Below are 144179 nucleotides of genomic sequence, written 5' to 3'. Positions count from 1 at the left end.
TTGCTGTTTTCTGTATGTACGAGATTTGTCATTGTGAAGCACAGAAAAACCAACCAAGAGTTTCACAAAGGTCATTTTCTTCCCTATGGCTTTGAATGAAGAAGGCTTTGTTTTCATCAATTTAATTAACTTGCGTCTTGAACATTTTAGGGAAGTGGTTTTTTTATGTCTTTCATCACATGCAGAAGCCCTTTGACCTTCAGTGGAATTATGTGCACAACAGAGCAAATTTTGCTCTCTAAGAAACTAATGTATTGTATAGCTACTGTTGCTCTGAAGTGCTTGGGGTTATTAATTTCAGCCAGTCTAGGTGTCTAACCTAATTATACATCTGTATCAGTGTTATACATTTTAAAGCACAGCCATGCAGCAATCTGTCTGCATCAAACCTTGTCTTCTTGCAGGGATCCTTTCACTCAAAAAATGGTACTGCCCATATTGTTTTCTTTTTATAAAAAAATTCTTCTGTTATTACAGGGGGGCTACAGGAATGGACTTTCAATTGCCTTGAGTATTTCCCTTGAGAACAAAACACAAAAGTACAGCTGAAAGTCAATGAGAAATGCTCTTGCCTCACAAATATATGCTCAGAGCAAGGCTTTCACATATCAAGGTATGTTTGTTTTTTGGTTTTTTTTTTCAGAAATAGATAGAAAAAGGTCTTAATATTAGTTCTTAGTTTTAAGGAAGTTTTCTTCTTGCTTTCTTCATTGTATCTCCCATGACTAATTTGAATTGTGTTCTGTGAGCTGTGTTTTTTCATAATTTGAGTTTTGTGTAATAGAGATTGGTTTGCTGTTCCAATAATGAAAGGTAATATCCACTAATTTGTTATCCAGATATTATCACTGATAATACCCTGGAATTCATCCTTGGGAGGATGACTTCCAAGTCCAGAAGCCTTCATAATACATCTCTCCATGTCAAGGGGTAAGATGATAGTTTCCTGAGTAATCTTAGTACTGAAGGACAAGGGTAATGTAAAAAGAATTTACCAAATCCTTTTTTCTTTCTCCCCATACTGTCACAGAGCCACCAAGCTGAAATACACTGTTCCTAAGATGTGTTTAAGTTAAGTGTATATTCCCCTTTGTTTCTTTCCGTGAGATCCAGCCTAGAACCAGCCAGCATGGCAACAAAAGATTCCATTGCAAATCTCAAATGTACTTTGGATGGTTACAGTGGTAGAAATAGTGCATATTTCTTATTAGAATGTGTAGGGTAATTACCTTGGTCACAGTGAAATGGTTTATAGGAAATTTACCACAGTTTGAAGTGCCAGGCTGTTACCCTTGGAACAGGGATGTGAGAATCCTGTTATATGATTACACTTCAGCCATCACTGCCTTACCTGACAGTAAGAATTTAATAAACATTGCTGTGCCTTGGTGGTATGGTTGAGGCTCTGAAGTACCAAATTCAGACTCAAATAAAATGCATGAAGCTGCACTTCTGAAACAGCAGAACAAGTGAGAAATCTAAGAGTACTAAAGTTGTACCTACAGAATCCTGGTCAGGGCTGAATGTCCCAGAAAATTGATTTATCTTCCTGGCTCATATTTTTGAAAACATTTATAATTTCATTAATGTCAGTGTTCTGAATACTTATTCTTTAAAATATTTCATGTTATCACAGTATCAAATAGATGTCAACATAGCCAAGTTGAAGAAAGTGAGGGAGAAAAGATGGATAAGTCTGAAATACCAGGCAAAGCAAGGCAAACAAGCTTGTGCTGGCTGTAGATTCAGCTGGGTAAAGATTTTACAGTGAAAGGCTGCCAATCCAGTACATTTTGTGAATGCTGACTTGAATTTACAGGGTTTGGAAGTGATGTCATTTTAATCTAGAAAAATGCTTCCTGGAAGTTGCTTAGACAGGAGTGAAATAATGAAAGGAGTACTATCCTGAGGACAGAGCAGGAGCAGAAAAGCCCCAAAGACTTACAGCTTACAGGGAAATAGAACAGGTGTGGTATTTTATTACTAAAGGTGCTAGATTATTCATTATTTTCTTTTAGAACATGGGTTTAATGCCAAGACCATTTCATGTTTGATTTGGAATGGCAGTCAAAATACAGTTCCTCATTCTTTTCACCAGACTGACTTGATCAAGCCAGGGTGGAATTGGAGTGGGACAGAGCTTTGTTTATATGGATAGATTACTCTCTGGGAGAATTTTTGTGTCCTCCTCAAAATTATGAGATATATACAATTCAGATCTCAAAGTTTCCCTTGGCAGTGTTCTTCAGCTGGAAGGGAATGATCAAGAAATAGCTTTTCTAAACTGAAACCAAGTGTCTCCTAAGAACACAGAGCAATACCTTTCCTTGAAATATTGTCAGAAACGTGAGTTCTGTATTTCTCTCTCCCATTCTTTTTTTCAGCTTCTTTAAACTGAATGAATGAAGTAAACACCTGAAAACACCTAGCACAGGTAGAATTTATTGTAATAAAATAGCAGGAAATACATTCAGGTTCTTAGACTAAACTACCATAGCAATAAGACCTTGCAGGTGTATGAGGCACCTAAATGAGTAGATATGCACTTAACTAATATTGGAAAAGGTGATGAGGAAAAAGATCATTTAGGGAATTATGCCCTGGGTTATCCCTTACTAGAACTTCTCTGACAGGTACATTGATGCTGTTAATTTGAAAATAAATCTAACCTCTTTGTTGAAAGTTGAGTTGTAGACACTAAGATCTCCTTGTTGAAACCAAGTGATTTAGAGTTAAGAACCAGCAATATGCCAGAAACTTCTACCAACAATTTACCTCATGGAACAACTTGTATGTTACATGCCACATTTTTTTTTCTGCTTTATTAAAAAAAAAAAAAGGAAGAGTAACTTCCCTCAAGAGACAAAACTGGTTTTTATTTGCTTGAAGTGACAGTTGAAGAGAAGCAAAAAGACACTCATGGTAATGCTAGAAATAGAATCCAGGTCGTGCAAGTACATTGAGCCCTTCTCTAATGTGTGTGTACTACTTTTACAAAAATTGGGAAGTTGGTGGGAATAGCAACAGTGTAATGAAAGCAAAATTGGCCTTCTTTGCCTCATACTGGGAATTTGCCTACTTGCCAAGAACCCAGTGTTTTCAAGGACATTTAGCTCCTGCATCAAGGACTTCTATGAAAGTCTAAACAGGTTCAATCAGCGTGAAGGAAAAAGGAGTGATGTGATGTCACTGATCTGTAAGCAGATCTCAGCCGCAGAACTAATATTATTGCTTAAGGCTTTTTACATGAGATGAAAAGACACATTCCTGAGACTTGAGCCTGTAATTTCAGGCACCCTGTGCAGCCATTCAGGCCCATGTGAAGTGAGTGGGCATAAAATGCTGTCAAATCACCTACTGCAAACCAGGCCCTCAGAGCTGTGCATTGCAATGGTATTATGTGGTCTACTTTATGACAATAGAAGGCTACTGAAGTGCCAGTGGTACCATGAGATAGACACTGGCTACATTTTCAAAGAGAAAATGAACAAATACTCTTTTTTTTTCTTTGGCCTTAAGTGGCAACTATGTGTACATTTACATATTTGCACCTATTAGTTCCTTTTTTCCTAAGGTAAGCCAGGTATGTCTTTAGACAAATCCAAACCACTTTTGAACAAATCCACAGGATCCTGAGCTTGGCCCAGTTAAGTTTCATTCTTCTCTTTTCAGTCCTACTAGTAGAAATTAAAAGTTAGGAGACTTGCCACTTGGAAAGGGACTGCAGAATCAATTTCCCTTATCTCTGCATTGCCCTGGGGACTGATTGTAGCTTATAACCTCTATAAACTTTACTTTCTTAAGACTTCCTTATCGTTTATATATGAAGGCTGGATTTTTTTCCCTAGGTTGGTTTCCTTGTCCCTGTGTCAGCCAATACTCCTTGAAAATGTAAACATGAACCTTAGCCTACAGCTGAGTGCTGGGAACCACATGATAAGTAGATTTATTGTCACAAGCCAACATCTTTAACAAATCATTTTTCTTTTTGACAGTGATTCAAATATGGGTGGGTGAGTGCAATGTGCCCTCCTGTCCCCTTGCTGGTTGATAGCAGAAGTTACTGCATGGATATTTCCAGTGTTTCAATTAATGAGGCTGAGGGTTGCAATGGGTGTGTGGAGTGCAGAGTAGCTCTTATTTTAGCAAGTTATCAATGATTTCCATCCTGTGCAAGTAATTAAGTCTGAGTATTTTTGGACGCAGTTTGATCTTTCTCTGATTGGGGGATTTGAGTCACTGTGGGGATCAGAACAGGGGAAGCAGGACATAATAAAAATAATAGCAAGAGGCAAAAAGGTCAAGTGATGAATTCAAACAGTTCACAGTGATTTTTAAACCCAGAAACAATTGGCTTTTTCATGCTGTTTTTTGTTGTAATGTATTTTAATCTGTAGATATATTTTCACATGTGACTCCTTAGCAGAAAGAACTTTAGGCAGCAGCTCACCAGCATGAAAGACAAATCTGAGTGAGAAGTGTGGCTCCCTGAGGAGGAGAAAACCCTTCATCCAGGTTTGCACTGTTCTAAGCCCCCTTGTCCAGGGTGTCTGGCAGTTTTGACTGAAAGGTTGCCTGATTCTGTCCTAGTTCAGAGCTTCTTTCCTTAAATCTCATCATTGGATAAATACCATCTGGTCCTAACTACTTGCTGTGCCTCAGAGCATTAAACTACTCTGGCTGGAAGAGGAGTAAATACCACAGTGCACAGTGTTGATTGAAAATGTAATCTCTCCTTCCATGGGCTACTGTGGAACAGGTGATAACACTCCAGCAGAGGTGCTCTCTATTTGAGTGACAGCAACTCAGGGGGTCATCCCAAAACCCTGCTTTCCATCCTGTGTCAGAGGGATGGACAGCTATGAGGGGGAGAAGATCAAAGGAAGAGCCTGCTAAGCACTGTAGCTATGCTGTGAGTGGGAGCACATCCTCCTGTGCAGCTCCAGAGTCATTTGGGGCCAAGAGAAAAAAAGCCTCATTATCTGGTACAGCAAAAATCATGTTTCCAGCTCTACCAAATAATTCCTACCCTTGAAATTCTGTTCAGTGCCGAGTGAAGGGCTGAACACTCTGAGTGTCATCATTCCCAGGGGAGCAGGAGATGATATTGGCAACTGGTGAGTTAGTCTTAAGCCTCCAGGTAATCAACTTCTCATAAAGAGGCCACAGCTCACCTCTGAACTAAGAGGCAGAGACATTCATTAGGAATTAATCAGAGTTGATATCAGAGGCATGGTGAAGCCTGAAGTCTGATTGAAGCAGCCACAGGTGCCAACACCCTGATTTTCCACAGCAGAGAACTTGTTTAACTCATGGCAAGTTGAGGTGTTCTATAAGGTTGGGGATCCCATATACTGTGTTATGGAATGAAAACAAAAATCCTCTGTATACTTCTGTCGTAGTTGTCCTGCCTTGTATGTAATAAAGGCCACTGTTCATAAAAAGGAGTGAGGAAATGCCAACATTTTTAGCAACTGAGAGGTGCTCAATAACAAAAAGAAAACCCCAAGCAAACAGGATATTTGGAAAAAGACTATTCCTGTTACACTGCTGGTAGCAATCTTCGAAGCAACTGACAGAGAAGATGAGAAAGTGTGGGAAAAGGGGAGCTATGACATTATTATCAATTATTGCTGCAGGCAATTTAGAATATATTGAAGATACAAAATCTTTTGCCATGGAAATTAGAATAACTCTTCTGTTGTCAATAACAGGTAATGTCCCATTGAATTAATATATGCTTTGGGAAGGAAGAAGTTTATAGAGGTAAAAATAAGGAAAAAGAACATCAGCACTTTTGTCTTTCAGTGGTCCTGTGGTACCCCCAGCATGTGTGACCAGGTGCTGACACAGAGCTATGGACATCACATTTCCCACTTCACTTTCCAAATTAAGGAAAGCAAAAAAACCCTTAGGGATCTTGTCTGGTTTTTTTTGTCTTTTTTTTCCTTTGTTTTGTTTGTTTGGGTTTTTGTTTGTTTTGTTGGGGTTTTTGTGAGTTCAGGTCAATTCCATCAATCCCATTGCAACCACATTCAGTGAAGTTTGAGATTCATGTTTGGCTTTCAGTAGAAACAGTAACCCATGAAAAGCTGGGAGAAATTTTCCTAGGGTTTCAGAGCAGAGCCAAGGCAACTGGACTGGTACCTCAGACAAATGAAGGAGAAAAGGTAAAGCTCAGGAAACCCTCACATGTTGCATTAATTTTTCAAACATCCCTGTCCTGGTTTTTAGGAGTAAACTGCAACTACAGCTCCCATTAAAACTCAGAGGATGAGAGCTGAGCTGCTTATTCAGCAGAAGAGCTTCAGTAGAAGGCCAAGTATTTTGTGATAACATGACAGACAGACACAAGGAAGTGTCTTTCATGCAGAAAGCATTTATATGCCTATAATAGAGGTATTTCCATCTCCTTCAGTATTTTTCATTACATTAGCAGAGCTGCTGTGTGGAAACTGCCTGCAACAATGAGGGCTTTGTCTAGGAATCCCACCCCTTCAGCTTCCAGGTTCAGCTAACAGGGATTTCTTACCAATAGAGAGCTCAAAGGAAATTCATCTGAATAACCAGAGGTAGAGTAAGCCCTGAAAAATTGAAATTCTAAGCATCAAAATTAGTCCATAAGGGAAAAGTGATACAAATAGTTTCCTTATCAGATGGAAAAAATGTTGACAGAAATGTGCCCGGCAAGTCAGAGATTTTGGAAAACTGGGCATCTGCACATTGTGGACTTTGATGTGGGCATAGAATTCATTTGAAGAGATCCAAAGGTTATTCAAGGGTTTGTTAAAATCAGATTAGTAAATATACATTAAGTGTTCATCCTGTGTGTAAAGCCAGTATGCTGAAAGATTTACAGAAGCATTTTAAAAATTTGCATTGTGGCCAAAATTGGGTTCTCAAATTAATAAAATCCCTCTTACACATGTAATCAACAAAAAATAACTAACCTGCAGTATTACATTAAAAAAAGAAAACTTCAAGAGCCTCATACACTCTAAACTTTCTAACATTTATTTTTGCATTGCAAAAAGGGGAGTGTGAAAATTATTGTGAACATGAGCAAAGTTCTGGAGAAGGCCAAGAATGATACAGTGTCTTGTCCCCAGACCAGTGAGATACATAGGAAATTATTGAAATATTTTGAGGAGGAGGCAAGAGCTTGTTTCAGCCATCTTCAGAGGTGACATCACCACAGACAGGAGGTAGATATTGAGAGGGAAGGAAGCATGAGTATATCAGTATTTTTGCCCTTTTCTCCCTGTGACATTCCCACAATTAACACAACACAGCTCATTAGATCCTGAAAGGACTGCTAGACACTGTCCTGAGCTGTGTCTCCCTGCAGCCCTATTAGATTAGATATGCTGAGCCAATTAAATAATCAGCATCCAGTTTTGTGGAAACCACAAATAAAATCCAGATACAAGGCACAAGGATGCCCTTGACTTGCAGGAACTGAAAGATCCCTGTCACATACTGAGGTGTTATACCTGACTGTACATCGTGAAGAAAATAAGCAGGAAATTTTGTGTTCCAAGACATATAAAGCTTGCTTGTTCCCATGTAAGTTCCCTGCTTATATTCCTTTACTTTACCCATCTTTCCTCTTTTCCCTCTGCCGCCATCCCCACGCAATGCAGCAATAATTATCAGTAGTTCTTACTGAGGCATCTGGACCCAGTTCAGCAGCAACAGAATATGATTCAAATGATGGTAATTCTATGGAGCACTCCTGCAAGGCTCTGATCAGTGCATCCTGTTTGTAGCTGTTTAATAGAAATATCCTCTAATGTCTATTTAAAATCAGAAGTGATTTTTTTAATACTGGTCCAAAATTGTGGAGATTTGTGAATACTATTGATTTATTCAGCTGCTGAATTGAAATAGAAATGGGAGAGGTAATGAGAATGAATGTGAGCAGCATTGTGCACAAAAACAATTGACAGTTCAAGAGAAACAGACCCAACCAGAGCATAAACACAGCCTTAAATGTTATTAAAATATTAAACCGGTACATTGGGTCATTCATGCCATTTGATTACTTTAACATTTGCAACCACATGGGACAAGGACTCGACATGAAGGATGGAGTGGCTTTTGCACAATGGACTATTCAAATTGAAAAATTGGCCAAGTGCACAAGGGACAATTTGCCTTCCTTTGAAGCATCTTGTGTTTGCCAAGCAGAGGGGACAGTATTGGACTTGATGGATCATGGGCATAATGGAGCATGGCAGATCCTATGTTTCTATTAAAACTGATTGGCAGAGGGCATTGTTCCAGACACAAATTTGGGATTGAAAGTAAATGTAGATATTCTTCTGAGCCTTGATTATATAAAAAAATTGCAAGGTGCATGATTTTTGTTAAAACTCATTATTTTATGTAGCTTGATTTTTTGGTGCATTGCTCTGATTTACAGATTTATTTATGACACACGTGATTTAATATTATTATTAATTACTATATTATAATAATGTAAGGTGTTAAAATTTGTGTGGCTGAGAAGTATGGTGGTCTTGTGACAGAAATACTTCTAGGTAAAATGAAGGGAATAGTCTTGGGAAACTAGAGATACAATTCAGTGATGGCTGTCTTTATAACCTTTCAGCCAGTGTAATGCAACAAACCTACCTAGCCCACAGCCATAAAACCTCTTATCAGAATTAAGCCAGAATTAAGAAATAAAAAAAATCCCATTTAAGCCTTTTTACAGGCAAAGGCAGGGCTGGAATGGATAAGTATCTCAGAATGACATAATCTTTCACTCTGTCCTCTTTGTGGCAGGTCCACACCCTTAGAAAAAGGGCAAGGCAGAGCATCTGCTGCCTGGGCACCCATTAGTGCTACAAAATGCTCTCCCTAAATCTAAAGGGACTTGTCTTGAAAATAATTGTTTTACCTGCTTCTGTCTTGTCCTTTGTTAGAAAGCTACTCTAGAATCTTTCATCTTTGTCCAGGCAAATGATTTTCCATGGCTGAACATCATTGTTGTCTAGGGACTGCATGCAGCAGCACAGTGGATGGTGCCTGTCATTTTTTTCAAGCTAGATAACTATTGCAGTATTAAAGGCAAAGAGCCTTTGAAATCCATCTCCCTCCAATTTACATCCTAATTATTAAATTGCCTCAGAACTCAGGTGAACATCCTGCAGTGAGCCATAGCAGGAGCAGAGAAGACTATCACACTGTACAACTTCTAAATTAAGTAATGAATTAAGCGCCTTCCTACCTCCCTTGTGTATCAGTGGAGAAAAGGAGCAGCTCTTCCAACCAGTCACTCTAAATGCCTGCATTAGGGAATGTAACAAGGGAATCTAACTGGCTTTCCAGTTTAGTCATCTACATTTAGTCCCTGAGGTCAGGTGGTACATTATGGTCAGAAAGGGGAAGCTCTGAAAGGGATTGCTTTACCAGCTTTCTCTAAGTTTTTTTGTATTATCACAGGCACATTAGAGGCATGGTAAGAGCTTTGAGACAACAGCTCTACCAGAATGCACTGCTGGAAGTGGGGGTTTAAATGCCAAAAGGGTAACTGTAAGATTTCCTCTGATTCCTATCAGACTTGGACACTTCCTCAGGGAAAACACAGGTAGAGGACATCAGGGATAAGGTGAAAAGGTCCCAAGTACAAAAGCCACCTTGGATTTCTATTCAAGGCTTGCAGTGTTCAGCTTTCTCCTTCCTGATAATCCCAACTCATGCAGGGAGCTTCACTTGTCGGAGTGATGTGAACACCACAAGTGGGCACCGCTAAGCAGGGCCCGTGGGCAGAGTGCAGACAGGAGACCTGAATCCACCTGAATTTCGTGCTTCATAAAAGTGTTTTCATTTTAGACCTTTCAGCGTTGTGCAAGCACTCACCTGGGAATGCTCGTGTTGCCATATGAGCAGATGTTTAATGCTCACAGAGTGCTTCATTTTTTTTTCAAAGAGCTTAAAGAACATAAATAATTGCTGTGATGTACCCACTACTCAAAGTGTTAAGTTCATAACAAGTTTAGGGCCAGATGATCTGCCTGTACCTTAGAAAAGGTTTGAAAGTGCTTTCAAAAGCAGTCATAGCTGGCAGCTGTAAAGAGATGATGATAATTTCTTCCCTTTACAGAAGCCAGAGAAGACACTGAAAAGGCACAAGCTGTCACAAATAACCACTTCCCTGTCACAGGACGGGCAGGATTTTGTGAGAGCTGGAAAACGATGAGCCAAGTAGTAGTTTTTCATACTGATGACAGCTTAGGCACAAACTGAAGTTATCTCTGAGAACCTGGAAAGTGGAGGTAGTAAAGAAGATAGTGGATAATAAGCCAAGGCAGTTACATGGCGAGGTTTCTTCTCAAGTTTCCAGGGTTGATGATTCCTGCTACTGTTTTCTGTACATGTTTCTTTGGAGCATGGAGGTAAACAGGTATGTCCCTCGATGCTGCAGATGCCTGCAAATGCCTCCTGGCTTCCAAAACACAGTAAAACCTAAGTTTTACTACATCTTTCAGCTTGAAGGGATTTATGAGAAGCTTGCCCTCATCTGTGCAGCTCTGTGCAGCCAGGGAATATGAAGTCTCAAGGGCTTTCCTTTTTATTAGAACAAACCCATTAGTTTTATGAGCTTTTAAGTAAAGCATTGGCAAAAAGCAAAAAATAGTAGCTGATATAAAAGATGCATACCTCTTTATCTGTGCATGAGAAATTAAATAATTTTCATTAATTTTCAGGGATAAAAAAGGACTTTGACATACATCTAAAATCAGGCCAGGCTGGGGATAAGGCAAATAAAACATTCTGTGCGAGAGCTGCTCTTAACCAACCGAAATGTTCATTTCTCATTCACTAAGTCACAGCTCAGGCAAATATATTTGGGTCATTGCCCAGATCCTTTGCTCTGAATTTGGATTGGCCATCTTGCTGCTGTATTAGCAGTCACTGTGCTCTACTCCAGAGAATGCTTCTGGGAATACATTTTTGTGTTGTGATTGCAGTAACAGTAAATACAACTTGTATTTCAGATTATGAAATACTGAACATGTACAGGTCACTCCACTTAGTCTAGCTGCTTTTTGAGTGCATTTCCTCTCCTGCCTTCTGAGACAGCAAGGTCAATAGGTTGGCCAAATGTGATGAGAGTTTCTTACTCAGGTTGTGGAAAATGTGTATTCATATACATCCATTACTAGTGTACAGAACAACTTATAAATTATGCATCAAGCTGACTTACCTAGAAAACCATTAAGGTAAATAATATAATATGGCAGGGGTTGATTAGGGGATACCACATTTAAATAAAAATCTGCTTTGCTACAATAGAGATCTATGAAATCACAGAGAGGACCTTGTAAAATCCCAGCATTAAATTCTGTTCTCTGGGATCAAGTGTAGTAACTCACAGATATTTGTATACCCTGTTTTTACACATGCCCAGAAATGCAGATTCCACAATTTCTCTAAATTACCTCCGCATTGCTAAGATGTAGTTGGAAAGTTGGAATTTTTAAAATTATTTTTCCCTTGCCATGAAAAAGTAGATTCAATTTACAAAATGACAACTCTATAGTTTGTTCTCTTGGAGCACTCAAGGCCTTGAAAATGCTAAGTAAGCTCTTGCTAACTTATTTCCCTACTCTTCCTCTTATTATTTTAATTTCATTGTGCAATGTGTAGATCAAAAACTGGATTTTTTGACTGAAACCATTCTAACCTAATTTGACGTATTCTAAGTGCAGCCATGGCACCTTATTATCACAATCTTTTGAAATCATAAGCTTCAAGGGCAGTTTCCCTACAGAGACCTCTCAATGGGAGTGCTTTATCCACTTACTTCCATAGACTGGTATATAAATAATTATTTTCACACTGGATGGACTATTATGTATCTATTTTCCAGGTAGAGTGGTACAGCTTTGACATATAGAAAAAGGTATCTTGCAGAGAATCATGGAATAGTTTTGTTTGCAAGGGACCTTAAAATCACCTTGTTCCAACCCCCTGCCATGGGCAGGAACAGCTTCCAGTAGACCAGGTTGCTCCAGGCCCTGTCCAACCTGGCCTTGAACCCTTCCAGGGAGAGAACATCCATTTATAAGCTTCCTTTTTTTTCCTCAGTTACCCCTTGGCTGCTACTCATAAGTAAGGGAAGTATCAGGCTGCTTCGGTATCTTTAGACAGATAAAACAGAGAGGTTGTGTTCTTAAGACTAATAAAACAATTTTTGTAGCCATTAATAATAAGTAAATAATGTTGAATTGATAAAAATAGAAGAACTAGCCTACTCAAGCATTATTTTTAAGGGATCATAGTTGTAGCAGCATGGTACTGGACTGCTTTGCTTTTGTATATGGATTTATCAACATTTCTGGAGGTAATATCACTGTTTTAGCAAGAAAAATATGGTATGTTTTCACTGGCAGGCATGCAACATTTTTTCACTAAAGCAAGGACCACATCACCAGGCATGGGGTTGAATGTACAAACTAAATTAATAGGATAACTTCACCATCTGATAAAGCCTGCAAGTCTTTGTCTCCTGACCACCCAGCTGAGGGAGATGCAAAATACTTGGCCAGACAGAACGTGTGCACAGCCTTTATAGGAACACTTGAAAGAAATCTTTATGAAAACAGCATTTTTGCAGAAGCTAGTGTGGAAGAGGAGCCTGCCTGCTGCTCCTGCTTTACCTGTCCATGAAGGGGTGGACTGGGCCTGTTTCCACAACTATCTGTAAGCATTTTCAGAATTAGGCTATACTCTCCTCCCCTTTTGTGAGAAAGAATGAGGCAAAACTGCAATTCCTCAGCAATCACCTTTCTTCCTGTTCTGCTTCAAGTCTTGGTGACAGGCTGGAATAATGTCAGTTGTCCTGATAACAAGAAACGCTGATTTCCTCACCACTGTGAAGTAAAACAATAAGTTGCTTTACGATAATATTTGCCTCAAACCACACTTAGACAAAGCTCTGAATTCCCCCTGAGAGGCTAAACTGAGTTCCATGGGTTATTTATAGATCCTCTGCTGGCTGGTGATAATGATCCTCCTCAGGCTTAAGTCACAGGCAGAATAATCCCCTGAATTGGAGACCTTTTATTAATTGTTCCTGTAATTTTGCTTTGTGGGAGGAGAGCTACGTCCTACCTGCGTGCTTGGATGCTATTAACAAAACACCTCAAAGAGCATATTGTACTGTTCCAAAGGAACCTTACCTCAGAGAACAGGGACCTGCAGTACCTTGGCTCAGCTTCCCAAGAAACTGCACAAACTTTATCCTGAGGAGGGTAAAATTCTCAGGCTTTATCCTGAGAATTTGCTTATTCCAAACCACCATGGCTGAGGCATCCTTCACATGCCCACAGCAGCAAGAGCCAAGAGCAGTCATCCCAAACCACACAACCAAGCAGCTATCTTGTCCAAGGTATTCGACCCTGTACATGCTAAAATAATTTTTTTCCTCCTTTTTTTCCCCTTTAATTTTTAATTAATTTGGAATGTAGCAAGCCCTAATCAGATAACATAAATGATCGCTCATTATTCAGAAAGAAACAGACAGAGAACAAATGCTCCCTCTTCTTTAATGTGCCTTTGGGAATGAAGAAGCAGGAGAAGTGGAAAATTGAAATTGGAGCAGAGAGCCTTAGAGCTTCTCTAAGGCAGGAAAAATGAATCCTTTGCTGTACAGTTCTTCTGACCTCCTTCACTCAAGCCTCTTCCATGATGTCCTCACTAATGGTGCAGGTCCTGCAGAGGTACAAGAAGGTGTTAATAAAACAATTATCTGCTTTTATTCATTCCCCATGTATAAGTTGGGGGGGGGGAATAATATTCTTTATGCTGGTGTATGGAAAGAGAATGCATTCTTTGGGGTTTGTCCTCATGTTTAGCAAGGTGTTGTTTTCATGTGAATCTCACTCTGGCAAACAGGTATTTTCTGAAGGGATAAAATACTTTTCATCACAATTTTATTTCCTTCACGAGTTTTTATCCAGTCTTCTGCATATGTATGTGTTGAAAAAAGACCACACTCCATGGAAATCTTGAAAAAGATGGGAGCACTTGAAAAATCATTGGCACTTCAGATTTCCTACCAGCAATTCCACTGAAAAGTGCAATGAGAAAGCAAATGGCAGATTATTTCCCCTCACTTTTCATGCTTCCAAAAGAGTTACAGGTGAGAAGTAATATCATAATGAAGTCAGTAGAGACAAGCTTTACAGTGCTTCACAAATTAAGAAGGGTCAAAACTTTGTTAGAGGGTCAGGTCATACACTAAAGGAAAAATAATTGTATAATCAGACAGTTCATTGGTGACACAATGGAGCATTACTTGCACCACCAATAGCTGCTAGAATGCAGCTCCATTCTGGAAAATGTTTAAAATTAATTTCTAATAGGCCATGCCTGCTATACGAGAGCAGGCAGTAAGTTCTCATGAGATTTCTTCAGAGAAACATCTTACTGAGGGACCTGAGGAGAAATCTCTTTGGGAAAACACTTTAAAGTTGGTTTTAAAATTAGAATGTTGTACTACCAGATAAAAGACAAAGTTAAAAGTGCTGCAGATTTGCTGATAGGAAGAGTACCTACAGAAATTTCTTTGTAGTCTCCATGAAGTTGAAAATATACATATATCTAATGTTGAGGAACTGGTTTCTGTTAATCTGTTTCAGTATTTCAAGCTATGGGAACCCAGAAAGAATAAATTGCCCAAATGAGGGTTATGTGTAATATGTGGATTAACTCTCAGAAAAAGAAATGCAGACACTGCAATGTTAGGAACTGCCCAGTGAATGGGAGGAATATTCAGAGTAATTCAACCGGGAATATTGATAATGTTTGAATAGGTGATCCTTCATGGGTATTTTGTATAAACCACACAGTTTTACAGCACTGCACAGACATGTGCAGCCGTTTAACCAGATGCTTATGCTAAGAAATGAATATTATAAAAATAATTTTAAAATCATCTTTTTAACCACATTTGCCATATCTGTGTTAGCTTCCTGAGGCTTCACTGGTAATTATGGAAAGGACCCCCATAACCAGCCACCCCATTTGATTTCAAAGAACTAAGCTAGTAGCAATAGAGTGAACACAAAATATATTATTTAGTCACAGTTTTGCAAAGCATTTGCAAAATAAGTAAATAAACAAAACCCCAGAGATTTTTTCAAAAAATCTTCAAATGAGCCTACAAAACAGCACTTACCACAGAACTTCATTTAAGAGAATTAATGACATAATCTCTCTGTGTGTTTACTTCTTCAGAACAATTACTTGAGGCAGGAAATCTTTAGATAAAAACCTTTAATGATGCTAAGTCTCCTATCTAACCTCCTTCCCGAAAACATTACAGTTAATGATGACAAATTCTTTCCTTTTGTATCATAATAAAATTCAGTCTTTGTATGTGGTTCAATAAGAACAAAAGACATTTTGCCCTTCTTCTTTCTGATTATAGATTGACAGTGGTAATTAACTTATGAGAAGTTTAAAAAGGTGGAAAAACCTGTTTTTCTTCTTTTGTCAGTGTAGATTTTATTTCTTCTGAACTTGCAAACAGATCAATTTAATGAAAGACCAGCAAATTCAGGAGTTCTGGGGTACAGTGAATGAGGGACTCTGCATTTGCTTTTCTCTTTCATAGGCTGCAAAGAGAATGAGATGAACCTACAAGATGCAGTCAGACCAGGTGAGAAAGATAAAAGCATAGCTACAGATGGGAGAAAAACCTACCTAGTGGTGTGTATCACCCTGTGAGAGTCAGGAACTGTGAGAAGAATTTACAAACCAGGAAACTGGAAGGGAAAGCAAATACTGCCAGCCTGAAGTGTGGTATGTAGGTACTGTGGTGGGAAAGCTCATTTCCAGATAGTCCTATCTAAGGGCCACATGCTGCTTGGGAGCACAAAAGTGCCAGCAGACCTGCTTACCTACTGATACTGCCAAATATATTGGGAGTTTATCACAAGTTTTCAGTTACTATGCAGAAAATGAACTTGGGCCAGTTCTGTTTGCATCTAATGAGAAAAGAGTCCGTTTTGCAGAAGAAATTACTGAGCTAGGGATTACACACAGAGGACTGCAGGGCTGCTCTTCAGTTTAATTATGATTTTGCATCTGAGTCTAAAGTAAGTCCTGTCAGTGGTGCTAGTGGCAATGAGTCCTCTGCTACTCAGAGGATTTGCAGAAACCTTTTGCCCTTTAAAGGACCCACTGTTAGGGACATGCAGGTAGAAAAGGCTCTGGAGCACTTTGGTGACATCATGTACTCCTGAGAAGGTGATACCTGGGTTTAAATCCCAACAGCAATTTTAGCATTTCCTATGTAAGGCTGTGTTCTGACAATCACCGCTGGGATGGTGGTGGCAGCTTTAGACACACAGAGTGGCCTGTTAGTGCTGTGCCAGAACTCAGCCCAGCAGCTCAGCCAGGGGAATGAATCACTGGAGTGCTCCTCACCAACACCGCTGCTGCAGTCAGCCCATTCTAATCTGTGCTGCTGCTGTGGCTGCCTGAAGTAACTCGGCTGATTTAACACTGGAATGGCTGAGGAGAGTTCATGTAATCTGTTCCTTGGCTGAGCTGTGGAGATGGAACTGCCCTCAAGCAGCTGCTGTTGACAAATAGGAGAGACTTTCTGCATAGATCATCTGAAGGACGCCTAATGCTGCTGCCCGTGCTACCTTTGTCAGGCTGGAATCAATACCAGTTGCTTTAGAGGTTCCTTATCAGTCTGGGTAAAGCCAGAGACTTTACAGAAGCAGCATCTTAAAAGCTTGAAAAGCATAAAAGCATAAAGCTGATGTTTGAGGCAATGTAGGTCCACCAATACCAGAATTTTTTATGAAAGCTCTTACTGAAACAGTAAATGAAATTGTCTGAGCAAATGTCCCTTAACATTGCACATGCCAAAGATACACGTTTAATTTAATATGGCATGTCTTTGAGTTTTACAGGACCTGGGTAACAGTCAGGCATTGATAAAGTTCAGTCAGGAACTTTAGCAAGTTCTTAGCTGAACAGAAGGTTCTGGTAGGCACTTTGTTACTGGAGCTGGGCCTGGGCAGCTGAGGAAGGACTCCCACAGCTCAGAGAACTGCTGATACTTTCTTGTAGGTCCAGCACAGAATGTAAAACAATACATGATGATCTTTTGAAGTCCATGCTGGAGTTTCCACTTTTTGAATTTAAAATACACAGCACTGCAGTTCAGGCAAGAAAAACAAAACAGCGCACACAAGAGTGGACTCCCTTGCCTGAGTCTGAAATGTAAACAGAGCACACACCCTCAAACAAATACCCACCATAACCCCCAACCCCAAAGATCAGCCCTTCTGAGTACACTGAATTCTGCTGTTACCTACAGGTGTAATCAGCTTTTATCATCCCCTTCTCTCACTAAAGGTAAAATCATGCTCAATTTCAACTCTCAGGTCTTTTCCTGGCTGAAAGAAAACACCTTTCCCAGAGAGAAACAACCAAAGAGCTCAATATTGCTGAAAAAAACCCACAAGAGCTCTATTTTAAAGTGATTTTTCATCTTTGTTGCTGCTGTGGCTGGGCTGAGGCAGAGGTGACCCTCAGAGGTGACTGAGGAAGTAGGAAAGAAGCTCAATGCCCTTTTTCTCAAGGTCCCAACTATGAGATCAAGAGCTGTGCTGTGTGTGCTCACATCTCATCCCAGTTGTGCACCAGACACAGCCTTTCTAGGAGAGAAACTGGGGTATTTTTGGCCCAGCACTCCTGCTGATACCTTTAGCTGGGGCTGGTAGATCAGAGCTGCAAGTTTTCAGCACATCATCCTGCGAGGCAGAGCAGGCATCATCTCTAAGTCCCTGTCCGACCCACACTGAGGCCTGTGTGCCCTGGGAGCTGGAAAACTGCTAATACCACCAAGAGGCCGTGCCAAGGTCCCATTCTGGGGTTGTTTGTTCAGAAGACAGATCAATGACACAGCTGGAAAGCATCCAGGTACAGTTTCCAAGCCCTTTCTGAGCTCCCTGCCCTCATCATAACTCTTCTCCTCTACTCTTGCTTCTGCAGAAGTTGTATCCACCTTGGAGAGGGGAGCAGAGTTGCCAGCCAAGTCACCCTGTCAGAAGCTCACAGCTCTGCTGGTGTGCAATTTCTCCTTGTTCCTGCCCTCCCTGCCTCTTTCCAATCTGTCAGCACCAGCCTCCTCCATCCCTCTGAATAAGATACACCCAGGGCTCTGGAGTTGAGGAGGGGCAGGTGGGAGATGCAGCAGCAAGTGTCAAAGACAGGAAACATGTAGAAAATTGAGAGCAAATAGTAAAAAAACAAATGAGTGTTCAGGAGGATTTTGTGTTTGCAAACAGTTACACTACATTCATCACTTCTGTCATCATCATCAGAGTCCTGTGACACAGCCTGTCCTCACTGCTTTTAGTGGGCTTCAGATTAGATCTGTAATCAATACAAAGTATTAAAAGAGCTGATTAAGAAACAACTCCAGGAGCTTGGCCGGTCAAAAGCCATTTTGGTGCTTGAATGATGCCCCCAGCTCAGCAGTCAGCTACATCACTCCTGGGCCCTTTGCTTTCAGAGGATGTGTCTGTGGGTGACAGTGACAAAGAGAAATACACCTAGGGGACACAATTTGATCCAGGGCTGCTCCCTGCCAGGAAGGGCTGACTCTGGGCTGATGAAGATGGTTGTTCTTAGATTGAAATACTAAGCTGCCATCTACATTGCACTAGGCCAAAAGAGAGTAGGTTTGCTTTTTTGTGGGAGTGCTGGTGCTAAAGCCAGCAGTTTTCCTTTTTGCTAAGTCTGCAAAAGCAATGACTAATATGGTCAAAGTCAAAGGAATACTGCCAGTTTAGCAGGAGCCCTGTTTCTAAAAAGACTTTGAAGTCTCTCTTGTAAAATCTGGTAAGAGCAGAGTTTCTTATGTTGCACAGTTAATATTGAAAACACTTTCCATAATAAGTTTGATTTTTGGTTTCCTTCCCTGCCTCTTGCAAATGTAAAAAGAATAAAAATAAAAGTGTAAACTCCATAAACACATTTCAAAGTTTATCAACAAACCCTTTCCTGAGCACGTGTTGAGCCAGGGAAGTGGGATAACTGCAGGCTGAAAGGGCAACTGTGCAGCTCCTTCTGCCAGAAGACAGCGCTTCCCAATCTCTCCATTCTGGCCACTGCCATAGGAAGCACCCAGGATTTTACATAACAGCTTTTGAGGCAGGACAGAAATGGTGAGCAGCGCTCCCTTTTCAACAACAACAGTTTCAGTAATTTTGACCTGTGGTTCAAGGGTACCTGCTGGTGTTGACTGTTTTCAAGGATGGCTCAGGTAGATGGAGAGGACACAGTGTGCAAACAGAAAATGTTAGCTGTCATTTGCCAGCTACCCACGAGATGGAAAAAATGAGGAGCTGATTTTAGTTGAAGGCAAAAACCACCTCAGTCTTGCAGGGTGGCAAATGGCAGAATAGTCAGAATATAATCAGGGAAGCTGCTTAGTTTAATGAATGCAAATGTGATAAATTGCTTGTTTATAAATTACTTACTCCTTGTAAATATAATTAGTGAAGTATTTATTAGTTAAAATCGCCAAAATTGTATGTCTCCAAGCTTGTGAGCTGTGTATTAGCAATGCTGTTACCATCAGCCAGTTTTCATCATCATATTTCATTACCAGTAACATTATATTTATTTGCACTGCTTTGTGCACTAGCCAGGTGGGATCTGCACTGTGAAAGTGTCAGCAACACTTCCTCTGGGTCTCTGGGGAATATTAATGGCATGCACCCTGCTTCCATGTATGCCATGGTCAAAACTTCCAGTGATTTCACTGAGAACAGGAGCCAGTCTCACATGTGCTGCTCTGCTCTCTCCTGGCATGATCCCACTCTCCAAGCTGAGGGCTTGGGAGCTCCATGGTCAGCTGACACCTCATTAATTTATTCCCTGCATGCAGTATGTCTTGAAGTCTTTCCTCTTCCATTTCTACTGCTGCTTGTTATTTTAGTGACAGTTTTGAAGTCACCTTGCTCACACTGAAGTGTTGGGAGCTGGAAGGGAAGATGCAGGAACTTTGCAATTTGACATTGCAGCATTTGGAAGTGAAGGTATCCACAGTGAATTAAGACACAGTCCTTACAGGTTTTATTTTTCCCATTAACCCTGGAAAACACAGGAGACCTGGAAAATATGTGTAAAGTCACTTTACCCATTCACAGAAGCAGGCACTGCTCTCCTGAGTGTGGTCACCTCTGTGCCTCAAAGCAATCCTGCCAAGCAGCTATCCAAAAAGATTGGGAGAAGATGACATTAGAGGTGCATAATGTGCCAGAGGATCTCCTAGGCAACTTCCAAAGCCCTTGGTCACTTAGGGCACAAGGATTTCAAGCACTGAACACAGCTAAGTTGCATTGCACAGTAATTTACAATAATAAACCATCACTGTTTCCTGTGTTTAATGGCTCTCCACAAGCACAATTTTGACAGCCTTTGGTCTGGTTTTTGTGCCACAATTATTACCTTCACATCTGTTCTTTCACCCCTAAATCGTTTTCCTAAAATCTGCACTTAAGCATCATTACTCCCTCAGTGGCACAATTATATCACCCCTTAAAATCCATGTTATATTTGTGCATGAAGAATTCACTGTTGGATTCCTCCATCCTTTTCACTTTTAAACCAAAAAATGAACAAGTAATGAAAGGAATAAACTCCCACAAAGTCTCAGTATGGTCCTGCCACACAGCAGTCATTGAGACACCAAGTGAAAAGTAGCTTCTCCAACAAAAACGCTGGAGGAGGTTTAAAAGAAATGTAGGTGGATATTTGCTTTTAAAAAAGGCTTATTGTACAGAGCTGGTATTAAACATGGGGTGATACCCCTGTGTCTGTCTTTGTACACCCAAACTTCAAGTCTGTGGGAATTTCCAAAGTGCAAAGAACATGGAGTATAAGCCAGAATTATTTGTAAACATGGGATAGCTGAGATTTATATAACAGGCTACTGCAGATTTATGAATCCAGGAAAGGAAATAATTACAAAGGAAATTAAAGTTAAAAATAGTCACGAACCACCAAAAAGAATGTGCTTGCACCTCTTTCTCTGGCTACAGAGTGTAACACCCACTTGCTGTGTGGCAGCTCATTCTTCTAGATAATTAGTAGTGCCAGGAATGGGGTCTCCAGTTTAAAAAAGAAACTTTACTTGGTAAATACTTCTCATTATATGTTCAAAATGGGTTTTAGATTGCCTAGACAAAAGGCTTATACTATATGCCTATACATCTAGCACAAAAAGTCTAATAATAGTGTGTTTCAGTATAATGCACTTCTTTTGAGAGCCGGAATAACTAAAAATAAGAGAAATTTTAAAGCCTAAAGCTAACCTACCATCTGACGCCATTTATTACCAGCAGAACAGCACAAAACGCAGTGTGTGAAATGTAAGATATGAACACTGAAGGAATGGACACAGCTGCTTCTAGTTACCCTGCAGATAACTATTTATAGGGCTGGAGGCACACAATAAAATCCAGTATAAATCAGGAATGCAACTGGCCAGAAACAAGATGGGGAGAAAGACCTCTACACCGCTGGATATTGCTGTCACCTGTGGTGCATATGGTGGCACTGGGGCCATGTCAGGGAGCTGGGAGGATGTCCAGGGTCTTTAGGGGCATCCAAATGCCGCCCTGAAGCCAGGCACAGGTTTTTAGTGGGTTCAGTGAATGGATCATAGCAAAACACATTTCTTAAGAGCAAGGAAGATATAATCCATGCCAAAAAAATCCATACTGAAAAAGGGAAGCAGTAGCACAATTAAGCTTCATGCGTGCACATGCAGCAAGTGATGTGGGGTAGAAAGGTGGGATTTTAAAATAATAAATGAAGGATTTTGTGAAAAAACATGTGCAACATTGCAAGTGCAACACAAGGGCATTAAGTGTGTTTTCCAGACTTGTCAAGATACAGCAGTGGGATCTCGTGGAATCCCTACCTGTTTGCTTGTTTTCACCTGTCATTTTCTGAAATTACAAGTACCAGTTTTTCACAGAAATAGGATGTTTAGTCCTGTCTAAAAACACTTTTGATAGATGAATTTCAGCAAGTTTTAGGTTTCTACAGGCTATACCCTTGGCTTGCTGAAATCACTGTTAATTTTGTGTGTTTGATGCCAGTTTCCTCATAGGATAATCTATGTCCAATAGGTCTGAATGACAGGCACAAGCAGTCCTGAGAATCTGGCTAAATAACACTTGTATCTAAAATGCAGATTTTATTATCAGTGTTGCTTTACAGTCACACTCATTAATTACACCAGAAGGAAAGAGTTTATGAAAGTCATAGTTTGAAGAAACTAATAAAAATGAACATGTTTTATTAGTGTTCTCATAGTCTACTCTGACTGCTGATCAAAGTGAAAATTATATTGCTTAGTTTAGAGGAATATGACAGCATATCCTTTATGTAAGGCAAGCTATATTTTCCTTTGCATTTTGTTTAGGGATTGAATTAGAAATATCTTGATCTTTCTACATTTTTTCTTATATTCACATAAGATCTGGGTGCACAGATCCAGACAACAGTTAATTATTCATGGAGCAAGGATGATTGATGATTTCCTCAGTTAAGGAACCTGTTTGAGAATCAGTTTTTAGGTGCACCACAGAATGGGGAACTCCCATGGAAAATAGGCAACGTTCAGTGAAACTCCTTGAATAAATATGCTTTGGAAGTTAAAAAGACACTGAGTACTGAAAGGTCAAGTATGGAATAAATTAATTCTGTAATTGATAACAAGCGACTTCCAGCTCTGGCAAATTATGTACTTAAAACAAATTATTAATATTTGTTTGTTTTCTGAACTAAGTGTCTGTGATTTTATCCTCAGATGAAAAGAACCAAGGAATTTAAGATTTTGCCCTGAAGTTAAAGGATGTGGGTGTTTTGACCCAGCAGCTTCTGGTTTGTTGAAGTGAGTTTTCGCAGTGTTGTGAATATTTTGCATAAGGAATATTTATATTTCTTTATCTCTAAGCTCAGTGTTTGTTTGTTTTTAATGTAATCTAGAATGAACTCATAGTAAATGCTGATGTTATTTAGAGGAAGCATAAGGCAACCATTGATATTCTCACAGCTCCAGCAACTTCAAACCCCTCGCTAAAGCAGAGCTGAAGGCAGAATAGTTTCACAATACACAGAGTGGTAGTAATGTGCTTTTCTCTTTCCTATTTATTTGCAATTGTTGTCTCAGCTGGGAGCAAGAAGGAAGTATTTGGAATTCTGAATTGATTACCATGCTGCTCTTGGTCCACCAAAGGTGTGAGATGCCCATGTCTGCACACTGCAGCCTTCTTTAAAACCAAACACAGCATCAAGAAAACAATTCCCTGGTATTCTTACAGAACTCCCTGCAAGAGGATTGCCTGGCAAGGGCTTTTCAATCTGATAAGGCTATGGAAAGGCTCTTTAGAGCCTCCTGATTAAATGAATTGTTTCCTCAAGTAACTGATGCCACTGAGTCAGCTTCCAGCTCCACGATGGTGAATGTCTGATTCTGCTTACTGGGTTGTTGCAGGATTTTTAGAGGGGCCATACCTGTGAGTGTCATTTAATGTCAGTTGGACAGTGACTGCTCCATTCCCCTGGAAAATGCCAGGACTGCCCTAAAAAGGTAAATGGCTTAAGTCCCAGAAAACACTATGAATATTCATAGTCATATTTTTGCTTTTGTTAAATAGTATCAAGTACCCAGCAGCTTTCTGGTTCTGTCTAAATAAATTCTGGCAGCCTCAACATCTGCTTCTTTTTGACCCTTGGATGGCATCACCCAAAGATAAAGCAATGGGCTAAATGACTTGGGAGCTTTTAGACCAGTGTTCAGAGAAGCATCTTTCACTGCAAAGCAGAAGAGGCATAAATAATTTAAAGACAGTGCTTTTACTCAACTATTCCTCTTTGCTTACAAAGAAAGTCCTGGAATTTCAGGCATGAAAATAAACATACTGAGGTGAATCGTAATGCCACCCAATGTAAAATGAGTTAAGGCATAGAGGATGTAACTTTCCTTAACTTGAAAGTTATATAATGAGACAACATTTACAAAATCTCTTTTCAGTTGCCATGCTGATAATTAGAGATGCAGCATCATATGCTGGGAAGAATTAAGGATGAAATATGCTCTGTTTTCTAGACCATGAGAAAAAATTTGGGCAAGATTGAAAAGTTATACCCTAGAGACAACATTCAAGCCTGGGCCATTCTTGCTGTGTGCATGTACATAACATCATTAGAAGCTGCCAGCTTTGCCCCAAAAAGGAAATGAACCTCTGGTATGTTACAGAGCAGACAGGGGTGAAACAACCCTTTGTTTTAGCCCCAGCCTGCAAAATGTGAATCTAGATATTACAGTCATTTTGTTACTCTGCTTTAAAGATATTGAATTGTGTTACAGTGCATTATATTTCATCTGTTAATCTCAAACTGCCCCAAGAATGGCTCAATGTGTCAGGAGAGGCTTTCCTGGTGCTTCAGATCTGAGTCATCAACTGGGTTACAGAAGACAAAGGTAATTAATCAATTCATTTCTCCTATGACATGAGCTTTTAGGTTTGTGTGGCTAAGATATCCTGAAGTTTGATTATTAGTTTGCCCTTTTAAAAGTAATTTCTACAAATAAATTTCAAATGTCAAATACATTTTATTGTCTGGAATCAGCGTACAGAAGGAAGGGCTGAGAAAAGCGATTCGGCATCATTCCTTATTGGAAAGAAAATGAAGGAAAAAACTCCTTTAAGAACAGAGAGAATGAAAAGAAAGCAGGGGGAAAATATCAGGAGCTAATTTGTAGACACTCCCCCAAAAGGTCATGGGAGGCAATGGAAGGAATGAAACTGGTGATGGAAATCAGCATCAGAGGCAAGCATCCCAAAAATGCAATCTTCAAAAAAGCAGCAGGCAATCAGGCAGGGGTGCTGTGAGAATCCACAAAGCTCACGTCAGCACTAACCTACAGCAGCCACCAGCTCCAGTCCCTGTCACACCCAGGCAACAGCCCTGCTTCCAGGGAGCTGCACCCAGGGGTCAGAAACTTGCACATAACACCAAGAGGCCACCTAAAAAGAGAAAATCCTGGCACCCATTTTCCATGGTCCCAGGCTGGGATGCAGTGACTCACTGCACTGTCCATGTGCAAGGCATGGTGAGAGCCTGAGAAGAACCAACTTCCTTGAACCAAGTAAAATTGTGCTGAAAAAATAATGCTCAGGCATAAAAATAGAGGGATCAGAACACAGAACAAATTCTAAATTAAAATTTATATGAATTGTTGGCACTAATTGCTAAAATTACTCTTTGTAACCAGTTTTGGAAATAGTTCTTATTCTTGCTGCATTAACAGGAAGGAACAAAGAGAGAGAAAACTATAGTGCTGCTGGCTGTCCTAAGGCAAAGCGAACTTGTTACATCCCAGGTTACAAATACACACAGGGGCTCATATTTTAGATTAACACTTTGGACTTAGGCTGACCTTTGCTTAAAAATACTGTGTGGAATAACTTCTGCACGTGATTTTATCTCTTGCACAAGTAGACTTAAAGCCTCTCCATTTCCTGCCCACCAATGGAATTGGAACAAGACCCAGAGTTTTGGCTATCCTGGCTTTTCTATTTCAAACCTGGTAACCTTAAGTTGAGGTATTACTCTAAGAATAGAAATAATTTCTCTCTCTGCCTTATTTTGGTTGTTCTGGACACAGTCTGCCCTGTATTGATAAGAGTCTAAAAATAAGTCTAGTCAAACATAAAAATATTTTTGTGAGAAGAAAGTGCACGTTTCTTTTACAGAGAATGTGAACATTAGTGTCCTTTAGAAAACAAATAAGTTCAAAGGTGTAGAGGGCTAAATATTTTTCCTTGTGTTAATTCCATATTTCAGTTTTCCAGCCAGGCCTGTATCAGTATTAAAGCTTTAACCTCCATCTCTTACAGCAGGCACAGGCCCACCTTCCCCAAGTTCTAATGATAGCTCTGAGCTAAAATTTCTTTCTGTGACTTATCTGCATGGACCTCATTAAAGCCTTCAGGCACCATGTGGATAAAATCATTTGGAAGAGCCTCCCAAGACTCCATCCCTTCGGCACAGCAGACCAGGGAAGAGTGTTGGAGAGTGCCAGCAGGGAAGAAGGTGGAAGGGGGGGTTTCAATATGAAAACCAGGAATATTTAAACAATATTTTCCTTACTATGGTTAGTATGATGGGAATGTAATAGACAACAGCGAGGATAAACCTTGTTAGGTAACGCTGGCTTTGATTCTGGTTCATCTGCTGGGTGGAGGATGCCTGGAGCTGCTCTGAGCACAGCTCTGTCCAGCAGGGTGCTGGAGGCAGCTGGGGTCAGGGTTTGCCTGTGGTTTGTGGCACTGCTCAAGGGATAATCCTGCCAGTGCCTTTCCATGCCAGGTTAAGAGCTCCTGCCAGGTCTCCAGGGGCATCCATGCCCTTGTGCAGGGAGCGGGCTCATCCTCGCTGTTTGCTGATCCAGCTGAATGTTGGCTCTGCAGGGAAAACCATGGGGAATGCTTGAGCAGACTCGAGCCAGGAGGCAGGAGCACGTGGCACACAGAGAGGAGCCACGAGCCCTCTGCTCAACTGGGCTCAGTTTCACTTTGGCCCAAGCAAATCCAGGCAGCCCATTGAGAGGTCTCACTGTCAGGCCAGTGAGAGCAGCACCATGGCTTAGGCATTCTGTGTTCCTCACCCACAGCATTTATTTTGCAGGTACCGGGGGGATACAACAGCCAGGTTCCAGGCGCCCAAGGACGGGTATCCCTCAGGAGACACAGCCTGATGCAGCTTCTGGAAACAGCAGGGGCATTGAAGGAATGTGGAGCCCAGCACCAGTGTTGATAGTGTGCAAGGACCTCATGGAATAAGGTACACACACACACGCACACACAATGTCACTGTTTTGGTTTCCTCTAGTGTGCTACTGAAGGCTGGAGGATGCATGCCCGGCTGATTTTAAAGAAACCTATGTGTTTTATCATGTTCGGGCGATTCTAAAGAAACGTATGTACTTATCATATTTGGCTACACCTGGCAGTCAAGTCACGGCCACGTAAGTTCAAAAAAGACTGAAAATTCACTTTCTATCTGGTGTCGGGGGGCCAGCTTTCTTCACCTGCTTCGGAGGGCACAACCAACGGGCGGGAAAACGAACAGCCCGTTACCGGGCGGCTCGGCCCACAATCCCTTCCAGTGCCTCGCAGTTAAGCGCTGCGAGGACAAGGGCGAGCGGCAGGTGCCGCGGGCGCGCAGGCGCTCGCTCCGCCAGCCGCTGCCGGGCGGGCAGTACCCCTTCTCCCGACGTAACGGGCAGCCAACCGCGCCGGGGGCAGGATCCATCAGCGACACTCCAATTCCAGGGCCGTGTGGCCGCCAGCCCCGCAAGGTACCGGCTCCGGCCACGCCCGCGGCCCCCGGGGCGCCGCGCACATCTGGCGGTTCCAGCTGTGCCCGCGCCTGCGCGCGCCGCGGAGGGGCGGGCGCGGCTCCCCGCACACACACACACACACGGGGCGGGAACCGCCCCTCGCCATTGGCGGAGCGGCGCCTTGGTCCCGCCCCCTCAGGGGGCGGACGGCGCCGCCATTGGCCGAGCGGGCCGGCGGCGCCTCTCGATTGGCTGCGGCGGCGCCGTGGGCGGGGCCGCGCCTTCACCGTGAGGTGCGGGAGGGCCCCGGCTGCCGCCGCTGCCGCCGCCGGTTCCGGCTCCGCGGGGGAGAAGCCGCGGAGGGCGATGGCGTAAGTGCGGGGGGGAGCCGGGACCGGGCTGCGCTCCGCTCCCCACCGGGATGGGCCCGGCGCGCAGGGGTCGGCCCCGCCGCTCGCCCTGGGCCTGCCGGGAACACGCAGCCGCCCCCGCGCCGGGAGGAGCCGCGGTTCGCCGCGGGGCTCTGCCGGGCCGGGACGGGGAGGAGGCCTGCTGCCTATCCTTCCGCCCCGCAGGGCCGTGTGGTGACCCCCGGCCGCCGGTCCCGCCGTGCTTCCCGTGGTCCCGGCCGTTCCGCGGGGGAGCGGTGCCAGGAGAAGCCCCTCCGGTGTCGGGGATTCAGTGTTTTCCCTTTGGAGTGGGGTAACGCCGTACAGAAAGGCTGTGAGGCCAGGGGCGGGAGCTCAGGCGCCTCCGGTTGTGTTTGGCCTGCGAGGGAAGTTTCCCTGTGCTGGTCCTTGGGCGGTGAAAGGCGATGTCTGCCAGTGCCTCTGGTCCTGAGAGGGTTTAACGCACACACAGTGATTTAACACGACGTGCACCTGCTTTTTGGTGTGTCTGAAGCTGTAGTGGTAACGATACGTGATGATGTTATGATAACGTGCTTGCACTTTGCATTATCAATAAAAACCCCATGTAGTTATCCATGTAACGTGTACATGACAGATATAATACATAATGTAATAGTGATACGGTGGATGTGTGTTTTGGAGGTAGTCATGTAGCAAATACCCCAGTCACAATCTCTGTCTGGACTGGTTTCCCATCCTAAGTAACATCTCCACAGCAGCTTTCACTCAACTTTGTGAAAACTTCCCAAGTTGGCAGTTTGCTGGAAGGGGTAACTTTCTCAGGTTTAATATAGAAAAGGCCTCAGTTGTTGCCATGTGAGTTCTTCTGTTGTGTCACTTAATCCAGTAATTCTGCTTTTCTGGCTTGTTCTTTTTATTGCAGCTGTACAGGGTTTCCCTCCCCTGCTTTTTATGTGCAGTGAGCAGCTAAACAGTGGGGCCAGAAATTTCGGCAACTGAGAAGAAAAACTGGAGGGGAGAAGGGAGTATTCCTCTTGTTTGTTAAAGTATGTTAATAGGTCACTCACAGAGCCATTGATAAAAACAGTATTGAGCATCCACTTAGGCAGTTGGCTCTGAATGGACGTTCAGGGATGTTTGTTTAGGGTCATGGCCTGAATTTGCGCATTCTGACAGTGATCATGAGTAGCTTTTGCTGGTGGTGGATCGTCTGGCTCATTGTGTGAAGGTATGGACACATTTAAGGAGAGCTCTTATCCTTGTTTATGGTGTGCTGAAGTCACTCACCCTTTTGGGAATGCTGTTAGAGAACTTTGGCATGTGAAACGTGCATCAGCTGCTGTTTGGTGATTGCTCTTTTGCACCATTTTATCCTGTGGGAATTAGGCAAGAGGTTAGTTAATGCTTTTGGTTAGCAGCATGCAGAGTTCTCCTGTGTTTATTGTGACATGTAATAGCTTCTAGTCACTTCTCATCTCCTCTCATAACTTATTCTAGCACTTGTTGCTGCACCAAAATCCTTGTGGTGACTCCAGGCTGGGGTGAACCTATAGCTAGTTCCCTTAAGGATGATGGTGTATGTAGCTACAAGACTGACTCTTAGTTTGATTTATGGTAAAGACTTCCTCTTTCCCCAAACTGTGGTAATGTGTCAAAAGAGAAATGCAGAGGAAGTATACTTCTGGAAAAATTCATAGGTGTGGAGTGGATGGCTTAATTTCATAGAGTATTTTAAAGGTAAAGTGCTGTACTCAAATTAAAAAAGGGGAGGAAAAAAAAAGTTATTGCCTTATTGTTAAAACCAACAACAAAGGCCCCAAAGGCAATATTTTTATTTTTCTCTCTTGAGTTGAGGAGTGTGCATGAGGGAAATTCTTATTTATTTCTACTGTTGTAATCCTTTAGGTTCCACTGTTTGTGGGTTTTGGGGTTTCTTTTTTTTTTTTGTTTTGTACTTTTTTTCCTCTGCAGCATCAAAGCCTGGCAATGTAACCAGGAAAAGAACCAGCTTTTCTAAAGGAGTCTGACAGGCAGGGTTAAGAAGTATATTTTTACTTTTAAACAGTTAAATGAAAAATCATCCCAATTGAACCAGGGATTTCTAGGCTAGCAGTGGAAGTACTGTGTGTTGGTTGCCATAGCAGAAGTTTGTCTTTGATCTCTTTCCTGGGAAAACTCATGTCATGTACTATTAAAAACAGATAAATAAAAACTACCACTTGTGCTGTGAAACTCTACCTCATTGGGTAGGCTGTTTTGAGAATGATTTTTATCTTGTATCTTACTGTTCCTTTGAGTATGCTTTAATTTTGATTTAATTAATTTTGAAGTAGACCTGTTATTTGCTGAGCTACTGTAGTGCAAATTTTGTTTGACTAAGGCTGTCCACACACCGGCTCAACCAGGTGTGGCTCTGCTGGGCTCTGCTTTCAGCGCAGCTGCTTCTGCTGGGGGTTGTAGCAGGATTTCATTAGTATAATTAAAGCTCTAGTTTATTTTGTTTACAGTTTACCGCTAGTGGGACTTCAAGCCCGGGCAGAGAGGGAGGGAAATAGACCTGATTCTTTGCTGTTTTCTTAAAAAAGCTCAGAGCTAATTTTAATTGGGTATCAGGTATGAAGGCAATGCAGTTTGCCCGGTGGCAGAATTTCTCTGTGCCTGCCGTCACTTCCCTTGGTTTTTTGTCTGTTTTGTTTTTGTTTTCGTTTGAGAACAACTACTTTCCTTCTCTTCCTTCCTCTTTCCTTTGCTTGCTGACTGAAGAGTAGCTGAGTTTCCTAAGCTGTGCTGGGATGGGTTTGAAGTGTTTGACCTAGCTGGAGAGTTTTGGGATGGGTGCCAAGGTTGGCAGCTTTTTGTTTTGTGAGATGTGTTTAATGTGCCTCTGGGTGCTGACAGCGTAAGAATATCCTGAGAGGAAAATTGTGTCTGTGTTTGTGAGCCTTCTTTATTATATTATTTACTTATCTAAACCTCTGATTTCATAGCAGAAGTGCTGGAGACCCTTTGAAAGGCAGTGATGGAGTGGGTAATGCAAAAAATGCCTTTTCTTTCCTTTAAAGAGCTGCCTTAGGTATGGCTTCTTGGCTTCTTTTTTGAGATGAAGCATCCAGACATGTCATTTATATGCATTTATTGAGACCAGGGGGATTTGCCTCCTGTCATTTAAAGTGTCACTTTGGGTGTAATTGTAACTCCACTGATTAGTAATTGCTGTGGAAGTTGGGAGTATCCTCGGAATGGCAGTTAACCTCTAATAACACCAATTAACATATATTCGATAAGCACTTCATTTCTGTGAAGGTCTGAAGGATATGTCTGGCAAATTTAAACTTCTGGTTTATTCCCCCTGAGAATTCCAGTAGTAATGAGAGAATTTGCCACGTCCATTATTTCCCTACCCACTTCATGACCATATAGAAGCGTTTCTTGTCAATATAAAATGCCAGTTTTTCCCCCACTTTTGGACACCCCTTTTATTCAGCTGTCTCCACAAGGGCGTGCCAGGAAAATGACTTTACAAAGGATGTGGTAAATAGATATTTCTTTTTCTTTCTGCTCTTCTTGCCCAGCTCAAGATCCACATCACCCTAATGCTCCCAGGCACTGAGTAAAACATTTGTTGCCTCTGTGCTCAGCTGTAGGTGCAGGACAGACCTTTTCCAGGTGGGTGCAGCTGTCCCTGCCTAGTGGCTGCGCTCTGGTCTCCGAGTTTTCTGGTTTCTCTCCTGCCAGCTCCTGCATATATGCATGCCTCCTGTAAATTTTTAACGACTTAGCTCAGGCAGAGGTTTGTTCTTGGTGTTGAGTTAATTTGCCAGACTGAGGTTAAAACGAGTTTACCTATCTGATGTGATTGGAATGAGTTTATAAAGATTAGGAGCAGCTGCTTTTCAGTACTTGACATTTTAGGGATGGAATATTTGCGGTGAAAATTGGTTTGGGCTTGTCACACTGGAAGCCAGCTGAAAATGAAGTGCATCCCCTCAGGATTATAGCTTCCCTTGCCTCTTTTTAGTACTGTGAAGAATGGATTATGTGTGACACAAGTAATTAAAATTCACTTTTTAAAGTCTGTTAAGTGTATGTTTTTGCTATAAAGACGGCCTGGCTGACCATGAGGTGCACAGTAAAATCAAGCCCTCATATCTTTAAGGCAGTCCAGTGCCTGCCTTGAGCCTGCTAAGTGCTCCAAACGTGCATAACCTGAAAAGCAGGCCCCTAGTATTTCAGTTTGGGCATCATAAATGAGGGATTTGGCCTTTATCTCTCCTTGCTTCAGATATTCATTTGGAGAAAGACAACTACATGACGCCCTAAAGGACTGCTGTGAAGATAAAATATGAGTATCAGTGTTCTGTCACCTCAGTGCCACAGAATATTTCTTTTCTCCTGTCTTCTTCCCAGGAGAAAGCTAATACGTTTTGTATTTATTAACGCGGTATGTGGTAAATGAGAGATACAAGTGACATAATGAATAGTAAAAATGTGTTTAAAAATAAGGCAAGGGGGAAGGCAAATAAATCCAAAGACTTATCATGCTCTTAGACTATATTTCAGCATGCTGACTGAGCTGTTCATCACAGAACAGCACAGACCTTGAGAAGAGATGATAAATAAATGCAGAGATACAAATGTCAACTTCTGGGTTTCTGTTCCTCTTCATTACATTTTCTTTTGTGTATTTGCATGGTTGGCAAGACTCAGCTTCACACCCTCGGGTCTTGTCATTCCAAGAGTAGTTCCTTGTGGGGTTTGCTTCAGAGAATACAGTGGGCAGCATGAAAGAACATTCCAGGCTCAGCAGCCTATGGATCGCTGTTCCTGGAGAGTGCAGCAGTTTGCTCTGATGGCAAAGCTGAGTTTGCACACAGCAGTAAATGTAGCAGGGTGTGGGCGGTGAGCGGCCTGCAGGACTCTAAGCTGTGGTTACAGTGTATAGGGCATGGAGGAGGAAAGCTGCAAGGCCCGGCATTTAAACCAATGGTTACAGTGTATAGGGGCTGGAAGGTGCAGGGCTGTGCACAGAAAGACCTGCTGGTTACTGAAAGTAGCAAATATCTGTTCTGTAAAGACTGCATTTCTTCCTCTAAGCTATCCTGATGGTGCAGATCTTGCCCCTTTATCCTCTGGGCCTTATAAATGCACAGGACATAATGAACACTGTGTACTCCTTAAGTAGTCTCTGCTTGTATCCCCTTTTTAATACAATAATTAATAATCTAAGTGGATTAAACACCTGATTGCTCTGAGAGGTGTGTTGAGAGCTCACATCCAGTGTAGGTGTTGCTGATGGCTGGTTTTGGGTGCTTACACTTTTATTGCCAGCATCCTCCCTCAAGGAACTTGCTCAAGGGCAAAGACTACCCTAACTAAAGAAAAGAAATAATCAGTGGGTTAGGGTGTTAAAGGATCATCTTTGAAGCTCAAATATAATGTATTGACACATGATAAGTGATGGGGGATTCCTGAATTTATTTGCATGCAGGTAGGAAATGTATCCCAGAAAAAAATTGAAAGTATGTCCAGTTTATGGTTATGGATAGTGATGACAAAAAAACCCAAACCACTGTCTTTATTTAAGCAGTTAAGTATCAAGATTCAATACTTTCAGTCTCCAGGTTGTCTTGCCACTGTCCTATTTAATGATTTTTCAGTCATGTTTCAGTAGAATGTAATTTGGGTGATAATTTCTTAGGAAAAAGCCATGGTTTGCTTCCTTGATGAGGTTAAACATTGATGGTTGAGGCAATAGATAGACAGTCCTCACCTACTGACAACATTTTCATGGTGGTCTTGGTCACAGCAGCGTGACCCTGTTGTCCTTTGGTGAGAAAGAGAGAGGTCAAGTCCTTCCATGCTTTTATGCTGGAAGTGCTGATTTGGCTTTACCCTGTGATTCAGGGGTTAAAGGCTCCCGGAGGCTGCCTGCAGAGGCATCATCTGCTCCATCATACAAACTGACATGTGGCTTTTTTATCAAGGTACTGTGGATGTCTTAAAGCAAATCACAGTGCCATTATGTGATTTAATTTGCTGTTCTGAAGGCCCTTCTGAAACAATGGCTCCTTTCTTAGTCTGTGTGCATGTGTGTGATGTTTATTTCTCTTATTCCTGCCCCTTGTAGGGGAGTAAGTTGGTAGCTTTTTTATCATCCCTGCTGGAAACTAGTGTTGGTTCATTGTGTTTCTTTGTTGTTTCTTTTTTTTTTCTGTTTGCTGCTTTCAAGTTATTTCCTCCCCATTCTATTCCTTCTTGCAGAAGGGGTAATGAACAAATTATTAACCCTTATTCTTGGGACTGCACTCCTATTGTTCTAAACACAGGCTGTTGGTTCAGGGTAGGACAGAAGAAACAAGTGCATTAAAGGCAGCTCTCCCCCAACTTCTTCCAGCTAAAATAATGACAGTGGTTTGAGTATTAAAGGGAAAAAAACCTCCAGCTGAATTGCTACATTTGCTGCTCACATTGTAAATACTAATTATTCAAAGCTGTTATGCTGAAAAATTAAGGACTCATCAATATTAGTTTTATGTTCTAGAGCCCTTGATGGCAAAACCAACAGACTTTATAACAAAAGGGAATAAAGTCTACTCATATTTTCTGAGGGGTGAATACTGTCAGGAAGACAGGCTGCCAGGAGCTGGAAGGTGTGAGAAAATAAAAAAAGAAGCAGAATGAATACTCCTTTTTTTGTTAGAAGATTTGACAGATAACGTCCAAGGGAGAAGACTTCAAATGAAAGCAATGCTGCTGTGTAATTACAGATGTTGCTGAGTTGAAACTCCCTGCTAATCACATTTAATTAATATAAACCCACTTGCAAGGCGATTTGAAGAAATGTGTAAGATCAGAAGGACTGGTTTGCTGTTCTCTATGACAGATCAACCAGATAGTTGATCAGTTTTAACAGAATGATACAAACCCATCCTTAAGCAGAATTATGGACACAGCAGATCAGGGGGTTTTGGGAATTTTCTGTAACTCCCAGAAGTATCTCCTTTGGCCTTTCTTTCTGCAAGGATGGGAGTTATTCTCATGTTATATTTTCGCATGTTAGTAAGCTAAATACAGCCTCATTTTTACTTCTATGTTCAGTTGTCTTTGACTTACTGCTGTGGCACAGCAGTTTTAGACATTTATTTGCTTTTCTATGCTGTACAGGGCATCCAGGGTACTAAATTTGGAGAGCATATTTTGGTATTTTGTTGATATGTAGTTTGTTTGGGGCAGTCTTGTGCCAGGAAGCTGTTCCAGCAGAGATGAGTGGAAGTGTTTCTGGAGCTCTGGAGTAGAAGAGAAGGTAGCTGAGAATCATGAAGTTGTTATTGAAGGAATAAAACAAGTACATGTGTATTTGTGTGAAACAGGCTGATGGAGATGATTTAAGATGGTACATAGTCCATTTTTTCCAAACTGTACTGTGCTTGTTACTCATTTTGGTTTTGGAATGATTTCCTTTTTCTTTCAGTTCTATAGGTGCTGGTGCAAAAACAGTGTAGCAATGGATCAAAGAAAGAATGACAGTTTTGTCCCAAGTATCACACAGCTGGAAGATTTCCTGACAGAACATGACTCCAACGTGGTTTGGCTGTTAGTAGGTAAGGTTAACTCTTCTGTCTTGGTTAAATTTATTCTATGATGCCATAACAAAGCATTAGCATGACAGTCAGCTACAGTAACTCCCAATATGTGCCTACCTGCCATTTAATCTGGTGTAGTTTGGAAAGTGATCCAAGGGCTATTGTGTTTAATGACACAGCTTCCTGACTAAATTGTGTGCCACAATGAGCCTTTAAGCCAAGCTGTCATTTAATCAATTATGAGCTGGATTTGTAAACCTGCCTGATTTAGGTATGCTGATTTTTTTTTTAAGCACTAGTGCTATTGCTTAGATTGCTGTAGGCATTTTTATTCATCCATAAACAACTGGCTCAAGGACTGCAAAATAAATATGAAGTTGTACTCAGGTCCGTGTAAGAACACTGAAAGTGTGCAATGAATTCAGACTTTTCCAAAGGTAGATAATGCCTGCATTCCAGCCTTGACTCTTGGACTTGGAGTGAGGGGCAACACAGGATCAACAACTTTATTTTTTCGCTTTCACTTCTGACAAGTTAAAGTCTATTGACTATTGACATACTGGAATAATTTTTCAGTAGGCCAAATTAAATAGAAAGGACATAGGTAAATTATTTGAGGGTGCTTACTGTTTGTTATCTGTTTCACTTTTAGCATGTTGAAATAGAAAATTTGTATTCAGCATAGAGGTCTCAGTGTAGTCAAGATGAAAATAGGGGAAGTTACTGGTGGTAGCTCATGGTAAAATGTGGAACAGATGCAAATAGATCTGAAAATTTTGTCTTCAAAAGCTTTGACTTGCTTCCTGTTATGAGGTTTGGATAGAAACACTTTCAAATGATGTTTATTAACTGACCCAGTTTCAACCAGCCTTTCCCCCTTTGCTTTTATCTGCTGACCTATGGCATCCTGTTATAAGGGAGCATAAAAAGATATCAGTGTTTTCCTCTCCTGAGTGCTGGAACAGCTAACCACCAGTCTCAATAAAAGGTGATGAATTCCAGAAATGAACGTGCTCCTCAAAGAGCCATTGCTCACTTCTGGAATAATTTCTAAAAATCACATGCAGTAAAACTTCAGACATGTAATTTCCAAAACTTGGTTTCAGTGAAGAGGCTTTAAAAATCAAGAATGTAATAATGAAATTAATGAAATTTATGGGTTTTGGTGAAGGAAAAGGCTACAGTTTGTGGCTACAGTTTTGAGTCTGGAAAGTGCACTGGTTTCCCAATTTTTCTCAGTATGTTTCACCTTGAGAGGGCACCTTCTTGACTGCAGCCATCTAGCAGTGCCTAGTTGAACTTTAACCCCAAATTAAACTCCATGGACCCTCAGACTGTGAGTCATCCCACACTTCTCCCTCCCCACAGAGGACCAGCAGGGAGGAGCTTACTCACCTGAAAGTGGGGGAAGTGAGCACTGTCCTTGGAGTGTGCCTGTCCTCAATGCCAGCTGGAGCTTCTTTGCTGGGATGTAGCTTCCACCCTCCCTGCTCCTTCCTGTGTCATCACCCACACAGATTTGATTTGTTTAACTTGTCAAGCAGCTTATTGCCCGAGGGTATGAGCTGCGTGAATTTTGGTCACACTGGATCCATTTTCTAGTAAGGAAATGACAAAAGTCATGGGAGTCATTTTCACCTTCTCTTTCAACAAAGTATTGTTATGAAGCAGTGGAGTATCCCACTGAAAAAAGTAAAGAAACAGTGGAAGAACAGATAGGTTTTGTAACTATTTTTTTTTTCAGTAATTATCTGAGCTTTCTTCAAAGTTAAGGCTCCTATGTGTTTCTGCACTTTAGATTTTTCATAAAAATTTTCCATTTTTGGCATAAATAAAAAAAAATGGTTACAAAGTTCAGGTTTTTTCCCTACTCTGCTTTGGGTGAAACAGAATGGTAATTATCAATAAGGTGAATTAGAACTAGTCCATTCCTTGGCAGTGCCATTCCTTTTGGGTTTGTCCTTCTGGAAGCTTAGAGAACCCTTGTAATTAGAAATAGGTTACTAGCTCTTAATCAACTAAAGTAAAAATTACTTTGGGGATTAGCAGACCTATTTTTTTTTTTTTAACCTGTTTCTCATTGGATTGCTATTTCCTTTTTTCCCTATCAAATTCCATGCTTGAACTGTTGAGGTATTTCTGCTAACCCAAGGGCTGGTGCATTTCTCTCAGGAGGCAGCATCATAGGAAATGGTTTTGTATATGATAATGTTTCCTGTGATAACACATGAAAGACTAGAAATTTAAGTTACAGTTCACAATTTGGAGAAGAGTAGGGAGGGTATGTAGTATGACTTTGGTGGTGTTGGGGTTTTTTAGGGTGTTCTGAAATAAATGTCCATGTGGGACAATGTATGTTACAGTTCAATCTATAAAATCTAACTTCTTAGAATGGTAAGTGATGTAATGAAATAATGTGGTGCCTTCTGCAAGTCCTCTGGAAGGACAGGGTTTTTTTTTATATTGGGGAATGGAAGAGCAGTGAAGAATCTATATTTTTCTGGACTTCCCATTTCCCCTTTTTCCCCCTATGTCTTCACACCCTTCTCACACCATCTCTCTGAAAACAGCCATTAAAGTGTCCCATCAGTTTCAAATTTTTTGGAGAGCAGGAGGAACACTTGTAGTCCTAATAGGTAAGGTTTTTATCTGGGTCAGTGTACTTTGAAAAATGCTTTAATTCATTGTAATCTTTCAACAGCAACAATATTGTCCTGTGGATGGATTATCTACCTAACTTACTATAATTCCCGGAACATTGGACTCATTTTAACATTGGTTCTTAACAGATTATATAAACATGGCTACATCCATATTGGTAAGTTGTGATTCATGTAGTGCCACTCTTTGTCTGTGCTGTTTATCATACCTCAGTTTGCTCTAAACTTGAAGTAAACTCAGTGTTCCTTCGTTAGAGTGATTTGAAAACATTCAGTGGATTCAAAGCAGAGACTCAAGCATTAAGTCCCTGTTCTAGCACTGCCCTTGCTTTCTAAATAAGCTGTCAGAACAAGTAATCACAGGTTGATCCATACTGGGACTATGATATGTACAATTGATACTGGCTAGAACATTTTGCATCAAAATCCATTAACATTTTATTAAAATATTTTAAACTTTTTTCAATAAAACAGGTCAGTACAAATCACTTGGGCACTCACCCACTTACAGAAATATCTGGTGCTGAGTCACAGAGGGCTGTAGCCCACAACCTTACTGATCACACTTATAATTTTCTTTCACTTGCTCCTCTGCCTTCCTCTGTCTGCTTCACAGAATAGCAATTACTTCAGTTCTGGACTTTTTCTGCAACTATACCTCATAAATGTAGTGAAAACTTCAAACCAAAAAATCCCACTCACACTTGGCCTGCCACAGACACTTTTGCAATTCAGTTGCTTATATCCTCAAGAACCTAAGAACTGAATTCCAAACCATGTTCAAATCCAACTTTTTTGAAGAGCAAAATATATGAAGTACTTACTGGCTGCTACACTTGATCTGTAGGTTCTTATTAAAATTTCTCTGTGAAATTGCCATTAAGTAAGGACAATTGATATGGCTGGCCAAATATATGGTGTTCTTTATGAACCTCATCAGTAAGTAGAACATAACATTAATTAAATCCAATGATTTACAGCTTGGTTTCAGTTGTTTAATGTTGATTTTGGGTTTTTGTTTTTGGTTTTTATTTTAAGTTATGGTGTACTTTCTGTGAGTGAGGTGAAAAGCCTTAGGAAAAATCTGGGCTGTTGCATTACCTGCTGGTCTTTTCATACTTATTAATCCTTCTTGCTGCAAACATAATTTGTCATAATAACTGGACCAAAATCCTTACAGCCATTTAAAATTTTTAAAAACAGTCCATCAGGAGTCTTTGTTCCTCTGATTATGGTCTTGCACACAATGTCCTGAAAGTCCAAATGTTCAAAACAGCTTTTCTAATTCTTTTGAGATTTGCATGGCACCTGGATGTTTCTGAGTGACTCATGTACCTCAGGGGCTTGGTTGTATTGTTGGGTGGTGCCAAACCCAGCATCCTTTAGTTGTCTTTGTCTTCTGTGTTCTGAATCTCTGACTTGCCTTCAGAAAAGGAACTCAAGATACCCAGTTAACCCATTTCAGATAATTGAATGCTGTATTCTCTCTGTTCACAAAATCAACAGCTTTAGGGTAATAAGCATTTTTAATTTTTTTTTATAATTAGGTTCCTTTTCATTTTCTGTGCTGTCTGGAAAAGTCATGGTGCGTGAAATCTATTTCATCACAGAGGACATGTCCATCAGGTACAGATTTCCAAGGGAGTCCTCCTTCTCAATAAGTATTTTAAATACAGGTCTAAGTAGCACAAATCAAAATGTAGCTTTCCAAATGAGCAGTGTATTTTTAAGTGTTAGACTGTCTCTTTTGGTGCTAGTATTTAACACTCCTACATACTTGGGAGCTCATTTACTGCTTTTGCCTTACCATTTGGAAGTGAGTGCTGGATAAGATGGTAGTTGTCTTACCATCTTATATTTGTCAAATAAACCACTCTGGAGTGTGAAGGAGAGCTGTGTTTTCATTTATGTCTTTGACTCCTTCGTGCTCTTGCTCTTAAATCCAGGAGATTCACATTGGCCAAGTAGCTGGCATGTACTGGGATTGAGAATAATTTGTTTTGTGAACAGCATGCCAGCAAATAGTTTGTAGTTTTGATTCTTGCTGTTAAAATTGGAAAGCCTTGAGGAGGCAATGGATATGGGGTTTTATATGAGCTTCAGCTAAAGCAGAAATTGTTTAATACACCGTGTGCTGTAATGCTTTGTGCTTTCATGTTACTTGTAGACTGCCTCAGCTGCAGATCTCTGCACAAATTGCTTGTAGGATGTCGGATTGTTGCTCTCTCAGCTTCTGTTTTATTCCAATTTATTTGATTTAGAATTCAAGATGGATTTATCATTTTTCGCTGGTGGAAGATGTACAACCCGAAGCAGAAGCAGCATGGTAGGTTTCCCAAAAAGGTTTCAAAGTTTAAATTTACAGATAGCCTACAGAAACACACTTCCTTTGCACAATCACAGGCATGCAATTGCTTTGTTAATATGTACCTGAAGTACTCTGATCCTCAGAAGGTATGGATTTGTTCACTGGTTGCAGAATAGATGCAATAAATACAGGATTCATTACTGGGGACATGAACCCTTCCTGACACAAACCATTAATCTTAATAGTAGCCTTCATTAGCTGGAGTCCAAGCATAATTGTGTCTGTATTGAAAGTGATAACTATGATGAATAGAGATGTCTCATGTTCTGCAAGTGATTTGAGTTTGAGTTTCAGTGATTTTAGCTGAAGTGTTATGGTAGGGCATGTCCTTTAGTATTTGACAAGCCTGTGTCTTGGTGACATCTGTGGTTACAGAAGTGGGGAATTCATTTTTCTTCCTTATCCCTGGCTGAAGATGGATGATTAACACAGATGCAAGAGATTAATTCTATCTGCAAAAAACACAGAGAGAAAGCATAAGTAGCCTGGGGCTGTGTGCTTAATCATTTATAGGATTAGAATTTTGTTGGATGAGACTCGGGTCCTGCTTCTCTTGACTTCTGGAGCCATAGCAGCTCCATTGCTTATTCAGGGAGGTCTGGAAATGTCAGCTATCTGCAGCTGAGTACACTAATTGAGAGGGTCATTGAACTTTGGAGGGTTTTTTTTTCCCACCTTGCCTTTGGAAGTGGCTCCTGCTGGTGTGAAGCCTCTCAGACTTGTCAGCGAGCTCATGGAGCTGTTGCTGTGTCACTACCGACTCAGCAGTGGCAGCAGTACTGCATGCAGAATCAGTCAGGTGAATGTGAGATACCACTCTGGGCAGTGATAGGAGTTTGGAAGAGCTGCTCATTTCTATTTACTGGGGCACTGCTCACCCTCTGAGGTGGTAGGGCACAATTCAAATTCACTATACAGTGAAAAAGTCATTCAAGAAGTGGAACCTAGTCTTAGGGTTAATTAGATTTTGCCAGCCACGGGTTACTGTCCAACAGGTTTTCATAGGATTGTCTTCATCTGCTACTTAAAACACATTTCTCTAGTGGCTCAGAGAAGGAAAAAATGAATTTAATGCAGTGAAGATGGTTGCCTGGTCCTCTATGGTGCATTTTTGCTTGGCAGTATTCCAAGGCTTTTACATTTCCTGCTGGCATTTAAGGCCACGTGATTAGTGGACAAATAATCCAAGTAACCACAGAAGTTAGAGGTGTCCAGGTCTGACAAAAACAGTAATGTGACTAAAATGCTCTTTAAGTGTTAAGTCATGCTGGGACTTGAGGTTTTGTATATACTTGGGAAATGGAAGTGGTTTAGGAACAAAGGCTGGAGGCTCATGTTGTGGATAGGGCACACCCCAATGACTGGGGTTAGGTGCCACAGCCCATTACCAATTTTCACATTGTGAAACAATCTGGTAGTTGCTTGTACATAACCTACATAAATGCTTCTTTGAATAATTTAGTATTACAGCATTCAGATTTGCTTGTCTCTTTTTCCTTACCCCTTTTTGTTTCTTTTCCAAAAGTGTTTTAGCGAACCAAATTGATGTGTGGAGGTCAGACATTATTTTTGTTGTTAGGAAAAAGAGATACTTGTCTCTTTAAATTCCCTTTAAATAAATGAATTAGTACATATGATTTCATTTAGTAAATCAAGTCTAATGCTTGCATCCAGGAATTGAAATATTACATTTATTTGTGTTCTTGATGCTGCTGAGATCTCCTGGGTGAGCAATTGTGTGTCCCAGTCTTTGTCCATGTCATTCTTTGCCTGACTCTTGTTGATGGAAGTTAAGGTTGGCAACAAATGGATTCGATGGTGCTTTTATGAAAACAGGAAGGAACTGAAGCTGGCTCATTAACTTTTCTGTCTCCTGTTCAAGAAATCTGTGATGTCAATGGGTTCTGGAAACTTACTTTCTGTGTGTGTATATTTTTATAATTATGTGGCAATTTCTGGTACTTTAGGTGTGATGGGGTACTTTAGGTGTGAAGGGTTGTTGTTGGGACAGTGTTGCAGAGATGTGTGATTTTGAGGGACAGATGAGTTCTTTATCAAATTGGGTGCATTTAATCAAGCAGATGTCTCTAAACCTTGGATCTCGGGCATCTGCATTTCTTCCTTTGACCCTGACCGCAAATGTTTGCTCTGAGTTTGAATTTCTCGTGTCTGTGGGAAATGCTACCTTCAGTTTGTACCCCTGGAGTTACAGCTTGGGGACTGCTGTAATAACCATTGATTCTTCAGCTGCCTGAAGTCTGTTTGACTTAGAAAGACCAGATGAGGTTTTTAGAACAGCTCAGGTCTCTTGAGTCAATGTGTAATGGGCACTCTTTCAACTGGGTAATTAGGGGGAAGTGGTGCAAGCTTTTCCCTCACATTAACTGCATAATTAGGTCATACTTTCTGAGGCAAAAGTATGTCAAAGTATGTCACAATCAGCTCTCTATATGATCAGCAGATGTTAAAACAGGTTTTAAGGATCAGAGAGCCAAGCTGATATAGCAGTTGAAATCTTAAATTTGTGAGAATGCTGACTGATTGTGCAAAATGAGTATGATCTGCTTAGTCCTGCATATCAATGTTTTCTGTTTCTCTGTAAAAGAAAGCTTTTTCCCACTTCAGGCATGCTGTACCAGGGAGCTAGAAAACCATTTGGGTTTTGAGATTGAGTTGCTCTCAGTGATATCTATGCTAAAAAGCAGACATTTTTGCTGAGGCTTCTGTTCTATGCATGAAGAGAGATATTTGTTTGTTTGTTTTCATACATGAGACTGGAAAACTTCATTTACCATTTTGTGCAGTTTCTGGATTTATTTTTGGACTGTGACCTAGGGGTGAAATGCATTTCAGATTTAATATTTTGTATGTTGCTGTCTTATTTGCCAAGTTTTACTGATTTGCTTAGAAAGCTGTAATTATTTCGTGGAGATTTTACTGCTTTTTAATATGTACTTCAGCAGCTGTTCAGTACTGTGTGGATTGGTTTTGCAAAATGTGCATTTTTGAGAAACTGCAAATATTCCAAGGGAATGTTGAGATAGAATTAGAGCCTCTTTTCCTACTATTTGGTTAGATCCAAAGGCAGAAACTCGACTGTATATAATGGTGAATGACTTTGAATTTCACGTGTACAACCGCTCTGAGCTTTATGGACAACTTCAAGAACTCTTTGGCTTGGATCCCACAATAATTCCAGCAAAGAAAGATGATGAGAGAGCACAAGTGAATGGGAGGCAGAGAACACACACCAATCTTGAAAGGTAAATAATTATTAATTTTGCTGTTTTGTTGATGCTTTGTTCTGCAAAGTGCTGAACTAATTGGGGAATGTTTTGTTAATGTCTGCTCTGGAGGCCAAATGAGGGAAGCGCAGCTGAGAGAAATTGCATTGACAAGCCTGACAGTCTGAATCTTTTCCCTTTCCTCAGATTTCCTACCAGTAACAATTAAAAAACACAGCCAAACAAACCAAGCACTCTTGTTTAATGATCAGAGACAGGCTGAAAAATCTATTTGAAATACAGTGTGGAGAGGAAGCATGTGTTGAAGAGGATTATGCTGGCAGAATAATAATGGTTTTGCTCAGTAGAAGTAACAGCTGCTTAAGCCACTGAATAGGCAAAATGTGAGGATCTCTATGGTCTTCTGTACAGCTACACAAACTGTCTTCTGTTAATTCCTCTTTTTGGGGTGTCCCAGAAAACATGGAGTGGAACTCTCAGGAGTTTTACATGGCTTATGTGCAGTGCAGTCAGATGTTCAGTGATCAGCCTCTCTCTGGGCAGGACCTCACCAGACTGATTTACTGTCAGGAGCAGAGAGGATCTAATGAGACTTGAGTCCTGCCACTGCTGCTGGCCACTTGCTGAATTTCAGAGTGGGCAGCTGCAGGATGCTGTGGCAGTCCTGAGTTTGAGCAGGGGCTCTGCCTTCCAGCCAGTCTCGTTGTGTTTTTATCTCAAGCCCTTATTGACAGGTGCAGGAAGGATTTCTGCCTTTGAGGAGGATGTGTCTTGGGAAATGAAAAACCCCATGCCTCAACAAGAGTATTTAGAGCAGGCCAAGATCCTCTGAGGAAGATGTATTAAACTATTGCTCTGAGTTAAACAAGGCCTGCTTGTTTCCTACCTGTGTCAGCACCAAGTGCTTCCTGCTCTTCTCCCAGGCTTGGGAAGCCTGGCAAGTCATCTGCTTTGCAGGAGGCACTCTCCTGGGGAAGGGGTGTTCCCTAAGATCTGTGTCCTGAAGACCTCTAGAAGAAAAATTTGCTTGGTTCTTCTACAGAAAACACAAAATAATACCCCCCTCTTTTTCTTTTTTTCTTTTTTTTTTTTTTTTTAATTTAGTGTTAAAGTAAAAACAGAGTCTCAAGACCCCTCTTCTTCATGGAGGTCACTTATTCCAGTCATTAAAGTCAATGTGAGCACGGTGAGTGAAAAGACCCTTGCAAGGAAACTATTTATCAGTATTTGCTTAAAAATATTACACTTGCCATTCCTCTTTTTTACACATTCTATTTAAAGTTTTTTTTTTTACTTCATGCTTTTAAAAAGTTAAAATTGCATCATCAGCATTCCCCTGACACAGTCACAAATCCTGCTGGTGCTGGTGGAAACAGAGTTATGTTCTAACTTCTGGGAAATACTCATGCCTTAGACTTAGTAATGATTTCCAGAATATCACCAAGTAATTAAATTGTGAGTGTTGTACAGTATGGGGTGTGTTGGTTTTTTGGCAGGTGTTTGGGGTTGTTTTCTTTTTTTTTTTTTTTTCCCTGCATGTTTTAATAGGGATATTTGGACACATTGTTAAAAAGTTGATGTTATATCCCAAAACCACACTCCCTCTCAAAAAACCCAAATGAACAACAGCAAAAAAGAATCAGGAAAACTGTTATTGAGTTCATAGAAGAAAAAATTCAGAGTTTAACATACAAGGTTTTGTATGATCTGCGCAGGTTATGTCCAGGACTTTTGTCCATGTTCTTCATTTGCACATGGCTGGTTCAACTGCTTTTTTTATAGGCAAATAAATACTTAAATGTAAGAGTTTGAGTGTAATGTAAGAGGTCAATGTAAATAGATATGTAAATATAAGAGATCAGTGATTACCAGTGACTTACTGGGTTTGCTTTTTGATTTAGGGTCGCTTGGCATTTGGGAATCATTATCAGCCACAAACACTTTGCATTAACTTTGATGATGCCTTTTTGACATACACCACCAAACCACCTTCAAGCCACCTCGATCAGTTCATGCACATTGTGAAGGGAAAATTGGAAAATGTTCGAGTCATGCTGGTTCCAAGTCCAAGATACGTTGGTCTTCAAAATGATGAGTAAGTTTGGGGTACTTTTGTATGTGTATTATTTTCTTATATATTCTAAGTACACAAAGAAAAGAATGTTTGCTGTGCTTCAATGTCTTTATTTTACTCAGTGTGTTTAGACAGTTGCCATTTGTTACCACTCTGAAGGTTTTTTATTATGGATCTTTGAACAAATTTAATTTATGGAGAAAAGCGCTGGTTTTCTGTGTTATTCTAGGTTTGTATTTTTTGTGTGCGTTCTGCTCTATCGGAAAGATTTCTTTGAAGGCCATCTAGTTGAACCTCTCTGCAGTGAGCAGGGACATCCTTCAACCAGATTAGATTGCTCAGAACCCCGTCCAGCCAGGCCTTGAATGTTTCCAGGGATGTGGCATCCTGTGTCCAAGGTCTGTTTTCCTTCTCTCAGGTACAGGAGCTGTAGCCAGGCCTTGCCACCACTGAATTCTAGCTGAAATGCAAGGTTTAAGGTGTTGACTTTTTAAAGCTGATTCGTGGTTTAAGAAGTACTAATAAAACTCCCAAACTGGGCAAAAGCTGTGTAATACTTGGTAGAGGGGAAACCATGTTATCTTTTGAAGACAGATTGTTTATCCTTTTACTTCTGTGTGTTTTGCATAAGCAGGGTTAGGCAGCTTGAACAAACTGAAGGAAGTCAAACACAACCTGAGTGCTTGCATGAAGTAATAAAATAAACTGTACATCATTTGTACCTTAATTGGCTTTTTATCAGCCAAATACTGCTTTTGTAACATGGCTTTATGTTTTTCCAAGAACATTCTGTGGCTGTGCACAGAATCTTACTCTTCCAACATGACGACAAAGGAAATTTCTGCAACTAATATTGAAAACAAACAAGATTAAAATAAAATAGGATTAAGATACTCAAACTATTAGCTTTTTCTCCTGCTTCCTCTAAGTATTTGCTTTTTATGCTTTTACAATCCCTGTAGCTCCCGATGGCTGAAGGATGGCATCTGTGCACAAAATGTGCTCTAATTTACTGGGCAAATTCAAAAAATTGTCCAATTCACTGGAAATGGAGAATATTTGAGTCTTTAGAGCCTGCCCTCTTACACTGCTTTGGCTAAAATTTAAGCTGGGTGTTTTAACTTACACTGGCTGCAGGAATTTCTGTATGTATAAAAAACAGCCAAGTGGCTTGATGAAATTTGTAGCCGACTGGCAAATGAATACAAACATCAACATTGCACTTTGTAACACGAAATGTCAGTTTCCAAACATCCATCTCAACACCTTTATCCCTCTTTGCGAATAAGTCCACTGAAATTGAAGAAAAGAAAAAAAAATGGTACTAAGGAAAACAGCTTAAAGTAAAAGAAGTTTGGAGGCAGCAGGCTTAAGGTTCAGGATAGATATTAGGTAATACTTTAAAATGATGATGATAATCTCATTTTAATTTGTTGCCAATATCTACTTTGTGTTAAAGTATTTGATCTTTTGCTGCTGTTACTCTCAAAGTAAACTTAGTTTCAAGGTTCCTGCTCTGTTGCTTTTGAAGAGTTTCTGGCAGTATGTGATCTCTGCATCTGCTGTCTTCCATGTTTTCCAAGGTTTCCTGCCTTTGAAAATGAGCTGTGGTAATATGGGCTATGTGCTCTAACAGGTCACACTCTTACACAGTCATAGGAATTGTCTTTTTTTGTCAAGAAATGACAGTTTATGAAAGTGGCTGAGAAGCTTCAATAGTGTCTTCTGCAGTAAAATCAGAATTATTAATATGTAAATTAACGTGGGAAAGGGATTGTAATATACTAATATAATAGTGTTAGAGAAATGTTTCATCTCTTAGTTTCATCACTTAGATCCTTTTATATTGAGGGAAGTGTTATTGAGGCAGAACAGCTTTTTTCTTCTTTATTAACTAATGGTCTAATTACTGAAAGTCCTGTCCCTTTGGTGTAGAGGGCTATTTTAGTAAGAAAACAATTAGCAGGTGAAAGAACAATATAGGACAAGGAGAAAGGAACTCTTGACTGAAAGAAATGCTGAAAGTAAAACTTCAGTAGTTACTTGTGGTTTAGAATACCTGAGAAATAACTTTGTCGAGAAGAACCTGGTACCTTCATGCTTGAGTTAACTAAACTTTTAAGTTAATTTTATAATAGTTATAATAATAATGGCAACATTATGATCAAGGGTTTGTTTTTTTTCTCAAATCATTATGCAAATCCATTGTGCTTAATATGTTGCATTTAAAATTACTTGAATTGATAAAGACCAATCTTGCCATGTGGATTTTTACTCTTCATCTTTTCACTCTTGCCTTGCAGACCCCCAAGGCTGATGGGTGAAGGTTTTGTTGTCATGCAGTCCAATGATGTTGACATCTATTACTATATGGATGAACCAGGTACAATCTGTTAAATACAAAGATAATTTATTCTTTTTTTAAAGGTGAAAAATCTATATACTAAGAGAGCTAATGCAATGTTTTGGAGCTAATAAAAGTATCATAAACGTTCTTTTCCTCTGACTGCCCTTGAAGTACTGCCTGAATCTTGAACAAGTGGTGTGTACAGGTATAGGATAGGTGGCAGTTTTGGATAATTTTTTGTCATATTTCTTGGCCTTCCACTGGAAGTCTGCATTGAATTGTCATGATATTTACATACTTTAGTGCTCTCAAATAAAACTGACATGAGGACACTTTAATTGTCTTGTGCTTAAGCAGACATTTCTCTTGCTAATTTGAAGCAGCTTCCTTTAATAATGTGTTTAATATTTTATGTAATACAGGCCTTGTACCAGAGGAGACAGAGGAAAGTAATGATGGAGAAGCCAGCAACGAAGACAGCAAATTACAGGACCTGCCACCATGCTGGGGTTTGGACATTGTGTGTGGAAAAGGGACAGACTTCAACTACGGGCCTTGGGCTGATAGGCAGAGGTATGATCTACAGCTCTCATCTTAATATCCAGTATTAGTGAGAAAGCTGTCTCAAGTTTCCATTGTGTCATTGCTCAGAATTTGTGTGTTTTAGGGTAGACCAAGTCTGAAAGAAGAGTCTTGCCACAATAGTTTAAGATTGGTAAATTCCCTGTTGTTTGTCTTGTTGGCCTTCCAAAGTTAGGATTACTCTCATTATTAAATTAATAGATTATGTTCCCTTTTTGCAAGCAAAGTATTTTTACTGTTTATCAAGTAAAAGGTTTAACTTGTTATTTGGTGATCTTTAGATTTATCAAGCTCCTGTTAGCTAATATGGGAATAAACTGCATATTGACGAGGAAATTTTAGGGAAGCAGAAATCTGGCTATGAAAATAATGAGGGAGGAATAATTTACCCTTGCTTAGCATAATCAGCTGCTTGATGTTATCTCCAAAGTATTTATTATCTAGCTATTTTAATACAAAATATTAGCCTAGAGTTCTATTGTTCTTCACTTGGCCCTGGATGTTTTGTACATGAGCATTTCTGGTGAGGACAATAGGGTTGTTTAGAGAGCGAAGGACTATTAAGCAAAAGTGACATAATCAGTGCTTTCCCTCTTTTCCCCTGTTAATTACAAGCTGGTACTTGGCCTTCACTAATTCTCCTGTGAAACTGTTATGATTTCCTGTCTCTCAGGAGTGTGAGGATGGCAGCCCAAAGAGTAGTCATTAGATATGATAGTGCATTTAAGAGAAAATGTCGCTTTCTAGAACCTTTTGCTAGAAATATGAGGTCAGTGAATCATTAATGATACTTTTAATACTCCAAAGAGAGCTTGCCCTATAATGGAATGCTTTTTATAATCTTAACTGGCTCAGTAGAAAGCAGTTTAGTGCAGAGTGCACAGAGTTCCTAGATAGATACTGGGAACACTTTTGCATCTTGCTGTGGATAGATCATGAAAGTTTGAAAACTTTTAAGCACAACAGCCAGGTGCTGGGTGCAGGAAGGAATTCCACCTCCTTGAGACCTATGTAAGCAGTCTGTGCTTCAGCCCTCTGCCTTTCCTGTCAAGTATTTCATGGCACGTTCAGCTATAAATCTGTAGAAATGTGGCTTCCATTCTGAGGTCTAAAGTTTTGTGTTGTCTTCATTTCTGGGCTTACATCAATTATTTATGCACAAACTGAAGAATAAATAGATGACTTGCTACTATGCTTTTGTAACAGGTTTTATAACCCAAGGATTAGAAATAAGAAGAAAAACATGGTTTACCTTCTGAATTCATTTGCAGACAAAAGCCATAAATTTTAACTTCTTGCCATTGACTCTTTTGGAGATTTCAACAATGAGTTGGAAGGCTCCTATGATGAAGATATTCAGCAAACATTCTTCCTTATCACATCCACTGGTTGTCTAAAGACTCAGCTAAGAGGAAGATGGTTATACAAACCAAATAGATGCACAAATATACATAGGTATTTCTTCTGAGAACAAAAAACAACTAATTTTTTTTTCTTTTTCTCCACTAGGGATTGCTTGTGGAAGTTTTTCTTCCCACCAGACTACCAAGTTATGAAAGTCTCAGAAATTGCTCAGCCTGGCAAACCAAGACAGATCCTTGCTTTTGAGCTGCGAATGAATATCATTGCAGATGCCACCATTGATTTGCTTTTCACCAAGAACAGGGTAAATAGTGAAACCTTATCAAGAAATTAACTTTGTCTACTGTGGTTGCACTGTGCTTTTTGGTTTGCACAGTTTTACTTGTCTCAGGTGTTTATTACAGAACTATGGTTTTAAAAGCTGGGTGATTTTTATCTTACTTTTTTATAATTGTGAGCAAACCTTTCAAAGAGAAATGTATTATTAGAGGCATTATTTTAAGTTTGTTTTAAGGTCCATCTTAAGCCATGCCAGCTTCTGCAGTCTTGGGGCTTCATGATCTGGGCATGACCTGTGCAGTCTTAAATTCTGATGAAGGTCATCATGATGGAAAAAAAAACCCTCAATTTCTTCTCATACTTCTGAATGAAGAGATGACACTAGGGGGAACAAAACTTCTATGTGTAGGAGTTGGGATTTTTCTTGTCCTTGTTGCTACTCTTCTAAAAGGGGTACAGCATCACTTCCTTGTTACCCCTGTTTTGTTCTTTTATGGGGGGTCTGAAAGGGTTAGAATTGTAGTGTTAGACATGTACATTGGTCTGTCCTCCCAGGCCTTGGGTCAGAGTGTTTTATGCTGTTTCCCTAACTGGACTTCAGTCAGCATTTTTTAAACCTAAAAAAGGTGTTTTATTATTGTTAAACCTAAAAAAGATACCTTATTTTGTATTACTATGTATTGATAGTTCATTAGTGATTTTTCCGAAGGAAAGAAAGACATTAATCATCAGGTGCTTTAGTCCAGGTGTGGATAATGGCAGCCAAAGACATAAATAAACCTAGAAATCACATTTGGACTGTTTTGCTCTCTTGCAATGCAGGAAACGAATGCTGTACATGTAAACGTTGGTGCAGGATCCTATTTGGAAATAAATATTCCCATGACAGTGGGTGAAAATGGTGAGTTAAGGCTAAGCTGGACTTGTTTCCTACTGTTTTTCCTGAACAGCTATCTTAATTCCTCTGTGTGTCAATGTCTTTTAGTGTTTTTCCTTTGTAATCTTGAGATGTATATTCCTAAGGAAGGGAACAAAAATACTTCCTTGTACAGTTCACTGCAAGATATTAAGGCAAATATCCCTCAGGGTATCACTTGGTAGTGGACTGCTGAAATCACTGGTAAAAATTGTTTAAATATTGATCTAACTCTTGTGTTTGAATGATAATTTGATGACTTTTGTTTGCCAGGCTATTCCCCTACAATTAAAGGGCAGCTCCTCCACGTGGATGCCACCAGCAGCATGCAGTACAGGACTCTCTTGGAAGCAGAAATGCTGGCTGTAAGTGTGCATTAATAAGCACAAGGCTTCAGTCTCTAGAGGATTTTAATAAAAAACATATTTATATTTCTGTGGAGCAGTCTTTAGTTTCTTAATGCAGGAAAATGGCCTTTTTAATGTGTTTTGCAGGACCTTAATATATAAGGAATTTATATATACTGACATAATTGTGCATGTGTGTAACCTTCAGTGACTTAAAAAGCACTAACTTGGTGTATAAATTACCTCTTTACAAATGTTGCCTCATTTACTATGTAGCCATGTGTTCATACAGGCTTTGCCTTAATTAATGATTATGCTCACTAGCTCTGCTAAAGGATGTGTGTGCACAAGTACTTAAAAGCACTCAAGTGTGCTTGAACTACTTGAGACATATTTAATACTCCATTGCTCTTTTGTTTGCCTAATATTTCACTTCTGCAGTATTGTAGTTGTGTAGATTACCCTTCTGATTGTTTTTAAAATTATCTTATTTGAGTGATGTTTTTGAACAATATATCAGTGGTTGAAAAATCTCTTCTGGGGGATTTTCTTTTGGTGTATTGTGAAAAGTGATGCTTTTGATGAAAACTTCGCATTTTAAACTGCTTTGTACATCTACAGCAGCAGATGTATCTGAAACTCATAGTATACCTTTCCAAATAAATGAATACACTAACACTTGACCTTCAAACACAGAAGGAGAAACAGAGATTAAATTATTAAGGAACTGGAAGTACCTTCTGTTCATCCCAGCAGGAAAACAGTTTTAATTATTCAGCAGGGTACATATGTGAAAACTGCTGAGAAGACAGGGTCAAGCATTGTCATCTTTTCAGGTAATCCTGATGCTTCAATTTCTTGCCCACAGTTCCATATCAATGCCAGCTATCCCCGGATATGGAACATGCCACAGACATGGCAGTGTGAGCTGGAGGTCTATAAAGCAACCTATCATTTCATCTTTGCTCAGAAGAGCTTCTTTACAGGTAACCTCTTTGCTAAATAAGTTACATGTCAAATATTCTTTACTGGGGATTTCTTTTCAAATTTTGCTGAGTTGTGCAAGGTGAGGTTCTCTGATTTCATGTATTTAAGGCAACAAATTGTTTCTGAGGACAAAGTTCCTGATGCCTATAGCATGTTCAACTGCATGGTATTCTTACATTTGAGTAGAAGCACAAATAATTTAACTTTCTAATGTCTAAATAAATTTGATTTGCAGTTCAGTGATCCTAAATTTATTTCTTACTAGAACTCTTATCACAGTTACTGATTTGCTTAATTTGTCACCCATGATGTTGATTTCTTCTGATATCTCTCTTTGCTTGGCTCATTTTCAACTACTTGGGCTTTGGATTGTGTTCCTGTGGCTGACAGATGATGAGGAAAAGTAATTTGCTCCTCAGGCTTCTGGCTGTGAGGAAGAAGGCAATGCAAGGTGGAACAGCACCACCCAACTGTTGCTGGAAGCTCCAGCTGCAGTAATGGAAAGAAGACAGCCCCATCACTGTGGTGCTGCCTGGGCTAATTAGCCCTGCTGGGAGGAAGGTTTAATTAGTGCAGGCATGGTGCCATGCTAATGAAGTTATCCCCTAAGTGAGGCCAGAGCCATTGTCTGGGTAGTGCCACAGTGCCCAGTCTAGCCTGCTGCTGTGGTCAGGGCAAAAATCAGCTTCTCCAACACAAAATCCTAAGGAATCACTCACCTGATGGCTACTAACTCATCTTTTATTACTTGGTGTGGGTCTAGATCTGATCCAAGACTGGTCCAGTGACAGCGCACCTGATATTTTTTCATTCGTTCCATATATGTGGAACTTCAAAGTCATGTTCCATCAGTTTGAAATGATCTGGGCAGCAAATCAGCACAACTGGATTGACTGTTCCACCAAACAACAGGAGAATGGTGAGATCACTTTTTTTATTTGGAAGAAGTAGCATATGCAACAGAAATCATCAACAAAATACAGTGTATACAAATGTATAAAGAGACAAAGTACTAGAATTACACCCCAAACCTGATGGGTAAAGAAAAGCACCAAGATATTAGTTATTTTTATTGTTTGCCTGCAATTTCCTTGTGCTAAGTACAGTGTCTTTCTAGAAATAGCAAGCTGTAAGTAGTAAATACTTTCAGAATAATTGATTACAGTAATTAATGACTCCAAGTACAGTGTAGTTAAATGGTAATATTCTGTGTCATGAGTTCTTTAATATCTTTGAATTACTTCTACCTGTATGTTTGATATTTTGTCTAAGAACAAAATAGGGGGTAATTTTGACAAATTTGTTTGTTTTTTCCTTTTCCCTCCCAGTTTATCTAGCAGCTTGTGGAGAAACCCTCAACATTGTTTTTTCTCTGCCTTTCACTGACTTTGTTCCAACCACATGCAATACTAGATTCTCCTTAAGGGTAAGGGTTTCTTGTAAATGTGAGATTTGTCTTGTAAGTGTGAGACTCTTTCCTGAAAGACAAATAGTCTTTTTCACTTTTGGTTCCTAGAATTTTTTTTTAAGTAACGCAGAGGTAAATGGTTTCAGTTTGCTTGTGTGAAGCATTTAATCATAGGCTGTTTTAATTTATATATACGTATATGCACAAAAATGAAAATATTTCTGAAAAATACAAACATGCATATGCTTCATACATACATAAAGATACACATTTAGTACCTGTGTTTCTTATATATACTTAAATTGTGTGTCTGTGTATGTGTTTTATCACTTGGAATTGTGTTCCCCTTTATGTATGAAATGTGAAAATCTAATGTGTGTTCAAAGATAGAATCAAATACTGTACTGGCTACCCCCAAACCATTTTGAAAAGCCATCATCAAGATTTTTAAGAGGTTCTGTAGCATAAATAATGATCACAAAGTGTTTTTCACAGATGCAGATAATTCTTTGAATTGCTGTACTTTTTGTCTTCCTTAAAATAGAAGCTGTCTACTGCTGCTAAAAATAAGAAACTAGTTGATGGTCATGTTGCTAATTTGGTATAATTTGATAGCAAAGAAATCAATGTTTTATAGATTTCATTCTTTTTAAAGTGTGATTTAGTTGAGATGCGGAGTAAGCTTGTTTTAGTAATTTAATTTCTGCAGTATTCAATTTCTGCAGTAGAAGAACAGGCATCACTAAAACCTGTCCAGTGTTTTATAGATTACTCTGGTTGTGTCCAAGTTATTGGACTTGTAAGCATTCAGACCTGCAGAGCTCTTGGGATTGCATTAAAACTTGCTGGGAAACAGATTTCTTGTCTGATGATGCCTTTGTGTAAAATAAATGATAGCACGTGCAAACATGAAGATAGCTTGAGCATTGTGCGTAAGGTGAATGTAAATTACCTCTCCTGTTGCTGATGTTTGATTTTTAGGGAGAAGATGTTGATCTTCATTTGTATCTGCCTGATTGCCATCCTAGCAAATATTCCCTTTTTATGCTGGTAAAGGATTGTCAGCCCAATAAAATAAGTCCTGAGTCTTGTATGTCTGCGGAATGTCAAAGCAGTCAGAAAACGGGCAAACCCAAATGGAGGAACATTACTCAAGAAGAGTGAGTTTTATTGAGATATCTATATATATTTGTATCTTTATGTTGACTTTTCTTTTTTTTTATTTTGTTTGTGATTCATGAACTTTTGAGGTTACTTTAAAGATATTTAAAAGAAGTGTTGTGCTTGAAATAAAAGGATGCTGTTTCCTTTTGAAAGGGCTGGATGGGTTGAATGCTGGACAGTCCCAAGTGTTGTGTTTACAATTGACTACTCCTGGCACCCAATTTATCCTCAGAAGGCAGATGAGCAGTTAAAGCAATCCTGTAAGTGTCACTACCTTTTCCTTGTTAGCATTGGTTCATTTGGGAAGCTGCTGGGACTCTGGATCACACTTCTTCCATCTGCAGATATGAACTTGGAACTGAATTGCTGTTTTATTTCTCAGGGGAATGTTTTGATCATTAGAATGCACTGGGATTGATTTAAAACCTGACAGGATTCCATGCTGCTACATTTCAGGATGTGTCCCAGTTCCTTGTGTGAAAAAGAGGATACTGTCTGCAGTTCACTTCTCCTTGTCCTTAACAAAGTGGATCTCTTAAATGGGTTGTTGCACAAGATAAAATATCACTTGGTATATTAAACATCAGGATATTAGATAGGAAGTACAATATTTTTGGCTGTATCATGTTCCTTAGGTTTTCTAAGTTTTTTTGACTTTTGGATGTTGTGATCTCATCTTATGATTCAAATTGTTTAAATTCATTGTATATGAGATGTAATAATACTGTCTCCCCTTTATGGATATCAAACTGTGATTGTTCACTGTCCAAGTGAACTATCAGAAATGAGTGTTAGACTCGTCAGTCAAATTCTAATGTCTAAGAATTACTTTAACTTATTTGTCTAAATCTTTCTAGATAACAAATATCCTATGAGTATGTGCTTGCAAAGCAAAAATTTATAAACACAGAGATTAAAGTAAGTTAATTTAAATGCAGAGGGAGGTATGCAGGAAGTTATGGGGTTACATAAAACTCTTTCAGCCTGAGATTCTAGAAGCAGATCTGATGGAGGAGAGATGTTAGAAGAATAATGAGGGCTAATTTGAAAGGGCCACAATCAGCAGGTGTTAGAAGACATGCTGGATGGCATTTTTAGGGTTTGAGTTCCGACAATTCACATCTAAAAGAATTCTGATTTGTGAGGATGAAGCAGAAAAGGTGAGATTGATTTTGCAGATGCTCATTAAGTGCTCTTGTGAGACTGTCAGCTTGTGTCAAATGTGCATTCCTCACATTCTGAGAACATTTCCTCGTATTTGTAGCAATTGAAACCTGCATTTGCAAGTTTGTAGGTACACAGGTAATTCATCTGCAGCTTCCTCCAGTGATCAATTCAGCCGTCCACCTCACTCCTACTCCATGGTGCTGATGGAATCTGTTTGCAGTAGCAACATCTCTATTTTATTTTGAGTCAGTCCATCAAACTCTGAGAAATATGTTGCATTACAAAAGGTGTAGTTTCCATAAAAAGTGGTCATCTCACTGCAGCATTTGGCTGATGCATAACTCATAAGATGGGACAAGCATTGTAGACAATAATGGGGAGCTCAAGCCTTGGAGGTTTCTGGCTGCAGGTGTCTGCAGTTCTGTACGTGCCAGTTCTTCTCGTTAAACTGGCAACTGAAATCTTCCTCCAGCTGGAGCATCAATTTTTGATGGTTTTTCCATGGAGTTCTTTTCTCCCCAGCAATCAATTCACATCCCCAAAATACTTCCAGTTACTCATTACATTGTCATTGCCTTTCCTCGCTTAAGGAGGACAGTTTTTGGGCTCTCTTGTCCCTAACTCCAACTAGAAAGAAGGGGTAGGAAATAGGATTTGAATTTCCAAACTGTTTTGTGACTAGAGTAATTGAGTTGTTGGAGACAAAATTTTGGCCTACAGAGCTCCTAGTTCAGAATAGATTTTTAGTACAACTTTGCATGTTTATTCTCTCTTGTTTATCCTGCAGTAGCTGTGTGGTTGTGGGAAATCTGCTCTGCTGAAATGAAAGCATGTCTCTGTTTAACTTCAAAAGCAAGATAAATACACTGAATACTTTTTTTTCAGAACTTCAGGGATTGTTTTTCTCTTGCATAATTAACATTGACTAAAATATTCTATATTTTCTTGTCTTCCCATAGTTACTAGAGATGAAAAACTAGATCTGTAACATAGATATGCTAATGTAATTATACAATTTAGGTGCTAAAAGTTGCCTATTTAATACACATTCCTGTTGGCTGAACTTTGTCCAACAGAGGCCTAAGTTGTAATCAAAGTCTATTTTCTACTCTTCTTTTGCTCCCAAGTGTCAGAAATGGAGGAAACCATGTTGTCTGTGCTCAGGCCGTCGCAGAAAACCAGCGACAGCGTGATTTCATCTCCCACAGCTTCCAGCCGCCTTCCCCTCGACCCCTCGGAGCTGCCCCCAGATAAGCTCCATGTGGAGCTGGAACTCTCCCCAGATTCCCAGATAACCCTGTATGGACCCTTGCTTAAAGCCTTTCTCTCCATAAAGGTAGGCAGAGGAGCACGACTCGTAAAATTTATGGGTGGCCACTTGTAGGAAAGGGAAAGAATTAGTTTTGAACTGGAAAATTCAAATTCGGAAGGATATGTGAATTTGGATGAAAACTTTTGATAGGCTCTAGTTTAGAATTGCTGTGGTGATCTGGTATAGCTGGGATGAATTTTATTGTCACAGGCTTGTGAGAAGACTTCTTACATACATATATGTATATACATACCCACACACACATACCAGAATAGTTTTTCCTTCAGGAAATACTGAATGTTCTGAACATGAGCAAAAAATTTCTTCTTTCAATTTTCCACTAGTAAAATAAAAAAATATTCCATGATTGTGACTAGAGCTTATCTAAACTCCAATTTTTATTCAGAGTTATACCAGAAGCCATGCTTTTGGTGCATTTTAAGTTCTGCAGTGTGTTGTTTTTCTTAGCTAGATTCCATGACATTTCTGGAGTTAGGATCATGGAAGGGACTGGGGAATAAGCTTAATTTAAAAACCTTCCTCAATAAATATTTGAGAAGGATTATGCATCCTTTTCTTGACATTAATCTATTATGCTTTAGAATGTTTGGTTCTTTTTGCTGTCTTCTCTTCCATGAGTGATTTTTTTAGGGTGTCTAAGTTTAATTCCTTCCCATCTCCCCTACCCTCCCTGCCAAGGCAGTTGAATGTGTCAGTTCTGTTTAACAGGAAAATGCTTGGAGTTTGGTTGATTTTTGTGGTTGGTTTTTGTTGTTTGTTTTTTTTTTTTTTGTGTGTGTGTGGTTTTGGGGTTTCTATTTTTGGTGGGTTTTTGCTGGTTTGTTTTTCTCTGAACGTCTGTTTCAACCTGTGCAGATCTAGGTTAAGGTAATGCTTCTGGAGGCTGGCATTTTGGAGCAGAGGTTGAGGGATTGTGTGAGACAGGTGATCAATATAAGGACTCACTGAAACAGTAATTTTCATTAACTTCTATAAAATATAGCATGTTAGCAAGGAACAGCAGAAAATACTGTTTTGTAGAGTATAGGACTTGCAAATATGCTCATTATTTTTTCATGTTGTCGATAAAATAAATAGGATTAAAATTAGGCCATTGCTGCATCTTGAAGACTTGATTTCTCCTGGTACAGAGCAAATGAAGCCATGTTTGAATTGTTTATTGAACCCTCTTTTTGAAGCCCATGATTCATGGGGGAGTTCTGGCTTTTCAAGCAGAGCAGCACCATTTCAGTGCTTTTTGCCTCTGGAGATAAATGGAAACAGTGCTACATTAGATCCCTGGTTGTGTAATGATTTAATTTTTAGGTGCAGATTTCTCACATGAAATTTAGCTTTTCTATTCTAATTCTAAAGAGAAATTTTAGATTAATAGCTTGTTTGTGAAAATGTGCATTTATTGCTCTTTTTAGCATTTTTGTTACTCTGTTTAGAACTTTTAGTCCAGCTGTGCTGGGATCATATTTTGAAAGATTTCTGGGAGGGCTTTTCTTTGTTTGTTTTCCTGACTTGTGGTTGTTTTCAGTTTGTTTTCATTGATCTTTTTTTAATACATGGTGTAGAGATCCCTGCACACACATTGTCCTTGAAGCTTTGTTAAGCCTTCTAATCTTGGGGGGTAGTTTTTTGGTGTAGCACACCCTGCTAAGGGTTTACTGTCTGGAAATGAATGATTCACAGCAGGAGTTGTCAGGAGTGAGTTACTGGAGCACCTACCACCCTCTGCTGGGTCTGCCTTATTAAAAATTACTGCAAGAAAATTCTTCTTGAGAGTTTAGCTTTTCTTTTAAGGGAGAAGATGTGATAGATTGCCAGAAACCTGATGGATTCTCTGTTTCCCAGTAGAATTTGGCAGTGTTACTTTGGCCTTAGATAATTGAAGAGGATTTGCTTAGACACAAGGTGGCTTTTAGACCCGAGCAAGAAATGTTTATGACCTAATATTTTAGAAGCTTTTAAGCCTGCTGAAAAAAAGATTCAGAAAGTTGAAGGAGGGTGACTTCCTGCAGGATGTGTTTTGTGTTCTTACTCTGTTATGTGTCTTTAGAAGCACAAAATCTGTTTAAAAGTGTCAGTTATAATATTTCAGTTACTTGTGTTGCATGTTATCTCAAATACCAGTATGGAGAACTACTAAGCTGCCATCATTTTCTGCAAAGCACAATGCCTAAATTTGCACATTTAAGCTATCCAGTTTTCATAAAATAAAAGTATCCATGTTCCTTTAGCTGTAGGTTATAGCTATGCCACTTATTTTAGGGAGGATTAAAACCAGAAGATTTGTTTTGTATTTCAATTCATTGCCTGCATGTTTTTCATTTCTTTTCCATGTGATGATAACAACTCTTTTTCCTAGGAAAATTATTTTGGGGAAGATGACATGTACACTGACTTTGAAGAGGTCATTTCAAGCCCCGTTTTGTCCCTGTCAACATCCTCAAGCTCTGGCTGGACAGCTGTAGGAGTGGAAAATGACAGAAAAGAAAATGAAATTTCAGTCAAGCCCGTTCACCCTCTTACTTTACGCCCATGGGATATCACTGTGCTTGTTAATTTGTACAAAGTGCATGGGAGATTGCCAGTGGTAAGTACTTGATAATAATAAAAGAATTTGCTTCATGTAGTTTATTTTTTTTTAGTTTCACAGTTTGGAACCACATTTAACTGCCTGAAACATTTACTTGCTGTGGTAGTTACCAAAATGTAAGCATACATACCCAAATGTGTAGATACTCTCTGCTGACACTGTGGCTATCTAAACAACTTTCACACAGGATTTATTTTGCTTATCTGGGAGGCAGAACTGGATAATTTTTGGATATGATTGTTATTCCCAGAATTTGATTTGTGTGATATTTTTGATTGACCATTACAATTACAATTTCTCTGCTGATTAGCAAATTTGTCTTATAATTGTGCAGTCTGCTCTATGGTCGTGACTTCTGAGGGAGGCCCAGAATAAAAAATCCAGATATAACATTGGGTTCATCCACATCTTTTTGAATTACTGTTTATGCAGTTGTCAAAAGGTTTTTGAAGTTGCAGAATCTTCTTCTTGAGTATCCACCAAGAGGAAAATCGGTATACTTGCTGCTCACAGGTTTGCAGCTGATAGTAGAGTTTCTACCACGTTATGTACTTTCAGGTTCTGAAACAGATGTGTTTATCTTTTATTTCAGCATTGCAGTCCAGATGGTCCAGACTGCCCTACAGCTTTCTTGGAGAGGCTGTGTTTCGAGATGAAGAAAGGGTTTAGAGAAACAATGCTTCAGCTTGTATTGTCTCCAGTGAATCTGTTTCTGAATGACAATTATCAGGTAGTCAGTCAGTGTTTGTGTGGCTGTATTGTGGAAGTTGTGTTGATTTTAAAATTCATTTCCTTTTTGATAGAAATTTTCTTGTTGTGCAAAGGTTTTATTAAGGCTTGTGAATGTAAGAAAAATCTGATGCGTATTTTGTAAAAATCTTTATTTTTGTCCAGATTTTTTTTGTCATCTTGCCAGTAAAATAAACAGGATGAAATGAAGCTAGTGTTGCCTCTTTTCCAAGAATTGCCTCTCACCTCCTTGTCCTTTGCAGCGCCCTGCAGTGGACGAGGTGCTCCGGGAGGGTCACATCAGCCTGTCGGGCCTGCAGCTCCGTGCCCACGCCATGTTCTCTGCAGAAGGGCTGCCCCTGGGAAGTGACACTTTGGAATATGCCTGGCTGATAGATGTGCAGGCTGGAAGCCTCACAGCCAAAGTGACAGCACCACAGGTACCATCCAGAAACCAATCTGAAGTACTGAAGTATTGCCCTTCTTCTTCCTTCTAGAACAGGCGCGGTGTGGATTTCTGGAAAGCGTGTGAGCTGTGCCTGAAGTAACATTTACTTTATAGCTTTAAAATCTAATAATTTCTGTAAAGGGACAGGAGATGCCAAATGAGCCATTGTCAGAGTGATGTTTTAAAGTAAGAGGCAAATGAGATAATTTGTGGGAGTGTAGTATGGACAGGCCTCAGGAGTAGCTGCTCACTGCATGAATTGTGCTCCTTGGTCCCACTGGAACATAATTTGCTTTCCCAGTATTGCACTTTGTTAGGTCAGTCTTAGCACTAACCCCTTTTAATTTTGCCATTTATGTTACATTTGTCTTTCCACCGAGGTGAATGACTACAAGTGTACAACAGGCAGATCATTCTGATTTATTTCTGCTGTGGGCTGCCAGATCTTTAAAGGAGGGTTGCTTTGCCAGTGTATTCTGAGACACAAGAAAAGTCCATACATTCTATGTAGTAGTAACTATTTGCTTTAATGATTTTTAATTTTTTAAGACACTTCTACATCTTCTTGTTCCTCTAAAAATTGGTATTATTTTCTAGGCTTAAGCACATATTTAATTAGGAGACTGCTGCAGCAAATAAAATAAGGCATACAAGCAAGTTTAGTAAATCTAAAGAATAGATGCTTTCTTGCTGCATATACAGACATTTGTGGTGGTACTTCCCAAAATGCTGCCACTGATTTAGATGATCTTTAGGATTTGCTCCACTGCTCTATGGTTCAAAATTCAGCTTTGTTGATTCAAAGTACTCCGAGGTTAAAGAACATTTCTTAAGGCTTAGTGCAACTGAAAGACTTTCTTGCCTTATAAAGCCATTCTCAATTGTATGCAATTGTATTTTTTTTTAGTTGTCAGCTCTTGAATTTGCTGTTTCAGGTTCATTGGCTTTTTTCCTTCCATAGTGTGATGTATTGCAAGAATTTGTGAAGGGACTACACTGAACTGAGGAGGAGAGATTTTGTGCAGGAGAGTCATAGCTAGATTAAATTCATTCAAATTACTGCCGATTTTAAGTGCCCTCTCCTTTGGCAAGCCAAAGAAAACCCATTTCCTTCTCATAACAGAGACAGACAGTCATGAATCATTTCCTTTATGAGCGAGCTAACTATATAAAAGACTTAAATCAACAATAGGCTAATTACTAGGTCTAGCAAGAATCAGCCAGTTTCCTCCTGTGCTATCTAAATGTAACTTTGTTGCTTTTATGGAAGCAAATCTGACATTTAAATTATGAATGGTAATGAAGTACCTTGAGCTATTCTTTGTGATAAAGTTGGGGGAGCTCTGTCTTTACAATGAAGTTCTCAGCTGACTGTAAGAGCAAAAGCTGCTGCCTTTTATTAAGAAATAATTTAGGAAATTGTTTCATGTCACCGTGCTTTTCCATGCGAAAGTACAGACTTGCACGTCGTGGTACACACAAGAATAAAAATCAGCCTTGAGTAGCAGGAAGGTGCTGCAGCTGGGCTGTGCTGAAGGCTCCTGCTCACACCCCAGCCCTTCGGGGTGCTCTCTGCTCTCCATGGAATGCCACAAGTCCATTTTGTGTGGGTGGTGATGGATGCTGCTGTTTGCTTACAGCTCGCCTGCCTGCTGGAATGGGGGCAAACCTTTGTGTTCCACGTGGTGTGCCGGGAGTTTGAGCTGGAGAGGCCCAAATCCGTCATCCTGTGCCAGCACGGCATTGACCGCCGCTTCTGTGACCCAAAGGTACCTTGTCATCCATCCCCGCTGCTCACTGCACATGCACAGGTTCTCTGGAACACTTCAGGAATCCACCCTTCATGTTACCAGAACACAATTAAAAGGCTCAGCCCAAATTAAGCTCCTAATAGATGTTTATATGGGTTGTGTTTTTTTTCCTTTTTTCTTTCTTTTCCCTTTTCCTTCAGACAAACTCCGTGCCTGGGCCATGCCCAACGTCAGATGACTTAAAGTACACGATGACACGCTTAGCCATGGATGGAGCAGATCTCTATGTGGTAGAACATGGCTGTGCCACCAATATCAAGGTAAAAATAGTTCTCTTAACAGCAATTCAAATACTTTGTCAATAGAGATATTTGTACTTTTTGATAGAATATTATCTACCCGCATTGATGGCTTGCTTGCACGCAGTGGATTAAGCAGAATTCCTAAAACTTTTAAGTGATAATAAGTCATCATGGGCTGGGCCAGGAGTAGATCAATTTGGCTTCTATTTAATAATTCCATTAATTATGTTGGCAGATGTAAGGGGGAGTATATGTCTCCCAAAATAAAAGTGGAAGCTGCAGGGTTGGTATAAAATAATTTAGTATGCTCTGGGTAATATAAATCTCAGTGTTTATACCTGAGACTTGATAAGAACTTGTGCTGTGAATTAATAATTCAGCAAATGGAAATGATTGATACGGTTCAGTGCTGGAAAACTCATGGTCCTCTTCTGTGAATTTAGATGTATCTTTGGTAGAGAAGGGAGAAGTGTTTGTGCCACTGCCTGACTGAATCCTCTGTTCAAAAAGGGCTGTGCAGAGAAGAGCTTATATTCTCTCCATTATCCTACTGCACAGGAAAAAAAGGAATAGTGTAGCAAAATATGAGTTTAGATACAGTTGAGTTATGGTAACAACAGCAAAGAAGAGAACTGCCGTGCTGGCGTAACTGAGTAGTAATTGTGCTGTTAGTTAATAAATGCAGTTTGAAATGGTAGACTTAAAATAAGTTTTGGGCACAGCTTCACATTATGAGCAAGAATCTAACTAAAGGACACTGGTAATTATTTTAAACATTTTTTTAATGACGTGATATCTCATCATTTGAATGGCTTGCTGCCCTGTGGCAGTAAAAAAATATGTTTGAGCCTCCAAATTGAGCCTCTGCTCTTTTGAATCCAATATTAAAAAGCGCCATCATAAATATTAACAGTGTCTGTAGGCATAAATATGAATGGCAGTATTTTCAAAGGCAGCTTAATAACCTGAACCACTCTAGAAAATTATATCCTGTATGTGTTTCATTCAAATTAAAAAAAAAAAAAAAGGTTTCCTTTATAATCTGTGACAGAGATGAGAAACAATAATTTAATATTAACCCTGTGGGTAGCTCTTCTGTGGCTGGGCTATCTTTCAGCTTTTCTTGGTTTAGATTTGGCAAATTTCATCTGAAATTTCAGGTCCTTCATGGTGACAGTTTAGAGAGGACTCAAGCTATGCAGGATATCTGATCCAATGTCTTCAGATTATATGAGATCTGAGGACTAAACAAGTTTGAAAGATCCAAATTTTTTGGGTTTTAAATAACAGTGAAGAAGTTAATGATTTAAGTTTTTTTAAGTTTCATGACAGTGTCTAGTGACAGTTCTTTTCTGTTTTGTTTACAAAAGAATGCTCCTAAGTAATTTTTTTTTTTTTTTGTTAGGTAAAAAGTGTCTGAGATTAATTTCTAAGGTTGCCTTCTTTTGTGTGTGTGCTGACTTGCAAATAGTACTGCTTTCCCCGAGAGAATTTTTACTGAGATCTTTTTGGGCTGTAGTGTTGGATGTGTTAAGTGGTTTAAGGCCACTCTTCCTTTGCTTCACTGACAAATAGTCAGAGTTGCTGTTTGAATCCTGTTTGCAGATGGGTGCCATACGCATTGCAAACTGCAACCTCCACAACCAGTCCGTGGGGGAAGGCGTCAGCGCTGCCATCCAGGACCTGCAGCTCAGGCAGTACGTGGAGCAGGTGAACAACTGCAGAACTGGCCTCCAGCCAATACTGAGGAGGGCATACTGGCTGGAAGCTGGCTCTGTCAACCTGGGCCTCATCACTGCTGACATTGCTTTAGCTGCAGATCATCCTTCTAAACATGAAGTGCAGAGGCATTTCTTGGAAACGCATGATAACCGGACCAAGAGGTGAGCCGTGTGGTCCAGGGAGGTGCATTTGAGAGGGATATTTGTTCACCTTGCTTTCACTGAGCTTCAACATGGTCATGTTTTTGTTTTGTTTTTTGCTCTTCTTTCTTCCTTTTGTAGGTTGTGGTTTTTGTGGCCTGATGATAATTTGAGAAATAAGAGAAGCAAGAACAAGTGTGGTTGCCTCGGTGGTTGTCGGTTTTTCGGTGGCACCTTAACAGGACTGGATTTCTTCAAACTTGAGGAACTGACACCTTCAAGCAGCTCTGCTTTCTCAAGCACAAGTGCAGAATCTGATATGTTTTATGGGCAGTCTTTACTGCAGCCAGGAGAATGGATAATCACTAAGGAGATTCCTAAAATTTTAGATGGTGAGAATGCACTGTACTGTATTTTTACTCTATTTTGCCCAAAAGTATAATTTCTTAACATTTTGCTATGTGTAGTGGTTTTGAATCTGATTAATGAAGTACAACTGCTTGTGCTTTTGTGGCCTGACCCCTTCTAATAGCAGGCAGAGCTTGAGAAAGCTTTCATATGCTGGATTTTTATACTAACATGCATCTCCTTGCTGAGTAAAAAGGAGATTTTTGACTTGTTCTACTTATATAGAAAGCAGCCAACTGAGACAATCTGATGTTTTGCTGAGATGATTTTATTAATTTTTGTCAGGACAACATGCTAGTATGTGCATGCATTTCAAAACTAGGGCTTTTATTGAATAATGATTTTTATTTCAGTAGGCAGGGAAGAGTCCACTGCAGTTGTGTTATGAGATATAAAGTTTTTCTTTTCCTTCCCTGATCCTAGGTAAAGCAAATGGTGTCAAAAGAAAAGATTGGGACTGCAGATCTGTGGGGATAGAAGTGGAAAGGAAAGCGCAACACCTGAGCCTCCAAGTGCCACTGCGCTCCCACAGCTCCTCCTCCTCTTCAGAGGAAACCAGCAGCTCCAGTGCTGCCCTGCCCTTGCTTGCAGGGGAGAAGGACAGCCCCTCATCCACTGCTGAGGATCACCTGGGACAGAAGGAGTTCCTGCCCAGTGCAAAAAGGGAAGATGCTCATGGAAGGTTAGTAGTCTTGTCTGGGTAGGCATATAATTCAACTCTTGAATGCTCTAAGATGTCAGAAAAGCCTTTGATTTAGCAGTTTTTCAAGGGTTAATGGTGCTGTTGAATTGTGTTTCCTATTTGAAAGCCAATTTGGACCCCTAATAGGGGATGAGTACCTGAGCAAGGTAGAAAATCCAGCATGTAAAGATACCAGCACTTGCTGGTTTGGTTCTCTATCCTCTGTATGCAGTCAAGTGGCAGAGCTCAGTATGTATCCAGCATTATGAAAATAATGGCTATGATAATAGAGAGCCACAGAATCACTGATGCATTTGACAGCTACTACAGTGCAGGAAGAGAAGCATTATGTCTTGGTTTGGAAAGACAGGTGCTGGCTAAAGGAGACAGGAGCCTTCCCTGAAATGGAGAATGCAAACCCTCCCCACCCCTCCGAATTGCTATGAATTTTAAATTAAGGGGCTCTCAGGCAAAAAATATGGGAGCAGGAAATAACAGTTCTTTAATAGGGAAGGGAAAAAATAGAAGGATAAAATAAAACAATGCAATACACTAGAACAACAATGACAGAGTCAGAACTCAACCTGACACCCTGTGGGTCAGGGTGTTGGTAGCAGTCCAGTTGGAAAAATGGGCTGCAGTCCTCCTGGAGTGTCAGGGAGCAGGGGAGTCCTGTAGGAAGGGGGTGATTTCTTCCTCTGCAGATCCATGGAAGTAGAAGCAGCTGCTGTTCCTCTGGGGAGTCCAGTGGAGAAAAAGCTGTGTTGGTGTGTCAGAATCTTCCAGCTTATATCTGGGTAGGAATGTTTGGCTCCTCCCTCTGGGCAGAGCATCTCACAATGGGATGTTATAGTTCTTATCGGTCATGTGGTGACATTCAATAGCCTCTTATCAGCAGATGTTCCCTGCTGAGGGACCTTGATTATGATCACTCAGGAAGAGAGATAAGGAGAATTGCCCACTCGACGCCAGACAACTGCCATACAGATGGCAATAGAATATATCTTGCCTTGCAATCTGGAGCACATTAGTACTGAAATAAGCAAGTGTTGTGTTTATTTCTGTTCCCAGTGTCACGGTGGAGGGGGCAGAGGGCCGGCCTGCATCCCCTGGCCCCCAGGAGAGGCCCGTGGGCCAGTCCCCCATGAGGTCCCCCCTGAAGAGACAGGCGTCCGTGTGCTCCACGCGGCTGGGCAGCACCAAGAGCCTGACGGCGGCGTTCTACGGGGACAAGCAGCCCGTGCCCGTGGGAGTGCAGTTCAGCAGCGACGTGTCCCGCAGCGACGAGAACGTCCTGGACTCCCCAAAGCAGAGGAGGAGCTTTGGCTCCTTCCCCTACACGCCCTCAGCAGATTCCAACTCCTTCCACCAGTACCGCTCCATGGATTCCAGCATGTCCATGGCGGATAGCGAGGCTTATTTTTCGGCTGCAGAAGAGTTTGAGCCAATAAGCAGTGATGAAGGTCCAGGGACCTATCCAGGGAGGAAGAAGAGAAAAAAGCAAGCTCAGAAAGCTGAATACAGTAGGGGGTCTATTTATCACAGCGTGGAAGGACCCTTAACAAGCACAATCCACAGAGAAATCAGTCAAGATATGAAAACGTTGCCAATTAAGACTCATCCTTCCCAGGCTTCATTTGTTTCAGCTCTGGGAGGAGATGACGAGCACGCTGACAACATGTACGTCCTGGACTCTGAGAAGATTGTGGAACGGGAGCAAATCACTTCCCAGCAGCCTGTAATGGCATGTTACCAAAATTACCTGACACAATTCCAGGTAATCAACTGGTCAGTAAAGCATCCAACTAACAAAAGAACTTCCAAATCCTCATTGCATCGCCCTTTAGACCTTGACACACCAACGAGTGAAGAAAGCTCCTCGTCCTTTGAGCAACTCTCTGTCCCAACTTTTAAGGTATGGAAGATGGAGGAGTAGAGAAAGGAGTAAGAATTCAAAATAACTTAGTACCAGTTGTGTGAAAAAGCTACAAGAAACTTGACATTTCTTTAGTTAAACCTTAAATTTCTGACTTCAGATCATGGGGCTGAGTGGCTGGAGGGTTGTGGGCAAAAAAAGGAGTTAGAATTCTGTGGTTCTGAATTATCATTGTTGCACTTGAAATGCTGTCTGTTGAATGATATGCAGCTGGAAGATATTTATGTGAGTTTTGTTTAAAATACATTATACGGAACTGCAATAGCAGTACATTTAATACTGATAAAGTATAATTCAGGCTCAGTGCTTTAGTTCAAAATTAAATTGCAACTCAGATTTAGGAAATTATTATTTTTTTTCATGTGACCTGAGCATACATGCTTAAGGAAGGAACTGAACTGAAATATATGAAAAATAATGGAAATGACTTCATATAAAACAGGTGTTTGAGCTCTGGAATTGAATTCATTAATCATTTTGCAGAAAAGGTTTGTGTTGATGCAACCCTTATGTAGATTAGTATTTGAAGGAGTTTTATAAAAACAGTAAATCAATATTTATGTAAAAGCAGTGTAATCTGATTTTTCAAGAAATTTAAAAAGCAAACCTAGGAGTTCCTGTATCCTATATTGGAGAATCTGTTTCTAAGTATTCTTTTAACAAAAACAGCTTTAAGGGGAATTTTTAAAGATCCCTTGGTTGGGGCTTTTATCATATATGGAAGGAATGTAATAAACTTCTTTGCACTTTTATCTTAGATTGTTAAACAGGGTCTCACAGCTAATTCATTACTGGACAGAGGCATGCAGCTTACAGGATCAACATCTAAGTAAGTTGAACACATAATGCGTGCTACATTATTAGCATAGATTTCAAGAGTAGGATTTTCATGATCCTTTTCTGAAATATTTTGGCTCCCACTAGCGCTTTCAAAATTTGATTTACAAAGGTAGTTTTCAGTACCAGATCTATTTCAGAACAGGTCATTCTATTATGAAATATTTGGGTTTGGTCAAACAGAAAGTGTGCAGTGCAAGCATTAAATTATTTCACCTGTACATTTTCAAAATTATGAATGGTGATTTCATTTAGATGAATTTGGAGGTGCTAATGGCAAAGTGTCCATTTCATTGCCAGAAGCTTAACTTGAATTTAGGGGGGGCCTTACCCTGGGATTGTATTTTTGTACTTTATAAGGTCTACAGAAGGAACCTGCTGTTATGTGGGTTTCATTAAGAATTAAAATGATACCAGAACACTTGTGTATTTGTTTTTGCAAAGGCTGATCACTGATGTGTGTTTGCCTTGTCTAGCACACCTTACACTCCCTTGGACAAGAAGTCTGCAGAGAACACAGATGACGAAACAATAACAGAGGAATGGACTTTGGATCACCCGGTCTTCCAGACACGGACAACGGCAATCGTGGAAGTAAAAGGAACTGTAGATGTAGTTCTGACTCCTCTTGTAGCAGAGGCACTGGATAGGTAATTGTATTTTGATGGTACTAAAAATTGTTTAAAATCACAGCTGTTCTGTTCAGCAAAGGCTTAGGTAAAAGGATGGAATAGAGTGGCTGATGGAACAGCAGGGCCTGGTGCCCACCGGATGTAATTCTGCATTTCCTATGAGGTGGCTGGAAGAATGGGAAGTGCCCTCTGTGTGTGTCAGTGCTTGTTTTTCCTCTGTAGTGTTAATTACACGTGGCTGATGGTGTGCCATGTGAAACTGGGAGTTTCACTGGTCTCTTGTGGCTCTTTTCCCCTCGCAGGTACATCGAGGCCATGGTGCACTGTGCCAGCTCCCGGCACCCGGCAGCAATTGTGGATGACCTGCACTGCAAAGTCCTGAGGGATGCTGTGCAGAACAGCAAGACCAGCTTCTCAGAAAATGTGAGGGCAAAACAAGGAAATCTACATGGATTTGAGAGAATGCTCTTTTCTGTATCTTACACAGAAAATGTTTTAACTGAATTTAGTGTTTTGTGATATAATAGCTAAATTAATAGCTATATTAATTTGGAATGCATACTTTGGAATGCATTTTCGTAATCAACTCTTACATATTGTCTTTCACTGTCCAGAAATCTTTTAGAGGATTGAAGTTTTTCTGTTTTGGGTGCGCTAGAGTAGTTTATATCAGATGAAATCACACATTCTGTTCTTTGAAATTACTATAGCTGGTATTTTTAAGTATTACATTCATCTCAGTGAGATGTTACTTATTATTTTATAGTAGTTAGGGAGAGCTGTGAAAGTGCCTGTGGGCTTTTTTTTGCAGTTCATCTGAGACCTTAAAAAATTAATTCAACTTAAATAGAATTGTATGGTAGTTCTACAGAAGTAGGTGTTCTTTCTGTCAAAGGTAATGACCATATTTATTTTTTATGATTTCTTAGACTTAACAGTGTAGTGGACACTAATAATTTGCTTCATAGTAAGTTGCTTTATATAACTTAGATGTGTAGAATTCAAACATCCAGCTGAAATCTGGTTGTTCAAGTTAACTGCAGAATGGCACTGCTGCCCTTATGGTTTTAGACCTGCTGTACCTCTAAATGCTGCAGCCCTTATTCTGGAAATCATGGTCAATTGCTTAAAATAAAGTCAGAATCTCTTTCTGCTTCAATGCTAATAAAATATCCAATTATTCCTGAGCTCAGCAGCTTTTGAGTTTGTGCTAATAAATTATTTTTCTCCCCTCTCCAAGTCGTCTTCGAAGCAAGACATCAGAGGAACAAAAATAGACACCACCACAACAGGAACAACAAACCAGGGACCAGCACAGACCAATCTCTCACTTAAGCAGGATAATGTGACAATTAAAGGTCTTCAGGCCAATGTTACAGTTCCAAAGGTAACAAATTTTTTTTTAAGCTTATCAGTGGAAAACTGCCTCCCAAAATGACCCTTATTTTGGATCTCTGTTTGTTCCCCAAAAGCTGAAGTGAAGCTGTGCATTTGTGCTAGAGAACTGAAGTTTCGAATTCTGGATCTGCTTAATTTTATGATGGTAGACATGCAGTAGTTAAATATCAACCACCGTAGGGGGGACTGGCTGCCATGTCTTTAAATTAAGTTCTGGGTGTCACAGTTTTATTTTCCTTTTTACTGAAAGTATAAGACAAGGTCTATCATAAATTAGTGATTAATGCAACATGCTTTTCTAAATGTCTTTACTCTTTGATGGAATTCTGGGTGCAGGTGAACCTGTGTTTGCTACAAGCATCTGTGGATGAATCCCCAGGAGTTTCTTCCAGCAAAACTGTGACTCATGTTTCCCTAGTAGCTTTGTGTTTTGATAGAATTGCCACTCAAGTTCGTATGAACAGGTAAGAGCAGTGCATGTCACTATTTGTCATAAACATATCACTTCAGGCATGTTTCATTTGATTGTTTTTGTTTATCTTGAGGTTTGCTGAATTGCTTTTTCCTCCCTGATATTGTCAAGGGGTATAGTTGAGGAGGCTTCGAACAATGCAGAAGCTGGGAGGAATTCTGTCACATTTGATCGTTACATCCAAACCAGCAAAATGCAGCCCCAGTCCTCTGGCTCGCTGAGATCCAACTCTGGAGCAGAAAAAGGAAAAGAAATTGCTGCTAAATTGAACATCCATCGTGTTCATGGACAGCTTAGAGGTCTTGATACAACAGGTATTGAACAATATTAAAATGTGGAAATGTCAGTTTTAATAGAAGCAAGTAGTTACAGTTGGTCTTGATCTTGTAGTTTGGTTGCAGGTTTTTTATCAACATGGGTAAAAAGCTACTTGCACCCAGAGCTTTTGCAGATACTTGAAAAAGAAGTTTGGCATGAATTATTATTCCACTAACTGCTAGATTTAAATTTAGACAAACTAAAAGCTGTCAAGACAAACTTGGAAGCAGTTTGTATGGCAGATGTGTTGCCCTGTAAATATTGACTTGCCCTGCTGGAATTTGAGGCCTGAGCTTCCTTCCTCCCAGCTAATCTCTTCTCAGCTACCATTTCTTGTCACCTTTTGCAGGGAATGAATGACACTTATTTGCTTTCTTACTACATTCTAACACTTTCTATAATGTGCCTGTTGTGCCAGAAATTTCAGCATGACAACCTGTAGATTTTTAACTGTAACAACTCTAAAACTGGAAATGACATCTACCCAATTGACTTCCTTGTTGTTTGTGTTAAGGAAATGCCTTCAAGAAACTATGAGTTAAATTTTGCTGTAACTCCTGATCCTGGAAAAACTAACCAGGAAAAGATGACCAAAAGTAGAGGCAGTTTTTGTTAAACTGCTTCAATTTTGATGGAGTCTACGCCAGTTTTGACTCTGTTCCATAAGGAACAGGACTCTTTAGACATGAGGAAGTACTCTGTAAAGCCAGGATGATTAAAAAATATGCAATAAATAAATAAACAACAGAAAATCCCACTGCTGTGCAAAGATGAGTGAGCAAATGAAATCGGAGGAAAACAAAACCAGAGAACACTGCAATAGTTACCTCCCTTTTTACTTAGTTATGGATAGAATCTTAGCAGTAGTGCCGTGTGTCAGGTATGCTACAGACATTCAAGAGGGCCAGTTTTGGAGTTCTTACCAAGAAATGTCATCATCTCCTGTTTAAAAGGTTAGAGAAGAGCTTTTCTAAGGATCTTAGCATCTCATGTTTACTTCAAAAGTGGGTGCAGTTACAAATTGGAGGCAGGGAGTAAGGAGTAGAAGGGATATAATGTGACTCAGTGCAGTTATTTTCCTGAGGTATTTGACATTTCTGTATAAAATTATTTAAAATGTTGCTCAGTCCTTATTTTGGTTTTTTTTTTCAAATTTAAAAATTTTCCTCTCCATATTAACAGACCAGGAGCAAGGCTTTTTTACCATCTTTTTGTGCTTTTTTCTTGCTCGTGTTTCAAGTCTAAACGTTTTCTTTCTTTTCTTTCCCCCATCTTTTTTGAGGAATACTAAAGGGATAACTACCACAAAACATTCTAAACTTCAGAGAGCTTTTTGGAAGATAACAAGTTTTTTCCATTTTGGAGCAAAGTAGTAAATATTTATTTATTTATTTATTTTCACAGATATTGGAACTTGTGCAATAACAGCCATTCCTTTTGGGAAATCCAAAGTTCTTTTTACTTTGGAAGAGTTGGATGAGTTCACTTTTGTGGATGAAACAGATCAACAAGCTGTTCCAGATGTAGCTCGAATTGGTCCTAGTCAAGAGAAGTGGGGCTGGATAATGTTTGAGTGTGGAATTGAAAATTTAACTATAAAAGGTAAAGCTTTTAAAGGCTGTATATTGTTTTGTTTTATGAGATTACTGACAATTCTCTTGTTAGGTTTTCTGACTTAGCAATTATTTGATTAGAAATTGTTGAATGTGGGTGGTGCTGAGTAGTACATGTCTGTGGTAAATAAATTTCATAGGTTATACAGTAAAGACATTTTTAGTTGTAAGTACCACTAATAATAGTTTATGAAATAATATCATATAAACTGGTTTCATCAGTTTCTGAACTTAAGGTTGAAATTGATGCTTTCGCTCATCACTCAAATCCTACCCACCCACAGAAAGTGCATTATAGAGCCAGAGTTTTGCTCTGGGAGGGGAAAGCTAGTTAGAAAAAATAAAGAAAACCCCACAGTATACGTGTGTTTTCTATCATCGGAGTTATTTTTTTCAGAGAATAATATTGAAAAAGTTTTTATCTGAGTACTCTTCATCTGCTTGTGGTAGAAGCTCAAAAGGATCAGAAGCTCAAAATTGTAGTGATAAGTTGTTGAATAAAATGGCAATGCATCTTGTTTAACCAAAATAATTTTGTGTATTTTCCTGCTTCAGCGCAGATTTTCTCTGTGGGCCATAAATTACAGCTGTTTATGTGCTGCCAGCCTTTACAGTCTGGGTATTTTTACAGGGGGAAGACAGTCTGGGGCAGTGCTGTATAACACATTTGGAGTCATGGGCAAATCAAGAGACACAGAGAGAGGTGGATTGCTTGCATCAAACAACTCTTCAGATTCCCCCACTGGCAGTGGCTACAACACTGATGTGTCTGAAGATAACCTCCCTTGTGACAGAATCAGTCCCTCTTCAGATATTAATGGAAATTCCGTTTCAGACGAGCAGGTTTGTTCAAACTGGGTAGAAATCATTAGTCACTCATCCTGTTTGCTTAGACACTAAACTTCCAGCTTTCTGCAGAGTCCCTTGGGAGGACTGGTGAATAGCATTAATTTATTTTGCTTTGCCTAAATGCCTGTGGGGGAAAAAAAAATTATGAGCATGTATGGTATGTTAGCACCTTTCAGTGTAATAATTTTGGAAGACAATTTCCCTTCTAACTTCATGATTTCTTGTTTTTGAAGGATGAAGGTGTTGAATCAGATGATCTGAAAAAAGATATCCCCTTGATGCCTCCTCCCCCTGACTCCTGCAGCATGAAGTTAACAATCAAAGAAATTTGGTTTAGTTTTGCAGCTCCCACCAATGTGCGCTCCCCAGCCCATATATATTCAAGGTATAATTTTACCTGATGTAAAAGAGGGAAAAGGGCAGTTCTGCTTTGTTAAATTGCATTTGTATTTGGTAGGTTATAAATGGAGTTTGAAGCTTCTTTGGAAATGATAATTTTGAGTTTGTGTATATTGCAGTAAGACTTGCTTCAGTTTTTTACTGTTGTATTTTCTGTGGAAGTGCTGCTAGAAAATTCTTAGTTAGACGTGACTAAAAGAAGAAAAAAGGGAGTAAAAAAGCCAAATGAAACAAAAAGCCCTCACTAACAACTTCTGGTGAGATGGAAGTACATGAGGGAGAAAGGCAGGGGAAGGTGTTTGTTTTGAGTAGGTGAGATGCCGGTGAAGAGAACGGCTCAGTGCTTTCTGTATTCAACCTGATACGGTGCATGATCTGACTGCCATTGCACTATAATGTTCAAGATGTCTGTTTCTAAGATAGTTTTCCACATCATGTATGTAGAATAAGCCAAATATTTCAGTCTGTCAGTATAAAGCCATAAGTTTGAAAATACTCTGCTGCTACTCTTGCCTCAGCCCTTTAGCAAAAGTCCTTCATGACATGTAACACTTAAACTGGGATTCAGCCAGTGATGAGAATTTCCAAGTATATTATTTCAGTAGGGAATACAAATGGGAAAAGGAAGGAATAGCAGTAGCACAAGTGGGAAGAATCATGAGTGTGTGAGTGAGTGAAACAGAAATTGCCTCGGGTACTTTTTGCCTGGGCAGTAAGTCTGTGTTTATTACTCTGCATCAATGTCCCACCTAATTGACTGTCCTTCATAACAGCATCAGAAAATCCTGCTAATTGCTGCTGCAGCCTTTGAATACCTTTTTCTCTTTATTTGTCTCCACAGGCAGCTGAACCTCCTGAGCACTGCAACACCTGCAGTTGGTGCTTGGCTTGTTCCCATTGATCAAGTGAAGTCGTCATTAAATAAGCTGGAAACTGAAGGAACCCTGCGAATCTGTGCTGTTATGGGGTGCATTATGACAGAAGCTCTAGAGGTAAATGACTTTATAAAATCCATGAGCATGTCAGAACAGGACAGTGAGATAGGTAATGTATAGCTCTTGCAATTCTGGATGCTTTCACTGTCAAACTTAGGGCATCTCTTGTGAGCCTTTGGAATTGGTCACAAGAGTTCACAAAAAGCTGATATTTTTGTACACAGTCTGAATTTCAGAGCCAAGTCTCATGCTTCTAACAGGAGTGCATCTCCAGGTAAAATAAGAACAAGAAGTATGGCTGTCATGCCTGGTATATTTTATGAAGTATTTTTGTTTGCTGTTGGTTGGATTGGCACCATCTAGTGGGAAGATTTGGACGTGATACCCACGCTGAGATCCTGTCTTGCATAGTGAGATGGATGACCTAAGTGTGATGCTGGTTTTCTGCTCTGCTCAAAAATTATCCTTTGCAGCAGTCTCTTATTCCTACCCTCCTTCCTGTTTCTTCTTCCTACTCTCTTTCTAGCATTAAACCAAATTTTAAAAAGTGCCTGTTTTGTCTTTAACGGAATAAACTGTTTCTTCAAAAATTGCAGCTAGCTTTGCATATATATCTATTAGTCCAGATGCAAATTTATAAGGCCTGCAATTTGAATCCATTGAAATGTAAGATTTTAAATTTTCTTTTGTTGCTTCATATAAAGAAATATGCATCCAGAATTAGTTTTCACATGCAGTATTTAAAATAAGATGGGTACCCATGAGGCACACCCTTGTTGCAGAAGTTCAAAATGAGGTTAGAAGTTTGTCTCATAGATGAAATCTTGTCACTGATGTTGAAAATGTTTTTATTTTAATCTAGAATAAAAGTGTGCACTTCCCTCTGAGAAGCAAGTACAACAGGCTTACCAAAGTGGCTCGTTTCTTGCAAGAAAATCCCTCCTGTTTACTCTGTAATATACTGCACCATTACCTTCATCAAGCAAATTACTCCATTATTGAGGATGCCACGATGGTGAGTTACCCTGGAAAACTGGAAATATCTCAGTCCTTTAGTTTCAAATATGCCAATTCTAATATCTTAAATTTGGCAACAGTTTGAGAAAGGTTAAGAAACAAGAAAATATAAGCAAGACTCATATGTATCTTTAACGTGATAAGTAGATATTGTTTCTCTTATTTCATTTTCTTTGATATCTGCTATTTTTGTTATGACCTGTATATATGCATAATGTTTATCAATTTATTTTATTGAGATCATAAACCAAAAGGGCGTGCCTTTAAAACTGTATATGGCTTTTTTATCAGGTTTCATTCCCTCCCTATCATATTTCAAGTGCCTTTTTATAAAATTTCATTTCTCATGGTTTTAAAATTGAATGAGCCTCAATTATTGAGGCCAGTGCATGAACTGGTTAGTTCATTCCAGATTCTCTCCTTGGAACTAGCTTTCATGTCTTATAGAAACACTGGGGTAATGCAGACCGTTTAAGGAAGGAACTAGAATTGTACAAACTTTAGGGTTTAAGAATCTAATGTTTTCCTTCATGGCTTTAGAATGTTAATATCTAGATTGTAGTGGGAAATAGTTATTTGAACAAACATCAGGCAGAAGGGAGGAGTGTTTATTCCTGATTTTGTGTCATTTTCATAATCCTATTCCACAGCTGTCAGATTTAAACACTTTGGTTTTCAGCATATTTAGCTGAGAGCCAGTGATCAGGAATAGCACAGTTTGTGGCACAAATAGCACAGTTTGATTTGTGGTCAAAATGCCAAGCTTTTGTTTTCTTTAGGACAATTCAGTGATGTAATCAAAACAATCCCTATATTTGGCCTCAAATTTATGTTCCTAAAACACTGCTTAGGAACAATTGAAAAAACAATCTTTTAAATTTCAGTTCTGTTTGTACAGAGTTGCTATGAATCTTAGCCCATAGCTCAGAGCCTGATTTTACTCAAGTGCTTTTAGCTTCGTATTTAACAAACCTGCTTTCTGTTGTTTATTTTTGGCCTCTTGGGCTAGATCCTCAGGTCATGTAGATAGATGTATTTACTGTGTTCAATGAAGCTGTAATTTTTATCTCTCAGTTCCTTGGCTTCTTCCTTGATGTGTTATGGTGCCAGCATGTTTGTCATAAGCCTCTTAAGTATAGAGATTTAGGAGAGCTTTGACTTTTTCTGTCCTCCAGTTTACTTCAAAATGCTGTGATATGAATTTTTAATGTTTTTTTTTATTTGAAGAGTGATGGTCTTCCTGCCTTAGTGACCTTAAAGAAAGGTCTGGTTGCCTTAGCAAGGCAGTGGATGAAGTTCATTGTGGTCACCCCAGCCTTTAAAGGAGTCAGCTTGCACAGACCAACCCAACCAATGAAACTGCAGCCAAATGCCTGCCATGAGCATGAGGATGGCCTTGGATTGGACAATGGAGGGGGCCTTCAGAGTGACACGAGTGCTGATGGAGCAGAGTTTGAATTTGATGCAGGTATTTTCTTGTTATCATCTCCATAAAAATTTGCAGAGGCAAGCAGCTCCTCTCAGACATTTCTATCTTCTTTACTTATAATGCTTGACACATTATAGTCTCCTTTCAAGAATTATCAAGCTTTTTTTATATCACCTTCATTCTGAAGGTGCTGCTAACAGTGATAATTATAGTAATACAATACTAGTGCTTGTTCAGGGAAAAACAAAACAGGAGACCTCTCTTTCTTCACATCTTTTGTCTTGTTTCTTCCTGCACAAAATAAATCAGTTTAATTATTTGCTACCTTTCAGTTAAAAGCCAGGCAGCAATTAGCAGCTTTTCAAGAGAGCAAAGGTGTTTGTGTGAGAAACTTGTATGTAATCATACAGTATAATGGAAATTTTTGCCCCTTCTCTCAAGTATGTTTTGATTAAGCAGAAGCACTTGGATTACTGAACAAAACCCAGCACACCCCTGTCTGAGTTGTTATTATTTGTCTATAAATCAGACAGCACTGTGTAGGTGTGTGCCAGCACTTGGAAGTTCATGACTGCTTGTAGATAAATGTGCCTGATGCTAGATAATCTTGGTTCTCCAAATCTATGCAAATGAGGACAAGTGTTTGCTTGGGTGCAGCTACCGTGAGCGAGCACACGATGCTGCTGGAAGGAACAGCCAATCGCCCTCCCCCTGCCAGCGCCTCCTCCGGGCCTGTCACTGGTGCTGAGATCATGAGGAAGCTGTCCAAGACTCACACTCACAGCGATTCTGTGCTGAAAATCAAGGTGAGTGCACAGGGCTGGGCACCAGGGGTTGTAGCTGGCCTGTTCAGGAGCAGTTCTGTAGCTGCAGATGGATAAATGCATGCAAAAATAACTATAGTACATGGAAGGTGTGCTCCTGACCTTACAAAAGGGATGCTCCAGCAGTTGGTCTATATTCTTCCTCTGTTCTTTGTTTTCTTGCCAATTAACTTCATGTGCATCATTTAAGAATGCGCCCTAACCTTTGCAGCCTTTGATCTTTTATTTATGGCAGCACAAACAAGGATTTAACTGTCATGGTACAAAATCGAAGACTGGCAAGGCCCTCCAGTAACCTGTAGTAAAATTGTGCTCCAACCTCATATTCAGACCAAATGGTGCTTTGCAGTTTCCACAGTACTTCATTCACTTGTTTCCTGCTCATAGGGCATCCATCCATATCATTCCCTGAGTTACACCAGTGGAGACACAGCTACGGATTCACCAGTGCACGTTGGCCGCTCTGGAATGGGAGTCAGGGAAAGCCCAAGGAAGGAAAGTCTGCTCAGCTATCTCACTGGGAGCTTTCCTAGCCTGCACAATCTGTTGGAAGGGACTCCTCAAAGAAGTTCATCTGCAGTTAAAAGTAGTTCTTTAACAAGAACAGGTAGGATGTAGCATAAAAAAGTATGATGTAGCATAGTTTTCAAGTCTTTTTGAATGAATAAGGAAATAACCATATTGCATTTGATTTTTCTTGTCCTAGTAAGTAGCTCAAAAATAGAGCTGAAACTAATATTTCAGTAACGTAGTTGATAAACTGAAGACTTTGAGTAATGGTTGATGAAAATCTTTATTTTCAACAAATATTTTAGAAGCTTGAAACATTGAAGTGTTTATGCTCTGCTATTTTTCAGGGTGTATTGTTATCAGTTTTTCTTAATATGTAAATTGCATGCTGTATTTCATACTGTATTTTCTCTAAACCTCTCTCCTTTGCTGTCAGGGACTGAAATATTGTTCAGAAAAAAAGGTATTTTGGTTTCTTCATGACTCCTTTCTTCTAATTAATGGTAGAAATGAGCAAGTGCAAAGCCATGTGTAGTGCAACATCCATTAGTGCCACTTGTAACTTCTGTGGTAGCACCCATAGTGCCGTTTCACACATAATTTAGTGGAATAAACCTCAAGAATTAGGTTTATTTTTATAGTTCATGGGTGTTGGCAGAGAAATGTTGTTCCTTGTTTTTGCTGACTTGGATGCAAGAAATGCTGAAGTTTCTGCTTTGCCTGCACAGGAAACACTGTGGCCACAGACATGTTGTCTGAGCACCCTTTGCTGTCTGAGCCTTCCTCTGTGAGTTTCTATAACTGGATGTCCAATGCCGTGGGCAACAGGGGAAGTGTCGTGCAGGAAAGTCCGGCCACCAAGTCTGGGCACAACAGCCTTCCAACAGGTATTGCTAATTTGCAGCTGAGTTCCAGGTGCTTCTGGGTTGGCTGTGCTTGTGTTTGCCATTTTCTGACTGAAAGTAATTGAGAGAGGGATTTATGGTCAACAGGACTTAATTGGTTCAAAGGCAACCAGACCTTTGAACCAGGGACTTCGCAGCAACCTGGAAAATGAAAAGATGGGATTTAAACAAAACTGTTGATGCTTTTGCCTCACCCTGCCTCCAAAAATTTAGCTTTTTCTTGCATTTGGAGTTGTCAGTGTGGCTGCCAAAGCCATGTATAGCTGCCAAAACTTAAGCCATAAAATCATCTTCTGTTGCTGAGTTCCTTGGTTTTGTTGCCTGTTTTTTATCTAATTTGCATATGCTTATTTTGTGATTTGTGCATTGGAATCCTTGCTCTTTCTCAGTTCAATTTTGAGACTAAACGTGTTTTGAAAGTAACTTAGGAATGGGTTAACTGGTGTAAGGGAATAAAGAAAAAATATATTCTGAAAGTCATAGGTCTATTAAAGAACCAGATGTAACAATTTATTGCACCTCATTTATTTTTCTTCTTCGCCTGTCATCATTCAGATTTTTCTATGTGTGTCTTAATTTTCTTTTTCACTAACACTACACTGGAATCTTTTTTCTGTTAACACTCCTTCAACTGTGCTATATTAATCTTAGGCAATAAGAAGTTGTTTTAGTTTGTTTTTAATATTGAACCAACAGGCTGATCCAACAAACATCATCTTGCTGTACATATTGCTGAACTGTTGTGGCTCCTTTGTAAACTGGAATGTGTTTCTCTGCAGAAAGACTTTTTCCAAATTTGAATTGGATGATCTCGACCTGTTCCAGCAATATCAGGCTCTTTCTTTATCCTGAATGCCACCTTTGTGAGGTTACAGACCTCACTGTGGCTTGTTTATCTGTGTAAATGATCTTGCTGAATTAATCGAGTCAGCGGTGGTAAGATTTGCTGTGGTGTTAGTGTTCCATGGGTATTTATTTTCCAGGTGTGGCACCCAATCTTCCTACTATCCCCTCTGCTTCAGACTTCAACACAGTTCTGTCCAGCGACCAGAACACGCTGGATGGCACCCACTCGCAGCACAGCACCAGCCAGGATGACATTGCAGGAGTAGAAGAGGGCAACCAGGGCTTTCCTGCTGTCCAGCTGGCAGATGCACAGGTAACTGGGGCTGCACATCACTACATGGTGAGCAGGAGTGTGGAAATAATCAAGGCCTTCAGTAACTAAATGGGTGGGTTTTGTTTTGTAGGTTGTTTTCAAACCTCTGCTGAGTTACACGGGGATTCAGTCTCAGGATGCGATGCCCCTGTGCTACAGGATGTACTTTGGAGAGTACCTCTCTTTCTCAGGAACTCTGGACTGCCTCAGAGCAGATATTGTTGATTCAGACACAGCAAAGGAGAGGAAAAGCAAGCGAGCCCGAAGGTATGAGAGATTTAAAAACGTGTATTGGCTAAAGAACAGAAATTAGGCTTTTTGTGTGGTGACAGATTTCCAAAGCACTTTCAGGGGATAAGGAGCAGCCCTTTGTTCTTCTAATCTTTCATTCTGTCTTCCTGTTAAAATATTTTTTTAATCTTTAATTTGGGAGTTGTAACTATTTGAATCTTAGCTGCTTTTGAAGATTGGAGATTGGAGAAAGGGAAGAGCTGGTGGGAATAATAGTGGGGGGGAATTTGAGTGGCTCTGAAATGGTGTTTAATAATTAATCCTGTAAATAATAATGATGTGAAAATGCCGAATCCTCCCCCAGACCAATTTTGGGCAAAGCTGTAGGATATAATGGAATGATTGCACGCCAAGCTAGGTTTCATTGAACTGGATGATTTCTATGTTAGTAGCACACAGTATAAAACTGTAAGAGTTCATTTTATTATATTTAGAACTGTGGTAAAAAAGGTGATATCCTAAGGGAAATAAAAGGCTGGGTTCAGTAAATTAGATGCAAGCTGTTAAAAAACGTATTTGACTCTCACTCTCATAAAAAGCAGCACAGTAGCAACTTGTACCTTTCCTTTCCTTAGGCAAGGAGCTGTCAATCTCCCTCCTCTGGAATTCAAACCAGCTTTGATGTTGGAGACTTTCAGCATTAGCGCCGTGGTGATGGAGAAATCCATGTGCACCCCTCACAACTCCACCAACGCCCTTTCCTTCCACGACTTGAACAAGCGCTATTACAACACCTTCCACTGCAACTTCACCATCTCCTGCCAGTCCATCAGCCAGCACGTGGACATGGCCCTGGTGCGCCTCATCCACCAGTTCAGCACCATGATCGACGACATCAAGGCCACGCAGACGGACATCAAGCTGAGCCGGTACACGGCTGGCTCGGCCTCCCCGACCCCCACCTTCAAAACCCGCAAGCACCGCGACTTCCGCTCCTCGGATTTCAGCCGCAGCTCCCGCGGCAGCCTCAACGGGGGCACCCGCGTGAACAACACCAAGAACAAGAGGACCAACAACGACAACAACAAGAAGGAGGCTCGCAACAAGAATTCCCTGGGGAGGTCGGAGCGCAGGACGTCCAAAGTGTCCAGGAAAGGCTCTAAAGATGTGGTTGACCACGTGACGATCCATATGGATGACTCGGACTCCATTACTGTGTCGGAACAGAGCGAGCCCTCTGCGGAGTGCTGGCAAAATATGTATAAGCTACTGAACTTCTATTCACTCATTTCTGATCCAACTGGCATCTTAGAAAAGTCTTCTGAAACCTTTGGGCCAACAGGTAAAGTGGTTCGTGAACACAAATCACCCAAGTGTGTGTGGTTTTTCTTAAATGGTTCTTTCTACAGCTTGCTCATGAGGTGTTTTTTTGTCAGTTGCCCACCCCATCTAACTTGGATTAGAGGGGCAGGTGGTGATGACAGAGGTGAGCATTTGATTAGTTCACCAAGATGATGTACAAAAGGAAAGCTTTTCTCACTAATTGCATAGTGTGGATTGAGTTTGTTCCTCCTGAGGTGCTGTTTTGTGTTCAAGGGGGTATGCAAATGCTGTGTATTATCATTCTGTGAAAATATGCAAGCAGGTACATAAGCCATCCTGAGGGAGTTAATTTCTGCCTTGAGAAGGACTGATAGTAAAAAAAAGTAATCTGTGAACCTTGCTGTGAGAGAACAAAAGGTGAAATAGTGATTTGGTCAAGTCCCACAAAGATGACAAGTGTTTGGGCCATATTTTCACCTAAAACTTTGAAATCTGGTGTGATTATTGCTATTTCCATTGTATTTCAACACAGAGTAAATCTGAGAGCTGACTTAGCATCACTTTCTTTGTTGCTGAACTTAGGTTGCTGTAAACATGCAGGGGATGGTATAGCTGCTCTATTGCTGTATTTTCCTTGGACTTCTTTTAACCAAAGAACAAAAAACTGAGAAAGTGTCAGATGGCAACTCATATTAAACAGATACCAGTGTCTTTCATGCACAGAATATCATATCCACAGTTACAATATCTGCACAAAGTGTAGATTTTCTTGTATTGTTTTTAGCCCCCTGAATATTGAAAAGGAAAATTTGTTCATCCAAAACAGAATTATAAGAACCTTTGCCTGTGGAATGATCAAAAAATAAACAGGACAATTGGAAACTGTCAGGGCATTTTTCTGGTTTAACAATAAGGTCAGATTATTACAAATATTTATATAAGGTTCATAAGAGCATATCTTTGAATAATAATGAAACCACATCCCTCATTATTGTCTTCATTGTGTCTTGGATTCGGTTCAGTTGCAGTGATATCGGGGTGGGGTGAGTGAGGCACAGATAATTTTCCTGAAGAGTTTTCTTGACATGAAAGATCTGTGATCCTCAGTTTGAAATACAAATATAAATGGGATGTGCCAAGGATTTATTACAAACAAAGCCTTAAAGAGCTGCTGGTGTTTGTGTAGGTGTGCGCAGCCCCACGGAGCCTGCCTGCAGGGTGATGTTTGAGAACGAGCAGGACAACGGGCGGAAGCGCAGCCTGGTGACCTCGGAGCCACAGCACGTCACCCTCATCATCTTTGGGATAGGGATGGTGAACAGAACCCACCTGGAGGCTGACATTGGTGGCCTCACCATGGAATCCGAGCTGAAGAGGATCCATGGCAGCTTCACCCTGAAAGAGAAAATGAAAGGTGGGATGAGCTAAAAGCATTCTCTAAATAATTGCCTGGCACCTTTACATGTGCAGTACTGTATGTGTGTAATACACATAATAGTATTCAACAAGTGCTTAAAAAAATTATTATTACAATGCTGAAGGATTATAAAAGGATGCTGCAGGCTTTTCAGAAAGTGCCATAGATGAAAGTCTCTTAGAAGACAGCCACTCATTTTCAGAAGCTCCTTGTCACATTTTATAGTTGGCATCACTTATTGTGACTGCTAAAGCTCTAATTTTTCAGTTATTTTCCTGCTGCAGTATTTTTAAAAGCAGTAAGCACACCTGAAGTATTGTACTAACTGAAATGCTGTTAAATACATTGTTTTTTTCCTAAAGATGTGCTACACCAAAAGATGACTGAGACATGTGCCACCGCTCACATAGGAGGTGTCAATATCGTCCTGCTGGAGGGAATTACCCCAAATATCCAGTAAGTAGGAAGTCTCACAATTTAAAATTGTTCAAGTTCATAGAAGTGGCATGAGTTGTATTCCTTTCTCTTATGTTTCTAATTGCTTTTTCAAACTTGTAGGTTCAAACCATATGAGATTTGTAGGGAGTAGTTCATCTACTGATGCTAATTATTCCTGTGTAAGGGCCATAGTGTTTCTTTATTAGATGTATTTTTCAACTCTCATGATGCATCATTCTTTGTTCTCTCATGTTAGTTTTACCGTTCTAATATCCCTTCTCCAGCTTTTATATAATTGACACAACGTGGCAGGGGAGGGGAGGAGAACCACTTCCTGTGCATGAACATCATGAATCACTTGCGCAGCATCCACACTGTTATGGCTTTTTTATTTCTGCCAGGTTCACAGGCTCAAAGAGGCCATGCATTATTTTAATTTGCTCCCAGCTGCATCTCTTTCTGTTTGAGTTGCAGAATGAGCTGAACCACAATTCTTTGTAGCACAGATCACCCTCACACAATTTGGGTGTTAGCTGGGTAACCCTCAGTATGTGTACTGGTCTTAGAACATGACTCTTGTAGAAAGGGGCTGAACAATGTCACTTGAGTTTCTCTAACCTTTTCATTCCTGGGTAGTTTGGAGGATGCTCCATAGAAATGAAAACCTATGGAATTTTATAATTTCCTCAGCTAAATTACTTCCAGTGAATTTGTTTCAGAGGGATAAATAAAAGTTCCAATCTTACAGTCATGAAGGGTTTCTGGAGGTGACCAAAGCTCTTCATGTTTGTTTTACATATTGGGAAAGGTACAAAAGGAAAGGGGGGAAATAATGATAAGTCTTAAAAACAACAAGATCAAAGAACAAACATGAGCGAAACCAAAACCTTCACCTTGGTAATTTTGAAAATAAGTGTCATATTGTGGGTTACAAATAATTAACTGACTAATTTTGCATGACTTATTCTTTATTTGCTTTGTTTTTGTTTTTCTTGCTTTCTCTTCAATCTTCATCTGTAGACTGGAGGATTTTCCTACATCTCCTACAAGCACAGCCAAACAAGAGTTTCTGTATGTTCTATTATTATGTTTAATAGTCTTGCAATTAACTCTGTGTTGTGTAGATAATGGCTGCTTTCCTACTCTGTGTGATTGTGGAGGCAGATGTTGCTTGACTACATCTTGGTTCACCATCTAATATTACCTAAATAAGCTTTTTTTAATGAAGCCTGCTAAATATCTGCCTAAAAAAGTCCTTGTCAATGTTAGCAATACAGTTTTAGGGACTGCTATTGCACTGCACTCACTACAGTAATGTTAGAATGGTTTTGGTGGCCCTTAAGTTCTTTAGATCTGCTCCTGTACTGACTTTAATGAGCTGAAATACTGTTGATAAATGTAGGGAACACAGAGGTGAGATTTGCTTTGGAACTGCTGTGCTTGGAGTGATAGTTGTGGTGTCATCATGAACAGGGCTGTTCCTTTTTGTCTTTATTTCCCTGTGTGCTGGTTTTAACTCCCAGGCATGCTGAAGATCTGTGTCCGTTTATTCAGTGTTGAGGTAATGCAGGATTAACTTTAAAATGTCCTTATAGCTCTGGAAGTAGAGGTGATGGACTGAAAAACTGCAAGTGATGTAGGGAAAATAGTGAGATTTGTGTTCCTTTTTGTCATTTCTGTAGCAGCATTAAACCATCGCTGAGTTGTTGAATTGGCTGCCATATGATGTGGTCAACAAAAGTGTAAATTATTAAAAGGATTGGATAAATCCATGTTAGATAGGTCTAGTGGTGAGTCATGAACATGACACAGCCTCTGGCTTAGAAAGTGAATTCCTTATGGCTGGAATTAAGGGAAGGATCCCTTTACTTACACACAGCTGACTCAGTGCAATAGTAGCTGTGTGTTATGGGCTTCCTGCTGACTTTTTTTCTCCCCACATACTTGTTACAACATTCCCAAAAATCTATTGAGTACTGGCCTTGTAGTTGGTTCTGCAGTGGGACAAAGACTTTTTGTCACAAATTTGTCTGGAGAATGATCATTTATGGTATTGATGTGAGAGTATAGAATTCTTTCTGGAAGCATTACTGGTATGTAACTTAAATAATGATTAATGATTTTAATGAGACGCAACCAGATGTGTTACAGGCTTATCACTGTAGGTAAGCCAACTGCAGATCTTTAATAATAAATGGACATCCAGACAGTTGTTTCACATTTCATTCTTGTCATGGAAGTAGGTTTTTGTAGGCAAGCAGCAGTGAAATTAATTTGTTGCATGAAATATGGAGAAAAACACAGTTAATTTTGCTGAGGTTTTTTCTCCTGCAACAGCTATACTGATGTAATGCATTTTTAATTAAGGAAATGTCTAAAATTGTTTGTATGCAGTAGTATTTTGTGTTATCGATGGAGATGGAAGTGTGTTCTTGATTAGCTTCACAGCAGTTGAGTCAGAATGATAGCAGAAAGAGAGTGGGAACTGAGCAAACATCAAGAAAAATAATGATGTTTTTCTTTTAAAGAGGTGGTTTAAAGCAATTCTGGCTTTTTCTTAAGTAATGTTTATTTGTATAATGTTTTTTTTCTGAAAATTGTTGTGAATTGTTTCCTCCTTCATTACGTATTTTGTATTAACTTTTACTTGACAGTCTGCCCTAAAATATTAGTTCTGAACTGCTTTAGGTCACTTGCACAGCTGTGAAAAACTGAGTGTTCCTTGAACTTCAGTCAGTTAATTTGCTGTTGATAGACCAGTACTTGCATTACAGTGCTGTGTATTTCTTGATTATAAGCAGAAGGGTGATGTCTTTTTTTGTTTTGGTTTGTCTTTCCACTTTGGGTTGCTTTGGGCTTCCTGATACTTGAACAAAAGAATAAGGAGAAACATTACTTAGAGAGTGGAGTTCATAGAATGTTGTATCTTTCACCCTGAGACCAAACTGTCTATAAACAATTCAAATATGATACAAAAAGTGTTTTACCCCTTGAAATATAGTATTTGAGAAACTTGCATTGAATGTTTTTATGTATTTTATATAGTCTACAGTCTACTTTAGCCAATCTTAGAGTCTATTTTTCAGCCATTTTAGCTGATGTATTGTATCTTGACAACTACATGTCCTTCTCTTTGAGGCTGTAATTCTGTGTTGGCTGCATAACATACTTCCATTGGGTAACCCTCCAGGAATTGACTATAAAAACATTGTGTGACCCCAGTATAGTTTTAGTAGGAGTGTAGTGAATTCTGCTCTGCCAAAATTCTGTTATGACATCAAAAACTGTCAGATTAGTGCAGTTATCTTTTTATCTTGGGTAACCATATCCTCCTCAACATTAAAATCAAGTTTAGATGATGTATTTTGGAATACTATGTTTGAATTAAACATCAGTATTAATTCGCAAATTCATCAATCCTGTGATTACTGTTATTTCCTCCAATGACCTATTTGGATGAAAAACTCAGATTTGACTTTTTACCAAAAAAAAGATTATTCCTGAACAGGAGTTGAAATGGAAGGCTCTTTTTTTGTTTCTGTGTGTGCAAATTTGTCTGTGTATGTGCAGCCTGGTGTGTATGCACTGATGACCTTAGTTTAAGCAAGGATAGCACTTGTGAACAGATATTTTTTGCCATGCATGATGTGTAGTTCCCTTAAGTTTAGCATAGTTGTTTGTGGCATGTAGTGTATCTGTGTGTAAAGCGAAAGAAAAAGGGATGTGGGTGTAGATGACAAACAGTATTACTTCAAAATTCAGCTAACACTTCAAACCTCAGTTTAACCCACAACTGGAAGGGCGTGCAAATGACCGCTGTTCCCTTTTGCTGCCAGAACTGTGGTGAAGTGCAGCATTGCCAAATCCCAGGCCCTGTACAGCGCCCAGAGGGGGCTGAAAACCAACAACGCGGCCGTGGTGAAGGTGGGCGCCATCAGCATCAACATCCCGCAGCACCCGGCCACGCTGCACAGCATGATGGTGCGCAGCTCCCACCAGCTCTCCAAGCAGATCTCCGACCTCATCCGGCAGCCCTCCACCGCGTGAGTGCTCCCAAACCCCTCCCCTTGCCAGGCTTTGTCACCTCAGGTGTCTGGGCAGATTCACAGCAAGGGTTTCCTGCTTTTTGTCTCGGTCCACAGGCCCCAGCCGGCCAAAGAGGATGTGGCCACTCCTCTGCCCTCTGAGAAGACTCCGACGAGCATCAATCAAACGCCGGTTGAAACAAATGAGTTCCCCCAGCTGCCAGAAGGCTTGGAGAAGAAGCCCATAGTGCTGAAGTTCAGTGCCATGATCGATGGGATTGCTATCGGAGCAGCGCTCCTGCCCTCCCTCAAGGCAGAATACAAGATGGGAAGAATGAGGAGTCACGGAATGACAGGTGACAGCTTGGCCTTCCTATAAGCATCCACAAGCACTGGGTGTTTGTTGAGTTATAGCTAGAGCTTTGAATCTGTTGCCATCAGCTTTGCTTTTTTAACATGGGCTTCAGCCAGGAGGGCCCATATAGAGAATTTTCACTGTGGTTGTTGCATTCTGCCTTTGGGAATCGTGTAAGAGCACATGAAGACATGTATGCATTCATATGTAGTATACTCCCAGGAAGCTTCCCTCTGACTGCTGAAATAAGTTTATCATCTTTGGTTAATTAAATTCTAATTTGTAATGCTATTTGAGAATAGTACAGCCTCGGTACTCTTGAGGTGGTTTGTATGACTTCCCCCTTATTACTGTGAAATCTTTGTTTTCTTTAGAAATTGAGACAACCCTGAAGCATGTGGGTGCATATTTATAGTTCTTTGGGTGTGTGAAATCCAGTAACGTTTTAACCATTTCAATTTTTTTCTATTGTTCTAAAGCTGTTCTTAAATTTAAGGATGAATAAGAGACCTTTTCTTTCCCTGCCTTCATTTTACAGGTGCCCAAACCAGATTTAATTTTGAGCTTCCAAACCACAGACTGCGCTTCACTTCAAAAGTTTCTGCCACTGACATGTCAACCATTCCTCCTTCGGCCAGCCTCAACCTGCCTCCTGTCACCATGTCAGGGAAGTATGTCATGGAAGAGCATGACACTTACTCTGACCAGATCTGGAGTATTGATGAGCTCCCTGCCAAGCAAGGCTACTACCTGCAGGGCAACTACTTGCGCTGTGTGGCTGAGGTAGGGCTTGAAGGCATCTCTGATAACTTATTTCCCTTCTGTTACAATTCTGTCTATGCCTTTTTTAAACAATCTGCGTCCTCCAGAACTCTCAGGTTTACAGGTTGAATCCAAATAGTGAAAAACTGGAAGGCTTTTTTGTTGTTTTATAGCTAATTTTTTTGGTTTTTTTGTGATTAGACAGCTCCATAAGTGGAAGAATGACATGACATAGAACCTTAATGATATGAAATGTTCTATTCATAAGTTCTACTTGTGTGCCAATTTCCATAGTTAATTTTTCCAGAGAGAAGAGGGATGCTGCTTAAAAGAAGCACCTGCTGGGGAAAAGCAGGGCATTCCTACTAATTAATTCTTTAGTCAGAAAAATAGTCTGCCATGTTTGTAATTGAGAATTCTGATGTTTGCAGCTAAAAAAAATTACAACCTAAAAATCCACTGGTTTTAAAACTAAGGTTTGTTCTCAAATGTTCTATTTCTACAGGTTGGCTCCTTTGAACATAATCTCACGACTGACCTTTTAAACCATTTAGTATTTGTGCAAAAAGTGTTCATGAAGGAAGTAAATGAGGTCATACAGAAGGTTTCAGGTAAGTGGAACACTTAAAAGCCACTTTAAATAAAATCCTCAGACTTTGTTTGATGGCAACATGATGTAGCTCTCAGGATCATCTCATTAATTTCACAGACACCCTCATTTCACCTCTAGTGCTTCAAGCAGCAGCAGGAAGCAGAACTGGACTTTGAAATGATAATAGAAGCTCTGGAAATTATTCTAGGTCTATCATAAGCAGGACTTTTATTGGGAAGCAGGATTGTTTGGCATTCTGGACATCAGCCTCTGTGTGTCTCCATGGTGTGACCTTGGCTGGGTTACTTTTTGTACTCACTTTGTTTGATTTGAATATTTTTTTGAGTTACCCTAAAAATATACTAACTAATTTTTAGTTTAGTAAGATTCATCAATAGCTGGAAACATCATGAGGAAAGAAAGAATAAAAAATGGTAACTAAGTAAGAAGAGTGTCCTCCTTTCATGTCCTTCTGTGTGTGTCTGTATATATATATATTCAGGTATATACAAATGCAGTAAAAGAATGGTGCAGGTCCACATGACATGCCCTCGAGGCAGTTAGAAAATGCAGTGGAGAAAATGGAAGATGCCAAATTCCCTGAAGGCTAACAAGAAACACCCTGGTACTTGTTCCATATTAGTATTGGGTAGTAAGAAAATGCTTAGGGAAAGAATAAATCTTCTGGCAGCTGTCATTATAGTCTATTAGAACATTTTTTTTTGTGGAGGAGCACACAGTGCTGAACCAGGAAACCTGTATTAGCTTTTACAGCATTTCTTCGACCCTGCCTTTCAATCTGCCCTGCATTTTTATGTGAGGAATTTATTACCAGTGCTGGTTCTCTGCTTTTCCAGGCTGTAAATTCGTATTGCAAGTAGCAGCCTGATGGTTTTTGAAATGTGACTGGTGCCTTCCATATTGGGGTAATTCAGCAGGGACGTGGTCAGGTCAGCAATCCGTGGGTCTGGATGCTCAGTGCAGAACAATGGGGACAGAAATTGGCTTGGTCCCTCTGGCTTGGAGGAAAGTAATTTTTTTAATGGTTTGAAAATACCAATTAGTGTGATGTGCTGCAGTATTTTTTCTAATTACTGTTTGTGTTGCACTAAAGTATTGTTTGCATATTATCCTTATACAAAAACTGTCTAAGTACCAATTACTGAAGGTGAAGTTGTACAGATTGAGAGCTAATGAACAGAGCAGTCCATAATAATTGCATCTGGAAATTGAAGGCAATGTTGATTAAAAGAAAATTATCCAGATACAAAATGGAGTGATAAAAATTTATTGTTGTTTTGGGTTTTTTTTGAATCCATGATTCAACTGCTTGTCCTTACCACCAAATAACTGTAATTAGATCAATTGGCATATTTGGAGGGAATTAATGGCTTAGCCTTTTCCAGCAGCAAGCGCTTCCTATAAACTAAGTTGGAATGTAGATAAATATCAAGGAGAATTAAAACCAGGATTGCTTCTTCAAGGGTACATAACTTGGAATGAAATGTGCCAGGATGAGGAAGTAAATCCAAAAAGAAAATAACGGCAGAATACTCTTTCCTCCTCTCATGGAAAAATATTGATCTAATTTCAATTCCTCATTTTCATGGGATTTGCATAGTATTTGGTCAAGCGTTAAACTTGTACTGTCTGATAAGTAGGAGATACATTGGTGCAGGGGACAAAAACCATCTTTTTTGAAAAGCAGGTGTTATTCCTTTCAGGTTTTGAGACTTCCTATGGAAAATTTCCCAGGAGGGAGGAACATGCCTCTGTTCCTTCATTCTTAGCGGAGAGATATTAATTATATGTCAGAAGATGAATCTGCAGTGATGTCTACAATCCTCACTTGTTTTTATAAATCTTCAACTGGTCATTATTTAAAATGAGACTTAATTCATGGTCACCTTTTTATATGTATTGGTTTTAAAATGTTTTCTTTGATAAAACTGTGACTGTGCATATTTAATGTGTACAGGAGGGGAGCAGCCAATACCTCTGTGGAATGAACATGATGGCACAACCGATGGAGATAAACCAAAAATTCTTCTTTACTCCTTGAGCCTGCAGTTTAAGGTAATCTTATGATGACAAAACAGTGGTGGGGTTTTTTTTTTCCTTTTTTCATCGTGTCTCTGAACCAGATGCTCATTCCTTTGTACCTTCCTTATCCATTAGGGAATTCAGGTGACAGCTACAACTCCCTCGATGCGTGCTGTGAGGTTTGAAACGGGGTTGATAGAACTTGAGCTCTCCAACAGACTGCAAACCAAAGCAATGCCTGGAAGTAGCAGCTACCTCAAACTGTTTGGAAAATGCCAGGTGGATTTGAATCTGGCACTGGGACAGATTGTTAAACATCAGGTTAGTGCTCAAAATCTTTGCACATCATGTTCTTAATAATGTGTGATTAAAAAAATTACATAATCAAGCCAAGAGCTTGTTGCACATGCTGGTTTTTATCTGTTGTTTTTTTCCCAATATTATTAATATTTTAGAATTCTTAGCCCTTTAGAACAGTAATAGCCTTTCTACTGAACCAAATTCAAAACTTTTGTTGATATGAGCATAATTTTTTAGAATATTTGAATGAAATAATAAGATCAGAAAAGATCCAAACTTTGCTAGACCTACATTTTGACCTAGTTTGTCTGTCTTGGTTCGACAGTTGTACCTCTTGTACTCTTAAACCTGCTGTTACCTGGAATCACTTGTTCTAGGATATGAAAGTGTTTTGTGATGCCTAGAAACAAACAGACAGAGAGAAATCTTAGGACCTATAAATCAACTGTCACAATAGAGGATCTGGATCTATAAATAGCTACATTAGTTAACAATTTATGATAAATAAAGAAAATAATGCTGTGATCAGACCTTAATGCAAAAATATTGAAGCTCCTCAAAGGGACTTGGGCTAGAGGAGGGGAAGAGGAAAGGACACAGCTTGTTGTTTTAATTTTATATTTTGTCAAATGCAGTAATTTGGGGTTTATTTTCTTCCCCCTCCTCATTCCTGAACTCTTCCCTGCTACAATCCCCTCCCTCTTCCCATTTTTTGGAATGTTCTAAGGTTTATGAAGAAGCTGGCTCAGACTTCCATCAAGTTGCCTATTTCAAGACAAGAATTGGGTTAAGAAATGCTCTCCGAGAGGAAATCAGTGGTTCATCAGACAGGGAAGCTGTGCTCATTACTCTGAACAGACCCATTGTTTTTGCCCAGCCCGTGGCCTTTGACAGAGGTATTGTAGAGACAATTGCTACAAGTTTGTGTTCATACTGAGGAAGAGATTTTTTTTTTTTCCTCAAAAGGTTTGATTATTCAAGATTCAATATATTTCATGTTAAGTAGCTGAGAAATTTGGGAGATCTCCTCCATGGCAACAGATTTATCAGTCTGTCATCAAACATCGAAAATTCCACACGTTGAGGTGATTAGTTTTCAGATGGTTTGGAGGAAGTTGCTATTGTAAATCCTCACAAATGAATAATGCTGAAAACAGTAGGACTTTCTGTATTTTAATGTATTAACTTTGGTAAGTGATCAGGTTTGTCCATCTTGTACTTTGCAGCACAAGCCTGATCACTGCATCCTGAGCTTGTGTGTGTCCATTGTTCTGCATCCTCTGACTTAAAGTACTGCAGGAGCTGTAAAAAGGGAGAACAAAAAGAATTTATTTAGTGAATGTACATTATTTTTTTTAAGGTGTTGATTTCGATTAAGCATTTTTGGTTTCCTCATTAAGCTGTGCTGTTCTGGCTGAACTACAAGGCAGCGTACGACAACTGGAATGAACAGAGAATGGCTTTGCATAAAGATATTCACATGGCCACAAAAGAAGTGGTGGATATGCTGCCTGGAATCCAGCAAACCTCTGCACAGGCTTTTGGGACCCTGTTCCTTCAGCTGACTGTCAATGATTTAGGAATTTGCCTGCCCATCACAAACACACCCCAGGTAAGCAAAAGCACAACTCTTGGAAGTCTGTTAAAACAGCAATTTGTGTATAGTGTACATATACAAGAACCAGGTGACATAAGCTTCAGAAAAGGTCTAGTTTATAAAAGGAAATATGTGGGCTTTTTTACAGGGAGACATAATTATAATGCATACTCAGAGCTAGAAATTTACCAGTCAGTCTGTACACTTAGGATTGTACATAATTGTACACATCAAAATAAACACACAAAAAATTAAAGGTACTTTTTGTCATTGTTCAGTCAAGTCAGGTGTCATCTTTCCTGGAAAAAAGAATTGATCCTTGACTTGTGTTCTGTGGTCATGGGGCCATGTGGATTACAGCCCTTGATCAAACATGGATTTTTATTCTTTTTCCAGATGAGCTTGGCTCCCACTGCTCTAATAAACCTATAACGTAGGTGTTGCATTTAGGAGACAGCAATGCAAGGCACTGTATGGGCACAGGTGATGCTGTTGAAACTCTCAGCAGAGAAGGAAAAATACAAGGAGATATAAGTAGAGAGTCAGTTAATAGGGAAAGATAAATGGCATTTAGTAAATGTAGTCACTTTGGCATTGCACTGACCACTAAGTTCTGCCTGTGATTTTGTTTTCCAGTCTAACCACTCTGCAGATCTGGACACTGGCTCTGCTTTAGTCCTGACTATTGAAAGCACACTCATCACTGCCTGCTCCTCAGAGTCTTTAGTTAGCAAAGGTCATTTTAAAAACTTCTGCATCCGCTTTGCTGATGGCTTTGAGACAAGTTGGGATGACTGGAAACCAGAAATAAGAGGAGATCTAGTCATGAATGCATGTAAGTGCAGGTGATTTCATTCTGGACAAGAGTATTTTAGATATAAATCCACTTTTGCCGTTCCCATTGACTTGAAAAACAGCTGACCTTTCCCAATAAACCTAAAGAGAAGACTTTGGCCTTTTGAAAGCAAAATAATATGGATCCAAAAGATTATATTCCTTTGTGGTTGTTTTCCTTTATTAATATAAACTTTGCTGCTTTATATATGATTGTAATAACTTAAGCTTTGCCTGAGAGATATTGTAAGAGTTGGAGGCATTGCTTTTACACAATTACGTAAGATCCCAGTAAGATTTTAATAGTCTAATTTAGAATATTTTTATATAATGTGAAAATTCTAAAATTTTTATGGGTTTTAAAGTTGATTCAATACATATGTATATTATACATAACACATATTTAGAATTTTGTATGTTACCAAGTAAGTTCACGTTACTAAATAAGTCCTTCAGTGGGAAATAAAGCTAGAACTCCTGTCATTCTTTAATTATGGCAGGCAGGAGACTGAGGGTGGGATTGGGAAGAGCTGCTCTAAAGCAGCTTTTGCTGGCTGCCTAATCAGTGACTTGCTTTGTATACTACATGTAGGTGTTGTGCCAGATGGTACCTATGAAGTGTGTTCTAGGACAACAGGCCAAGCTGCAGCAGGTAATGTACTTGTTTTAATTCATCAAGTCCTACATAAAAAAACATTCATGGAATATGAAATTTAAGTCTTTTAACTGTGTTTTAATTTAATTGGTTGGAGAAGAGTCAGCAATAGTTGCCATAACAGTCAGCATTGCTTCCTGTCCTAGGGATTGCTCAGTCTTCCTCATGCTGAGGTTTTCCACCCTGAGCTGCCATCCCTCTCTTGTCCTCTCCCAGAAAAGGCTTTTTTTTTCCCAGATTCCCTCTCTGCCCAGTCTAAGTAGTCTGGACCTTCTCCAGGTAATTCAGAAATAGCTGTCAGTCTCTGTATTAGTCATCTTTCCATCTAGGAAGAAAACCAGTATCTTGTGTTTTCATGCTTAGAGCAAGGTCTGTATTTTGATGTTGAAAAGTGGCACTCAGAAAAATCGTGAGCACAGAGGGTAGTCACTAGACAAACAACACATATAATATAATATCTTCAAGTATCATTGTTCAAGACTTGAATAAATAGATCAGCATTTATACATGCAGAAAGACATGCTTTATATTTCTTGCTGTTAGAAATTCTGTTCTGGAATAGTGTACTTGCCTGCATTTGTGTGAGCTGAAGGCTCTCTACTTGCTCTGAAGGGAATGTACTTTCATGAGGTCTGCCTGTGTTATATCACTTGTTAAAGAGATACTGTGAAGTATTTTTATTTTCATTGGGCATTTCAATTGTGGGATGTGTTGTTCTCAGAATGGACAGAAAAGACAGTTCTTTGCAACTGAAGAACACTATCTTGGCTAATGGGTAGGTAGTTCATTATGGGGGATTTTTAAAACAGAAAAAGCTGTTTAAAGTGATTTATTTCTTTTAACACAGAAAGTAGTAGTGCTGGAACCTGGACACTGAATGTTTTGTGGAAGATGTGTGGTATTGATGTCCACATGGATCCGAACATTGGGAAAAGACTGAATGCTTTGGGCAACACCCTCACAACGTTGACAGGAGAGGAAGATATTGATGACATTGCTGACCTCAACTCTGTGAACATAGCTGACCTTTCAGATGAGGATGAAGTTGACACCATGTCTCCCACTATACATGCAGTAAGTGAATCCACCAAAATAAGTGCTACTAATTGGAATAAGTCTTCTGTCAAATAGAAGGGTCTTAATCTTGAGTCCAGCATGCCAGTCTTTATAGCTCATGCAAGTCTTGTTGCAAATCAGAAACGTCTCTGTGTGTGGTTTCTAACTCCGTATTTCAAAGGCAACAAATTGCAGATCATATTTCTGCTGGTGTTTTGTGGGAATAACGATCTGGATTTGAAAATATGGAAGGGACACAGCACCTAACCTCAGGTACCTGAACTGTAAAAGCTGTGGCTTTCTTCTAGGTTTTCTTCACAGGAGAATAAGTTACTAACGTGAAAAAAAAATTATATAAACCTATTTCTACTCAATATGCTGCTGACCTTGCTTTTTGGTTTTCTACAAAACCATTTTAACAGCTGTTCCTTAATGTCTCTAACCTGCTGACAGATGAAGCATTATCCCAGCACACTAATGCTCCTGTTTGTTGTTCAGCAATCAGGTGGAGGTTGCTTGGGTGGAGAGGCACGCAAGCTCACATTTGGGCAGAGGATTGTAAATCACCTGCTGGGTCTGAGCCCCCCAAGCCACCGATACTCTGTTCCTGTAGAATATCTCTGGGGCTCAGCGAAGCGGGACTTGCTCCAGCCTAGCAGAGCACATATGAGAGCAGGCAGATCCTGCTCTTGGGGACATGTATGTAGTAGTTACAGTGTGTCTAACTGAATGATGGGCTTTGGATCACTGGAAAAAATCCAATCAGCTGCCTGTTTCACATGAATTGATTCTTTTGCATGCACTAGTCCAAAATTGAAGGTGTGAAATTCACTTTGCCTGTTGTTCAGAATGTACTGATGTCCAATTTTTCATGAGGACATTAATGAAGTGTTCATTTTAAACAGGAGATTGTTGATCACCGGCGGCAGGGAGTTTCCAGTATCCAAACTGGAGAACAGCGAGGAAGGAAATTTATGAAGCGTTTGGTTGATATTAGAGAGCTCAATGAGCAAGCAAAAGTAATTGATGACCTAAAGTAAGTGGGGTTTGCTTTATGTTTGTATCATACATCTTGTGGCACTGCTGGGGTTAAGTGCAAATTGTTGCCTTTATTTGAAAATAAAAGGATTCCAAAAGCAAAGGCGAGATATGCAAGTACTCTCTCAAATCTCTCAGGTTGTTCCATAAATGTCAGATTAGTCTGTGTTTTTCTGACTCTGCATTTTAATGACTGATTTTTAATCCTTTTCCTGTTGATTCAAAATCAGACTTCCATCTTGATACATTATCATGCTGATTACTTTAGGAAAATATAGTATTTTGAAGCTGTAATAAGCTTTGGAAGAAGAAAAAAATTATTTAAATTAACTTTTTTTTTGGCATCTTGTACATGTTGTCTTCAAGATAAAACTTGAAAACTTTCTTATACTGTACTTGAGAAAATCCTTCAGAAAAACTTATTTTAGATTTTATGAATTTCATCTGACCTTCTGTGTATTTTATTAATAGTATTTTCAGACATTGTTTGTTGGGTTTGTTTGGGCTTTTTCCCTGCTTTTCCCCAAGACAGACTTACAATAAATGGATCTGTCTGTGATGGGAGTACAGAGGTTGATAGTTAAGTGTTAAATAATGAAAAGGGATACACATTTTATTGTTTGTACTTAAAATGAGATTGCTGTCACCATTCAGAAGGATATTTTATCTGAAATTAGGAATTTAGGTTAAATGTTTGCTTTTGTACTTCTGTGGCTATTTTTGGCACTGGTCATAAGTATTGGGACAAAAGAGAAAATGGCATAATTCCCAGGGAAAGCCTTCTTACAACACAGATTTTGAAATTGTGGAAATAATATCTGTAAGGTAACTCAACCATGCTTTACCTCCAGGAAATTAGGTGCAAGTGAAGGGACCATAAACCAAGAAATCCAGCGCTACCAGCAGCTGGAGTCAGTAGCTGTGAACGACATCCGCAGGGACGTCCGCAAAAAGCTCCGGAGGTCCAGCATGAGGGTGAGCAGGATTTGGCTGCTTTGAGAATATTGTAGCACTTGTGTCCCAAAAACCCTTTGACATTGCTGGCACTCCCCATGTACAGTAGCATTTTAGCTTGCCAGGGTTTTTCTCTGTGTTCTCAGTTGTTGCATTTCCATATTATTTTTGGTTTAGGCTGCCTCCTTGAAAGACAAGTGGGGTCTGAGCTACAAACCCAGCTACAGCCGATCAAAGAGCATTTCGGCATCAGGGAGACCACCTCTGAAGAGAATGGATAGAACAAGGTGAGCCTCTGGGAATTTGGGATTTGTCACAGCCACAGCAGCACATGGGACAGGGGAAAAGTTGGACTTTGGCCTCAAGAGTCGTTTTACCACAGGCAGCAGCTGTTTGTGGTGGAACTGGATAGAAAGTGGTAATTTTGCAAGGCAGGCATACTCTAAAAAGCATTTTTTCTCCTTTTTCTGAACCCTCTGAGAAGATTTCACTTTTACAACAACTTGGGGTTTTCTACAGAATCCCATTTCAAAACACGTATATAAGGAAAAATGGCATACTGTAAGAATCTTGTTTTCCACACCTGATTTGCAATCATCTGCCTTTTAAAAGGGCTGTTGTAATGAGAAGAAGAAAGGGAGATGCGTTTTTCTGTGTGAATAATTGCCCCATGTGGCAGATTACAAATAGCTTATTTTTCTGTAATTTCTGCATGTTGGCTTCAGGATTGAAAAGCTTGCTTAGAGACATTAGCAGAGATGGAGTACTGGTCAAATCCTGTGCAGCTTCCTCTCTTTTCTTCTCCCTCTCCTTCCTTTTCACGTACCCAGGTGTTTAAATTATGTTTTTATATATTCTTCCCTGAAAGAATGATAAGTATGACCTTGTATTTGTGTAGTTAAATGTTTGCATGACACTAAAATCCTGTTGTACAACTCAAGAAGCTGTTTTGGTTTTGGTTTTGTTTTGCTTCCAGCTCTCGACTGGGAGACAGTGAAGACCTCCCAGACATCCGTGTGGATGCTGCATCCCCTGGGCCTAGAGTAACCTTCAACATACAAGATTCTGTAAGAATTACTTTATATGCCATATAATTCTATTTCCTCTGCCATTTGGTCACCAGTTCATGAGATAATTATATCCAGGCAAACCTGAATTTGTGTCTGCTTTGCCTCAAATTACAGATGTGTTTTTGAAGGATAGACTTATTTTGTTAGAAGACAGATGTATTTTGGTTTCTTGGCACAGAAATTAATTGACTCATGAGAGAAAATATTTTAAAATGGCTTGATTTGTTTCTCAGGCTCACACAGTAGTAATTTTCTTGGAGTTTTTGTCAGATGTGCAAAAAATCACCTAATTTTTTTTGGTGTTTGAATATATTTAGAGTTTTGGAAATGGGTATTAGTTTGATGTAGCTCTACAGGTATATCCTTCTCAGTGTTTGAAATGGATGGTTGAATTGGTTTGGGGTTGTGGTTTTTTTTTTTTTTGTTTTGTTTGGTGTTTTTTTTGTATGTTTTCTCATGGTTAAAATGCTTATTTTGCATGGCTGAGATTATTGTAATTATTTTAATTTCTATATTTTTTCATTTCTATTAAGTTGAATCAAACAGCTTTGGGGATTGCACAACAATCCAGCTGTCCAGGGGAAGGGTATTTTCAGGTATTTCTGAGCAGAAACAAGTATTCTTTGCCAGAGAACTAATTAATCTCATAGGGAACTGCTTTTCACTATTTCATCTCTTTTGCACTCAGCTAAACAGAATGTATATCGAGTTTGAAAATATTTAGATACATAAACTAAGTAGAGGAACATGATTTGTTGTTGATGAACAACAATCAAAGTGCTTCTGCACCCTTATGTAGACTTAAAACTTCTTCTAAAATGAAATACTGCCTTTTTGCTTGAAGACTGAGCAAGGCTGATGTAAAGTGACCCAAGTCTAGCCTTGAAATGTGCTTTAGAGGCTGATTTTAGTGTGTGCCTTCACATGTCACATTGTGTTCCAATGTGATGGCAATCAACACTGGTACAAAATAATTACCAGGTGGGAGGACTACTTCTCACACTCCTATTTCTGTTTAAATTCTTATATTTAGTGTGGAATAAGACATTTTCAAATAATAGCAAGTAGGGAATGTTCCAGAACTTAATATCCTGAGAACAAGTGGAGTTTTTTTAACTGCTTTCAAAACCAGGTTTAGGGAAAATAGTATTTTTCTTTAAAAAAAAATTATTCAAGCAAACCCAAAACTCAGATCAAGAAAGGCAAAACTAAACAAGCAAACCAACAAACAAAAAAAAAACCTGAAGAGATATTAATGTATTTTTTCTCCCTTCTAACTCTCCTCATGCTCCCAGGAAATAAATGCCTATTTTTGAGATAATGATGGAAATGACACCTGGGAATGTGCTTTGCACATTTAAATATGTTCACATTTAAAAGCTACCCTGCCTATTGTTGTTGTTATGTAAAAGCCCAGTTAGCTTAGGTTTTGTTGGCACAGCAAAAAACTAATAATCACTTAGAGGTACCAAATGTTGAATATTTTTTAAAAAAGGTGCTTTGCTGACATCATGCCAGTTGTTCAGCAGAGCTTTAATTTGAATTTGCAGACAACAACTCTGTAGCTCTACAGTGATACTGCATAGGAAGTGCTGGTGTTTAACACCTGTAGATACTTTTCACAGGAGTTTTAAGAATTTAATGTTGGAAAATGGCTTGTGGCATGATTTCTGTGAGAAGCAGGAGGCTCCTTTAGGCCATTCAGTTCTGTGCTCAGGCCGGGATGCCCAGGGTGGTGCTGTACATTCTGTCTAGTGCCCTGCGTGCCCTCACTAACGCTTCCTGCAAGTCACGGGCACTTGGGCTGCCTTCTGTCCTTTGCTTTCAAAATAGTTCTTAAATTTAAATGAAATGTTTCCTTTCCTTCTGAATTGGTAAGAGCATGATGAAGCTTTGTCTACCAGGCTGAGCTCAATCACCAGGCAATGGCAAAGGTCTCCCCACCAAGCTTTCATTCCCTTCTTTTTCATAATCCTCTTGCAATTCCCTTACCTGCTCTCTCCGTGTTATGAGGAACTCAGAAGTGAGAGTTTCTCATAGCAGGCCTGCTTCTTTATTTCCAGATCTATCTACTACATTCTCTGTGGAAATCAAATCTGTGGAAATTTACTATCTTTTTGTCTTTTCACAATCAGTTTCCAGAGGAGACAGAAATGGACCTTTTGTCTGTAACTATTGATGGTCCCTCCCATTACTCATCTGCTAGTGAAGGCTCATGCTCGGTATTCGGTTCACCCAAAACTCCAGTTGTCTTCTCACCCGGCATTCCCTTCCAGCCTGAAGAAGGACGCCGGGATGACAGCTTATCCTCCAGCAGTGAGGACTCAGAGAAGGAGGATGACCATGAAAGGGAGAGGACCTATTTTTATAGGAAACCACCGTAAGTAATGGTCCTGAGGAACAACACACAAATGAAGAAGTTACCTGAATATGCTTTCAGTACTCTCAAACTTGAAATAGTGAATTTAAGGCTACTAGTTCTGTTGCTGATGAAGTAGTGAATACACTCAAGTGTGTGTGTGGAAGGCAGGTGAGGTGACTGTGTGGGAAGGAGGGATCCTGATTGGAAAGGGAGGTAACTGTTAAAAATTTCAACTCTTGGAACAGAATAAAAAAAACTTGGGAAGTGAGGCTTTTGAGGCACAGAACAGGGCGCAGTTCCACACACCGGATGTGAAAATGTCTATACTTACAGATCTGAAATCGATTGTGTATATATTTTTTTGTTCCTTTTTTGATTGAGAATTTAAGGAAAGCTTAGCTTTTTGTACTACTACTGCTGCATATCAGATAAGGCCTTTTCCCAAAGTGTTTTCATAAGATCCTACAGTGTGGACATAGTTTGGGAATGCCTTGTAGCCCCTGCTGTGGTGAATGTCCTGCTGATACCTGCCCCCCACCTGTGCCTGTGCAGGAACACCTCTCGCAAGAAAGCCACGGGCTTTGCTGCCGTGCATCAGCTGTTCACCGAGCGCTGGCCAACAACACCCACCAACAGGAGTGTCAGTGGCACCACCACGGAGAGAAACATTGACTTTGAGCTTGATATCAGGGTCGAAATTGATTGTGGGAAGTGTGTGCTGCATCCCACGATGCTCCAGCAAGAGCACGATGACATCAGTTTGCGAAGGTAAGAAATGCGTGCATTGGTTTATAAGCAGCAATTATCCCTGCTTAATAACAGCACCACAAGTTGCAATGGCCAGTTGTTCTGGCCCAGTGTGGCACAGGAAATTACTTTAATAACATGAGTATATTTATTTCAGGAGCTATGATAGGAGTTCCAGGAGTTTGGATCAAGAGTCTCCTTCAAAAAAGAAGAAATTTCAAACTAATTATGCATCTACTACTCACTTACTTGCTGGCAAGAAAGTGCCATCATCTCTACAGACAAAATCCAGTGATGTGGAAACAACAGTGTTTTATATTCCTGGGGTGGATGTAAAGGTAAAAGGAAGGGATAACTCAGCAGGGAGGCAGTGACGATGTTTTCTTTCCAACACAGTCAAACTGTACGCTCCCTTGGTTTTTAATTATTGTTTCTATAGCCTAGCATGAAAGGGTCTCAACAAAAATGTCCTTTTATTTTGTGATATGAAATCCTAATGGAGTAAGAACAGGGAAAAATCTGTCACTGCTGAACAAAAACTTGATGTAATTCCATTGAAGCAATGCCATAAATCAAATGCTGCTCGCTTGATACAGCTTGGCTTTTCTAGTCTTTCAATGTGGAAGGACTATGTGTGTCAATGTCCAGTATTCCGTGCTGTCTTCAGGGATAACAGTTATACCTCAGGTCCTGCCTGTTGCTTTTAGTCAAATTCAGGAATCACTAAACATTCTCTACAACTTTTGTTATGTTCTGTGTTCTCAGTAGTAGTCTACTGTGCACATGGAGGAGGTGTGAACTCCTGGGTTTAGAAGTATTTTGATTTTTTTATGCCAGTTTCTGTATGCCTGTGCTTAGTAGTGGAACAGTTCCACCACACATTAAGACAGAAAGGAGGCTGTGTGCACAGGTGGCACAGGATGCATGTGATATAACAGAGAAACAAGCTTTAGACAGTGTTCCTAAATAATGAATTTCCTCTGTTCTGTTGATTTTTAAAATAGTTCAGTACAAAAAAAAAGATAAATTAATAAATTTTCAGTTCTTTTCATGTATAGGATGTGAATTGGAATGTAATGTATCTTACAATGATATTTCTGTAAAGAATGAGAAGAAATAAATTTTGGAGGGAAGGAGTGGTATCGAATGGCTGTACAGAAATGGAGTTCTTCCATGTGAAGTAACTTGGTCCTGCTTTGCTTTCCAGCTGCACTACAACTCCAAGACTCTAAAGACTGAATCGCCAAACACTTCTCGAGGATCCTCTTTGCCACGCACCCTTTCCAAAGAGTCCAAGCTGTATGGTATGAAAGATACTGCCACATCTCCTCCTCTCTCTAGCACTATCCACAGCAAGACTAACACCTTACTTCCTCCCCAACCCCCACCCATCCCATCAGGTACTTATAGACAAACTTTCTGAGCCTTTCATGGATGTATTTTCCCTTGGTGTAATCTACTGCCTTTAGGTCTGGCTGCACCTTACCTGGAGCACTGTGTTTATCCAGGCTTGATTTGGCTGCAGAAACCTGACCCCAGAAGCAAAAATGCAGTTCATAAAGCAGCATTTTTAGACATTGTTTGCCAAACCAATGTCAGTAATACTTTTGTCATAGTCACCCTATCCCAGTGTTGGGCTGTCACTGCCTTCTCCCAGTTTTCTTTTAACAAAAGAAGGTTGGAAAGCAGTGTAAATATCTGTAAATTTCTCATCCATTGAAGGCCTTTAAATAGCCATGATTTGGAGTAAGATGAGTTCTAATACAGGCTTTTGTCTTCTCCAGTGATTCCTGTTTTCAAGAAGAAGGTTGTTGTTACCTCATGTTGGATCTAGAGGCATGTAGATTGCATTTCCAATTTCTGAGACATTCACTCTTCTCTCCTTTGGCATTTAAATACTGCTTTAATCACAAAGCCAAAATTTTGTCAGAACTTGCTCACCAAGCAAAATGAATAACTGGAAGTTGTGCTTGTGGATTCTGACTTATAAAATCACCAGAGATGCTGTGAGAGAACAGTGAAAGGGGGATACTTTCCTCAGTTCTTCATGCTGTTGAACCATTAGTTCTTACTCCTTTAGGTGCCCATCCTCTTTATGATTACCAGATGTTCTATAGAGGTTTTTGCTATTTCTCTTCACTTTTGTTATCTATCTTCTATCTAATCTTTGCCTTTTGAATTCTTACCACATGATGTCCAGGTCCTGAGTCTTGCTAGTTAAATGTCTGTAAGCTCTGCATTTGGTGTGGAAATTGCACTTGTATGATAATATATATGCCCCCCCAGACTAGAGATTGGCTTGTAATTACTTTATTTCTTTATGCATTTTATTTCTATAAGTATTCATTAGTCCTGAATAGTTTTGAAACACTTCTATTGTTGCTTATACTATTTTTTAATAATACTACTCTTCCTCTGGAATGGAGACCAACTTGTATTGTCTTTGATTTCCAGTAAGACAGGACGACATAGTCAGAGACATGAGACAGAATAATTTGCACAGAATGAGAAGTCAGTGTTTTCTCTTTTTTTAACAAATGAAAGGATTTTAATCTCTGTTTTAGTAGTTAATTTTTATATTTGTCTTGGAGAATTTTAAATCTATGTCTCCATTGATGTATATTCATTTTAATAACTATATTGCATAGAGACAGTAAGTGAGCTGGTACTTATATCTTCTCTGCATATTAATATTTTGATGAGCATGGATTCCAGATTCCTCTTCCACAAATTTACAAGACAGTAACCTTTTTATTTGTTTGTACTCTGGCTAGTTCCAAGCTTTCAAAAATTATGCTTTAGAATCTTTAGTCATTCTTTGCATAAATGTAGTAGGACTTGCCATTGAATTTTCTGATGTATTTTCTCCATTTAAAGTGATGTGCTTTCCAGACTTGTTGATTTATTTTTCCTAATGCCACTTTCATTTCCAGTCAGCTGTGGTTACTTTGCACTGGGTATTTGGAGAAGAACTGTCTGTTAGCTTGCAGTGCTATTTTCTAAAAAGTGAGGTGTTGACAATGACAACAGAGTGCTTGGTTGAGAACATGAGCAATGGTATACTACAGTTAAGCCTTACAGACTAATGGTTATTTTTGCAAAGTGAAAACTTAATGACTTATTTCTTCTGGCAGACCTGATCTAGATCTCTTCAGATGATAGAGAAAATTAGAGGGCACAGCTTGATAAGTTATCAAGTGTCTTCTAATGTTTATCAGTTACTGCTCAGTGGTATTGCCTTAGGCAAATGTATCTTCTCAATGTTGCAGCCAAAGGGAAAGGAAGTGGTGGAGTGAAAACTGCTAAACTCTATGCGTGGGTTGCACTCCAGTCACTGCCAGAGGAGATGGTGATCAGCCCCTGCCTCCTGGACTTCCTGGAGAAAGCCCTTGAAACCATTCCCATCACACCCATTGAAAGGAACTACACAGGTCAGTTGCATAGCTGTATTCTGGCACTCTGTGTTTTTTTGGTATTGAGCTGCTTTCCCCTTCAAATTCTACTTTCTAATGAGTTCTTGTACTTGTTAAAAGCTGTTAGTTCCCAGGATGAAGACATGGGACAGTTTGATATACAAGATCCCTTGGAAGAGTCCACAACATCCTTGGTGTCATCCTCAACATCAGCATATTCCTCCTTCCCTGTAGATGTGGTGGTTTATGTACGAGTCCAGGTGAGGGTTTAACTCAACATTCAGGGTAGTAACTTGCTTTAGTCACTGTCTTTTAAAAAATCTATGCTTCTAAATTTGATTTTTAAGGAATAAAAGCTCTTTATTCTTTAGGAAGTTTTTTTTAAAGTGTCCCTTCTGAACGCTTTATTGTCTTTCTGCCTGCCAGCCCTCTCAAATCAAGTTCAGCTGCTTGCCAGTATCCAGAGTCGAATGTATGCTGAAGTTGCCTTCCCTGGATCTTGTTTTCTCTTCCAACCGAGGAGAACTGGAAACTTTAGGCACAACATACCCATCAGAAAGTGTGTCCATTGGTGGCAGTACTCCACAGAGTGGCTCAAAGAATTCAGCTAGTAAATCTGGAGCACCAGGTAATACATGTGTGGATGTTGATTCTGATTCAGAATATTTAAGCTATATTGCTGATAGAGGGCATAATTTGAAGTGTATTTGATGTGTTAATACTGCTGCTAACATTAAGCATTATTTCATGTTTGGAAATGCTTTCAGAATGTGTTTTTTTGCCCCCAGGTTCATCGCCTGGCCTCGGCAGCCCTTTGGGCAGGACGAGGCACAGCAGTAGTCAGTCGGATCTGACGACTTCCAGCAGCAGCTCTTCAGGCCTGAGCTTCACTGCCTGCATGTCTGACTTCTCCCTTTACGTGTTCCACCCCTACGGAGCTGGAAAACAAAAATCAGCTGTTACTGTGCTAACCCCTGGATCGGGAGCCTTGGGTACGGAACGAGGTTTTGTTTGCTTTTGTGAGCAGGATTCAAGTATGGCACAGGTTTCTGAACTGCAGATTTGAAGGGATCACAGAAGATGAAAATGTTTCCTTCCTGCTTCTAGGGAACGTGGATGAGGAGCCAACTTCGGTCACTGGCCGGAAGGACTCCCTGAGCATCAACCTGGAGTTTGTGAAAGTCAGCTTGTCACGGATCAGGCGTTCGGGAGGCTCCTCCTTTTTTGAGAGTCAGTCTGCAAGCAAAGCTACCAGCAAGATAGACACCACATTGATCAACATATCTGGTAAATGCTTCTTTGATTTTAATCCCAGCTCATTAGAGAACTGCTGTTCCAGTGATGGACTTTATTCTTGGCAGCTTTTTTTTTTTTTTAAATCTGTGTACTTATTTTCTGCCCCTGAACAGGGGATCCTGACTTACTGGGAAAACAGCAGGATGGTTGTGATTAATCTGCCATTAAAATTCTCCCATGAGGAGTCTGAGGCATATCCAACACAAGCAGGACTCAATATAATCTGTGTTCTTGGGTTCTACTGTGTCTTTATGAAATGCATTTGTATCTCATGTTTGGACTTGAAGAAATGGCAACACCTCAGGAAAATTATGTTTTCATGACAGCAGAGAAAATACTATTAGGTGAAGGAGAATATGATTTGGTTACCAAAACCTGTTATTACTGAGAATTTACAATTGTGTGCATGTGCTTTTTCAGCTGTCTGTGACATAGGATCTGCTTCTTTCAAATACGACATGCGCCGCCTCAGTGAGATCCTGGCCTTTCCCAGGGCTTGGTACAGGAGAAGCATTGCTAGAAGGCTCTTCCTGGGTGATCAGACAATAAATCTGCCAGGTAGGAGACTTCTGCTTATCATAAAAAAACTTGTTACACAAAGAGTTAGAGTAGGAATTTTGTAAGCATTTATTACCCGTGTCATATAATATCATTGAGTAGATGTAAATGTATTATGATTTACTCCATATGCGGTCACTCAGAGACGTTTTGTAGGAAATCCTAGACAGAAGAGAAAAATGCCTAACATAGGTCACTGAATAATTTAAAGAGCATATTCCAAGGCCAGGTTGGATGGGGCCCTGAGCAGCCCAATCTAATAAATGGCATCCCTGCCCATGGCAGGGCTGGAGCCAGATGATCTTTAAGGTCCCTTCCTAAACCATTCTATAGTTCTATGATATATAAACAAAGCCAGTAGAAAACTTTGAGTTATGTTAAATGAAATACATTTATTTCTTAGTACTTCTTAGTATTTGTGAGGATATGGTTGGACACAAATAAAATAGTTTTTCTGTATTTCCTGTGCTGCTTGTTCTCCAGTAGCATCAGGCCCTGGCACACCAGATTCAATTGAAGGAGTGAGCCAGCACCTTTCTCCTGAATCCTCAAGGAAGGCATACTGTAGGACGTGGGAGCAGCCCTGCCAGTCAGCTTCCTTCACTCACATGGCACAGTCCCCCAATGTTTTCAGTGAGCACAGTGCCAGCAGCAGTATGTCACCTGGGACAGCATCTCACAGCCTCAAGTCTCCAGCTGTCACAAGATCCAGGAGCGTGTCTGACTCCTCAGTGCCTCAGAGAGGTGAGTAGATGATGACTTCTAAATTTTTTTTTTTCAAAGTATTTCCAGCAGTTGTATGAAAGAAGTATGTCATTACTGCTTTTAAAATCTTCTTTTCCACAGTGTCTAACACTGGAGAGTCAATAGTTTAGAGAAGGGAAAATTTCTAAAATGGGTGAATGAAAGTTGTTTAGCATATTTTACGTAAAATTTCCCTATCTATGAGTCAATTTCTGTGACAGCTAAAGGAATGCATCTTGCAAATCCTGAAGTTCTCACTTATCTTTTCTCATGATTTTGTGCTCTTTATAAATAATGTGCTTGTCAGTCCTTTTGTAATATTCAAAATGGATATATTCTGCCAGTTTTTCCTAGCGTGTGGAATAATTTACAGTTTTGTCTATTTTTTTTTCTGTTTAGATACTCTCTCAAAAACATCAACTCCATTTAATAAGTCAAATAAAGCTGGCAGCCAGCAAGGAACACCGTGGGAAACACTGGTTGTGTTTGCTATGAACCTAAAACAATTAAATGTTCAAATGAATATGAGCAATGTAATGGGCAATACTACGTAAGTAGAAAATACAGTCAAGCATGTTTTAACAGCTGGTGATGTTTTGGGGGGCAAAACACCAATTTTTTTCCCCACAGACTGTTATCAGTCTTTTAGCTTTAAATCCTACCCTTTTCAGTTTTGACCTGAGAAATCCCCTCATGAATACTGTAGTTGCTTAATCCTGAAGTCACATATGCCTAAACCACCTTATTTATTGCTTTCTAGTAGATGATATTCACTTCTTTTGGCAACCTGGGAAGTTGTCTATTTTCACCTCTATTCCCTCTATTCTAGGTGGACCACCAGTGGTTTGAAAAGTCAGGGCCGTCTGTCTGTGGGCAGTAGCAGAGATCGGGAAATCAGCATGTCTGTGGGCTTAGGAAGATCCCAGCTGGACTCCAGAGGGGGAGTTGTTGGAGGTACCATAGATGTTAACACCTTGGAGATGGTGGGTAAGTTGGAAAGCCTCCTGCTGTTAGCCTGTGCTCCAGTCAATAAAGGTGATATCATTGGAAAAACTGATTTTCATCTCTTTAATTCTGTATTTCTTGATTGCTTTGGTTCTATTACAGCTCATATTTCTGAACACCCAAATCAACAGCCCAATCATAAAATTGAAATTACTATGGGTTCTACTGAAGCACGTGTTGACTACATGGGATCCAGTATCCTAATGGGAATCTTCAGTAATGCTGATCTTAAACTGCAGGATGAATGGAAAATTAATCTGTATAATAATCTGGATTCGAGCATGACTGATAAAAGGTAATAATATTTCCTGTGGTTAAAATGTATGGTGTTTGATAATGTCAAATGTCTTCTGTCCAATACTAACCAGAAATGTGTCTGCTAGCATGCAAAGAGTTCATTGTTTGCATTGTTTGGTTTTGATAGTTTGGTTTTTTTTTAATTGTCAGTAGGGAATATATTAACTGCTAATGTTCTTGCTATTTTTAATATCTAGTGAGATATTTGTCCATGGGGACTTGAAATGGGATATCTTCCAAGTGATGATTTCAAGGTCAACTACACCAGACCTGATAAAAATAGGAATGAAACTCCAGGAGTTCTTCACTCAGCAGTTTGATACAAGCAAGCGAGCTCTGTCCACGTGGGGACCTGTTCCTTATCTCCCTCCCAAGACAGTGGCAAACAACTTGGAGAGAACCTCACACGAGCAATGTAGGTGCTACCAAAAAATATTATGATTGCCAATGAAAATGTTTTAATTGCAAAAATTACCTAGGAGACAGTGTCAGTGAAACAGAGAAGAAAATATCACTCATAATTCCAGTTTTTACTAAGAATATAAATATGCTAGCAGTTTTTTCTGCATCTTGCCTGAGGTTTGTTGTTCATGTTTGCTCTGCAGTGTTGGATGCAGCCCATCATCGCCACTGGCCAGGAGTTCTGAAGGTGGTATCTGGGTGCCACATATCCCTGTTCCAGATGCCACTGCCAGAAGATGGGATGCAGTTTGGAGGATCCATGAGCCTGCATGGGAACCATATGACCCTGGCTTGTTTTCATGGACCTAACTTCCGCTCAAAATCGTGGGCCTTATTTCACCTGGAAGAACCCAATATTGCATTTTGGACAGAAGCCCAGAAAGTTTTGGAAGATGGTAATTTAAACTGTTTACTCATTCCTCTAAATTTCCTTAAATTAGTTTTTTCTTTAAATGAGTTTTATGTATTATTACATAAGAATAAATCAAAGAAAAATTTATTTTCTTTGTCTGAATCAAGAATATTTCCCAAAAATATACCACTTACCTAAAGATAATTTTTTCCCCCCCACATCTTTACCACAATTTGCTTTATCTGTGGAATAAAGTACATTTTCAAATGTACTGGATATGTCCCTGATAATGAGCCTATCAAGTGGATTAGCTGGCTTTTTAATTGTGTTTGTGTGTATTTGTGTAATCCTTCCTAGCTGTATGATGAATTTTGATGATCTTATTGCTTATATTGGTCTTAATATTGTTAAGTTTTACTATTTGTAAACAAACAATAATTTCTCTGTTGTTTTCAGGCTTTATACCAGGTTTTATTCCACTGGCACACTTATAAGTCATATTAAATACCTGTAGGAGAATGAGAGAAAATTCCACTACCCTCACTAAGCTGCTTTTACTTTTTTTCCTCTCCTACCCCACACTGCCCACACCTTCAATGCAGGTACCAGTGAACACTCCACATACATTGTTCAGACCCTGGACTTTCATTTGGGCCATAACACCATGGTCACCAAGCCCTGCGGGGCTCTGGAAAGCCCCATGGCCACCATCACAAAGATAACGCGGCGCCGCCACGAAAATCCTCCCCACGGAGTTGCCAGTGTGAAGGAGTGGTTCAATTATGTGACAGCCACGAGGAATGAAGGTTAGAGTCAGGTTCTTTCAGTCTGGGGATTGATTTGCTTGCAGATGGAGCTGTTAAAGAGCTGCTACATCTCAAGTGTATAAGCAACAAATTTGATTGAACTTTTCTAGCCACGCTTTTGGGAACAGAATAAAAGAGAAAATCTTGTCAATAATCATACAAGCAGCAGTTTTACAGTTCTCTTAACTTTTTTGCCTTGTCATGATTTAACATCTCCCATTGTTCCTGTAGAGTTGAACCTGCTACGGAATGTTGATGCCAACAATCCCGAGAGCAGCACAACAGTGAAAAGCTCAAGCTTGTTAAGTGGCTTCAGGGGTGGCTCCAGTTACAACCACGAAACTGAAACCATCTTTGCATTGCCAAGGATGCAGCTGGATTTTAAATCTATTCATGTTCAAGAGCCCCAAGAGCCTTCTTTACAAGGTGCAGTAAAACATAATTTGCTTTTTCCTGGTGAAAAACTATTTCTCACAAATTAGGAGTTAAAGGCAAAGATAGTGTGCTAATTAGAGGATTTAATATGAGAATTCCTGCAGATTTGCAGGAATCATTTTGTAGTAAAATTTAGAGGGAATTATTTTGCATGAGTGAAGATCTAGTGCAGAGACTGGGTCGCTGTAGAAAAAAAACAAGAAATTAATATTACCATTTCAGCTACACTGGCTGTTTTCATAGGCTTGGTTTCCTTATATTTATTAAAATGTTAACTGTGGTCCTTCCTCTCAAGAGTTGCTGGTTCAGTGAAAAATATTATTTTCAAATTATTTGTCTTCAAATTCTATTTACTTTTAGATTTACTGTGTATACTTGTAAGTGTATTGATACTATTTTTATCTGGCTGTAGATACAAGTGTTAAACCAAAGGTGGAATGCAGTGTGGTAACTGAATTTACAGACCACATCTGTGTGACCATGGATGCTGAACTGATCATGTTTCTGCATGACTTGGTGTCTGCTTATCTAAAAGAAAAAGAAAAAGGTGAGTTGTTGTTCATGAAGTAGCACTTGTCTGACAATCTGCAGTTGTCAGATTATTTGACTGTATTTATTAAATACTCTAAATCATAATCATGCTCCTATTTTGACACTTGGTGTTTAACTTTCTCTTCATAAGATGGTATAGGCAGACAAAAACTTTCAGACAACTTTTTTATTCTTGTTACTGCAATCCTTTTGTCAGTGGAGTCCTCTACAGACATGCATTTTTCTGATTTCAGAACGATTTACTTTTCTACCTTTCTGATGTTCACTTGCAGCATTCAAATTTGGCATGTTCATTCTTAAGCAACATGTGGCCTTCTGCAGAAAATCTGGAAACATGAGGTGGTTCTCTTCTTGTTGAGACTTGTGCTTTTGTTTTATTTAAACAGTGTACAAAAAGAATCCAAGTGAGCTGCTCATGGCTGACTGGTGTTTTTCTTCTCTCCCCTTTGCAGCAATTTTTCCTCCTCGCATTCTGGCTGCTCGTCCAGGGCAGAAGAACTCTGTTGGTGTCCTTGAGGACAGCTCCACTGATAAAGAGGCAGAGGAAAGCATTACCTACACTACAGTTGACTGGAGGGAGTTTATGTGCAATACTTGGCATTTGGAACCCACGCTCAGGTAACAACACCTTCAGTAGCTGCAGTCTCCTTGGCTGTGCATTAATTTCTGGGTTGGAATTTATGCAGGTTAAAGGCATTGTTAGAGGCTCTTCTGAATTAGGATACAGTAAACTTTAAACTTATCAATTTCAGTCAGGTTTTTTACCTCCTTTAGACATCCTGTTCCTCTGAGAGGATGTTCCTTTGATCATCTTGAGCTTATCCTTCTAAATCAAGTTCAAAACAATGCCTGTTAGATTTAAGTCAGTCACGAGTAAAACTGGGGAAAATTGATTTTTTTGTATATACAAATGCCTCTTTGCTGTATTTATATATTTGAAACTGAGTCTTCTATTTATTACTTTTTTAGATTAATATCCTGGACTGGGAGAAAAATTGATCCTGTTGGTGTTGATTACATCCTCCAAAAGCTGGGCTTTCACCATGCAAGGACTACTATCCCTAAGTGGCTGCAGCGTGGTGTCATGGATCCTTTGGACAAAGTTTTGTCAGTCCTTATAAAGAAACTTGGTACTGCACTACAAGATGAAAAGGAAAAGAAAGGAAAAGACAAAGAAGAATATTAAAAGTACAATGTGACAACCCTAACTCCATTTGATTTTATCAAAGTGTTTTATTATACTTTAAGAACTTGAATATGGTTTAAAGAGAAACCTAACAGCTTTTTGCTACTCTATTTAAAACTTACATTGTGAGTAACTGTTTACTGTGGTACTTGATACCATTCTGTATTTGGAGTTATTGCATGATGATGATGATGATGACCAATGTATATTCTGTGAAGGAATAGCTGGAACACTGTAAATCTGCTCCTCAGCGTCCATTTTATGATGTGCAATATGATCCTGCATCTTTACAATACTTGCAGATTAACTGTGAATTTTCTTAAAATTTTACTTGCCATAACACAAACCCCTCGTTGATGTGACCAGTAATTGATTTGTCAATGTAGACTGGTGTAAATTATATATATATATATATATATAACTTATGAAACTGTGATTGCCTTAGTGCTAAAAATCATGGAGTTTATTACACTTGTAATAAAATTTAACTACTGTACAGGACTTTTTTTTTGCATCGATCAAGGAAGCTGAGCAACGAGAAGAGTGTTTTAAGTGTAACTGCGCAGACTGTGATTGCAGTGAGGTCAAGCCCAGAGGCCGGGAGCTCGGGAAGCGGCCGGAAGGCGGGAAGCGCCGCCCCGACCGAGAAGCGCGGACGCGGCGCTTTCGCTGGGATCGGGGAAGGAGCTGCTCCCGATCCCTCACGGCTGTGGCGCCGGCGGGTGCCGCCCTTGCCCGGCGGGAGCGGCCCGGGAAGGCGAGAAGCCGGCCGGGAAGCGCTATTGAAGCCGAGGGCAAAACTCAGCGGCGGCCTCGCTCCCGCAGCTGCTCCCTCAGCTGCTCCCTCAGCCCCAGGTGCGGCCTCGCGCCTCGGCCGCGCCCCTCACGCGAGGGCGGGAAGGGCTGTGAGGGGCCGCCCCCGGCGCTGAGGGCCCGCCGGGCTGAGCTGGGAGAGCTGCTCCGCGCTCAGAGGTCATCGCCTCAGGGCGGCCGGCGCCTCCCCGGCTCCTCCAGCTTCGTGTGCCCTCAGGGGCGCTCCGCCTGCCCGCGGCGTGTGAGCGCTGAGGAATCCTCCACAGCAGGATCAGGGCAGCAGGTGCAGGTACCAAACCCTTCAACTGCAGCGATGGCTTGTCCTGAAAATTTGAGGGGAGTCAGCTTTGCTGCTTTAGTTCGCCTCACTCCCTCAGGGGAGTTGGCTTGAGGTGTGTCCTTTGAGGGCAGGGCCGCGTTAGGCGTGAGGGAAGGTGCTCTAACAAAAGGGAGAGGTGGCCGCCCTGTGGGGAAGGACACCGGGTCTGGGTTCTATCGGTTCTATCCCAGCTCTGGGCGAGTTTTTTCTTGGTGTTCCTGTGAAATAGCTTGACTAGGAGAACTGCTGGGTTTTTTGCAGGGTGTTTTTGCTGCTGGCGGCATTAGTGAGTTAAGTTTCTTTAGGTCGGTCGGAAATGGCGAGCAGCAATGGCTGCTTTGAGGGTGCGGCAATGCTCGCCTTCGACCCCGCACCTGAGAAGATTTTGCCCCCCGAGGTTCTCAGGCAGCCAATTTCAAAGGATCTCTCCGAGCCTGTGACTGCGAGGCTGAATCCTCCACCTTGTATGATGTGCAATGAACCAGGGGTGATGGAAAATCCAGGTATAGTTTGCAGTTTATACACCGGCACTGGCTGTTAATGCTATTGAAAGTAACTTTGCTTTTTCTTATTGCTGTATTTTCTTACATGATGTCTTTGGCATCTCCTTAAACTTGTCCCTCCTTTTCTAAAGTCTTTTTGTGGTGGAAGTTTCTAGCCATTTGTTGTGGGGTGGCCTTTGTAGCCTGCAGCATTATCTGCTTATAAAGTTCAAGTTAAAAAGTACTGTAGAGTGACAAATATAGAATATGTTCTGCTGCATGAATTTTCATAAATAACATTGTGAAGGATTTTAATTGCAGTTTGAGATATCCCAAGATGTATTTTGAATTGCTTTGAGTAGTTGTATTGTGATAAAGGCACCTTATGAGACTCTTAAAAGTGAGGATTTCTTGTTGGCTGGGAAGTGGTTATGCTTGGTTCTATCACACCCCTTAATCTGATAATTTCGTCCATCCAGTGGTTGTTGTAGTGTCTTACAATGAGTCCCACTGCTGCCCAGCTTTGTGTGGAAAAAACACAGGTTCCACTGTTTGGTATCTGCCATCAGCAACTTTGGTTTGATTGTTGATTTACAAGAGAGGGGGAGTGGGATATATGTTGTATTTTTTTGTAGTATATCTCTCTGTCTGTGTTCAGAGATTCATGGCATTTACTACAGTAAAAGGTTTGATGCTTGTACAAGAGGATGCACATGCTGTTTTGGAATTGCTCTTGTTCCTAATGTAGGGTTCAGTACAAAGAGGTAATGCTCTACTGTAAATTTTGGTTTGCTTTTTTAAGAAGCATCTGAAAAGCATTTATGGTACGCAGGTTTTCAGAGAGTGTGTTCAGTTCTCTCCTTAATTTTGTCTAAGGACCTTTTCTTTCTAAAGGAGCTGACACCACCACATTTTCAGCCTTTCCCTCACAGAGAGACCTGGATTTGGTTGAAAGATACAAACAGGGAGTAATAAATTCAGTATCTGCCTTGCATCTGTTTGCCAAAACACACCACCTGCAACTTGAATTGAAAGAAACGAGCGTGGCAGGTAAACACTTCTGCTACCAAATAAAGTGATATTTGCTTGTCCTTGAGAGTATCTGAGTTGATTTGCTGGTGCTGGTAGAGCTGAACCTCGTTACTGTTGATTACACAGCCCCCACATGTGTTGGGTTTTGGCTGCCCTTTCCTTGCCTTCACAGCTGTTTCTCATTACGAGGTGCTACAGAAATTGATCAGGTGAATTGGCTTTAATTATGACTGTTAACAGAATTTGTGTGAAGAGTGCATGAAGCGAAAGCTGCCAAAATTTATGGGGAGGTTAGGGATGAGGGTTTTATTTGCCAAAATTATTGTTTTGTCTTGTATTTATTCTAGGAATTAGTATAAAGATGTAAAGCTATGGATGAAGTGCCTTAAAAGCAAATGCAATCAGTGAAATTATTTTTTCTTCTCCCTTAAAGGCGATGTCATAAGGCCTTATTTTGCCTTCTGTGCTGTGATAAATGGTGTTTGCTACAAGACTGGGCTGGGAAGGAACAAGAAGGAATCTAAATTAAATGCAGCTAAACTGGCTCTTGCTGAGCTACTTAACTTGGAGAACACAGGGGCAAAGTCTTTTGAAGATTCAGGTAAATATTGTAGCAATGCCTAATTAGAACTTGAAATGCTTGGCTTAACAGGGTCCTATGCAAAACATCTGTGGTTTTATTAAATGCTGTAGTGTTGGCCTCTCTCAGGTTTTTTGAATCTTTGGGGCAAATCTGTAGTTTGGTTCAGAAACTGTTCTTTATTTTTGTCACTTGTGTATTAAGAGTTGCATCAGCTGATGCCAGGAATACTGAAGGCATTAATTCGTTGCTCTTGCATTTGATTTGCTACTCACTAGGTGCAGCAACAAGAAGTACATCTCAAGTGGGTTTGAATTTTTATGATTAAAAGGGTTCCCCACTGAGAGACTGCTTTCAACAGAGTTCAGTTGCTATAATATTTTTCTTATTGTGTGTTTTGCTGTCTGAATCATTCTAAGCTTACAAGGACTTCAGAATCAGAGGAGAAAATTCACAGAGAATTGGAAAGTTTGACTTGCTGCAAATAGTGTGAGATTGATGTTTAGAAATTAGGCATGTCCATCCCACTTCAAAATGTTCTTAAATTCTTAGCTTTTCCCTGTGTTCCTGCTGAGCCCCGACCACCAGGAAACTCTGCTTGCATTTCAAGGACTGGTAAGGAGTAGTCTTGTCTTTTCTCTGTTGATTAAAATTGCTTAGCAAATAGTTTCTTTTTTAAAATTTTTCATGTTTTAATACGTTTAGTGATCTCTATGTTGTTAGTATTGTTTTAAACATTTTTGAAGGCTGTAAGAACAAGTATTACTAGGTTGATTCTGCAAAAGGACACACCTTCAGTAAATTGCTTGAATTTTTCAGTAAATTGCTTGAATTTCTATCAGCAGTCCAGGTGATAGAAATAGAAACAATATTCTCTGTCCTTACTTGAGCTACTCTGCAGTAGGTGATCAGACTTGGGCTCTATCTGTTACTGTAATGGATTATAAAAGCATCAAGTATTTGGGTGTTCTTGAGCTTTTTTTAATCCTGAGGATCTTCAGAATCCCAAAAGTACATGTGGTTGTGCTTATACTGTGTGTTCAGGGTTATAATTTGGCAAGGTGCTCGTGTCTGCTTTTTCTGGTACCTGTAAATTTGTGTCTTGATGGATTTTATTGTTCCATTTAGGGGGAGAACATATCTATCAAAAACTCTCACAAATGCTTGAGGAAGTGTTTAACCGCCTGACTACCCAACACCCCGAGTACCAAAGCTGTGGCAGTTCCCTGGCTGCCTTCATCATTGAAAAGGGCAAGTCTGGTTTGATTGGGAGCTTTGGGGAGGGGGAAACCTGCTCCCACGGAACGCTGAGAGCTTGGGAGCAGCTTGGTGGGCAGTCAGGTCAGGTGAACCCCCCACCATCTCTGGTTTTAGGTGGGCAGCATGAAGTGGTGGCTCTGGGGACAGGAGAATGCAACTACAGCAGGCGCTTCGAGTCCTGTGGGAGGCTCTTGCACGACAGCCATGCCATTGTCACTGCCAGGCGTTCCCTGCTCAGGTGGGAATGTCTCTGCAAATCCTTCCCTTGCTGCCAGTTTGTGTCACTTTCACTTCTGCACTTGAATGCTATAGTTATGTAAACAAATAATAAATAATGATGTAAACATGTATCTAGATTATCTAAATACAGAATATATAATTTATTAAAAACATAATTTATTATAGATAAAGTATTTAACGTAAAATACGTAATTTATTTTTATTTTAGATATTTGTACAGGCATCTTTTGCTGTTCTATAACAAAAATCCAGCCAAGGCAGAGAGATCCATATTTTGCACAGCACCAGGCTCAAAGCTGCTTACCTTAAAGCAAAACATAACTCTCTCTCTCTACATGAACCAGCTTCCAAAAGGAACTGCTCAGTTAAAATCAGAGGTGTAAGTACCGTGTCATTTCCTGAGATATAGTGGAAGATGAATTTCTGTCTTGTTTTGGGAACGCTAATAGACAGGGTAGTCGTGATATATATGCAATAGAGCTCAATATGATGATACAGAAAATTTTTATATGGATTATAGAAGTTTCTTGGTTTTGTTTATTACATACAATAACCTATTACTCCCTATCTCAAAGTACTATTAAAATACTCCTAAATCATGAATTTAACCACTGAGCAAGTGGATGTAATGACTTAATGCCGTTGTATGCATTATGAGATTGGAGTACAAAAAGCCTTGAATTGAAAACAAAGGCTCTGCTTTGATGTCTTACCCTTCGTAACTAAGGGAAAAACTCTTTTGCTTCAGAGCAGCCACTGGTTTGTCTCCCTTAGGTGTTGTATCTAATTACTTCAATATTTTGAATCACAGTGCGAGTTATGTTTTAAAGGAGATTTTAAGAACCTTAGAGCTGTTTTTTCACAAGTAACTTCTGTTAGAGTGGGAGTAGACAAAAAGTGACAGCTTGTTTGCAGCTGTTTTTTTTAATGTGTGCATTAAAATTAGGCCAGTGGCTAAGATTAGATTGAGTGGCTATTTGCTATTTAAATTCTGATTTCAGTATTCTAGGCACTTGAGCAGCTCAGTCTGGTGTTTCTAAGAATTACAGACATTGAATATAATACAAGGCCTAGATCTACTGATTTTTTTTTTTTTTTTTGGTCAGAAACAGCCTTAGATACCACTTAGTGCAATCTCTGACCAGAGTGCTTGCTCACTGAAATCCATTCTCCTGTCCTGCTGTAGGCATCTTGGTCCCCAGTCTATATCCGCTTATGAAGCCAGCGAAGAACTGAGTCTGCATGTTGCCCTGGAGGGCAGGATCTACCTGGCTGTTTGCTGTCCCCCCAAGACTGTCAGAGTGAGCAGCATGTCAGCTGGTGACAAACTGACCAAGTGGGAGGTGGTTGGTCTTCAGGGAGCCTTGCTGAGCCACTTCATCGAACCCGTGTACATCAACAACATTCTCGTGGGTATGTTGAATGCAAATTCCAGGTGGGGGCTTTGTCTGTTTCTGTATTCCAATTTTGCTTGCGTTTTATAAAGCATGAACTAAACCAAAAATACTTTGAACAATTACAGAAGTGTTCCCTGAGATGCAGTGGACCAAAATGTCTTTATTTGGTAGGCAGTCAGAAATGCTGTTTGAAGTGAGGTCATTTGGGCAAACTTCTCAACGTATTTTGTAGTTTGAAAGGTTGAAATTTTGTTTTAGCAGGGAACATAAAGAGTTGGTGAAAAACAGTGGTTTGAAAAAGAAAACATTTTCCAATTAAAATAATAGTGCCTCTGGAGAAGAAAGTGGGAAATAATTTTTGTTCTGTGAATTGAATATTGGAACTAAACTTTGCAAACATGAATTTTATGTGAAAAATCATTATAATGGATGAAGAAAGCAGAAATATCTGCATTTTTAACTATTTAATTTGATGTACTTGCATGTGGCTGATCTTGTCCTGTTTACTAGGAAATGGGAGTTGTAAGGACACAAAAGGACTGGACATAACTATAAAGCAGCGTCTTGATGATGAACTTATTTCAAAGCTTCCCGTGCATTACCTGGTGAACAGATCTCATATTTACTTGGTGAAAGCTGCACTGCCGATCCAAACAGATTTGAACCAGTGGTCACTTAGTTTGAATTGGACATTGTCAGATGCATCCCTGGAGGTTGTGGATGGATTAAGTGGGAAAACCACTGAAAGGTCAGCATTTACCTTCATTTTGTTGGATATAATGGGTTTGTGCTGGTTTATTGGAGTATTCAGTTTTTTAAGCTATGAGGGAAATTCTTTCCTGCATTTGCTGAAAGCATCCTGTGATTAGGTGAAGTTTTAGAGATCTTGTAAGCTCACAGTGAGATACCAAGACACCAAACAAAACAGTTCTCTCAGTGGAGATTGCCTGTAGTAGTGAAATTGTTTTAGCTTTCACAATGCATGAAACTAGTTGGGATTCCAATTGAGATGGATTCCAGCATGATGGCATTCACCAAGTGTTAGGAGGGAGGGGAAAACCCCTGTAAGGATCAGAGCATCTCCATGTAGTGAGTTTGTTCCCGAGTTCCATCCTCGTTTCCCCGCTCTGCCTGCAGCTCCCCATTCCGCAGTGGCACCTGCCTGGCCAGCCGCCTGTGCAAGGCCGCCATGTTCAGCCGCTTCAGGATGCTCGCCAGGGAAGCAGGACGGGCCGACCTGCTCCAGTTTCCAACATACCATGAGGCAAAGGTGAGCTGACACAGGGAGAGGTATCATTTTTCTAGTGTTTGTGCTTGTGCTTATTACATGTTGGGGGTAGAGAACTCAGATCCCTCTGAGTAATTCTTGAGATTTTTCTACAGATCTCTCTGTAACTGTAATTCTTGAGATTTTTCAAGGTTTTTCTTTTTTCTTCTTTTAGATTAAATCTCAGTTGTACCAAGAAGCTAAAAGCTTGCTGCAGAGCTACTTAGAGCAGCACAGTTATGGATCGTGGATTGTGAAGTCTCCGCATATTGAACAGTTCAGTGATTGATGGAGGTGGATTAAATGTCAAGTCGGTTTGAATGATCTGTTTCAGTAGATAGAGTTCTGAGTAGTAAAATGTTCAACTTTTAAGTTTGTAGTTACAGGAAGAAAACAGTTCCAGAACTGCTTCTTGTCAGTTTAAATGCAGTTATTAAACCACCTGTAATAGTTCAGTCTTTTCCCAGAATTGATGTTTTCTCATAGGTGGGAGTATCCAACAGCTTTGTTCTGCTTTGCCCCCCCCCCCCATGCCACCTCATTTCATTTCATTGACCCTGACTCCTACAAATCCCCACCCTGTGGAATTAACATGTTTTTTTCCTGATAGTTTCAGGATTTCTGTGTATTGATTTCTTCTTTTTTTCTCCCTTTCTTATAACTTTAGAAAAGAAAAAAAACAGTAAAAGCTAGATTTCTGTAGAAAAAAGGCATACTAATATGAGAGTCTTTCAGGAAAAAAAAGAAATGGACAATCTGTGCTTATCTGTAGGCATTCATCCTTTGCTGGGAGTTTTGTTTAGTGTCAGTCTGCCAACTGGCTTATAGTTTATGTTGTTTGTGCTAGAAGAGTTAAATAATAATTTTTGTACTTCCAAATGTGAAACCTGGAATGAGCAGCTGTTACTCAACTGTTTTGTGACAATTAATGGTTCCAGTATTGGGTTTAAAGCATTATGCAGGTGTCAAAGGTGTAATTCAGAAAATAATGCCATGTAGTACAGAAATCTTCAGAAACAAGGTTTTTTCAGCTTTTGTGGTTTGCCTCAAACGCCATCACTGTTAATGCTTATGGATGAGTTGGACTCCTGCACTGAAGATGACTTCATCACTGCAATGACAAGTCCTAGTGAAATTGTCTGCATACACAGTAACCTGGAAAATAGTGCCTGTCACAAGGGAATTTACTTTCTTGTAAGTCCTGGTGAGAACATGGTAGTCTTGGGAAGATGTTGTTAAGTGCCATGTTTTAGAGTTGGCGTGGTGTTGTTAACAGTGGTGTGTTCAAACTGGACAGTACACCTGGATTATGTTTGTGATTCCTGTAAATCATGCAAGGGGGGACTTAAACAGTGTTCTCATACATCAGGAATAGTGAGTGTAGTGGTAGTCATGTTTCACCCTCTTAGTATTGGAGGATTCTCAAAGTTCTTCCTCCTGGTGTTTGTTCCTTTCCTTAATCTGTTCTTCAAGCTAATAGGTAGAGTCTTCTGTTGGGATGATCTTATGCTGATTCACAAGTTGTTGAAACTCGCTGACTTGTTACTGCTTGGTCCTCAACTTTTTTTGGCTGATGTGCTCTCTTGTTTTCTATTATTGTCCCTTAACTTTTTGGGTTGTGTGGTGGTTTTTGGTTTATTGTGGCACATGTTCCACAGACTGCTTGTTCCATGTAATGTTTTCTAAGAATGCTTGGGAATGGTTGTCGTATTCCAGGCTAGAGCACAGTGTTACCTTTTTTGTAGGGGTGTTAAAAGTTCAATAAATGTCATTGACAATACATTAGCTATACCTCCATACATACAGATGCTGGGAAGTGATATACATGTCAAATCTGACATACACACAGCAATACCACATGTGTTTGCATTCTGTACACTCCTGGATTATTTTTTGTATAGACTTAGTCTTCTGCTGAGATACTGGCACCAAGGTGTTTCATGTAGTTGATTCAGAACCGTAAATATGTACAAGTACTGAGATTTTTTTGTGCACTTCAGCCATTTTATTAATTGAACAGCAGACTGAAATTTCCATGGAATTTAGGTGCTGCCTTAGGAAGAGAGATGTTTGTTAGTGAAAAGGATGTGTTTCGCTGGATGCGATCACTGTGTCCTTGAGCAATATCTTGATGGAACCAATGTAGGTCCAGTTCTTTTACCTGGATTGTTCCTTTGATTAAGGAGCAGGGTATGCAGCATGCACTAAGCTAGTAAATGGAAGCATGGAGACGTTGTGTCCAGGTTTTTCCTTGGCTACTTCAGTAATTCCAACATGTATGATCCTACAATCTTGAGAGAGGCAAGGGTGCTGCAGTTCCAGTGCTGAGGCTGAAGCTGTATTCCCAACAGGTCCATGCACACGGAGCAGGTTTGCATCACACATATGTGGCACAGAGCAGACACAGGCAGGTGAGTACCAGCAGCAGCAGCCTGTGGCAGAGCTCAGCCTCTCCCCTCCCTGCTTGAGAAGAACTGAGCTCCAGGGAGAAGAATGGATGTACACATGCATATGGAATGGGGTGGTGTGTGGGGATGTGCTTTCCAATTCATGGAGCTCTACCTGACTCACACAGCTGGAGTGGCCCACGTCACAGTGACCTTTAGCAATGGTACTTGAATTCTGTGCTCCACCGAGGCTCCAAACCACATGCTGCTCTCTCTACTTCCATACTTCTCCCTTCACCTCCCTTCTCTAGTGGGATGGGGTAGAGAATTGGGGGCAGAAAGGCAAAGGCTGTGGAGTTGAGATATGAACAATTTACTGGAAGCAGCACTGGTTCACATGAGGGAAAAAACCCCAATAATAGACAATAGTGGACAGCTTCCTCCACCATTTTCTGAACCAGAAGGACATGTTCCCTGGAAGAGGATCCCTTTCCTCCATTCCTGGTAATGATGTGAGGTGATACAGAATGACCTGTGTGTTTTGGCTGTGCACACTCTGGATGCTGCAGAAACGTAACCCTATCCTGGATGGAACCAGAACATTATTCATGCTTCTTTCATAGAAACAGGTCTCATTTCCATAGCCAATGGCTCTCCCTCCAAGATGTTGGTTGTGTTAATTTGGTCCATCGCTGTGGGTTCTGTCTATCCTAGATGTACACACAATACATACAGTATTACACAGTTCAACATTACAGACTGTTCTCACCCAGAAATCAAATACCCTTCAGGTACAGTTTGTGTTTCCGCATCTCCCTGCATTACCTGCCATTTGCCCCTGGGTTTTGGGGCAAAAGCAATCCCACAGCTGGTTTTGCCTCTGCTTGAGGCAGGGCTAATCCACTGTTTATAATGTCATGCATTGCTGTCATGTCACCCCATGTCTCAGACTTCATACGTTCTGATGCGTGTCATATAAATGTCACGTGCCACATATGCATACACCTCTGTTGTGTCACATGCGTTTTGTGGCACATGTCAGACATCTTAATTTGATACTACAGCTGTGCAATCAAGCAGGAGAAGGCAGCTCAGGAAATGAATTTTGATAACTCTTTTTAGGGGTTCTGTGGCTTTTTTACAGCATAGCGGGGGAAGATATGTCTAGTGAAGTTCACCTTGTTAGCATTTTCAGATGCTTTTAACAACATCCTTGATCTCTAAAGACATCTTTTAAAGTTTGGGTAAATACAGGAGCTGGTCCTGCAGATGCTGTTTAAGAATATTGACCTACCTATAATTAGATGTAGGTTTGACAGACATAACCATGTGTAGCGCAAGCACCTTCCTCACACCTCAGCTAGCTCTTTGTGTCAGCAAATATTTCTTTGAAATATTTCTCTGAAAAAGCATCCTGAACTTCTTACTGGAGGTGCTGCATAGGAGCAAGGCACCCTGAACATAGTTTGAAAATCCCAGCAGATTGTGGCTTCTGTGCAAGTGTGATGTTGTCATCCCCAAAACTATAGCCAGGATGTGCAAAGCCTCCTCTTTCCGTGTCTGTAAACCTGCAGCTTTCTCAGAATAGCCCAACCCCAAAGCAGTTTGTGCAGACCAAATGCCACAAAAAGTCTACCTAGTTTCACACTGCTTGTGTTTGTGAAATTGTTAGTGAGCTCCAGCTTCTGCCTTTCCTTATGAATACATGGGTGAGTATCTCTTTACCATCCTTTCCTGCTTCTTGAGCTGTTTGACTGTTCCTGCCTTATTTAATGCTTGCTGTTTAGGGATTTAGGAAGTGTCTTGGTTATTCCATGTGGGATGTCCAGCTGCACAGACTGACTCCGGGGAAGGTTTTTCCCCAACTGCCGACTGGGGGCTCTTGGGCTTAAGGAAATAATAAAGAAAGCCTTATTTATCAAGAGAATTGTGTTTAATGAAAACTCCTCCTTTGCCCTCTCTCTGGTTGCTGAGGGCTGGAGCAGCACTACCACAATACTGCCCCCAGAGGAATGTCTGAGCTCATACTGAAGGAGGTTTGTTTGCAAAGCCACGTATTGTGGGTGATGCTGTTTCTTTCTATATGCTACATTTAAGAATTTTTGGAGTAAGAAGGAATCTATGTAAAGAGAAGGATTTTTCTACCAAGATTGCCAAGGTAGAAGGAATTCTTATGCAGAAGTTTCTTGTCTGTTTTCTCATCCATGTTCTGTGTTCAAGTGTTTTTGTTGTTATTGTCATCTCATTTGAGGAGAGGGTGGGGTTTATCTGTTTGTGGCTGAGGTGACTGACAGTATTTACTTTCCTGAGTCCTTGTGGGTGGGGACAGAGCTCTCCTCCACCGTGGGAAGAAGAGTAGAGAAACAGACGGCAGTGCTGTGAGTATTTTCCCAGTTTTGGCAGAAAGCTGTCATTAACACCCATTTTCTCTTTGCAGCATGCAAGGAAACTGCTGTTTTTTCCACTGTTAGTCTGGTTTTAAGTCTAAGGTGAAGTACTCCATACCACACCCACCAGGAAAGCACATCAAAGTCTAAATGATAGCTGATAGCTGCTGTAGTAGGCTCACTTTCATCAATTATAGCCTGCCTTGTTAGTATTGACTTGGGGCTTCTGTGTACTAAAAAATGCTCTTACATTGTTTCTTTGTCACAGAACTGAGCCCATCTGCATTGGAAGTAAGGACATTGCTGAGGTTCCACAGCAAGATTTCTGATAATGCAGTGTGTTCACATGGGTTTATACATTCATCTTCAATTTCACATCAGTTTTGTTGTTCTGGGATCTCAGTTACCTGCACAGTTATTTCTTGGGTGTTACTGTTTTCATAATGTTTCCCTGTCATTGAAGAATTTTGAGAGCTATAGATTTTGCTTACACCAATGAGAAAAATGTGTCCTTCAGGAAGCTTGTGTAGCTGAGTAGTACAGCTCAGGAAAAATGAAGGTTTCTTTTTTGAGGAGAAGCAGTTTGGTACTCTATACCTTGTGCCGTATGCCAGCATAAACTGGCATTGTAAAGTGCTTAAAAAAGGTTATCTGCAGGTGTCTTGCTTTGAGCCTGGTACCTGCACACTTGTATGCTCCTGAATGCTTCACTGGGATTTTTGTAAGTCACCCGTAAAAAGGACAGTATCATAACAAAGAAGACTCCAGACATGATTTTTGTATGTCCATGAAATTTATTAAATATAATCCACAATAACTTTTAATAGCTTTTTCAATAAATACTTGTCTCGGGTTGTTGACAAAGTGACAATGAATGAGTTTTCCAGAGAACGTTGAGCCCCTAGGGCTTACAAATAGGATCAAGTGTGATCTTAGAACAGACTGTCTTACCACCTATGTTAAGAACATTTAGTGGTCCCAAAATGGACAACAAGCTAGTAGTATGCCACATGGCAAAATATATAAATTATTCAGAATTAAATATTTCAATAAATAATGTAGCAGTAAATATAAAAATGGTTATACAATTTCTTTCTGCATAGATTGCAGGAATCTGGTCATTTCTTGGTGAAATTCAGGAAACTTTTTCTTCTCATTGGCTTCACACTTCTTGCATGTTGGGTTTGAGAAATCAGGGTCCTGCAATACAGAGAATTTTATTGGTTGGTGATAACTTCCTTGCTAGCTAGTTTTAAGAATGATACATCAACTTCTGTGAAGATTTTCCATTAATAAAAAACAACCCTTAATATCTGTAGCCTGAGGAGTACTCATAAAATGCTACAAGGATCTCTGGGCCATGGATTTTAGTCTAGTAGCATATCAGGGTGTACTACATTCATCCTTGGGCCCTCCAGGCATACCCTTTTTTGAAAACTGGCACAGTTTTCAAAGCCATTGCTATGTAAATATTTGTTATGCTCCTAAAAGCAAGCTTTTGTCAGCATAAGATGCTTTGCATGATTCAGCAAAGAAAACGTCATCTTTTGTTAAATGTTGGCTTGTATGACCAGTAGGGCTCAAATCTATTCTACTCTATTAGATTACCATGCAAATAGATGCTTTCATGTAGTTAATCTTAGCAATTTTTTTTGTAAAAAAGCCCTGTATATCATCAGTTGATAACACAGATCTTGATGCGTGAACATGCTGATTCTGGCATGGCTTTTCAATAATGGTGAAACACTTTATTTCCTTTTTTTTTTTTTTTTTTATTGCTAGCACTTGGTAAAGATTGCTTACCATAAAATCCTCAAGATTCTTCTCAATATTTATAACAAGTCGCTTGTCCTCCCCTTCCACATCTTGTTTCAAGACCTTCAGTTCTTTCAGGAAGCATGCTAGAGTTGTGTAGTTGCACTCCTAGAACAGTCAGGAAGGTTGTTAGATGTGTGACTTTTTTTCCTTGTTCCAGTTTTCAAAATCTCCTGGGGTTTTTTACCCTCATATCAGGAACTGAGCTGTTTTCTACAGTGTATTACAGTTCATTTGTTGCCCTCCAAGTTATATTGGGCGATGTTACCTGTGGCCTTAATCTGTAGCTTTTGAAAAGTGAGTAACTTTTCCAAGACACTTGAAGTATTGCAGTATCTCTTGGGGACACAAAGCTGCAATATTTATTCCTGAAGCGAGCCTTACTCCTGGTTACTATCTGAAAATCATGGGTTAGCAAACAGGTGGCCTCTCCTAGAGACATCTTAAACTGATGCACTTTGGTTGCTCTATCTAATGTCTGCATCAGAGCTGCCTTTTGAACAGGGTAAATAACTTTACACTTTTGCAAGCTATTTCAGGCAGTCACTGACAATCCCCCACTGATCAGCCCCAAACATTTGCATTTAAGATTTGGAGCTCTGAGATAGCCAGGTCTTAATGCTGCCAGCTCATGAGAAAAGGGACACAGATAAGGAAGTGGTTGCAGAATCTGACTTTAAATCTATACTGAAACAGAAGTGTTGTTAAGTTAGAAGTCTTCTGAATTAGAAACTTAACAGAAGTTCAAAGCAGCTAACAGATAACTTCTGTAAAGCTTTTAACTACTTCCCAGTACTAAATAATTAATGCTCATGTTTATTGGGCTGTTCGCATGCTGAATGAAAGGTAGTACAAATCAGCAGCCTGTCTGCAGTACAGCTCTATTTTGTATACTCTCTTCATGCTGATGTGCTGAGTTTTAGAGAGAGGTGGCCCCAATGATGGTATTCTTGTGAGAATAAGCCTCAGGTATTAACTCAGTGCTATGCAACATGACGTACAGCTTATGTATCCAGAAGGACTTGGTTAAGTTGTATTCATGAAGAGAATTAAGTAGAGCATACTGAGTTTCATCATTGATGGGATGCAGAAAACTTACAACATCTTAAACAGAACCAACCAGTGGCTCTGCCTCTAGTTTAGATAAAATGTGGGTGATTTCATGTGGATACTGCTTTAATCTATTTCTAAGTCTGGTTTCATTCTCAGAATTGTTCCTGTGCTAGAGTTAACAGTATTGCCTCCTGCAAATCTTATACCATCTTTAAATTTTCATGAACCACTTTTTTTCCTGTGAATTCAAGCATGTTTTAAGCAGGATGAATACAAAGTATTCATTTTGTGTTACTTACTGCAGAGGCAATGAGATAATATTGCATGTCAGCCTTTTAATGCTTGAGAATAAAAAGCAAAAGCAGAAGTTCCTTTAAGAAATTGCACTCCCTAAATTGAATTAAAACTGAACAGAAAATTTAAACTCACCTGTCTGTCATTCGGTGTGTAAAAGTCAAGAAAATTCTGTAGAGAAGGAGGGGGGAAAGTTAATTTTTCTGAAAAAAATACATAGAAAAAACGAATACAAATGAATCTTCAGATAGCAGAAAGTCAACACTTACGTTGTCGATTTTTTTCAGGAGTCCTAAATCAGTTATTAAAACTTCAAGATGGGCTTCTTTCTCAGCAGGTGATAGTTGAGTCTTAAGAGGTGCTCCATAAGCTGCGGTCATGAGAATTACTGCTGCAACACAGCCAAAGATGAGGACTTTGCACATCGTGTCAGTGTTATCTGGATGCCAATATTAGAGTTGGGATGGATGGTGAGAGCTGATAAGTTGTCATTAAGCTGTTTAGTGTATTTATACTCTTCTTTCTGGGGGGGAAAAAGATGGGGGCGTCATGAAGAAGAGGTTTTATTACACATTTTTTCATATGTTCTACCTGTATGGCAAGAATCATTACTTTTGTTTTTCCTCCCCTGATGACACTTTGGAATTTTTATCAAGCAGGAGGGATTTTACCTACATTCACTGCTGTAAGAGAAGCCCACACTCACTTTTGGCAGCCTCTCTTTGTGCTTCCTGCATGAAGCACTTTTTCCCTGCACTGTCGTACTCCCCCATAGAGTTGGCCACAGAATGTACTCCTGCCATACAAGATGCTGTCCTAAAGGTGTATCTTTTAATCATTACTTTAGTGAAGAAGAAAGAAGCCTTCTAATTTTAGTAATTGTTGATTAAACAACAGGAAGAAAGTTGGCTTCCTGTCTGAAGGTGGTGTTTTTACCTGTCATCTTTTGCAAAGAGAGTGTAAGCTTAGGTGCCTGAGTCTTTATTGCATCAAATTTGTAACATTTATTAAAAAAACCCATCAGAATTCCTTGTTTGGGGGTGACAAGCTATTCTTTCTGTTGCTGTTTATTTTAATGCTACTCTTTTTTTCATTGTGTGCAACTTTCACTTTTCTTCATCTTAGAATGAAAATGCACCACTGTAAAATGTTTACAGATTTTATTGCTGATACCTAACCTGCTGCATCTTGTGGTGTGTATCACAGCACTGAAGCTGATAGTAGGCAGTCATTTGACTCTGAACTCTGGCATAGATAGTATTGCTAAATTGTTCTTCTGTTCTGCTTCATGTGCCTGTTGGCTGATTTCTTTGGGATGTGAAGTGTTTAAAATGCATGGTTTCCTTCATTTTGAGTGTAGTTCTGAGCCAAATACTCCCCCTGCTGCCCAGCAGGTTCTGACGTTACATGAAACACGCTTCTGCTCAGTGGATTCAGCTGCTGAAGCTGTGTGGAATAAATCCTGGTTTGCACACTGCTGTCATTTGAAGTTTTGTAGCATTTAGGAGGTGCAGGACTGGGTGGTTAACTGTTTCACCTGCCACTGCATTATAGAAACCCACATTGCATGTCCTGATCTTGCAGTTAGAGGGGATGTGGATCTGCTGGAAATTGGTTAGAATACACTTTGATTTGGAGTAAACACAGCCATTAGTATCATTCTTTTTATTAGTGCGTGTCTGTCCCTTAGTCCTTAACTCAGTGCTAATTAGCAGTGCAATTCCAGCTCTAGAGAACATCTTAATTTCCTGGTTTTGAAATAAGTACAAACATTTCATGTCTCTGGTCATAAGCAAGTCCTAGTAGCTATTGGAGCTTGCAATATTGTAATATTTGCCGTTTCAAACTTTTTCTGGCACCTTATATTTGTATCTTTTATTTATTCTTGACAGTAACCAATTTGTAATGAGAGGCTGCTGAGCACTGGGTTGTCAACTTTTCTTCAGCTTCCGGCTGTTTTCTTTTTCAGGTGTTGGAGATTTTAGAAAAAAAAAAAAAAGGCCTGAGCATTCTGTCAGAACTTTTCAGCAAGTTTGCAGCCAGGTCAGTACAAAATAGACTACTCCAGTTGTAGTCTAGATGTAATTGGAGACAGCTCTTTATCTGTTCATTCTCTTCAAAGACAAAGAGGCTGGCACATCCAGGCAGGAGGATGGAATCTTAATATGCAACATTTAATTAATTGTGCACTGGAGTTTGAGTCATTCATTTCTGCTTAATATTGTGCTGCAGGATTTGTGGTCCAACAGGAGAAAGCAACAGATCTTATTTTGACCATTTTTATTGGATGTACCAGGTGAGGAAGAGGTGGCTTGGATTGTATTGATGAGCTGAGAAACAGCAAACCTTCAGTTAATGTTAACACACAACTTCGCTGTGCTGGTTGGATTTCAGTTATCATGCTCAGTCTGTGCTCATATTTATTACTGGGCAAGGAATTACTTGGGGTTTTAGTCATTGATTTAATCCTCCCAGCTTCACTTCACTAGAGTTGCTAGCATTTTAACAGGAAATGAAGTTACTCTTTTAAATCGTCCTGGAATCACAGAGGATAAAGTAGTGCTACAAATGCTGAACTGGAAAAATCCTGCCTTTAAAAAGTGTTGGGGCCAGGTACTAGTGGCCATATCATACAGAGGGGTTTTTCTGTTTTTAAAGCATTATTATGAAAGGTAAGTTGATTTATATCTCATTTTCTCTCCAAATTTAGTTACTGTAAAACAATAAGAAAATGCATTCTGCCTGAAAAGCTTTAAGAAACACTGTAAAAGCCTTGCCTAAATTTTCAAGGAAGATTAATTAGCACTAAGCCACATATTTTAAAGGGAAATGTTATTTGTGAGTCAGGGATTGGGAAAGGGAGAAGATTCTTGTTTTAGTGGATTGTTTATACTTTTAGTAGTACTTTTGCCCAGTTTAAAGAAGAAGGGCTGATTTTCTCTTTCAGAAAGTGACTAAAAGTAAATGGCACACACTGACTAAACCCCTAATCTGTACAACTTCAAAGTCTGGAAAAGTTTTTACATAGGATCTGACTCCTCTCAGTTTAGACTTACTTGTCTTTCTAATCTGAAAACTTCCATCTTTAGGGTTTTGTTTTTTCAATTTTAATTTTCTGCCCTTGCAGACCTGCTGACTGGTGAATTTTGGGGACTGGTTGTGGTTTCAGTGAGGCATTTGGCATCTTGTTGGGCAAGGTGCTTGCCTACTTTCTCCATCCCCAGAACAAAGCAGTATTCAGCTGAACTGAATGTCTTGGCTGGTACTTTAGTTCGTGTGCAGGTTTTTTACAACTGCTCTTATAGTACCAGGAGTACTGTCAGTAGAGTCACAGGAACCACAGCAGAGTTTGTACATCTGATGAAAGCAATAACCAATTTTTGATCGTGGCCTGTTGATTTAACACTTTCTAGATGTGTTTCAGAGAATTTTGGGGGAACAGAAAAAAAAAGTTGACTTCTACTTGCAGATCTCATAATTTTAAGCAATAACCTGTAGAAGATAAACCTTTAGTAATCCTATTCTGCTCAGTGGAGAGACTCATGGAAACATGTTGAAGATTTGAATAAAGGATTGAGTGACAGTTGGTTTTCATTTGATTCTACACCATCAAAAGGAGACATTTACCACTTTTCTTCTTCAGCCTTTTCTCTGTCATTCTCATCTTTTTGCTGGATGCTACAAGTAGAATAGTTTCCAGATAAATGCAGTGGATTCCCTAATGGATTAGTATTTAAATGTAAGAGTGAATAACGGATTTAGATAGTTGAATATTGAACTTGATCAGGGACTTTCAGGAGAAAGTGCCAAAAAAACCAGAAGCCAAAGTGAGTAATTGTTAGAGTGAAATTTTCCTGCAAGGATGACAGTGGGGATTTTTTTTTTTTTTAAGACTTCTGGTTTTGGAAGCTTGACTAAAACGACCTGGAAATAGTTGACAATTAGGAATCTCTTCACAAAACCAATAGTTGATGTAATCTTCCATTGAAAGGACCAGCACTAAGAGGGAATACTTTAAAAATAAAAAAATATTCCAGTTATAAAAGAGCATGTCTTTGGGCAAAGTAACTTTAATCTCTCCTTAGGAGCTGTGTGACACACAAGTTTCACCTTTCTAAAAATCTTGTCTATGATTGTTGAATAGGTGTGGATGGTGTTTCCTGTCACTGTAGTCTACTTTTCAGGAAGTAATTTTACAAGGGTTATGAACTTTGGAGTAGGTGTTTTTGTTTTCTGGTAAAATTTGGTGTAATTTCAAGTCTGAATGAGAAGATAAATTACTGTGAGAGTTATGGCTGAATGCAAAGTTGGAAAGGTTGACCAGCAAAGGGTAAGGATTAAAGTTGGATGTAATGCACATTAAGATGGTGTGCTGTGTTTACAGAGGAAATAGTTTAATTTTTGCAAGATTTCTGGGTGAACTTGAACGGCTGCTTTTTGTCTAGGAATAATCTCTCTTCAGGAGGTCCAGCATATATTTACAAGGATTAGTCCTGTTCACTCACGTTTTCCTTTTACATCCAAATGAACTTTGTAAGGCTGTCTCCATAGTGAAGTGTTGCCAAAGCTTTATTTACCAACCTAGTCTTAGTACAATGTGCACCAAACCTGCTAAAGTATTCTTGGTATACCCACAAAATAATACAAGTGTTAACCTCTGCTAGTTTTGGTTCACACTTCCCTTTAGTGCAGAACTGTAGAGACCAATACAAATACACTACTGATGAGCCACAAATCTGTTAGGGAAAGCGAAATGGATGTGTCCTGCAAAGAGGAAATAAAATCAGAGCATCCTGGTCGACGTAATAGGAAAAAGTTATTTGCTGTGGCTGGTAAGAAACTGAGGTCTGTCAATTACTCTGGGTAGTTCAAATTAGAGCAATGCTTGTTTTCATTTTGGAATGAGAAGTGAAGCAAAAGCCCAATGGCAAAAGATTTCTGATTTTCAGTACTATTGTTTTGCAGTGGAAAAGAGGCTGGTACACACACTGACAAGGTTGTTGCCAAACTGTTCTCAGGGTCTGGATTTAATAAATGTATGATAAAATGCAATTAGACATTACCCTACTGGGTTAAAAGGCCAGTGTCAGGTTATAGCCATACAGGATGCTAACAGCCCACAAACAAAGAACCGGTGTCTTGCCTTGCTGAGTGCTGTGATAGTGCACATGCTTAGCAGATGGCCTAGATTTGTCACTAGATAGGGACAAAAGGTGTTAAGGTATCTCCTCAGTGCTGGCTGGCTCCCAATTGTGCACAGGCATTGTTACGACGTTGTTCCTGTTCTCTCAAAGTTCCCTTTCTTGATTCCATTTTCCCTTTGCTCGCTTCAGACTGGTTGTGTGGAATTTACTGAGGAACAACAGGAGCTTGTCTGCACTGATTTGTTTCTCCCACTGTCCTATCCAAGGCAAATATGGTATTCCTGTGCTTCCTTGAACCAGTCTTAGGATCCACAGCACAAATGTTTGGCATGTTCCACACATCAGCCTACTGTGGCTCTGCATATTTTGATCCTGGGTCCTCCTAGGTTTATTTGATGGTTTTATCTTTTGATCCTGGTACTGGATGAGGTGGTGAGTCTTCCTGTCTACCTGTGCTGTGACACTCAAAAGTAGGTGGAACTTTGTGCACAAGGATTGCCTCTTTTCTAGCCTTTCTTTACCGTCCTAATTGTTTGCTGAACAAAAGAACAAAAATTTGATTGTGTTTGTTGCCCTGGCTTGAGCCCTGTGAAGCTCTGCTGTTCTTTCGAAATGAGGGGACAGCATCTGTTTCCTTTCTTCACAAAAGCAATTCGAAATTGCCATTTGCTTTATTTTTGAGTGAGAGTTTTAAGGGATACTGCTCTGAAATAATGAATACAAATGCAAATTCTTCTGTGATTACAAGGGTAAATTTCCGTACTAGTGACTTGACAAGATGTGAATTTGAATATAAAGCTGGAGAAAAAATCTTTTGCTAGGAAAAGCCTCTGTGTCAGTGGGATTCAGAGCTAAGGAGTGTTCCTGGTTCTTTAACTCATGATGAAAATAATTTTATTAACATAGATGGAGGAGAGTCATCTTTGGTCCTAATGCAAATGCTGCAGTAGACAAGCTGAATTTCTTACACGTCTGTAATGCCTTGTTGCTACTAAAAATGACAGTTTTAAGAAGTTTACATCTGTTCCTATTAGACACAGCAGTTCAGTATCTCCAGTTCATTCAAAAACACTCAACACAAGTGTTTCATCTATAGAAAAATTACGTTCAGTTGATTTGGTGCATGAACATCAGTACAGGGATCAGAGCTAAATTGTATACCCTACCCAAGGTCCCAGAGTAATATGTGTGAGACATAATGAAATGTCTGCAGTATGGTGTGAGCGTATTTCATAATTCAAATCCTGTGGTGATATTAGAAGTGCCTGTCCCTAGAGCTGTATGTCTGTCCCAGCCACATCATGACCCCGTAGCCGAGCGAGCCCCGTGCGTGCGTCACCCTCCCTCCTGCAGCTTGGTTTTCTCAGAAAGGAAATGCATTGTGTGGGCTGCAGAGGAGATTGGGTGTTCTACCTCGCCTCTGATCTGGACGATTGGGGTAGCACCTGTGTCAGCTCCCGCCCAGCTCACAGCCTCAGTGGAGAAATCACACATGACAGCGTATGGGGTTCTTCCCTTTGCTGCCTAAAGAGCGTCATGAAAGGCTCTGGAAAATCCATGGATCTTGGTAGAAGCAAGTTTTTCCAAGGTAGTGTTGGAATGGAGAGTGTAAGTTTCTGCAGTACTCAGCCAGTTAGGAAACAGAGTATTAAAGCGGCGGCGACTTCTTGAGTGACAGAATTGCAAGAGGTGTGAAACACTTCAGACCTAGAACATGTTTTCTGTCTATATACATGCACTTTTATTTTTATTTAATTTATAATAATGCCCTGCCATTACCAGTGAAATCCAAATCCTGTCTGTTCCCTGTATGAATACAGAAGGATGCAAGCTGCTGTCACGTTACATTGAACACACCGCTGAGCAATTATGGATAATAATAATTCCTAGAAGACTTGAGTTCAGCAGGATTAAGGTGTAAAGTCTTGCCCATCAAAGTTTCCTGGAGTTTGGGAAAGATGCTTCTATGCTTCTGCAGCTCTGGAGGCTGTTTTCAGCAAGGCAAGACTGAACATCACAGTAGCAGAAATATGTCTGATTTTCACACTTGCTCTTCTGAAGCAATGGAATGTACTCTGAGAAAAGTGGGCTGAAGTATCCAAATGCCATAAAACCATTTGGTCTGTGACCTCATCACTACTATTACCATTTACTTTTGCTCACTAGTATTAAAAAGTGCAGGAAATAGAAACTTTGATCATGTAGTTAGAGGTTTCATAAGGGACCACAGTGATCTGATTAGAGTTTATACTACTCCTTGGTTTCTGCAATCTTAATAGAATAGGAGAAGTCTATTAAACCACAAAGTACAAGGTTTAAATTACACGATTACAGTGTGTGTTGGACGATTTTCTGCTTCAATTGCCAGATATGAAGGCCAGTAGAACCTACTGTGGAAAGCGAGGTTGAAATTTTGGTGTTGGGTTCTCACTTGGTCTCTGGACTTTCTTCATGACAAATTTGGAAGCAAAAGCGATGGAGAAATTTGCTGGGGTATTGGTCTTCCCACCGTTATTCAAATTAGTGTACTTTTCATTTTCCATATCTCGCTGAAGGAAAGATTGACAGGGATTTATTGGTGGCAAGTGCATCACAGCAACTTCAGTCATATATTCCATAATGAAGTGCATGAGAGAGTAAGCGGTTGGTCCCCTCACACTGTCCAGATCCCATTTTAAAACTTTTAGTAATGCAAAGGGTTTTATATCAGTGAGCTGGAGCCAAAAAGTCCCTGAATGTGTCATTTTGTGCCTACTGGATTTCAGAGTTTTTAAGAAAAGCATCTTTTGGATTTGGCCTATCAGAAGTGCAGCATGTGAGAAAGACTGGTTTCCAGGAGGTAGAATGGGGACCAGCAAATGTGTGATGGGTGAGAAGTTCCTTTTCAACCACAGAAAACACCAGTTGTGGAACCAAGTATGAAAATTACTGTGGTTTATTCTACTGTAATCACCTAACTATGCTGCTGGCCATGGAGTGACGTTCCCATCCAAATGCCGAGGTCTTGCTTTCTGGAAGGGGAGACACAAAGGTGGAAGAGGAGGATGGGATGCACCAAAAAAACCCCACATGAAAACAGATAGCTAAATGCACCTTCCACCTGTGAACGAGGGAAAAGTGAAGGATTTCAATCTGCTGCAGGATGTAGCCCGTGAATATCACAGAATCATGGAATAGCCTCAGTTGCAAGGGACCCATCAGGATCAATTCTAACTCCTGGCCCTGCGCAGGACATTCCCAAGAGTCACACTGTGTACCTGAGAGCATTGTCCAAATGCTGCTTGAGCTCTGTGAGGCTTGGTGCTGTGATCACTTCCCTAGGGAGCCTCTCTCAGTGCCCAACCACCCTCTGGGGGAAGAAGCTTTCCCTGATATCCAGCCTAACCCTCCCTGGTTCACTTCCTGCCATTCTTTCAAGTCCTGTCCCTGCTCATGAGAAGGAAGAAATCAGTACCTGCCAATTGTGAGGATGCTGAAGACTCCCATGAGATGTCTCCTCAGTCCCCTCAAATACAAATAAATCTCTTGGACACGTGAGGATTTCCTGTAGGGAAATAGAGGAGTTCCTACACCTTAGATGCTCAATGCATGAAACTGCTACTATGCATTATCACAATAATAATAAAAGGACTTTTCAGTGCTTGTTTTCACATTTAGGCTACAGAAAGAGAAGTGAGCATGCAATTTGGTTATTTTGATTTTAGAAAACTGCTTTTATATTTATGTTAAACTTATATAATTACTTCTTATTGAAAAACACTCTTCTTTTTTTTTTTTGGCCTTTAATGACCGATCTGACACAAGCCATTGGTTTTTGAGGTGTAAAGATTTGATCCAGATGTTGAAATAAAGTACCAGGCTTTTGTCACTGGTTCCTAATCCCTGCTTTCCAGAAGCATTTTCTGGTAATTAGCTTTCCATGGAAAATAGGAGGCTTTGATCAGCTTTTGAGTGCCCTGGACAAAGCTCCTGATATTTCCAGAAGGAAATGAAACATTTTTGCTGTGAAACATCTATTCAAAGGATTTTCTGGTTGTTTTGATGCAATATGATTTTTTTTCACATTTTGATATGAAGTTACCATCAAATTTTGCATCTTGCTGTTTTAGAGAGATTTAATGCTGATGGTTCTCCCTGATCCTGTCAAGATGGAATAACTGGTTATGGATTATAAGAGTTAGCCATTGTTAGCATGAGCATTTGAAAACTGAAGCTTATTAATAGAACTATATGTATTTTTGGTGATCTTTTTTCCTTTTCTGGTGAGATGTTTTTTGTTTTGGAATTTTTAGTTGGTAAAACACTTAATGGCTGAAAATTTCTTCCCCTGATGGCAGAGGCAAATTATAATACTCTCTGTAAAGGGGAGATGATATCAACTGATAATATTAGACATCAAATCTCTTAGAAATATGAAGGATTTAAGAAAATGAGAATATTTACTTATGAATTAACTGACCAACTGTTTCCTAAAACGAAGTAGAGGCAAGAAGCATATCTAATGGATAAAAGGAAGGAATTTTTGGGAAGATGTCACCTCTTAGGATGCCAACACCTAAGCATGGCAAGAAGACTTTCTGACTTTTTAAATCCAAGAATCCATTTCCTGTTTATTTAGGAGGTGTGAAAATGGGCCACTGAGTTTTATTGAGTCCTACTTACCCCTCTTCTCTTCCATTTTTGAAGGTGTAATAGCAAAATTGTAACTGTGCTTTCTGCCAAAAACACCAGAAGTGGCTAGAAGTGATCAAAAGTCACGTTGGAACAATTGGGATTTGGATGTACGTGGAAAAGGACTCAGCTGCTGTGGAAAACAGAGTAGTAAGAGATGTACAGATTTTCCTGAGGCATATTGTAACATCAGTACAAGTTTGTGGTAGATTGATTGTTTCTTTCTTTCTTTCTTTCCATTTACTCCCAAACAAAAAATGTCACTCCTTAGAAAACACTGATTGGGGCTTAAAAATTTAGGAAGAATTCCCTGCCTTTCCCCTCTTTAAACCTAGCCTTGGGCTATGTTGCTAGATTCATGGAAGAGCCCCAGTTATGTTTAGAAATTCTAGCTGATAAAGCACAGGGTAAAGGAAATGTAGAAATGGCATATAGTAGAAATTTGGATCAGATTTCAGCTGGAGTTTTCGCAGCTTGAATCTTTCAGCACTTGAGTGCATTTGTCTGTGAAATAAGAGATCATGATTTATCTCATGCTATTCAATGGCTATCGTTTCAGGAGGCTCTTTAGAGAGTGGCTTTGCATATGGGTGGTGTGTAATGAAGGTAGCTCTAGTAGAAGGAAGTTTTTTTGGGGGTTTTGTGTGGGTTTTTCCACATTTATTATCCTTTGAGCAGCCTGGTCTGGTGGAAGGTGTCCCTACCCATGGCAAGCGGGTTGAAACTACATGATCTTTAAGGTGCCTTCCAACCCAAACCATTCTGTGACCCTATGTTCCTTGACTTAAACATCTATCTAAAATCTTGCTTAATTTCAAATACTTATTATTGCAAATGTTATCTTCCAAAACTGATCTCCCAGTGTCTCACAATCTAAATGTGCATAGCCTGTGTGATTGAAACAGATTTCTCTTACAGCATGAGAAACAATAGCAATTCTGACCCTATCTCCTATCTTTTTAACAAAAAAAAAGGTTAGGATACAGAATTCCTTTTGAGGTTTGGGTTATAATTTCATTATTAATGAATGTGATTCATAGGTAGAATGTAGGGGTTTCTCCCTATGCTCTGTAGTAGATCCTTGCTTGTGGTAATTCAGGGGTTTCCCACTCCTGTTTCTTTAGCTGGGTTATAGAATCTTGATTCTTCTTGTTCTTCTAGATGGCTGTATATTAATTTCTTCCTTTCTGCCCAGTCTTGATGGGTTTTTGTAGGATTACCTACAAGGTAGGTGGTAAACTGTGACCTTCAGCAGGGCTGTGGTTCAGAGGCTCCCATGTTGTCATTCTGTCTATGACACTGCCTCCCCCGTGCCTGGGGAAGGTGCTGACTCTGCTTTAATCTTCATGAGTAAATGAGAGTGAAATTTCACTGCTGAATTTTGCAGGAACTTGGTGCCTCCTTCTGAATAATCCACTGTTAATCCTGATCTCATAGAAACCAAGAACTGATTTGCATTGATGAATTTCTTCATTTTGATGTGCAGCTTTGGAACGCTTAGCTTTTATACATCTGTCTCCTGATTTTGGCTCATTTTTCTCCCCCCAATGGAATTAGTGATAAAATAATGCACTTTGGCTTAATAATAGTAGGAATGATGACATGTAGTTCTGAAAAACACACTCATCTCCAGATCGTCTCTCCATTCCAAAAGTAGTTTTATTACTTTATTCCAGTTTACTCCTGCATTGCCATGTGGCTAAATGATTTTTCCCTAATGCTGGTTTCTATATCCATGTAAAATTTTACAACTTATTCTTTGTCTGGTATCTATGAAAATCTGTACATATAGGTTCTACATTCAGAAAAACTGGGGGAATATTTTCTGAGATATTTTCTATTTTATGATCTATCCCATAGAGCAGTATTATTACTGCCTCCAGTACTCATAGCTATGTGTGCCTAAACAAAAATGTCAAAAGGTTCCACTTAAATGCCCTAGGAAAAAATAGAGAGTGTGGGACAGAAATTTCTGATGCTAAAAAATTTCTGATGCTATTCAGCAGAAATATTAGCAGAAGTGTCGTTAATAACTCTACAGATGTACACGTTTATTTTCTCACTCATTTTATCCCCAAGGATTATTAGTATATTTATGGGAAATTGAAATAAAATAATTAACTAGTAATAACAAAAAATAATTTTAAAATTATTAAAATTATTTAAGCCACCTAATTGAATATGTGAACTGGAAATTATGTAAGTGAAAAGAAAGTTTTTTTTTTGTGTGTGTGTTTGCCAAACAGCTGGTAGGAGGAATCCCACCCACTCCTGTAGCCATGTAGCATAGCTATTGTTAAAAAAGGAGTTGTGTTCACTCTTTGACAACTCCAATACTAGTATTATCTGAAGTTTGTCCTGTATATGGAATTTCTTCTTCTTTATATTCTGTAATAATTGCCAACTCCTGCATATCAGTGTTAATTGGACAGTTAGTAGTAGTTTTCCACATGTAGAATTTGGACACAAAGATCTAAGTATTCATTTTAAATCTGTGTGTGCCTAGACATTCTCTGCAAATCAGTAGAAGCAGAGACAGGAAAAAACCAAACCAAACAGCAAGTTCAAGATCATTGTATTTGGGAAAACTCCAGACCTACTATGCAGTGCCCTGAAAGTGAAAAGTATTTCCTTTGCTACTATAGATAAAAGGATTGTGTGGGGCCTCTTGCACTGCAGCACTTGTGAGAATCCTGAATTCTAAGTAGAAGTGAAAGGACTTTTACTTGTGTTCAGAAACTAAGTTGATGTTTTTTTCCATACAGAAAATGATTGAAAGGTTGTAAGGACAAAACAACAAAAGAAAAAAATCAGAGTAAGAGTATGAGTTGGCCTTGACTCAATGTTTTATTATATTTAAAAAGTACAGGTGCATTAGTCATAGTCTCTGAAGGATTTCTTGTAAAAGAGCTTTGCTGTTTGTAAGCTTTCCCTGTGATTGATTTTTTTTTAAAAATAAAAGTATTTCTTAAATTAGGTGAATTGGTGCTTTGGAAATTGATAATGATGGAAACGGAAATGATGTGCTCCAGACTTTCAGGGACAGAGCGCTGTGAGCAGCGTGCAGAGAGCTGTGCAGAGGAAGCCATTTCTGCTGGGGCTGGGCCGGTGCGTGGTTCTCAGGAAACCCCAGGAGGTGACACAGGACCCGTCGTGAGGCCCCATCTGCTGGTGCCTCCTCCTCCAGCCGCTGCCTGTGGCCGTGCATCAGGTACACGGTATAAGTCTGTCTTCTCTCTGAGGTCACATCCCTCTGCTTTCACTGAAGAGAACCTATTCTCACCATTTAAGTCTTGCAGGATAAGCTAGGAATTGAAACGCATGCAGTGCAAAATAAGGGAGAAGGATAGAGTAATGGGGAAGCTGGTTCCATGTTTGTTGTGTTGCAAAGCAGCTAAACCGAATGAAATCTGTGTAAATAATAATAAAAATGTGGGCCACTTCTAGTATGATTTTGGGTATCAAAAGTCCGAGATCTAATCACTATCAGGCTCCTGTTAAGGTTATGTGCTAGAACCCGTCAACATGGCCAGTTTTCAGTTGGTCACCATTAACAGCTGGATGCTGTCAGAATAGTTTTTTATATATAAGCAACATTCAAACAGACCAACAGAAAGAACTGAAATTTTAATCATATTTATGATGACAATTAGAAAATAGTATTTTACAAATGTATGGGACTACATATGTGTCTCACACTTAGAGAGTAGAAAATATGTTTGTCATATCTTTTAGGACATGAATCATTGTTCTTTACCTGAAAAACTGAGCATGGATTATCCAAAGCCATGTGACTGCTGATACCTGACTATTGGTACAGAGCAGTTCCACTGGACTGAACTCGTAGTGTTGGTGCTTTGTCTTGATGGAAAATAAGGAGATCTGTGGGGCCTGGGAAAGCACCCTGGGTGCTTTTGATTGCAAAATGGGTTATTGATGGATCAGTACTCATACAGAAACTTTCACTGAGGGAGAAGTTTTAAATGAGATTACTATCCATCTTTGTTCTCCCAGTGACTTTTCAGCCTACGGTTTCTTTCATTCCACAGAGGGATTTACTGTTTGCTGTGCACCTCTGCTGCTCTTCATCTGACCTTTATTGCTCTCCTGCCCACTGAGTTGTTCTTAAAGCCTAAAAAAGGCATGTGTGTCAGACTGGGAAATTTGCCGGAGAACTGTCTCAAACACTTGAGACAAATCATATGAGAACCACATAGAACTAGCTAGAAAATATTTCCCCATGTCACAGAAGTGTCACTTTTTCAATTTTTACCTTTATTTCCCTCTGTGTCACTTTGAAATGCTGTTGAGAACTCTCAGCTGTTTTAATAAAAAAGCACTCAAAGTGTGAGACTGATCCACAGCCATCCATAGCCTGTGGAGTAGGCACCTCCTCTGGCACCTTGGTGGAGCATGTTCCCATGGAGAAGCCAAATAAAGCAGAGCAGGGTTTGGAGCCTAACTCCAGCAATCACTTCCTATCCCAAAAACCTGCACTCTGCTTTACTCTTGTTTACATGGTTTTGTTTATA

General features: G+C 39.9%; 2 protein-coding genes across 2 annotated transcripts; both read left to right on the top strand.

Moving 5' to 3' along the window:
• Window positions 1–35284: 35284 nt before the first annotated feature.
• Window positions 35285–114994, top strand: BLTP1 (bridge-like lipid transfer protein family member 1; the record flags this gene model as incomplete). Its single annotated transcript, XM_084204997.1, has 85 exons — window positions 35285–35381; window positions 38065–38181; window positions 39571–39649; window positions 40285–40349; window positions 43468–43654; window positions 44741–44822; window positions 45538–45731; window positions 48014–48093; window positions 48480–48630; window positions 50149–50305; window positions 51103–51181; window positions 51470–51561; window positions 52412–52529; window positions 53294–53449; window positions 53859–53956; window positions 54920–55098; window positions 55256–55362; window positions 57397–57605; window positions 59956–60183; window positions 60779–60916; window positions 61179–61355; window positions 63004–63132; window positions 63315–63434; window positions 65022–65299; window positions 65420–65670; window positions 66110–66368; window positions 67440–68283; window positions 69063–69133; window positions 69618–69791; window positions 70076–70196; window positions 71014–71160; window positions 71508–71635; window positions 71755–71957; window positions 73366–73563; window positions 74206–74417; window positions 74657–74808; window positions 75664–75814; window positions 76620–76772; window positions 78002–78242; window positions 78861–79009; window positions 79415–79634; window positions 80266–80424; window positions 81426–81601; window positions 81693–81868; window positions 82468–83174; window positions 84342–84569; window positions 84935–85028; window positions 86031–86081; window positions 88847–89053; window positions 89153–89391; window positions 89929–90173; window positions 90658–90763; window positions 92723–92820; window positions 92923–93108; window positions 93815–93983; window positions 94488–94699; window positions 95321–95519; window positions 96111–96170; window positions 97021–97247; window positions 98135–98265; window positions 99119–99242; window positions 99399–99508; window positions 100198–100288; window positions 100825–100887; window positions 102427–102671; window positions 103206–103421; window positions 103558–103738; window positions 104608–104800; window positions 106670–106831; window positions 106934–107073; window positions 107240–107441; window positions 107602–107805; window positions 107921–108100; window positions 108530–108667; window positions 109154–109411; window positions 109811–109961; window positions 110241–110398; window positions 110519–110711; window positions 110911–111128; window positions 111319–111570; window positions 112130–112333; window positions 112565–112759; window positions 113181–113315; window positions 113773–113938; window positions 114290–114994. 85 exons carry the CDS (start codon window positions 35285–35287, stop codon window positions 114504–114506), a joined length of 15057 nt encoding a protein of 5018 aa, XP_084061123.1. The 3' UTR covers window positions 114507–114994.
• A 960-nt stretch (window positions 114995–115954) lies between these two features.
• ADAD1 (adenosine deaminase domain containing 1) lies at window positions 115955–122185 on the top strand (the record flags this gene model as incomplete). The annotated part of the gene is made up of 11 exons (XM_084204288.1): window positions 115955–116141; window positions 117015–117170; window positions 117586–117753; window positions 118285–118347; window positions 118861–118983; window positions 119107–119230; window positions 119441–119611; window positions 120419–120645; window positions 121140–121377; window positions 121767–121899; window positions 122072–122185. The coding sequence occupies 11 exons, from the start codon at window positions 115955–115957 to the stop codon at window positions 122183–122185; spliced, it is 1704 nt and encodes a 567-aa protein (XP_084060414.1).
• Window positions 122186–144179: the final 21994 nt, after the last annotated feature.

The sequence above is a fragment of the Fringilla coelebs genome (assembly GCF_963513975.1).
Source record: "Fringilla coelebs genome assembly, chromosome: 4".
NCBI lineage: Eukaryota > Metazoa > Chordata > Aves > Passeriformes > Fringillidae > Fringilla > Fringilla coelebs.
This window is presented reverse-complemented; position numbering and strand designations above follow the sequence as displayed.